General features: G+C 46.7%; 1 protein-coding gene across 7 annotated transcripts; it reads left to right on the forward strand.

Moving 5' to 3' along the window:
* The first annotated feature begins 409 nt into the window (after nt 1-409).
* Wipf1 (WAS/WASL interacting protein family member 1) lies at nt 410-106,240 on the forward strand. Of its 7 annotated transcripts, none has more exons than XM_060390442.1 (9): nt 410-587; nt 1,147-1,203; nt 86,404-86,492; nt 89,910-90,039; nt 94,098-94,277; nt 96,388-97,131; nt 98,392-98,604; nt 99,718-99,831; nt 103,239-106,240. In XM_060390442.1, the coding sequence occupies exons 3-9, from the start codon at nt 86,442-86,444 to the stop codon at nt 103,292-103,294; spliced, it is 1,488 nt and encodes a 495-aa protein (XP_060246425.1). In that variant the 5' UTR covers nt 410-587; nt 1,147-1,203; nt 86,404-86,441; the 3' UTR covers nt 103,295-106,240. The 7 variants fall into 7 exon arrangements, with proteins under 7 accessions (XP_060246425.1, XP_060246426.1, XP_021505622.1 ...); XM_060390443.1 differs by lacking the exon at nt 1,147-1,203 and adding an exon at nt 42,196-42,276; XM_021649947.2 differs by lacking the exon at nt 1,147-1,203.
* Nucleotides 106,241-115,285: the final 9,045 nt, after the last annotated feature.

A 115,285-nucleotide genomic window follows, 5' to 3' on the forward strand; every position in this document is an offset into this window, starting at 1 on the left:
CGGGCGGGCGCGGGGCGCGCGTGGCCCCTGGGCCTCGGGGGGTCCCCTCCGCTTCAAACACACGACCCGGCTTTTAAAGCGCCTTTGGAACTTCGACGTTTCTCAGAGCGGGGCCCCGGGGTTGGGGAGCGGAGAGGAGAGGACGGGAGAAGGCTCTCTCCGGGATGGGGGAGAGGACCCCACCCGCAGGCCCGGGCGGTCTCCGGGGACAGCGCCCCGGCTTGGGTACCCCGAGCCCGGCTCCCGGGCGCGCGCGGATCCGGACCCCCGGGCCTCCGCCCCGGGGCGAGCCCAGCCCGGGATACTGGTCCCCGCCGGGCCGGGCGGGCAGGGCGCGGCGAGGGCGAAGGGCGAAGGGCCAGCGGCGGCCGCGTGTGGCGGGGGCCTCAGGGGGAGGACGCGAGCCGAGGGGGAGGGCTCAGCGCTCGGCCAAGTTCCCGGATGGTCGCAGCCTCCCGGCGCCCAGCGCTTTTCCTGCCCGCCCCGGCCGGGCGCTGCGGACCCGGAGACGAGTTTCCCAGGGGGGGAGAAAAAAAAAGATGCCCCTCGCGCCGCGGGGCCGCCGAGCCGCCCGGAGCCGCCGAGCGGTAAGGGAGCCGCGCCCCGCCGGGCAGGGCGCGCCGGGGGGCCGCGGGGTGGGGGCGCGGGCGGGCGGGAGGCCGGGACCCCGGGGCCGTCCGCGCTCTCCCCGCCGTGCCCGGGCGCCGCAGCTGCGGCCCCGGCCCCCGCCGATGGCCGGCGGCTCGCAGAAGCCAGCCCTGGGGCTCCCGGGCGGCCCGATCCCGGCTCTGGGAGCCCCCGGATGCTCCTGGAGGCGCGGGCGGGCGGCCAGCTCTGGGCAGGGCTGTGCGCCCCAGGGCCTCTCCCCTCAGCCTTCCGACCCCTGCCTGAGCACGCTGTCCCCTTAGAAGAAGGAACTGTTAAAGTTGTTGGTGCAGAGGAAATCCGAGAGGGATGACCCAGATCCTCGGCTTGCGGCTAGACTTTGAACTCAGGGTAACAAAAGGCGTGTCTCTGTGCAACCTGGTTGGACCAGGTCTTCCTTAGTCTCCAAGGAATAGTCACCCCAGGGCTGTGGGTGTCCGGAGTGAGTGGGCCTGGTCTCTTTCTCTGAAAATTCTCCCTGCCCTTCACCTCCTTCTCCAGTTCCTGAGTGGAGCTGCGGATAGCGGCTCAGGGACGGCGGACACGTGTGCAGCTTGGGTAGGTTTGTTTATTTATTTATTTAGAGTTTCCATGCGATTTGAATGCTGTAGTTTCATGGGAAGTCACTGATGGACAGATTTTGCCACCCCGAGAACGCTCATTTCAACAGCGGATACATCACTTAAAGATGTCTTCCGTTTAGGCTGGCAGATCACCTTTTGACTTCTTAAAGAGAAAAAAAATCGTGCGTAAACTCCCAGCACTCTGCATCTTAGGGTACCCAGCTCCCTGCCTGAGTGTCCTAATCACCTGGCCATCGTTATTCACTCACGAGGTTGAGTCACTCAGAGACTTGGGGCCGGTGCTCCGTGTGGACCCCATGCACATCCGTGAGCGCCCATTGGCGCTGAGGAGAAGCTGCAGACTGGTTTTTGCAAATAATCTCACATCAGCTCAGCAACGTCGCCGTCTTCCCTGGGAAGCCATAGCTTCCCCCCCCCCCCCACCCCATGAGCGCTTTTAGATTGTGGGATGGAGAGCAAAGAAACGTGAAAGCAAGGTCAGACCAAATCCTGGGGCACTAGGAGGGATGGACTTATCTCCAGCTGGAGGCGTCTGCATCTTCTCTGAGTTGTTCGTCTCACACATTTGCTCCTGTGCATTTAGCTGCTTCCCAATGCCCTGAGACCTATGGTCGTGTCCCTCGGTTGGCAGCTGTCCACGACAGGGCATGAGGATACAGTGGGCTGACAGGGTATGAAGCAGCAAGCAAGTCAACACAAGGGTAACTCAGTCAGCGAGCATCCTCTAACACCAAGGCCAGGAGCAAAAGCGAACGGCGGGAAAGTTGGTCGTGAAGAGAAGGATGCCTGGTGCCTTTTAAGTTTATTTTGTCAAGGTGCTCTGGCCAGCCGCCAGCCAGCTTTCCTGAATGTGTAACTGTTTGAGTCACTGTCTCTGATCTCTGATGTGTGCCTTCCATGGGAAAACCAAGTATTTTATTCTTTTTATACTTTTATTCTCAAGTATATGAAATGAGCATTTTTTTTTTAATCTGTTGTTGTAACCGGCTTGTTCTCTAAGAACCTGGGGATCTGTCTCCCAGAGCTGGGGCCTTCCTGGAGCCTGTCCTCAAACGGAGAAGTAGATGTCTAATGGCTTCCATGCAGAGGCCCTCTCTGCAGCTGGTTCCCAGCAACCCACAGAGTTAGGCCAAGGGCCCCCCACATGCCAATGAGGTGGCAGTGGGACTCAAGCGTGCTGCCCTTTGAGCACTGAGGATCTCTACGAGAAGATTCAGTTCTGTTCTCTGCTGGGGAGAGGGGAGGCTTAGCTCGGAAGGTTTGCCCCCGGCCGCTTCTCATCACTACCAACAACCTCGTCTGAAATAGCAGGGCTGCGAGGCAGATGTGGTAAGGTGGAAAGGAACAAATACAAGGGATTTCAGGGAGTGAAATCACTTCCAGCTGGTGGGAATCCGTCCACCGCTGGTTGGCTCCCTCAGCAATTATTTAGCATTTTGTATGTGCTCGCCATGGAAAGATTCGAAGGCGAAGGCGCACTCAGGCTCTGCCCCGCCGCCGTCCCTGCTCCAGTAGAGAAACACCGGTGGTTTCACTTCCCTGGGACAAAGGACTTCCTCACGGAGCCTCATGGTGCTGCCTAGCCCTAACGCGTGTAGTTTCCCCTCACCCCGTGGGTATTAGGTCAGGCTGAGATCACCAACTGACTCATAAATAAAATAAAATAAACTCCACTTAGTTAACCGTGGTATCTTAACTGTGTGTGAGCAGAAGCTTACAAAGGCTTAACTCTGTGAGTGTGGAGTGAGGGCTGTCAGGTTCTGTTTTGGTTTGTTTAGGACAGGGGTGTCGGTGGGTAACCTTGGCTGGCCTGGAACCTGCAACATAGACCAGGCTGGCCTTCCTCCTGCCCCTCAGGTCCTGGGATTATGTGCACGAGCCTCTTGAGAGCCCACAGGTGATGCCAGTGTGTGCTGAGCACAGCTCCCACGTGGTTACTGCGTGGACCGTGAGGTCTACCTGATCTTGTGTGTGGTACAAGTACTCGGTCTTACAAGGTCTTTCTCTCTTTCCCCCTGAAGTGAGAGCAACAGTCTCCACACAGAGGGTTGCAATGAGGGTCATGAACTTAGCAGGCTATGTACAATGGTCCTGTTGGTGTTTGTGGGCCATTATCGTTAACACTATTATAATCAGTGTTAGTATGGGCACAACCAAATCACCTACGTGGAGGAGCTGCTTTTAGTATAAATTAACATGGAAACGGTCTCGTGGATGTCCATGGTGTATCGCGTGTTCCATATCTATCATGCAGCCCTAAGGGAGAGAAGAATCTTGATGTCTGGGTTGGCAGTAGGTTGGCAGTATCTGTCCACCCAGGAGCGTCTACTCTCTCCGGGTTTTTAGTGCAGATTAAGGACAGGGAATGCCGAGACAGCGTGCATCACTTTCTTAGCCCTTTGGCGCCGGGAAACACTTTCTGTCTTGTTGTGGGAGTCACATGGTAGAGTTCCTCTATAAGAGGGGAGAGTAACCAAGGTATTAGATGGTTTACCTCAGGCCAAGCAGCTTCGATCTCAGGTGTGGAGCCTCAGGAGCCCAAGCTAGTGGCCGAGAATATCATGGTTGCTAGTGGCCGAGAATATCATGGTTGCTAGTGGCCGAGAATATCATGGTTGCTAGTGGCCGGACATCTTAGGGAAACGCAGTATTACAGAGTCTGCCCGTTGGTCACAAAGACTTACTGAGATGTCAAAAGCAACAGGCTTTGCCACTCATTGAAAGAATGCAAGTAAGAATGAAGGAGATGTAATTACCTACGATTTTCGTATTGTAGTTTTGATTGCTATGATTCCTGTAAGACTGTCTCTGTGTAACTTAAAAAAAAAAAAAGATTTGTTTGTTTTTATGTGCATTGATGTTTTGCCGGCATGTGTATCTATGAGAGAGTGCCAGATCCTTTGTAACTGGACTCACAGACAGTTGTGAGCTGCCATGTGGGTGCTGGGAATTGAACCTGGGTCCTTTAGAAGAGCAGCCAGTGCTCTTAACTGTTGAGCTATCTCTCTAGTCCCTCCATGTAACATTTTGTTTTGTTTTGTTTGTTTGTGTGTGTGATTTTTAGAGGCAGGGTCTCTCTGTGTGGCCTTGGCTGTCCTGGACTAACTTTGTAGATGAGGCTAGCCTCAAACTCACAGGGATTTGCCTGCCTCTGCTTCCCTGCTGGGATTACAGGCGTGTGCCACCTCACCTGATGTAACATTTTAATGCTGTTTATTATAAATGTGTTTTGTTTCTCTTTAAAGAATCTGGTTTTTTTAGTATAATTCTTGAGGTTTTTTTTCTTTTGATTCCCTTTTATTTCTCAATTATACTAGTGCACATTTTTCTTTTTCTTTTTTTTTTTTCATGCTGAGATTTGAACCCAGGGCTTTGACATGCTAGGCAAGACTCTACACTACCATTATATTAAATTCTTTAAATTTTTATTTATGTACGTATTATTGGTTTTTTGAGACAAGGTTTTTCTGTGTAGTCTTGGCTGTCTTGGAAGTCACTCTATAGATGAGGTTGGCTTCGAACTCAGAGATGCGGCTGCCTCTGCCTTTCAAGTGCTAGCACTAGAGGTGTATCGCCACAGCCTGGCAATTATGTTAATTTAAGTGAATGAAATTCTTTAAATCTTTCAATGACTTTGGTGGCACCCTGTGCACCACAGAAATGCAAGTGTCTTTGGCGACCAGGATCTCGTGGAGCTGGAGTTAAAGATGGTTGCGAGCCACCATGTGGGTACTGAGCCCTCTCTCCTCCCTCCCTTCTTCTCTCCTTCCTATCTTCCTTCCTTCCTTCCTCCTGTGTCTCTTCTTTCTTCCCTGCCCCTTCCTTTCACATTACCACTCACAGGGTCCTTTAGTTGACTCATTTAATATTCATGCAATGCCGTGAGGTTCCTGTTTAGTGGGAAGCCTGAGGCTGAGCTGCGTGGCTAGTGACAGGGTTAGTATTCGGAACTGGGCAGTCTTACTCCAGACCCTGAACCCTGAGCTCTTCACTCTTCACTTGTACACTACTCTCCTCTTCCTGGCTTCAGCGAAACTGTGCTCCCCATTCCCATCTGAATACCTTTACGTCAGTCAGGTATTCAGTCAGTCCCCTGCCTTCTCCTCATTTCTATGGTGGGTTTACAGATGCCACTCCTAAAAGGCAGCTGCAGTGACATGGCTTGTTTACTGGTGGGAACGAAGGCTACTTAAACCTTAGGGGAATAGGTAGGGATTTCGGGGTGAGCATACATCATTGGCCAGGGCCAGGGTGCTGGCGATGCCTCATTTGCATAAGTAAACATTCCAGGTGCTCCTGGACTCCACCTTATAAGGAAAGTTTAACCTGGCTACCAGGCTACATGGCCTCTTCTGGTGGGCAAAGGTGGGAGCACAGGGCTTGGTGTGCTGGGGCACTATGCCCCAGGCCAGGCAGGCAGGGGTGGGAGCAGCCATCCTCCTCCTGCTAATCTCAGGATGAGACTTCTGGGGTTTGGACACGCTTCGACCCACTCTTGCTCTTGGTGGGCTCCCCTGGTCCCACACACAGACTTTTCAGATTGGTTACAGATCTCCAAGACAGAAACAATAGGCTTTCCACAAAGGAGCATAGCTAGAGGCACCTGGCAAGCATGGCTCGCAGAGCGAGAACTCACTCCTGCACCCTGATATGCCCTGCTTTCATGACTCGTTCCCCTCTGTCCGCTCCTGTCACTGTTAGCTTGGCCCTCACCTGTGCAGGATTTCTGCTCTGTCCTGTATTGCAGTCTTTCTGTCCTCCAACCCCACTGCATGTTAGCCTGCAGGCTCTTTAAAGCAATCACTTTTTAAAAACCTCCATTTTTATACTTCCTCCCTGGAAACGGTGGTTCGCTTATTAATGGCTTGCTAAGCGGTGGCAGATCTTTCACTGTGTCAGAGTTGGGGTGAGTGACTGCTCTGTGAAGTCAAAACAGGTCCTTGTTTTGCAGGGAACTCTGATCGTTTAAAGATGCTAGGAAACGCATTTCAACCTGAAACTGTACTTTCACCATCAGTGATCTCTAGAAAGTGACACTCATACACTGACTAACATTAACTGTCCTGTATCTTTATTGCCAGGATAGGAAATAGTCCTGATAACCCAGGATTTGTGTTCTTGTTGAAGGTGAAAATCATTATCGGAGAACCTAAGAGGTGATATTCTCTGTTTGACAGTGCTGGAGCAGCTGGGGGGAAAAGGGAGGTCCCTAAAATGAGGTGAATAGGGACAAAGAGCCCCTGACTAATCGCAGGAGTATGTCCCTGAGGTGACACAGGCCGACAGCCAGAACCATCCTAAAGGAGCACTCAGAAGTGAAGACCCAGGCCTGGGACCCCGCTACAAGCTCAGGTTAAGAAAAGTCCAGGGATGCAAGGTATTTTAGGAAACAACCCTCTCCCTCGAACTCATAGTGACTCATGAAAGGGGGGAAAGGTGGGGGACAGACGAGCCAATCAAGGGCGCCGTCCAGCCTGGTGTCCTCTCCTTCAGATCAATCAAAGCTGTTTCCCCCCAACTCCCACGTATAAAAACGGCAACCGGTCCTCTTGGCGCTCCATTTTCAGGTCCCCCCTCATTCGCTGAGAGCTTCTTCTTTCACTTGTGGAAAGTCTCCACTCATTGCCTCGTTCTTATTCTTGAGAGGCCATGGCTGATCCCGGACCTCTGCAGCAATGGCTGTGTCCGCTTCTTCACCTGAGTGTGAAGGCTCCACCTGTGGCTGAGACGTTTAAACAAAGCTGAAGGGCACCAGCCTCCCAGGCCACTGACTTCTTTTGAACTTGGGCCACAGCCATTTCTGTCAGGAAAATGATACCCGAAGCTGTAAAGGAGAGGCACGTGAAACAGGGAGTTCAAATCCAGTTTTCTGGGCTAGTGGAGTCAATTATAACTTTAAGTCAAAGTTGATTTTTACATGCTTTTAATTTTTCTCACGCCGGTAATACATACTCCTTTAAAATATGTCTATATAGGTTAAAATAGTCTCCCATAAGCGAAGCTTGTCACTTTAAATATATACATTCCATCTATCTTCTCTCTCTGTGTCACCTTGGCTGTCCAGACTGTTCTCCAACTCACAGAGATCCACCTGCCTCCGCCTCCCCAGGAATGCTGGGATTACAGGCGTGTGTGCCAACCATGCGCAGCTATGACTAATATTCTTGTAGTGAAAATAAAAAAATTATCACTGAGCAGTGAAGCATTTAGTATTTTGGGGCATGCCACTAACTCCTCCTCTTCCTCCAGCGCCATCAGCATTACATTGTGCTGGGAATCAAACCCAGGACCTTGAGCATGCTAAGCTCATGAGGTGGTGTGCCATTCCAGCCCTCCGTCCATGCTGTCGCTTAGAGCCTTGTAGCATTCTGAAGTTGGGATGTTTTTAATTAGTCCTCTATTGGCTATCACAGTCACTCATCAGGGCATTCATGCTAATCAGTGACTCTCAGCTCACCTGTTAGCTTTTGCTAATGATGCCCGCCCAACCAACCAGCCATTTGCTCTATGGCAAATGCATGCCACCCTTTACTGTTGAACCTGCATAGACCAATGGGCAGCTGGCTGAATTTCTTGGGTTTTGGCTGCTTGTGTTTCCAATGACCTCAACCCACTTCTTAAACATCCCAAACATTTTCTTGTTGATATATGCAAGAGATTGTGTATGTTAAACAAGGAAGTTAGATCTGCAAAGGTCAAAAAGAGCAGACTGACTCCGAGTGATACAATGTTGAAGTGTTACATTAGCCATCGAGTAATGCTGAGGAAACCTTGCGTCTCCCCTCCCCCAGCAGAAGAGATTTGCATGCCGCGGAACCTTGAGAAAACATGTACCCTGGCTATTTACTCTCTGAGAATGTAAACAGTGAGAGCAGTGTCTTGACCACAGTGGTCATGTGTTTGGGGATGGGTAGTTCAATAATGGAGGCAGTCAGATCAGCCCGGGGAAGTGGAGAGAGGCAACAGCGGGCTCTTAAACAGGCCACATCCCATCAACTCCCTCACCCACCATTAGGCAGGCAGTGGGTGTGACTTCCAGGAAGGACGATAGTAATGGATTGACCACGGAAGTGTTGAGTGTCGAGAAGGAAGAAAAGAATAAACCAGTTCTCGTCCCTGGATCTCAGACAGCAGGCTGAGGAACATTAAGACAAGCATCCACAATTCTTGATTATATTTTTGAGAACCTAAAAGTAGGCAAAATAGTTGAAGGCCTTTTAAAGACTTTAAAAATCAGTTAGGTGGTTTATTTTAGTCAGGGCCTGAGAGTGTCCATTACAGCTGGAATCTGATTATCATGCATACATTGCTAAAGAGACAACCCAGAACAGAAGTTTTAAATAATACTGGGTCTTTATAATAAACTCTCACATTGTCCTTTTTGCTAGTGTTAGCTTTACTTATTTTCAAAATTCACATTTTGTCCGAGACAAATAAAAAAATTAGGTTGAGGCTTTATGGAGCTTCTGTTATTGTAGATTTGAGAGCTAGAAATTTATTTTTTTAGACAGTATAATCCTCTTTTCCCTTAATCTATTTTTGAAGAGGAACTAGAATCAAAGGAAATAATCACTCATGATTGAAGAACTGTGAGTATAATATTATGGTCTTATTTTAACAGTAAAATTCCTTTGTATGTGGAAATCTTTTTTTCTTTTTTAAAGATTTACTGATTTATTTTAATGTATATGAGTGCTCTGTTTTCACGAACACCTGAAGGGGGAATCAGATCTCATTACAGATGGTTGTGAGCCACTGTGTTGTCTCTGGGAACTGAACTCAGGGCCTGTGGAAGAACAGCCAGTGCTCCTAACCACTGAGCCATCTCTCCAGCCCATATGTAGAACTGTTCAGTTGATCCTCTCCATTTGCTATGGTGAAACAAGGTATTTTCCCCCTTGGAGCTTGGGAGAAGTTTTGTTTACCGATAGGCAGGCTTTCGGCATTTGTGTTGTGGTCTCAGCCAAACATGAGGTTCTGGCACTTTTCGAAATTTAGAGTTTTAATTTGTTCAGATCACAAATGATTATGTGCCTGCTAGCTGAAGAGATGGCTCAATGGAGCACATTTGAATCTCCAGCGCCCACGTAAAAGCCTGGTATAGCCCTGCATGCCGGTGACCCTAGCATTGCTTGGTGAAGACAGGCAGATGCCGGAAGCTCACGCCAGCCAGCCTGGCAGCTTTAGGTTCAGTGAGAAACCCTGTTCCAGATAAGGTAGAGGGCAGCACCTGCTGTCTTCCTCCGGCCTCCTCATGTACACACACACACACACACACACACACACACACACACACACACACCTGTACATCTCACACAGACATAATTTTTGAAAAGACAGAGAAATATGTCTAAAAGTTGATTTTCTCCTCTCTCTGAAGTTCTCACTCTTACAGTCAATCAGTCTGAGTAGTGCTGGCTGATAACTATTGATAACCACATTCCCACAAACAGACTTTTGTACTCAAAGCAAATTCTACATACTAGTCTGTTTTCTTTTCTTTCACAGCACTAGGGATTAAACCCAGGATCTCAAACATGGCTAGGCAAGCGGTCTGCCAGTGAGCCCTACCCTCAACTCCAGGCTACAATTTTTTGAAACATAATAAAGATACATTGTAGACATTCTCTATGATTAAAAAAAAATCTCAGTTATAGCACAAATGTTTCAAACTCTGTAACTTATCTCCACATTCTCCACATTCATACTGTTTCAAGTTTTCTTCTGCAACAGTAGTTCTGAGAACATGCTCTACATGTGTGTGTTTGAACATGCTAACACAGAGAAGCTTTTGTTTCTGTGTGTTGGTCCCTGCAGTGGTTATTACTTTCCAAGTAACAATTCACAGTCTGTAACAATTCACAGTCTCGCTGACACTATTTGAAACTTTGTTTTCCTACCCTCTTGCCACACAATTCATTTTAGAAACACAAACTTGCTAATCTCCCTTTTCTGATTTGTTTCGAAGGATTCTGTTATGGAACCGTTGTCAATTTCTCTGCCTGGAGGAAAAAAAAAAAAAAAGACGATCATTTGAATTGTTCATGCCTCATCTTTTTCTTAATTTTTTACATGTGTATATGTTTGTCTTCTAGAACAAGAAAAGAAAAACTTGTGCCCAATCTCACAAAGCTTGATTGTTCTGTGCTAAACTAAAATAAAACACTTAATTTCTATTTATAATAAAGCAAATAGAGACCTTTCAATCCCGATTTTCTCCTTCTAAATGTTTATTATTTAAGACCTTGTCTCAGGAAATAAAAATGTTTTAATGGGAAGAACAGAAACTGACCAAGTACAAAGTTAGAAATACTTAAGGAGTCTTAAGCCTCCAGAGCTAGTCCGGGCTCCCGCTTGAATCCAAAACTCTGGAGACAAAGGTTCTTTGAAACCTTCGATGTAGGCTCTGCAGAAATTCCACACAGAGGAACAAGTGAATCAGAGCAGGTAGAGACTGAAACCTGGACTGCTGTTGAAAGCCCCCGCCCTCCTTGCCCCTGCTTATTTTCCTGGGAGGTGAGACTAGATCCCACTTCCCCTGTCCTTGTCCTCGCTGAGTTCATTAAACAATTATTTGTATAGAACTCCAGCAGTACACTGGCTAATCAGAAACAGCTGTACAACTGCAGTCGTTTATAGGAACAGAATAACTAAATCAATCAGCAAGATTTTTTTTGTGTCTGAGTAGGTCAGGCCAGCCTTGTGTTGTCCAGAATAACAGCGTTTTGTAACTAACCTTATACAGATGTGGGGGGAAAAGAATCACTGGACAGCAGAAGTTGGAATTAAACATGAGAAAACACTGTGGGTCCTTGATGCTACCAGACTAAAGTGCTACTGTATCTTTAATGTTAATCACTGCTTAGAAGGCTAGGAAGATTCATAAAGGGACATTCTGTTTAAAACAAAGACTCTTCTCTAAGGGCTGGGTCCCCAGGGTAAGGCTGAATTGTCCTTGTCAATGTCTCCAAAAAGAGGTCCGTCCATTCTGCCAGACTTCCAGGACTGACACAAGTCCAGGGCCTCATGCTAAGACAACTTTGTAGGCCAGGCAAGCTGACATGTCTGCTAGACCACGTCAGACATGGGGACGTCTGTCTCCTAGGAACGCTGAGCCAGGGTCCTATTGTGGTGAAGAGCGTTCCTCTGACCCATGTGTCCTTGCACAGCAGCTGGGTGCGTGCACAGAATGTGGCCTTATTCCTGGGGCTTCAAGTGGTCAATATGAACGGAGACTCCAGGTCTCTAAGGTGGAAGGCTTGATGATGGGAAATGTCCGTGCTCAGGAGCTTCACCTGTGCTTCAGTTATGAAGAATCCTGGCCCCCTGCAAGGTCACATACCGATCTGCCCCCACTAAGCAGAGTTGTAAGCTTGGACTGGAGAGAGGGTGCGCTGTGTTGGGTTTTTTTTAGCCATCGAGTTGTGGAGAAAAAGACCTTTCCACCCACATCCTCTTGCTATAGAACACAATCAAACACTGAAATGTGCAGACCTTGCCTTCTCTGGGGGCCTCTATGCTGGTACCTAACGGCAGCTGTTCTCTTTGCCCCTCTGCTTCCGGTCCTCCACTCCCACCAATAACCAGAGATAGTGGAGACGCTGGAAATTGGTGCTCTTCTCAGATTTAAGACTCAATTATCAACCGGCTCGGCGACACAGTCCCATTCATACCCTCTGTCAAAGGTGGCAATGGAAGGAGCAGGGCAGTAGAGGAGGAACACAAACGCTCTCACCTTTTTTGCATGAGAGTCAGACCAACTTGACAGTGATGCATCACTATGCAGGAGAGTCCAAGGATCTGTAGGTCTCTCTGGTGGGACAGACTCCTCAGGAACAGTCCTGAGCGGGCACTGTTAACTGTCAGTCAGATCTGAGGAGCGTGGAATTTGGCTGTGCCTTTTTTGTTGTTGTTGTTAAGTAATAAATAAGGGAAAGAAGCAATTTCTCACTGAGCGAAGATAATATATGTGTAACATGTAACGACCAAGTTAGATTTTAGCAACTTAGACATCTTCATTTATGCTCTGTTCTGAAGAAGAGACACAAACTGGAACCATGCTCTTCCTGCAACAGGAGGCTTTTAAGTAATATTACTTTTCTAATACTTAATAGCTGTGTTATATTGTTGTACACCATATGCTATAATAATATTACTTTCTTTTGAGATGGGGTCTCTGTCACCCTGTCTGACCTGGAACTTGCTATGTAGATCAGACTTGGCCTTGAACTCACAGAGATTCTCCTGCCTCTGCCTCCCCAAACGCTGGGATTAAAGGTATGTGCCACTATGCCTGGCCCATAATAATACTTTTTAGAGTATTACTGGTAGAGATGAGGCTTGACCTAAAGGCACGGAAGATTTTGTATCACATACAGTAAGAATCAGAACCCCACTCACTAGGCCTACACACATCCTTCATTACCTACCTTTGCGTGCACACGAACATTCAACCCGAACCCGTCTTCCACACCATGTGTGTGCACCCTCACGCACGCACGAATCGCTCTAGGAAGCACTTCAGCTCTGACCAGGAAGCGCCGACGCCATACTTCCTTGGACAAGCCCGTGTATTGCTGCGGGTCTCTCTCTGTATGTAAAGGCATCATTTCCTGATGAGCAGCGCTCTGAAGTGAGTGTCCCAGGGCGAACCTCACAGGCAGGGCCTGCGTGCGCGGGATGTTTGCCATGGGGCAGCACCGTTGAGAGTCTGGCCTGCGGTTGGTGGCCCGTGGCCTTTGCTTGCCATTTTTACTCACGTTGCCGGTTTGGCTCAGCTCAGACAGCCGGCCAGTGAGAACTGAGCGCTGTGCTTGAAATCGCGAGACTGGTGCTGGCGGCACAGGGCTTCCGCTTGCGCGGGGGAAGGTTCCAGCTCAGCACACTGATGTGTGGTTCCCCTGGAATCTCAGATGCCCGAGAGAGAGGAGTAGAGTCCCAGCAGCCTCGGCTCATCCACTAATACAGAGATGGCGAGGGAAACCCGGGAGGTTCCTGGTAACGGAGAAGGTGCGGCCCAGCAGTGAAAAGACGACAGGAGCCAGGTTCTTCTGAGCTTCTAGGAGAGGCCCAGCAGGAGGGCAAGGAGGGAAGAGAGGGAAGAGCGGCGACCTAATCTTCTTCAGCAGGGACAGGAAGCCCCTTGTAACTGAGCTAGCGGGTGGGGGTAGAGCCTAGAGCCGTCCCCACCCACGGGTTTGGACCTACTGATCTGAAGGAAGCACACCTTTGGGGGTACCCATCTCATGCTTACTCCGGTTCATCCCTTCAGGAGGCTCCCTCTGCCTCTGCGCCTTGCAAGCTCTCTGCCATCTTTGTGTTTTAGCTTACGTGTTCTTTTTCCAATCATTCCCGTTGCCTTTCGGCATGGCATAATCCTTGATCTCTCACATAGTCTGTCGAGTGCCTGTCTCCCCATGGGATGGGGAGATGCTTGAAGGTGTAGAATCACAACTCTTCACCTTTCTTTCCCCCCAGCGCCAGAGTGCTTAGCCCGATCGGAGGGCTCAAAGCCACCAGCTGGATGAAACAGTGTGTTCTAAAGCTGTCACTTTGGTTTGACCTTCTTTTAAACAGCTTATTAACAAGAACTTGGGCCATGGAAGTCTTAAGCAACTACTGATGCCAATTAAACAAATCAAGATCAAGGAACGTAGCACCTCTCTTTTCTCCTGGCTACCAGTGCAATTCTAAGCTCAATATACCAAAATTTTACTTATTTCATTGATAACAAAGAGTTGGCCATCTCCTAATTTCTTCTTGATCTGGGTACTTCTCAGTAGTAGTTTGGCAAGGTCTCAGAAATTGGGGTGAACCAATTCTATTTAGATTTCCAATAGTCATTTTTAGAGAAATTATGCCACTCTAGTAACAACGCTGTTTCTTTTGCATTTATTTGTTTTTCACTTTGTATGTATCTGTGTGGGTATATGCCCTGGTTTGGTGTGCAGGCGAAGGTCAGAGCACAGCTTTGGGAATCTCTCCCCCTCTGCCATTTGAGTCCTGGGAATGGAACTCAGATTGTGAATACCTTTCTCCAGCAGCCGCTGTAGCAGCCCAACAACAGTGTTCTGAATCTCCTGAAACTTTGTTGGTGCCACGCAGCTGCTCTGGAAGAGTCTCCAGTTTTGGATGGGGAATTTGAGGTTAATTAATTTTGCCCAGCGTGTCACTTAACAAACGTGGCAGGGCTGAGAGCCAGTCTAGGTCAGGTGCCTCTAGTCCAGTCTGAGCTCGGAAGCTCCCCTTCCTGTCTCCTCAGGAAACTGTGGAAAGCTTAGGTGGCCCAGGTTTCTTCGGACAGCCAGCTGCCCACTGGCATGATGTCCTGGGGCTGTGACCTGGGCTTTTTGTCCTGTTCACCTGCAGACTTCTAGGGCAGGGCCACCAACACACTGAGCCTAGGGTAGCTGGGGGTTTCGGAGAGCAAGCACTGACTGCTCTGCTCTGTGTTGGTGGTTTGGATCCGGCACTGACTTTGTTCCAATCAGCTGTGTTAACACCTGCCGCCGCCTATCGCTGACACATCCTGAACACCGCTAAGGCCGAAGCAGTCCCCAGCCGGATGATCCTAAGATCTGTCTGAGACTGCTCACATGGTATTCAAGTAAAAACTGCAGAGCGCTCTGATTTCACTAAAATCTGTAACCCGTGCGGAGATTGTTTTGCCATTTGGCAGGTGGAGAAGTCAGGTGTCCCAGACCAGTTGGTTACAGAGTAGAGACAAGACCATGGGCCTGCTGAATTCTAGCCCAATCTCTCCCCACTGCCTGAGTTTGCTTAGTATGTAATAAATGAGTTTCTTATTAAATTACAGGAGAAAGAAATTAGTCTGTTTTTTTTCTCTACTGGGAAGGATAAAGGCTATCATGTTTCTAAAGATAGATACTCGAAACCTATTACATCTAGTGGCAGCTGGACGGTGGAGTCCACAGAACATGGATCTTTCTTCTGGACAGTCCTTCAGGAGAGTACAGCCCAGTCCCTGGCTCCCTCTGTCTTAATCATTTGTTTAGGAGGTGATGGAGTTAAATTGGCTCGATTCATAGCAGAGTTCAGTGATGGGGCAGGGACAAGAGGGAAATGGCCACTTCCTTCCTGCAAGGAGAACTGTATCTCAAACCCAGCTGCTGAGGGCTTAGCCTCAGGGGAGCTGTGCCCTACTGGCCTTGGGGCCGGAGAGGCCAGGAAGCTGTGGGTTCTTGCCAGGCTCCAGGATGGAGCTTGAAACCTCTCCTAGAGGAGGCTCAGGCAGCCTTTGGGAGCCTCCCTACCAGCTGTTATACCCCACCCAGCGCTCTGTCAGGATGACTCCTATTTGCCCAGACTAACAAGATGACCACAGAGCACCCTTGCCTCTGTAGAAGGATGGCTTGGGGATCCTTCGGGGTATGGAGGGGACTTCGGTGCTTTCTCAGATAAGAGAGGGTGCACTTCTGAACCGGAGGGCCTCAACATGGTCCCGGGCAGTGGGGTGGAGTCGATTTGAGGGAGCTGTAAAGTATCATTGCCCCGGGGCTTATATCAGCCCTCATGCTGCACAGTTCTCCCCACAGGAAGAGCCCTCGGGGGAACTGAAAGGGCAAGGCCGGGGAGAGGAGATGTGAGAGTAACTGTCGGCTGTACTGCAAGAGTGCCGCCCTTTGCGGACCGCACGAGAAGGGGTCCACTCCCTCCTACCCTCCTTCCATCAGGCCCTGAGCCTTGTCAGTTCCCACAGTGATTCCATCCCAGAAGAAGACAAAACAAACAGACTGCTCCCAAGAGCAGGTCAAAGGTAGTCATGCCCACTCTTCGCCCGGGGTTAATGTGGGGTCCAGCTTCAAATCCATGGGTCATTTATTGTTCTTGATCAGAGGGCAATAGAATTGAGTGGCTGGTCCGTCAGCCTACCTTCCTCCCTCTTTCCCTTTCTCCCTTCTCTCCCTCTGTCCCTCCCTTCTTTGCTTCCTTCCTTTCTTTGTATGTGTGTGGAAGGTTGCACATGTTTGCGGAGGTCAGAGGTCAGCTTTGGCAGCTGTTCCTCGGGACAGGCACCTGACCACCTGGCTTTTTGAGGCAGAGCCTCTCACTAGGACCTTGTGCTTGGCCATTAAACTAGCCTGGCCAGGTGTGAGCCTCCTGCCTCCATCTCCAGCTTTGGGATTACAAGGCTGGTCCATGCGTGGCCATGTATGTGGGTTCTCGGGGTGTAACTTGGGTCCTCTGCTTGTGTAGCAAGCACTGTGTAGACTGAGCTGTCTCAGTCCTTTTTTTTTGGTGTGACTCAGACCATTCTAAAATTAAGGGATTAGAGATGGAGCTAGGATTCTGATTTAGAAGTTTCTGATGTCCTTGTCATTGTGACACTTTGCTCTTGAGTGTGTCACTGTGCTGTGTCAGCCAGTCTCCTGTGAAGTTAGGCCTCTAGGCACATGCAGACTGCTGCCTTAGAACTGGAAGTTGCAGACAATGGCTTCAGCCATTCTTCTAGACAGTGGGGAGAAGCCTGCTGGAAGGGGCCTTGTCCAAAGTGTCCCCCAGCTCCTGTCCCAGCCCCAGCACAAACCAGTGAGCTCCCTTGGAGCCAGAAGCGGCTTTCTTGCTTAGAGGAACTAAGAGTGTGCTGTAGATGATCTTCTTGCATAAGATGGCTCAGGGACTTCCTCCTTTATTTTTCCAAGAGGTAAATCAGAAGGGCCCAGAGGAGAACAACTTTAGGGATAAATTCAGTTCTAATTTGAGCCCTTTGAGCAAAGGTTTGCACTGTGTAGATGAAGGGGTTGGAGAAATAAATGTGAGGGTTACTTCAAATCTTCCCAGAGTCAAGAGAGATAGATTTTTTTTTTTTTAGAACATTCTTATGTAAGAATCTATGAGGGGAGCCAGGAGTGGTGCCTTTTTCCCCAGCACTCTGGAGGCCAAGGCAGGCTGTTCTCAGTTTCAGGCCAGTTGCTCTGTAGAGCAAATTCCAGGATAGTCAGGGCTACAGAGTAAGACCCTGCCTCAAAAAACCAAACCAAACCAAACCAAACCAAACCAAACCAAACCAAAACCACCCTAGACCAACCAAGCAACAACAACAACAAAAGGGAATCTAAGCTTAAACAAGAAAGAGGAGAGTATGAAGCATGCTCCCAGTAGGGCCCTTACCTACACTAGAATAATGATGGACATGAAGAGGGTGGCGGGCTGGGTCTGAATAAAGGGTTCCTGTAAGCACAGTCGAGTGTGTAAAGAAACAGGGTCTGAACTGGTGCTTTGAAACCTGCTTTGGCTGTAGTCCAGAGTAAAAGATACATTTTCCATTGAAGTTGGGTAGATGATGAGATAGGTGGATGGATGGATGGATGGATGGATGGATGGACAGGAAAATTTTTATGAAAAAAATTCCCATGTTTGCCAAATATTTTCTATTCTAGCCTGTTTTTATTTCTTCATTTATTATTTTACTGACTTGACTGAGGTCATGAGTCGTGGAAGCCGGTAGGTGCCTTTAACGTCTGGCCTATTTTTAAAAATGAAAGAAAAGCTGGGGCCAGCCAGATGACTTTGGGGTAAAGGTTCCTGGCATTCAAGTCTGGTGACCTGAGTTCAACCCTTGGTACACATGTAAAGGTGGAAGGAGAGAACTAACTCTACAGAGTTGGCCTCTGACCCACAAATAGAAAAGACAAGAAAAAGCTGGTTAGAATCCACCAGGGAATGGGCAGGAACTCGCTGAGTGAGAAATGACAGTTTGAACAAGCCTTTGTCAGGCAAGTATAAACCAGTTTTGTGAGGTTTTGGCAGACTTCTGCGGGACCTGGTGACATTAGGTGGTACTAGATGAGATCTGCATCTCCCTGGCAGTCACTAAAGGCTGTTGAGGGGGTGACAGAGCACCAAGAGATGGAGTGGAAGCGATGGCTTGATGGAGTGAGCACACGCCAGCCCGTCCTTCCGTTTGGACAGGAAACACTTGCTTGTCAGAGCTTTGTTTTCCTGGTGCAAAAAGGACACGGGGCCTGTTCAAAGTTCATGATTGCCCATGGTCTACTGGGTGAGTCATGACTGGTCATAGTATTACATCTGAAAATGGTATAATTTTATAGTGAAATGGGAACATAAATGAAGCTTTATCCAGAGTCCCCGAGGAGGAAGCATGCTAGAGGAGGAGGGCTGGGCTGTGTCTCTAAACCATGTCTCTTATATAGGTACTGGGTGTTTGTCAAGTGGCTCTGTGTGCTGGGGTGTGTCTCAGTGGTAAAGTGCAGGTCTGAGGCCCTGGGTTGAACACCCAGCACCGCATACACCCCACACCCGGAAAAGAAAAAGAAAGCATGTTCTTTAATACTTTCAACTGTAGGAGCAATCTAAGTATAGACAGCAGTGTTTCCAGTCAAGCGTTGTTTGAAGGGCACCTAGACAACTTGTGATCACTGTAGCAGAGAAGGGGGACAGAAAAGCTCGGGTTATGTAACAGAACTACCCAAACTCACTTGGGCTGCTGGCTGCATGACAAGCCTTAAGAACACGGAGGCTTGTCTGGAGTGCCTTGTAAGCTGGGTTTGAGGCAGCAAGCTCTGACTCTTCCCTTGGTGATGAGAACTGGGGGGGGGGGAGCAGAGTCAACTTTGGTGTGCTAGCCGTTGGGGAATTAGTATGAACTAGGTAACATGGTCTTTTTCGTCTCCGTCTGTGTGTGGGTATGCGCGTGTACCTGGAGCTCATCACGTCCTGGCTGTCCAGAGCTGCTCTTTTGGGCCTGGGCCGAGCCTCCAAGGTCAGCATTTCGGGTGCTCTGGCTCAGGCTTCAGTCAGCCTGGGTTGTATGTAGTAGGTTTCTGTGGACAAGAGGGTGCAGATTCTCCGGAAGTCTTTGTTCTGCATCTAGGACCTCCCTAGCACTAATGGGGGCATCCAGGCTTGGGAGTCAAGGGAGGTCAGTGGAGATCACAGCACCTCTCCATGAGAGAGTTCTGCTCAGCTACTGACAGAAGAGTGCTGGGCTTAGGCCGGGTGCTTCAGCGCCCCAGACCCAGTTAGCCACACTCTGTTGCAACAGAGTTGGGGAGAGAGAGAGAGAGATTTTCAGGCTCTTCCTCCAGCAATACCGCTGTCTTATGACCCTGCCTCAGTTTCCTCATGCATAAACTGGGGAGGTTGGAGATGTGTGTGTGATCCCAGCTCCAACGCCTGTGGCGCTCTTTCTGGCCCGAGAAGTGTTTTCTGGCAGGAAGGAGCAGCTGCCCAGAGTTTCCTTTGCAGGCAGCCAGGGAGGACATTCTTTCCTGCGCCCGCACATGGAAGCAATTTCTAGATCAGCCAAGGCCCTGTGCTGCTGCGCTCACCGAAGAAGAGGAGCTCGGTGGTGGTGAATGGAAAAAGAGAACCCTGGTATGAATTCTCCTGTTTTCTACCACGGCGGCTCTGCTGTATGGAATGACTCCTATGATCTGCTTTTCCAAGCTCAAGCAGGGCAGGGCTGGCATATTTCACAGGAAAGCCTTAGGAAACAAAATGAATGCGGAGTTTGCAGCTTGTCCCTGGAAGGCCAAGATGGGGGGCTAAGGGGACCATGAATTCCTGAGTTGTGTTTCCACCACTTATTATAATCTTTCTCTCCCATCTATTAAAAGTGAGGGCTGTTAAGGAATGCCTGTGCTGTTCTCTGAAGAGAAGTGGGAGACATCAATGCAAGCTTGGGGTGGGGAGGGTTGTTTTATTATTCTATCTATCCTCTGTCAAGGAAACCCTTTTTATTCTTGCGTGTCCCTCTGAACTCTTCGGGGCTGGCAGTGACTGCGTCCTGAACACAGGCCAGGAGAGGGATTTTTTTTTTTTTTTCTAGAGCACTGCTTTACTCACCAAACCTTATTTGTTGCACTGGTCCCATGAATGGTCCTGAAGACTCTGCTTATTTCTCCCACCTCTCTACTTCTGACCCTAATTCCAGAGATTACTGAAGAGGACGTGTGACCCAGAAATGGCTCTCGCTCCCCTTCAGCCTGTCCGTAACGCCTCTACTGTCCACTCCCCCACTGATGGGAAGTTAAGGTTAATATGTTGAGCAGAGATATTTTTTCCTAGAGATGAGGTCTGAGTAGGAGATGATATGCACATGTTCACCATCACCCGTGAAGGGTCCTGAACCAATGTTCTCATCAAAAAGACTATTCCTTCCAAATCCTGTCTGGAAAAATCTCCCAAATCAGGACAGCCACAATTCCTTTGGCTGACAGATGCCAAAGGCTTCTTAGCAGGGAACATAGTCTTTATTTGTTTTGTTTCCGGGTCTGAGGTGCAGAACCCTCTGGGTCAAGCACCCAACTATTCCCAAAGGGGGTGGAGAGGGGGGGGAGCATGTTTACAGTGAGCTCACTGAGTCTGAGTTACCCTGGAGATAAATCACATCGGGCATCAGAACCTTATATGGCTGACCCTTGCCTCAAGATACTCAGAATTAGCGGAGGTTTGATGTGGGCAGATTCCCTCGCTCTGTAGATGGATTTCCTTGCCCTGTGGATGAGAAGAACATGAGAGGTCACATCTGTAGAGCTGTTAGGATCTCTGCAGTGTGGAGTGAGCAGAGGCAGCCCAGTTCTGGCTTCCCGTCTTCATGAGGCTTCCAGCCGAGCCATCCAGGAGACAGAACTGAAGGCAGCTCGTTTCTGCCACTGGTGTGGAAGATTACCTGGGGTGAGAAGGTCCGGTTTCCCTGGTGTCTCAGGAAGGAAGACTCGCTTCAATCCTTTCACTTCAGGACACACTTCTGAGGATGAGACATCCACAGCCAGCCAGGCAGCACACACAACCACGAACCCATAGCGTTGGGCTCAGCACTCCAGGCAGCCACCTTGCGCTCCCTCCCCTGTCTGCAGCCTCCATCTGTTTCCTGCATTTGTTCACTGGGCATTTGTTGAGCACTTACTGTGGAGGCTTCAGGGAAGGTCACTGTCTCCATCGAGTTTATGTTTCACGAGGGAGAAAGAAGAATGAGGCGGAAAACACAGAGCTAAGGTGAATTAAGATACTGATAAGCTGACCAGGTAATTGGTTAGAGCAGTGTTCCTCAACCTTGGGTCCTGACCTCTTTAGGGGTCAAACAACCCTTTCACAACAGTTGCTTAAGACCATCAAACAAACAAACAAACAAAAAAACATAGATACTTACATTAAGATTCATCCCAGGAGCAAAATCACAGTTATGAAGCAGCAATGAAAATAATTTTATAGTTGGAGGGGGTCACCACAACATGAGGAACTGCATTAAAGGACCCCAGCATTAGGAAGGTTGAGAACCACTGGGCTAGAGAATGACGGAGATACTGTTTGAAATACAGCAATCCAGGAAACTCCACCTAAAGACATGACCGAAGACTTGAGATGGGAGTGACCAGGGACCAGACACGTGACACCTGGGGAACATACGTGTCAGGCAGAGGGAATGTCAAATGCGAGGGTGAGAACAAGCTGGGCACATCCCAGAAAAGGAAGGGGAGAGCGTGGGCTCATGGGAGAGGCGTGGGCATGGACAGATCTGAGTCCACTATCAGCAGGGTCATAGGATCTGCTTCAGGCCCAGCACTGTCTAGTCCCGCACTCTAACACATACCTGCGGTGTCAGATTGGCCCCTCACGTCTGCCCGCCAGCCCCCATCATTCATCCACCCACGACGCTAAAAACCTACGAAATGAAATCACGCGAGAAGCCACAGCCTGGAGGTCGTCAGGGAAGGAGAACAAGTGCCAGTTCCTGCCGCACGCTAGGCCTGCTGCCCTATTGGGGTGGCCAACAGGACCCGCAACGTTTCTTCTATCGCAAAAACCCTGCTTCTCCTGTGCCAGGCTTTTCTCCTTCCTGCAAGGTGGAAACTGGTGAGTGGTGGTTCCTTTTCTCTGCCCCTCTGCTCTGCCCTCTACCTGGAGCCCCCACTTGAAGGTACTCTGAAGAAAGTTACAGAATACGTTTTCCATTCTCTGGTGTCCCTGAGTCGGCAACTGAGATGGCATCTCGTCAAAGAGCTTGATTATCCCGGAGAGGAAAAGGACATGCGTGCGTGGGTGCATGCGTGTGTATGGAGGTCAGAGATCAACATAGGCCAATACCTCTATCGCTCTCCACTGTTTTTTGAGATAGTGTGTGAAGCCAGCGCTCAGCTCCATGAGGCCAGCTGGCCAGGAAGCTCTGGGTATCTACCTATCTTAACAACCCACCCACACAGTCCTTTACATGTGTGTTAGGATCTGAGCTCAGGTCCTCGTGCTTGCATGGCACGTGATCTCCCAGGTCTCCGTACTTTTTGGGTTTTTTTTTTTTTTTTTGAGACATGGTTTCTTTATTTAGCCCAGGCTGTCCTTGGAACTTGCTCTGTAGAAGAGGCTAGCCTTGAACTCAGAAGTGCTGCCTGCCTCAGCCTCCCAAGTGCCGGGATTAAAGGTGTGCACCACCACAGCCTGCTGTATACTTGCAGTTTTTGATGTTAGTGTTCGCTTTGGCCATGTGTAATAGGCGCATGCCCAGTCTTAGCAGTGGACGGGCATGGATGTTTATGCTTGAGGTCTCTTCCTTCTCCATCGGGGTCTGGGGCTTTACAAACACTGAGAAGGGATCTTTCTCTTTCTGTACATGCAGTATTGGAGTTGCAATGTCTTTCCTAAATCCACTTCATCACCCAAAGCCTCCAACATATAAATTATGTTAATGTGAGATCAAGTCAAAGGCAGCACTGTACATTCTAAAAAATACATGATGATTTTACCTTCAAGATTTATATATTTTACATTTATATATAATATTTATATATATATAAGATATAAATGTATATAGTCTTATATATAAATACATTTATATATAAATACATTTATATATGATTATATACATTCATATCCAAAAGATATATACATTTATATATAAAAAGATAACTCACGCCGTTAGTCCAGTACGAAGTATTAAAGCAGCCCTTGGCAATTTGGTTTTGATTGTTTTAAAAAGCAGAAGAGAGATCCTCTGCTCCAGGCCACGCTCTTACTCAACGTTGTTCCTCTTTCTGAAGGACACTGGGGATGGGGAGTAATAATGCAGAGTTGTAGCAGGGTAAATGTTCCACCAAGCCATCTCTCTCCCCGTGCTGCGGACAGCCATGCTAACGTAAGTGCCTCGGATCTGGGGTTTTGAAAGGGCTTCGCTGGCCCTGGGCTGTGCCATGATGTGTACTGACTGTCTCCTTGCAGCATCGGTATATGGTTTGCATGTGTGTAACTTGTCGGAAATCTTGGCTAAGAACATTGGGTAGCTGCTTGTTTTTACAGCCTACGGACACAAACCGCGGCTGCGTGTGTAGGAACTGGCCATTCTCTTCCCTCAGGGGATGGTAGATTTTTCACACAGAAGTGAACATAGCGTCCAGGCCAGCTAAGCACGGAGTTCCCATAGTGCCTTTGCCCCCCCTGAGCGCTCCATCGGAGATGGCTCAGCCCTGGGGCTTTAAGCTGCCTCGTTTGTTTGTTAGTGCTCTCTTACGTTCTTGGTGGGCCTCCTTGATGTTAATGTCAGGCCTGGAATGCCTTTGTAAAAAGGAGGGGAGAGGGAGGAAAATCTTTTCATTGGGAAATGTTTTAAAAGCAAAGAGAACAGCAGAGGGGAATTGGGATGTGTTGTGGAAGCTGCTGGTACCAGCTCCTCTATGTCCTTTCAATTCTGCTGCTCTTTTCTTTATTGAAAATACATTTCTTTAGAGAGAGAGAGATAGGGAGAGATTGCACAGGCAGGCTGTAGTGTGTGGAGGACAGACAACAAGGAGCCAGTGAATTGGTTCTGTCTTTTCACCACTCACTAGATGGGTTCCAGGGATGGAACTCAGGTTGACAGGCTTGGTGACAAGCTGTTTACCCGCCGAGCCATCTTGCCAACCTGCTATTTTTCTTTTCAGGCTGCCATTTCATATAAACATTACTGGAAAACATCATTGGCTTGCTGTCAGAAAATTTTGTCCTGTATGATAACTTATTTCCTTTTATTTGTGGAGTTAGTGCCTCATATTTATTTGTATAATGTATATGCATATTCATTTTGTTTTCCATTGTTGATAAAATAACATGACCAAGACCAGTTTAAGGAAGAAAGAACTTACCTGGCTTACAGTTCTAAGGGAGGCTCTGTGATGGTGGGAGGCGAGGGTGACAGGAAGCTGAGAGATCACATTTTTATTGAACACAGGAAGTAGAGAGAGAAGTAGGAAGCAGGGTGAGGCTATAAACCCTCAAGGCCTATCCTCAGGGACACTCTTCCTCCAGGCTCTATATCTTTTTCCAACAGCACCGTCAGCTGGCGATCCTGTCTCCAAATACATGGGTGGCATTTTTCACTCGGATAGTCACAATGTTTTTGCATATGGCTGTGTGACAAATCACCTTAGGGCACAGTGTTTAAAACTTTAGTCATTTTGCTTTTTCCCAATTCTGCAGTCTGGGCTGACTTCACAGCTGGGCAGCTCTCCTGCTCTGCTCTTGTCTAGGGTTCATCTGGTGGTCTTCATCTCCTACCCTACGTGGGGCACAGGCTCAGGTGCTCTCCTTTTCCATGGACATACAGAATCACAAAAGCAGAATCAGCAGGCTCTCACGCTTATAGTGTTTTAAGAGTTAGAGCTAATCATAGCTATAGTGCAAACCCACGGGAGAGGATTATTCACAGTGTGAGTTCCAGAAGGCATGGTTCACTGGAAGCCACCAAAGGATTCAGTCACCACACACTCGTTTTTTTAATCAACGGATACTACTGAGTACACATGATGGCGGGCACTGAGCATCCCGTGGGAAGCAAGTGAAGCCTAGGCCTGCCCTCATGAGCTCCTGGTCCATGGTGAGCACAACTTAGTCATCATGAGGTCAGCACAGTGTGCTGGGTGCAAGAGGATCACTCAGTCAAAACCAGTCTTGGCTGCATAGTAAGAAAGACCCTGTGTCAGAAACCAAAATCATAAGCATGATGTAGCATGTCAGTAAGGAACGAACGGCAGCTGGGGTTACTGGCACTGTGCCTACAGGCATCGGGCTAGCCAGAGTCAGCTATGGATCAGGGAAGGAGGAATGCCCCACTACTTACTGTGGACTATTAACAACAAACAGAGCCCAGGAGAGAGTAAGGCGTAATACCCACCAGGTTGCAGTAGATTATTTCAGTCACACAGACAATCTGTATCAAACTTAGTAGGGCACACACAAACACACACACACACGCACGCACACACACACACACAATCATGAGTATAGAAAAGAGAAGAAGAGGAGGAAATGGCAGGGATGAGAGAGAGTAATCAGAAGGCGTTATAAACGTGTTTAATGTGGAAGAACACAAGCTACTGAAAACCAAAGCAGAACCAAACCAAAATAACCACCAAACCAAACAAAATCTCAGTCACACGGGAAAAAGGGTAGATTTGCCTTTTGGAGAGATCACACTGATGGTGGCAGCCTGAGGATGGAGGGATGTGGGCCTGGAGACACCTGGAATCTGTTGCAGAAGGCCAGGCAAAGGGTGGGGGTGTGGCCACAGCCTGAAGTTCAGGGGCTACGCTCCAAAGGTGGTAGGACTAGGACTCAACAAGTGTTGATTGTGACTGTTGTGGAGGTGAGTGTGGAGAGGCAAGGCGACCTTCATGCTTTTGGCTTGAATGGTCAATGACGGTGGGAGTGTGAGACAGATTGGACCCATGGGAATGAGAAGGTTGCACTCAGGGTGCCAAGGGGACCCTTTGATACACGTGAAATTGGATGCCATGAAGACCATGCCCGAGCCCCGCCAGTGCTTCCAAACCCCCTGCTCAGCTCTGGCGTGACACCCTTTCTGCTTCTCTCCTGCCTTCCCTTAGAGGAGCGTGGGATGGTGGGGTCTGAGGCACGGTGTGCAGGATGGGGCACTGAGGCCTTCGCAAGGAGGGTGGCAGAGACATGCTCAGGTCATGGGGCTGAGAAGTTCAAAGATGAGATGACTTAAGGAGAGATTGAAAATAGAGGAAAAGAAGAAGGGAGAGTCCAAAGTTAACCCCGTGACTGAAGGAAAGAAAAATGAGTTGTGAGGAAAAAAAAAAAGTAGACTGAGAAAGTGAAGAGAAATAGGTGGTCACGGAAGCTATGGCTCTGCCTTGGAAGACTCAAGAATCTTGTTCTTACATGCATTGGATTTTAAACATTTAGAAAAGTAAAATTAAGCTTTTTTTTTTCTTTTCCCTGAAGCCCTCGGTGGGCAGGGAATGGGCCTTTAGATAAGGTCCCTGCTGTATAAAAGGAGGGGAGGAGCAGTTATCACCTGAGATAATCCCTCACTCGCTCGCCGACCTTTTGTGACAAAGAGGACCTGGAGACGAAAGGGCATGCAGACAGTTAACGTAAATTAAGAAGAAATTGAGTGGAATGCTTTGTTGTCTGCTCCCAAGAGGTCTGACAGAGAAATATCAGTGGCCTCAGAGAATGGAGAGGGAGCACGTCCCCGTGATCAATTTTTAATAAACATAAATGGCATAATAAATTATGCATGGGGAAATGGTATAAAGCATTAAACAATGAAGAATAAATTATTTAAACGATTAAAAATTGACTGTCATACATGTGATGTATGAGAACTCTTGAGTTTTCTCTTCAAGGAAATAGAGCAAGGTTTTAACGGGGGCCTTTTCAAAGAATGTTCATTAACAAGGGAGTCATGTGGGGTTCTGCCAGGAAAGGTTCCTGAGCTTGGAGCCCCGTGTCCTTGGGCTCTCTCTGTTAGTGTGTGAGAAGCATCTTGCTGGTGAGTGGTCCTTCATCACAGTTGTGCAAGCACTGCCTGGCTTCCAGAAGGCTCACAATCTCTCTCCAGGTATGGGGGGGGGTGTCAGTAGCACAGTTCCTTACACAGTCTTAGCCCTCCAGGATTCCCAGCTAAGAGGCCCTGCCTCAGGCACACTATTGTTTCTGTCCCAGAGAAATCCCAGCAAGCCATGCCCCTTCCGTCCCCTCCTCACCTGAGAGGAGTCACATTTCTCAGAAGCACCGTGCTATACAACATGTGTTACCGTTGAGTCAAACATATCTACATGTAAACTCCATCTCTGCCTTGCGTTAGTTTTGGCACCTTTACCAGTTAATTGTGTTTGCTGAAAGCTCAGTTTCCTTATTTGTAAAAGAAGCTGAGCATGAGATCAGGTGCAACTGCCAACTTCAGACCCCGGAGATCCTCAGTGTTTATTATTAGCTACGGAATCAGACAATAAATGTTAGAGTCGTGTAAAGTAGGGCCAGGCTACCGCACTAGCTGCTGCAAAGCTGAGTTCAATCCCCAGAATCAGGATGGGGGAGGGGAGCAGCAGCTAGAGAGGGTCACAGATAGACCAGAACAACCTGGGCAAACCCTAGTGAATCTAGGAAAGACCCGGCACCTGACCCAAACCAAAGCTTATAAACTGAGGGCCAAAGACTGGTTTTAGAAATGCAGCTTTTAAACGAAATTGAAACTGAATGCCTCATGGAGAGGCACACCCTGTCCCTCCTTTCTGCTGCCTCGCCCCAGCCTGCCTGCGCCCATCTGTCTGCTTAGCTCTGGGTGCTTGAGTTTGCTACTTGAGGCAGTCGTTAATCTACAAGCTAGACAACTTCCGGTTTCCTAGATTCTTGAATGTTTTAATGTAACCTTTGAGCATCTGATTGATGCCTATCTTTAACGGAAATAAAGAAATGATGTTTTGCCCAACTGATAAATGTTAGCAAAAGTTGAAGGTTCAAATATGACAACATTTTTATCAGCTGTCTCTTTTGTTGTTACTCTAAATTAATATTTACGCACCACCAGTGTAGAGCTTCCGTTGCTCTGGGACTGTTATTCCTTCCAACGCAGAAACTGGGTAATTAGAGGTAGAACTGTAGATGGTCGTGCCTGGCTTCTATAAATAATCATGTCCATCAATAAAGCTTAAGTCTAAAATGTGCCAGTAAATGTATCCCGTTTGCCAGTGAGCCTGTGTCTGTGTCCCTTCCATCCTTGAATCTGGTGTCGGGGAGGCTTGTAACTTTTTTTACGGGAGTTCCATGGCAGCGATGACCCCATGTGACTTCTAAGGCGATGTCATAAAAGGCAGGAACAATGGCACTTAGGGACAGCCTTGAACAAACAGGTTAAAAGTCCACCTGGGTACAGAGGTGTTCACCCATAATCCTATCCCAAAGGAAGTTGAGGCAAGAGGGTTGCCACAAATTCTAGCCTGGGCTACAAAGTCAGGGGTTGTTTTTTTTTTTTTTTTTACCCTGTCTTAAAAAAGAAAAGAAGCCCAGCTAAGGAAGAGGGTATATGCTGTAGAGTCTTTTCTTAGTGCGTGCAAGACCCTGGGTTTGATAGGAGCATTGAACAAACAAAACAAAAAAAAACAAAGAGAAATAAATGAAAGAAATATGGGTGAAACCCAAAAGGCTCCATGTATGCACTGTCCTTGACAATCTTGGTAGAGCTCATCTTAGCCTTCCTAGGCTTATACCAGACCTGTGTATGTAGATGAAGAGGCCATCTTGGAAATGGATTCTCCCCCGCAGTGATCCAGTGAAGCCAGAGGAGACCACAGACCTTACAAACAGTATAGCTGCCTACTCTCCACTGTTCCTAGATCCTGGGTGACCTGTGATCCTCCAGGATGGAGATATGGTTGTGGTTTCATACAGCTAGTCTTAGGGTCATTTATTCCATGGTAGCAGACATCTGGAGAGGTCTTGCCTGACTTTATATATAGCTTGGTAATTATCACAGCACATTGTATTTGCAAGGTCATGACTGCAAATGGCTGGTCCCATCATACTGTGACGTACAACGGCTAGCTTGTTCCTCCCCCCACCCCCATGAAAGACAAGCAGGGAGGCAGTAAGTTTTCACGCATTCGTGTGTTTCGGTTCTTAAATGTCTGCAAAGGTCCCCGTGTTAAAGGCTCGGTCCCCAGTGGTGTGCTGCAGAGACATGAATGGAGCCTTTGGGCTGTGAGGCCTGGTGGGAGGCATGTAGGACAGTGGGGATTGTAGGATCCAGCTCTTCCTTGCTGTCTTTTGTTTCCTGGCCTGTAGGACTCACTGATGCCCCTGCCATAATGTGGCATCGCCACTGGCTCAAAGCAGTGGGGCGGTGGGCCGAAACCTCCGGAACTGTGGGCCCAAACAACCCTTTAAAAAGATGTCTGCCGGGGGCTGGAGAGATGGCTCAGCAGTTAAGAGCACTGTCTGCTCTTCCAAAGGTCATGAGTTCAATTCCCAGCAACCACATGGTGGCTCACAACCATCTGTAATGTGAACTGATTCCCTCTTCTGGCAGATGTAAATGCAGACTGAACACTCATATACATGAAATAAATAAATCTTTAAAAAAAATGTCTGCCATCTTAGACAGCCACAAAGCTAACTGACACATCTGGCTAATGAGGTAACAGACAGTGTCACGTGAGGCTGGGACCCACATGAAAGCCGACAAATTCAGGTTCTGCAGTCGGATGGCTTGGAACAGTGTGCTACCAATGTTTTTGTTTATTGCTAACTCGGGGTGCTCGCTTCTAAAGTAGGGTACAGTTCCCCCAGTAACGATAAATTGGACAACTGCACGAGAAGGTACTTTGGGGTTTTTTTTAAACGATAATATTGTTGATGTCTGTAAGCAGTTAATGTAATGCTTATTTGGGGTTAATGGACAATGCTGATGGTTTGAGCTATTCTGAGCATTGTCAAGTAACCTGAGCCCATAGAGCAGACTAGGCTCTTGGGCCCTGAAGTAGCTGATGCTTAGAGGCCTCCAAGCTGAAGGCATGTCAGTCCTTCCTTTTGGAACTACATGAGTTATAGCACATTGTTTACCATTGCTTATGAGCGAGTAATTGAACCGGAAGCTTGAAAGATGGAGTGCGGCCAATCACAGGGTACGTGATTGGATTTCACACTTCCCAATGACCTAAAACCTCTTTATTGCTTCTGTTCTCTGTCCTTCTAGCCTGACAAGCAGTTGTGGGCCTCTGTCTTGCATAGCAACTCCGTGACACATATGTTAGTCAGGGGGCAGTCTCTGTAGACTTCAGTTGGTTCTGTCCAGGCTATGGGACAATCACCCAGGTTCTCCTGGCATGACCATCTTGCTGCTCCTCACTGCCCATCCCTCTGCCCACATGTACTCAAGCACAGTCCTGAGTGTGTGAGTGCAGAGAAGGTGATGTTTTGGGATACCCCTCTTTGTGTTAAAAACATGGTCAGGAAATACTCTGCTTAGTAGTAGTGAGAAAACTGAACGGCCAGGGTGACTTGGTCATTTTTGGGAAGAGCAGTTGGGATATCTGTGAGGAAGCCGGCCTAGAAAACGCTTTCTAGGCTGAAGCAGTAGGAAGATGAAGCTGCTCTAAATGGTTAGGAAGGCTGACTTAGACTCCGAATCGGCACTGCTTATTTCGAAGGATGTTGTGTTCGCAGAGTAGGCCACTGACAGACCGAGATAGTCCGTGGATCTTGAGAATGAGGGGTACCTCTGTTCTCCACTAACGGCTAGAAGACAGTAATCTTTTGTTTAGAAGATGTCAGCCACTTTTTCTCCCAGGAGGAAGTACTGGGCGGGGGGTGGGAGGAGGATGGGTTGTAGCCTCTACTGGTGCCCTAATGGAGTACAGGACCATCCACGACCCTACTTCGGAGGGTGGAGAAGGAAGAAACTGGCCCCTGAGCCAAAGCCAAGGTCAGCCCTGCAGGAGGCTGCACACCTCTCCTCCTGTAGGCAGCAGCCAGGACGGCTGGCAATCTTCTCATTCACCTAACTGGAGGGAACGGAACTTGGAGGGGCTGTCCAAAGGCAGGGCACTCCTCCCTGAGCTGCAAAAGTCACTGCCGAGGGGCATTTTCTGAGCTGTTGTCAGAACAGGAAGAACCTCGCGGATACAGGCATCTGGTTCCGCGCAGCTCAGCGAGGTTAAGGTTCACGGTCCCTGCTGAGGTGGAGACACATCTGTTCAGTTACTTGAGCGCTGTTTCCCTGACTGGTGTTCAGGCGGTTTAACATTCCTTACATAATGGGAAGTCAGCTGTGGCCCCCAGCGGAGGCAACAAAATCGACTGTGCTCGGAGATCCTAGAAAAAAGGAGGCGTGTCGTGCCACAGAGCTCTGCCTGTGAACGGAAGCAGCCTGGCTGGGAGGCAGATCTGTTCTCCCAGAGAAAGCTGTTTAGGCCAGATCCTTTATCAGAGTTTCTGCAGCAGAGGCAAGTCAGGGCAGGGTAGGACAGTTTAGGCTGGCTAGTCTGAATTAGTCTGGAGGGCTGCAGGCTGGGGGGTGGGGATGGGGGTTGCTATTTGCCTGGTCCATGGCCCTGGGATGATAGAGCAAGTCTGGCTCTGCATCGATGAGTATGTTTATCAGCGGGCTTTTTGGGCTGAACTCTTGCCAGCATACGGATCGGATAACACGGAGACACTCGCCTGGAATCCCAGCACTCGGGGAGGCTGAGGCAGGTGATCTCTGTGAGTTCCAGGCCAGCCCGACCTACAGAGTGAGCCCAGGACAGCCAAGGCTACACAGAGAAACCCTGTCTCAGAAAACCAAACACAAACAAACAAAGTATAACCAAGCTTTGATAAATATTATAGTTTATAGTAGTAATTTTTCAATAATGAGGGAAGTAGAATTTATTTAAAACTTGGGCCAGAGAGGGAGATGGCTTAGCTGATAAATGCACTTGCCATGGGAGCCTAAGTTCTACGCCTGGAACCCGAATAAAGATGGGAGAAGAGAACCGACTCCACAAAGCTGTCCCCTGACCACCATACACATGTATTGTGGCACACATGCTTCCCCCCATTTTTTATGCATAACACACAATAATAAGTATTTTTGAAAAAAATCAATTAAAACAGAACTTGCAATCAGCTCAGCGTAACACAGCCCAAACTCCTCTTTAGCTTTTTTTTTTTAATCATTGTGATTGATTATCCATGGTACCACAATGTGAAAATGCAGCCTGTACAAAATGTTCCAGAGACATAGTTCAGTAAATACACTTCATGTTATTAAATAAAGATGGCTGATTATTTCTGTATATAAATTTCCCCTTGGAAGTTAATAGGGGGTATTATGTTGCATTTAGTGCCTAAGTATGTCATTGAGGTATACAACAGTAATTTAGTAAATTTTAGGCATCACTCAGAGTACCAACTTTATTTCCAGAAGCTGATTGAAGGAAAAAATAATAATAGATGCTGATATACAAAATATAGTGTTTCTCATTCATTATGACTGTTACTAATTAATAAATCTTGACAGATGTTTGTGTTTTGTAAATTTATTTCCTTTGCAGAACATGTAATTTAGGCTGTCTGTAGCCACTTCAAAATCAAAATCAGAGTCCAGGAAAAAAAAATATGATAAACACACCAGGTTGGGTTTGATGTTGCTCAGCTGGATATGACCTACGCTCTAATTATAACCTGAATAAATCTGAGGCTTCCCACGACCAGCTTCTGCCTGGAGTCTCAGCCAGAGAACACCCACTTTAATACCAGAAGCCTTAAAGAACATATCTCTTTAATCCAGGGTTTTCCAAAAGGCACTGAGTGTTTATAACACATAAACACTTCCTCAAAGCTCACTGAGGGTACCCAGAGCCCATGGCTGATTCTAAGCCTGGTTTTATTTCTCCCAACCACATGGCTCCTCACTAGCAGTGAGTGGTGCTTTTCTTGTTTGTTTATCGTGGAGGCGTTGTAATTCGTGTAGCATTTTCTTCCTTGGTTCTAGTCAGCTTCAAATACTTCCAAATCTAGAAGCAAAAATGCTGCAATACCTAACCTGCACGCTTACAAAAAGCCTTGTGGTTGTGACTTTCTAGAATGATCTGAACTTCTTTCATCCTCTTTGCCAAGTACCCTTTACTGGCTGCATGCAGAACACCCCAAAAATGAAGTCCTGTCTTTGCTTGGCTAGTTGCCTCACTAATCTATAACTTCCGGAGAATAAAATTCCCAACCTATCAAGAAGGACAGTAGCCACCATTTTTGCATTGCACTCACTGGTTAAGGTCTTTGAGGGTCACATCAGATTTAATACTTGTAAAAATGTCCCTATACTAAGATGAAAACTGGGGCTGGAAAGAATGAATTAATTCACTGCAACAAGTAAATAATGGGTCTGGGTTTGAATCAGGCATGCTGATTTCAAGATCCTTCGATTCTGAGGTGAGAGGAACCTGCTTACCAATTCTACCTTATTCTGTGTTCTCTTTGTTGTGAAAGAGAGGCACAGATGAGCCCAAGAAGGATGATCTTTTCAAACAATTAGATGTCTTCTCAGTTCCATGTTCAGTGTGGGAAACACAAATTCTGAAAACTACCAATCCGCATGGCAAGGGATACCTTATCATCCTGGACTTCATCCAGTATCTTTGGTCCACTCGTTCGGTCTACAAGAAAGGATCAGGGGCAAAGTGGAATATGTTCTTGCCACGGAAGTGTGACAATCTGAGTTTGACCCCCAGAGCCCACGTAAAAAGCCTGAAGTGGTGCCCTTGTAATCCAAGCCCTGAGTGACAGATGTAATCCAAGTGGAGATAGGCAGGGGCTTTTCTGAGGCTTGCTGGCCAACCAGTCTAGCAGAATCTGTGAGCTCTGCTTAGTGAGAGACCCTGCCTCAAGGGAGAGGGAGAAGGAAGGGGAAGTGGAGGGGAAGGCAGAGGAGAAGAGGGAGAGAGAGAATTGAAGAAGATAACGGATGTTAATTTCCAGCCTAGATATACATACGCACTGAGCAACAAATAAATATATGCATCTTGGTTCTTAGAACTGTCTTGGTTAGCTCTAGAATTCTGTGTTTATGGAGGTTTTTAACCTCATCTTGGATGATAGCAGAGTTTTTCTTTTTATGACTAACAATGATCTTTATTCCTGAAATATTTTGCATTGTATAATTATCATCTTGAAAACACTCACATTTTCCTAATTCACCTTCATAATAGGAACTTTCTGAACATTATTTTATTTCATCTTTTAGGTATTTGTTCCTTGTGTTGAACGTAGTTTTGTCTTTTCTTGTATGTATGATTGTCCTTCCCTCTACTCCTCCCAGCTCCTCCCCTACCTCCTTCTATCCAGATCCACCCGTTTTCTAAGGGATAGAAAAGGCTTCTAAGGGATAGCAATAAAATATAAAATAAAATAAAATAAAATAAAATAAAATAAAGGAAAATAAAATAGGAATGAAAACCAACACATCGGAATAGAACAAAACATACAGAAAGAAATGAGCCCAAGAGAAGGCACCAGAGAAAGAAACCAACTCATTCTCACTCTCGGGAATCCATAGAGACTGTAAACTGGAAGCCACAATAGATATGCAAATGACTTGTACGGTAAAAAGAAAGAAGGGTACATGTGTGTGTTTATATGTGTGTGTGTGTATAATTAAAAGAAAAGAAGAAGAAAAAAAAGCCCTGACACAACATTTCGATACAACAAACCACCAAAGATGCCTGTTGGTGTTCTGTCCATGGGCATGCCACCTACCCTCAAGAGAAGTTTGTGTCCCCAGCAAGACTCCCTCGGAGGAAACAGTTTTCTGTTTACAAGTCATTATTGATTGGAGTTAGCTTCTGGGTTAGGGGACACATGTGTCCCCTTGTCACTTCAGCCCTAGGATCTCATCTGGAACAGACCCATGCAGGCAGTAGGGCTTTTCTATGTCCCTAGCCTGTCTTTTTGAGAACAAAGGAAATCTGGCATTTCCTTTCTGTCTTGATTAGCAGTAAAGATGAATGAACAGCTTGGTTGCTTGTAATGCAATTCCGTCGTGCTGAAGGAAGCCAGCGTGGTTTATGGCGTCAGGCCCTGTGACATGCCAGCACCAGGTAGCACCTCTTGATAATTCTGGCTTCCATTGCATTGTAGTCACACAATGTCCCACTGTTTGGCACAACATCGAGAGAACTTTGTTGACCTTTCAGCTTCCCTCTAGCTCTTCCAAGGGCTCAGAGATCTGGTGTGTGCAGTCTTTTCAAATGAGTGCCTTGCCTGATGTAATGCCTCAAAAATCCCCTCACGGTTTCTGAGGGAAGCAGTTGCTCTCTGGCGTGTCTGGACAAGCTGACTTACTCTGTGACGCTCTGACCAGCAAGTGTCTCACGGTGCTCATCTTCTCCCTGCGCAGCCCACAGCAGAGTGCATGGGCTCTGTGGCTCATTTCTCTCGGAGACGGAGCAGTAAGGGGACAGTTCACACATGAGTGGAGATGGCACTGGATGGAGCCAGAAACTTTCGGTGTCCAATCCCAGTTCTATCACTTATTTATTGTTTGGGGAAAAAAATCCCTTTTATTCTTAGAAGGTGGCTCTCTCCATTTGGGGTGCTAAACATGAGGGTGATTAAAAAAGACTTAACTGTGCTAAAACAAAAACGCCCTTATCAGGCTTTCTAGCACCTCTTCTCCGTGGTCCTAGCTAGCCAGTTTCTGAGCAGTAAATCGTGTTACTGGACGGTAGTTGTTTCTAGACCTCTCTCCCTCTCCCTTCACTGTCACTCCAGCCTGGAAAATTAAGTATGGAATTTAAATGTTAGCCCTCATTCAAATGCACACACTGTAGGTGGAAAATGTGGGGGAAAAAGGTGTACAACCAACACACATGCATTTTGTGGCCAGAACTTCATCCACCCAGCCCTAGTCATACCAATGCTTAAATAAACGACAGCTACCCCATTTCCAGAAAGGAGAAGTTTGCTCCTCTTGTTACTCCGCCTTCTTAGCTACCATTCAGACTTCTAGCCTCTCACTGGTCTAATATCATCTTCTCAGTTGACTTCCTTAGCTCTTTAGAGGATGTGCTGGCATTCCTGTGCTCCTGCCTCATTCTAGTGTAGATGTCTTTCCGGGTGACTTAGGAACCAGGAGCGAGGGATTGAGAAACCCCTTGGGCAGCCTCTCTCCTCAGACACGTCTACAAGTTTTCCTAGTGTCTGTGGGTCTCAGAGCCTAGAGTTCGCAGGCATCTTCCCCAGGAGGGTCGTGCTGTGTCCCAGCCTTGGGTTCCTGGCTGCCTTTCTACTCCGCACTATTGGTGAGAACTGTAGCCCACCCTCCATCCAGGAAGGGAGAGAGTGAATGGAGACGTTGCAGTCTGCTCTTTTAGATCAATGTCTAGAGCCTGGTGTAACAGTGATTGCATATTTGAGCCCAGTCTGAGCTTCACAGCAAGACTCTGTCCCATCCCTCATTTACCCACAAAGAGAACAGTTTCTGGTGCCGTATGACGTCACCCTTTCGCTCTGCCATTATTGTTACTAACAGGAAGTTGTCATTTCATTTCCTGTAAACAGTGACTTCACTGCTACCAGGCCATGCTGGCATTGCTCTGGCACTCACCCAGAAAGGCCACATGTGTTTGATAGCTAGAGAAAAGTGTAGGTGGGATTTCTAAACCATTAACATTGAAAGCACATTTTCATAATTAAGGTTAGAGGATATATAATAAAACATATAGCCAGTCAGCAAAAACTAAGGGGGGGGAACTAAAAAGGAAATATAATAATACATATACTACAATAGTAGGAATAAGAGAAACAAATGTGAGTACATTGTGTTCTTCTAATAAAACCGTTGGGGCTCACATACATTAAAAAGATAATGTAGAGACAAAGTTCAAAGGTAACGCGCTTGTCTATCATAGTTGAGCCCTGTGTTCAACCCCCAGCACTAGAAAAACAAAAGCCTCTCTGGCTGTATGCTATCTTTAGGAGTGTATGTCAATTGGCATTACACAGAAATTCAGCAATACCTGCTAAATGCTAACTGACAAAGTTGGAAATGGAAATATTAATATTAAAATATTAACATTGAATATAAAAAGTGTAAGCAGTCATAAAGAAACAAGAGTATAAACCCCAGTACAAGTGTAATGTGAATGTCTGTCTTATCATTTAATTAGATTAAGCAAAATCCGTTAGTGCATTTAAAATAATAGAAACACACGAAATAAAACTAAAGTGTAAAAACACAAATAAGCTTTCTCTTAATTATTTTAGGAAAATTTAACAAAATCCTTTCAGAATTGGTTCAGTGAAAAAAAGATATATAATAGAGTCTTTGAGTGACATCAGACTTACTATTAACCAAATAGAAACAAGGTTATTTGTAGATTAACTTGGATTAAGTGCTGTTTTAAAAGCCTTTGTTTACCCAAGATCCTCCTCCTTGCTTCGCTTCTTTGAGTGTACAGATTTTAGTATGATTATCCTATGTTATATGTCTAATATCCACTTATAAGTGAGTATATACCATGTGTGTGTTTCTGCTTCTGTTTTGTTTGTTTTGTTTTGTTTTTTTCAGTGCTGGGCCTTGAACTTGAAGCCTTGAGCATCCTAAGCAAGTACCCTGCTACTGAGCCACATCTCCTGCCCCTCTCTTTCTGCTTCTGGAATACCTCACTCAGGGTGATCTTTTCTAGTTCCCATCATTTGCCTGCAAATTTCATGATTTTCTTATTTTTAATTGCTGAGTAGTATTCCATTGTGTAAAAGTACCACAATTTCTGTATCCATTCCTCAATTGAGGAACATCTTTGTTGTTTCCAGACTGACTATTACGAATAAAACTGCTACCAACATGGTTGAGCAAATGTCCTTGTTGTGTACTTGAACATATTTTGGATATATGCCTAGGAGTGGAATAGCTAGATCTTGAGGTAGCACAATTCCTAATTGTCCGAGAAAGCAGCAAATTTATTTCCAAAGTGGCTCAATCCTCATTCAGAAAGACAAACGGGATAGACCTTGGAAGATGGAAAAAACAGGGAACAAGACAGGAGCATACCACAGAGGGCCTCTGAAAGACTCTACCCAGCAGGGTATTAAAGCAGATGTTGAGATTCATAGCCAAACTTTTTGCAGAGTGCAGGGAATTTATGAAAGAAGGGGGAGATAGAAAGACCTGGAGGGGACTGGAGCTCCACAAGGAGAGCAACAGAACCAAAAATCTGGGCCCAGGGGTCTTTTCTGAGACTGATAACTCCAAACAAGGACCATGCATGGAGATAACCTAGAATTCCTGCACAGAATGGCAGCTCAGTCTCCAAGTGTGTTCCTAGTAAGGGGAACAGGAGCTGTCTCTGACATGAACTCAGTGGCTGGCTATTTGATTATCTCCCCCTGAGTGTGTGTGTGTGTGTGTGTGGTGGGGGGGGGCAGCCACAGAGGAAGACAGTGCAGCCAGTCCTGATGAGACCTGATAGGCTAGGGTCAGATGGAAGGGAAGGAGGACCTCCCCTATCAGTGGACTGGGGAAGGGGCATGGGGGGAGAAAAGGAAGGGCAGGATCTGGAGAAGATGAGGGAAGGGGCCACAGCTGGGATAGAAAGTGAATAAAATGTAATTGATATAAAAAAATTTAATTTGTTTAGCTGACCACAAAAAGGAAGAAAATGAGACATGAGTTGACCACAGGTAGCAACAGAGAAGTACTGAAACTTTTGGGTACTTTTGTGTGTGAGAGAATTTAAAACTTATTTTTACTTATGACACATGAAATTGGACATATTTATGACTACATTCAATGGCTTAACACATGTATATAATGTTGAAAGGATAGGGCCAAGGCAGTCGGTGTATCATCTGCCACATTTCTCCTTTCTTTGTGTTTTGAACAAGAAAAATTCTTTCAATTGCTCTCTGCTTTGAAAATACACAATTATTTGCTGTTAGCCACAGTTACCTGGCTGTGCCAGAGGACATTTGAACTCACTCCTCCCATCCAGAGGCACCCCGTATCTGTTGGCCATCTTCTTTCTCCCCCTTCTATTGCCCTTCCCAGCCTCCGAAAGCGCCATTTCGTTTTCTTCATCTCTCAGCCAACTCTTTTACACCTGAGAAAGTTTGCCTTCCGTCCTCCAGTGCCTGCATTACTTCAGCTCACCTGAGGTTCTCCGGTTCCAGGCACCCTGCAGCAGGTGTCAAGACTTCCTTCTTTACTGTGGCTGAGCAGTGGTGTGTCCACATTGCCTTCTGTGGGTGGACGGCCTCGATGACTGCTGTGAGGCGAGCTGTGACAAGCGTGGGCAGGAGTTCTGTCCTCAACAACACACCTTTCCTTTCCACAGCAATGGGAATGCTGGATCTTATCGGGAGTTTCATTTTTAGCTTTTTTGAGGAAACTCCATTGCGCTTTGCATTATGGTTGCACTAATTTTCATGCCCACTAATGTCGTATGAAAGTTGTCCTTCTTGGCATCCTCAGCCAGCATTTGTTATTTTCGTTTGCTTGTTTGTGAGACAATAGACATTCTAACTGGAGTGAGATGATATTGCACTGTGGTTTTGATTTGCATTTCCCTCATGGTCAGATAGCGCTGAGCTTACAAGTTGGTGTCAAACTCCTTGGGAGAAGCTGGGCAGTTTGGTGAGTCTAAGTTTGCTTTCTTATATGTAGAGTGGAGATGATCCCAGCTAACTCAGAGCATTTCGACGAGAATTAACATCTATATGTAAAGCACTTAGCTGGGTGTCTCCAAGGTCAATGACTGATGGAGACAGCCAGCGTAGCCGCCTCTTCTGTGTACCTGTGAGATGATTAGGGCACCATCAATACGTTAGCACTTTTTACTTGGGGATGAGACAAACAGTGATGTTATACTATCCAGGTTCTGCCTACCTAGAGGACAAGGTTGAGCATTTTGTCTGTATCCATTGGGGAAATATGGCAATGGCGAATGGTTAATTTAGTCTCTGCTCTATAAGGAAAAGCCTGATGCTCCCAAATAAAAAGCGGTTCTGGCCACGGAGAAAGGAACCGTAGGCTCTGCCAATCTGCACGTGCCTGCCACCCTCAGTGGAGAAGCAGATGCAAGAACCCCCACCCCCACCGCTGTCCCCACGGCTGGCGGCCTGCTGAGGGGCACATGCTCCTGGTCCACCGTGCTGGACTTCTCCAAGCCTGTGGCAGTGCCCACTAGCTCCTCAGGCATGGAGTGAAGAAGCAATCACTAAAGGAGTCAGAAAGCAAATTCTAAAAAGAATTTAACGTCCACCTCCCCCCCCCTTCTAATCATCTGTGTTCAGAACTGGGTGTGAATTTTGTGATTTGAGGGAAATAGATGGATTTTAAATGCAGGAATTTTAACTACTACTAGATACCATCTATTTCCCTCAAATCACGAATTTACACCCAGTTCTGAACCCAGATTAGGAGGGGGAGGGGTAGAGTGAGGTATCCCAGAAACAGAAAGACACACATGGTATATACTCATATATTATATTAGACATATGACATAGGATAATCATACTGAAATGTGTACACCTCAGGAAGCTAATAAAAAAGGAGGACTCTGGTAAGATGCTCAATCTTCATTCAGAAAGGCAAATGAGATGGACATCATTAGAGAGAAAAAACAGGGAACAGGACAGGAACCTATCACAGAGGGCCTCTGAGAGACTCTACCCTGCAGGGTATCAAAACATATGCTGAGATTCATAGCCAAACTTTTTGCAGAATGCAGGGAGTCTTATGAAAGAAGGGGGAAATAGAAAGACCTGGAGGGAATAGGAGCTCCAATGCAGGGAATCTTATGAAAGAAGGGGGAAATAGAAAGACCTGGAGAGAATAGGAGCTCCATAAGGAGAGGAACAGAACCAAAAAATCTGGGCACAAGGGTCTTTTCTGAGACTGATACGCCAAAAAGACCAGGTATGGAGATAACCTAGAACTCCTGCACAGATGTAGCCCATGGCAGCTCATTGGCTGGCTCTTTGATCACCTCCACCTGAGCAGGGTAGCGGCCTTACCAGTCCACAGAGGAAGACAAAGAAGCCAGTCCTGATGAAACCTGATAGGCTAGGGTCAGATGGAAGGGGAGGAACACTGCCCCTATCATTGGACTTGGGGAGGGGCATGGGAGGAGAAGAGGGAGGGAAGATGGGATTAGGAGGGGAGGGAGGAGGGGGCTATAGCTGGGATACAAAGTGAATAAACTGTAATTAATAAAAATAAAATAAAAAACGAACAAACAAAATCTATAGACACTATATGCCTAACTACTTAAATAAAATCCTTGTTCAGTTGGGAGGAAATAAGGGAAGATAGTTAATTGATGTTCATTGGTCCCAACAAGAGTTAATGAACCCCTGTTTCCCTTGCCCCAAGACACCATCAAATGTAAGATACTTTCTTAGTTTTTAGTGTACTTTTCTTTGTCCCAGAAAATATCAGCTATGGACTAAGTGTTTCATATTGAATTACTGATATTACTTACATATCCTATTGACATGTAAATGTTAGTGATAGAAGTAAGTAGGTGTAGAATATTTGGGCTCTCTGTGCTATCTCAAATTTTCTATAGCTTTCGACTGCTCCAAAACATACTATTCTGCCAGGCGGTGGTGGTGCACACCTTCAGCCCCAGCACTGGGGAGGCAGAGGCCCTGGGATCTGTGCGTTCAAGACCAGCCTGTTCTACAGACTGAGCTCTAGGACAGCCAGGGCTACACAGAGAAACCCTGTCTCGAAAGAACAAACAAAACAAAATAAACAAATAAAATCCTAAAGATTGCCAGGTCAGGGAGAGAGCTCACCAGTTAAAACCCTTAGCACACAAGTGTGAGGGCAGAGATTTGTATGTCCCAGAAGCCGTGTAAGCGCTTGCTGTGCATGGCAGTGACTTGTAGTTCCAGCCACGGAAGGGCTCCTCAGAGCCATCCGGTCAGCGACATCAGTCATGTTGGCGAGCTCTGGGCTCGATTGAGAGACCCTTCCTCAATGAGCGAGGTGGAGGAGCAGTTGAGGATCCTCCCCAGTATCAACCCTGCACCTCCACATGCATTGGACACACATCCATGTGCACCCTGCACACGTGTGCCCATACACATGAAAACATACACACACAAACACACACAAACACACATACACGCATGCGCGCACACACACTGCACACACACGGAAATGGAAAAAATTACATCTTAAAAATTTTTAATTAAATCTTTTTTTTTTTTTTTTTAATTTAAGATTTAAAGACAGAAGAAGCATCCGCTAGAGAAGCCAAGTTAGGTGTTTGAAGACCTTTACTGATCCCCCACACCACAGCACGTAAGAACATATAGACCCTTCCCCCTGAGGGTGGGCAGCCTTACCAGGCCACAGAGGAGGACAATGCAGCCAGTCCTGATGAGACCTGATAGGCTAGGGTCAGATGGAAGGGGAGAAGGAGGACCTCCCCTATCAGTGGGCTAGGGGAGGGGCATGGGAAAGATGAGGGAGGGAGGGAGAGTGGGATTGGGAAGGGATGAAGGAGGGGGCTACAGCTGGGATAAAAAGTGAATAAATTGTAATAAGTAAAAAAAAAATTAAAAATCTGAAAACAAACAAATAACAACAACAAAACAAAAAGAACGTACAGACCCACTTAGTGGGAAACAGACACTGAAGTCAGTATGTGATTATCTAAACTCTGTCACGTGTTCACAGAGAGCCCTTACCTGTTCTTCACCCACAAAGTTCTTGGCAGTGTCTGATTCCAAGATGGTGAAGGTTTACCATTATTTGTATTCTAGAGCTAATGCCATGTCTGTGGACAGCCATCTTGGCTCAGCTGGCTAATCCAGATGTTCAATGATTCAATCCCCAAACCAGCTGTCAGCTGTCAAGCCGGGAGAGCAGTGACTTGTGTCTCCAAAGCCAGGGCTGTAATCATGCGGTGAGAGTCTAGAGTCTGAGTGTTGCCCACATCACCCATTCAGGGCTTATTCCTTCCTGTACAGCTCACGTGGAAACCACACTGAGGAAAGACATGGGAAAAAGTTCCGACACTTGACACTTGTCTGGTCACCTTGGTGAAATCCAGAAACAAAAATCCCTTTTAAAGCATTTTTGAAAAAAAAAATAATAATTATGCTGGGGTGGACAAAAAGAAGCCATCTAGTTTTGAAGAGCCAACTTGAACAAATTGGAGAATATTCCAGCTGGTCTTAGGACATAGTTTTCCTCCCATTTACCACTTCCTACAGCCACAAGTTTCTGTGTGTTTGGACCCTCCTGAGAGCTGGGGTGATTATCAGAGGAAAGAGGATGGTCGGACAGGAAAGCCAGAAATGGCTCTGCCAGCCTTGTTCCCTGGCCAGGGCCAGGAGGGACACAGTCAGTCACCCTCTCTTCCTTTGCTGCCAGGCTAGCATCAAAGTCACTTAGTCCAGGGAGGCAGACAGCACGGTGGCTTTGTTTCCTAACCCAAGAATTAGGGCACAGCGTCTGACAGCTCATTGCTAAACAGGCCGTATGAGCTTGAGCCTCTCTGAGGAAGTTCAGAGTGAGTGGCCACGGTTGTAGCAGGACCCAGAAATGGGAGCCACGACCTGGTTCTGTTCTGCTGGCAGTGCTGCATCCCCTAGAGGAAAGTGTGGCGATGTCTTAGGAACGGCACCATGAAGTGCCCTTTCTTAGAAGTCTCCAGGGTGGGCATCAATATTAAAGACCCAACCTCGGGAGGATGTCCAAACCCCAGGCTGTCATATCAGGTTGTGGAACCCCAACTCTGGGCTGGAGAGCCTGGAGCAGCGGACCCCCTCTTCACCTGTTAACCTCTGTCCCATAAAGCCGCATCTACCTCCAGCCTCATCTCCTCTCTACCTGTGTGCTCTGTGAATACCCGGGAACCCCTGCAAGGAGAAGGCCTTTTCTGTAGGCGCATCCCCCTCCCCCCATGTGAAGAAGCAGCTGGCCGACTGTATCACATGCCTCTGAGCAGTCACAGAGGCAGGCAGAGGTGCACTGAGGAAGCACAGTGTCACATGCGGCCTCACAGGAAGCTGGCCAGGAGATAGAGAGGACTGCCGAGCTCAGTCGATCCCCCACCCCCCTCCCGGCGGACTAAAGCAGCACAGGTTAGTGTCTTTTTCCTTCTAACACTCCCTCCATGGGGACTCCAAAATACCCACCCGGGTGACCCCCACTTCCCTTGAACTGACTTTGAGTGTGTCTGTGATGAAAAGAAACTGCCCCGGCTTTGAGTGTAAGAGCCTGTGCAGAGCTGGTGACCGCACGTTGTTAGAGGAACAAACCCCGAGCCTCTGCGGTGAGAAATGAAATTCTCAGAATCGCTGGCTTCCTTGTTTGGAACATCTCTGCCTTTAAAAAGAATAAACTTCAGATGTTCGTTAAGTAAGTTATTTTGTGCATTGCAGCTAAGCCGCTTCTCCTTTTTTTTTTTTTTTAACTTATTAGCACAAATCTGAAACAGGGCTTGATCAACTTGTGTTTGCAGACATGTGTGGGGCGTCTGTGAGGTGTTAGAGAAAGAAATACTGTGGCTAAAAAAACATGCTTCAAGGCTATGTGCAAGAGCTTCCTGTTTTATGGACTTTTCAACTCATAAACCTATGAGGTTTTTGGCTTGCATTTCATGATAGAATAACTTTTCGGGCCCATACGTTTCTTTCTGCCCACCCCTCTTCCTTCCTTCCCCTCCTTACTGAGCTGTTGGGGAGAGAAGAGGGGGCAGGGCAGCCTGGGTGTAGTTGGGGAAGTCCTCAGTTTGAGAGGCTGCACAACCTGGACTAAAGCTGAGCTGGTTTGGACGAGCCTCGAGGCTCGGTGGTGACTAGAGCCTTCCGTCCCCTCTCTTGTGCTTCTGACGGTAGAGAAGATTTGGTGAGTCTAATACCATGCCGGAAAGGTGGGCAAAGGGTTGTGGGAGGAGTTCTCCGGAGCACCTAAGCAGCCCGGAACTGATCGTCTGGTGGCCATTGAGGGAATGCTTCCACCAACAGCAAAGTCAACAGAAATTCTGACACAGCGACCTGGCTGCTTCCAGACCTGGAAAGGAAAATGTCTCAAGTCCGAGTCAAGAGGAGGAAGGAGGTCAAGGCATTAGAACAGCTTGAGTTAGCCAGGGAGGTTGTCTTGCTTTTTTTTTGGGGGGGTGAGGGGCTGGGGCTCAGTAGGTAGAGCACTTGTCTTGGGTACCTGAAGCTGGGTTTGATTTTAACGGCAGCACCACATAAACTGGGTGTGGTCATGCTCTGCCTGTAATCTCGGCATCTGAGAGGTGGAGGCTCAGAGGATCGGGACCTGAGGGTCTTCAGTTACACAATGAGTTCAAAGCCAGCCTAAGCTTACAAGAGACCTTGTCTAAAAGCAAACAAATGCATAAACAAATAAATGGCCACAACGAGAGAGGACTAGAATCAGTTTCCTGTTTCCTCTCTCTCTTGGGTCCAGCTTGGGTATCCTAATGTGTCTGTCCTGAAAAACAACAAGGGGTGAAAGGCGAGTGGATTCACGTGTTGTTTACATTCCATTAGTGCAGAATAACCAGGACAGCAATGAAAGTAAAAACTCACTGTTGGTTCTGTACTCGGATTGCAGCATACTTTTCATTTTTTACTATCTCGTTGTGCAAGGAAGTGGAGAGAGAGGAAGCTGGTGCCGAGGGAGGGCTCTCTCCACTGAGATCTGAGCCTCACTGCGTCCCTGACACCATTCCCCGGTGCTGACAGGGGCAGAGCATGATTTCAGGGGTGCGGTGTTGGGGGTGGGACAGGGCAGACTGGGTGTCCCCGACACTGGAGCCTCTGGCACGAATGCCTGACGGAGACAGTGACATGAGAACTGCTACAGGCTGCCCTCCTGTCCCACCCTACCCTAGAGCGTGAGGGGAGGGCTGGCAGCTTAGTAATGGACGGGCGTCCCTTGCAGGAGCACCTCTTCTGGTTCTGCTTTGCTTTGCAAAGTTCATCAGAGAGCTTCCCTGTTCAGGGAGGTTTGTGTTATGCTAATCTGTTGTTCATAGTAGAAAGGGCCGTTTTATTCTGCTACAATGCTTTCCAGGTGGGCCTGATGTCTTCTCTCTCTCTCTTTCTCTGTATATGTGTGTGTATGTTTGCATCATCCCAAAAGCTGTTTCTATTTCTTCTTCTCTCCTTAGGCATTTCTTGGCCTCTTTTCCAGCTTTCTGTTTCCACTGTGTTTGAGATGCCGGAAAAAGTCTATGAAGGGTTCTCCTTACACATCATCCTGACCTCCGGGCTGAACCGGGTCTGAAAGAAAGGTAGATCCAGGAGAGCAGTGTCAGGTCATGCTGGGCGGAGAAGCACTAGTGATTTTCAGTTAGGCAGTACTGCCAAGTTAAACAGAGTTCAGCTTGAAGGTGAAAAGGGAATGAAGTGTCACCTTAAAGCCGGAGAGAAAAACGTTGAACTTTATGAGAGACAGTACAGACACATAGCAGATTCTCTAAAGAAGAAAACCTTCCTTTCCCCCAAGACCTTGACACATGCAGCATCTTTTTCCCAGAATTCCATGTGATATGAGAGTAGCACCGTGAATTAATATCCACAGCCATTTGAGTGGGCCCTGCTATATACGTACTAATTTTGTGATTTCTTGGTGCTAATGAAAAGTTACTGCGTTGAGACCAACTAACTTGATACTTATCAGAGCGTCTGTTTTGATATCATCTGCAGCGACTTTGGTTCCTCTGTACTTGTGCTCATCCCTGCGTTTCATATGTATTTTACATCAACACGCATTAGTTTGTGGTTTAGTAAGACTTTGTGACACTGTGACAAAACTTCTGGCATGAGCTGTGTAATGGGGGAATAATTTATTTCGGTTCACAGTTGTGAAGATCTCAACCTTCGAGTTGGCTGGCTGCTGTACTTGTGACAGGACCACTGTGGAGTTAGAGAGTGGCCAAAGGAAAGACGTTCACGTCTTGGTAGCCAGGAAGCAAAGAAAGAGACAGGAAGAGGCTGGGAATAAAGCATGTCTTTCTAGGTCCCAATCTTAGTGGCCTGATACCTATAAGTAGGTCCCACACCTACTGTCTACCGCATCCAATAATGCCACCTTTTACGAGTCCGTCATGGGATTAGTCCATTGATGAAGTCAGAGCTGCCATAATCCAGTCACATCTCAACGGTTTCAGCTCTGGCCTGCCACCCTGGGGGCTAGGCTTCTGATGCATGAGCTGAAGGAGGAACACCTCAGGTCAAAGCCACAACGTGGCTTAAAAGGGAGTTGTAGAGTTATAGTAAGGTGTGTGTGTGTGTGTGTGTGTGTGTGCGCACACACACACACTCGTGGTTGTATGTGCATGCAAGAGTGAGTAAGTGTATAACAAATCCCTTAGGGATTTTATTTGCTCAGCTAAAAATCATTAGAAGAGCTGGCCATCGCGGCACATGTCTTTAATCCCAGCACTCGGGAGGCAGAGGCAGGTGGATTTCTGAATTTGAGGCCAGCTGCCCAGGCTACATGGTGAGACTCTGTCTCAAAAGAACTGAAGCATTATTAGATGGTACATTGGAGTCTACAATTGCCTGAACCTCGCTTAGTCTAAGATGCTATACACGCGTATGTAAGGACTCATTTGGCGAGGTTGCCAGCAGACGCTGCTCTCCTCTGTGGGTACTTTTACGGGTCTTCTTTGATCTCCAGTCCAGCAGTGGGAAGATGTGGTCTTCCTTAAAGGCAGTAGAAGTCTGTAGGGAGGTTCTGACTTCAGAGGTACAGGTCCAGGTCCAGCAGAGGCACTGCCCAGGACTTCACCAGCTCACTATGCAGAAGGCTGTGCGGAGGGAGCTGTCATGGCAAGAGAACCGATGCCCCCACTTCTCCCCACAGCGGGACTTCTGGGAAAATAATACAAATTCCACAGCTCACTGAAACGAACATACTTGGTGAACTGCCACCAGGATTTCTCCCAAAACCTCTCTCACAGAGCTCTGTGTCTTCCTGCCTTCTCCTCACCCCTTCCTCCCCATTTCTTTTTCCTCCCAAATGCCTCCCTTGCTACTGCATGCCTTTTGCCTTCTGAAGGCTCAAGACAGGACCTTTATGTGTAGATGGTGTGTTTCCCTTTGTAGCTGTTCAACTCAGAACATTTAACAAACTGCCTTGTAAAAAGGGAAGCAAAGCAATGGCCGATGAGCAGAGCTACCAAAATTAAAATGTTGGAGAGGCTGTGCCCAAGGGAAATAATTTGGAAAAAGTAATTAGTATAAGATAGATCTGGATGAATCAGCTAGGATGAATAGGTTACTCAATTTTTTTTCTTTTAAAGATTTATAAGGAAACAGTGGTAAGAGAGGACTTGAAAAAGCCAGAGGTAATTTGCCCTAAAAGACACAAATGTCAGGTTATTGAAAAACTATTTTTCCCTTCCTCAATGCCAGGAACATCTGGCTGTGGGGAAAGTTTAGGAAAGAGGCTTGCAGATGGTCTTGTTATTATTTAAAACTTAAGGAAGCGAATAGAAAATAGAATTTTTTTAAGAGAGAGAGAGAGAAAAAAAAACAGACTTTAGGAGGTGGCCCACCTTGCCATTTTTAAATTTGGCAACAAGTGACTTGTCAGAAGTTAGAACAGCTCTTTAATGATGTTCAGGCCTAGGACAAGGCTCCTCATCCCAGCACTGATCACTACACAAAGGACTGATGCGGAGGTGCCCAGGAACTTGGAGTCTGGGTACAGGTGCCTCTGTGGTATCTAAAAACCTGACTCATGCCTAGTGGGGAGTAGTAGATCAAGAGGTTAGGGGTTTGGCCAAGTAACCTCTGCTTGCTACTGCTTCCTTCTACATGCTCCTGGCAGACAGCGATGCAATGGTAATCTTGTGGGCCAAAACCAAATCCATCTTACCCAGACAGAGCCTCTGCGCAACAACCTGGAGAAGAGGAATAGCTGACAATGGGCCCAGGGCAGGAAAATAGACCGAGTCTCGTGGACACAGGTGTGGATCGAAAAGGCCAAAGCTGTTGTAAAGTGTAGGTGAGTCTCAGGGTTTCCTGGCCTGGATGAAGCTGTCCTCAGGAGAGCCAGTCATCCTCAGCATCGATTCCACCCGCTGCTGGTTCCACCTTCAGGAGCCTGAAGCAAATTCCATTATCTCAGGAGATGGTAATCTGGACGGTAGGCATGGCTGGTGGAAAGAACTGTACGTGTGCATATGCCCAGCAGCACCTGGTGAATTTTCACGAGGGTTAGCCGTCCCGAGTCTAGGGCTTCAGGACCCATTCCGTGAGGGGTGAATTTGAAGACGTTGCTGATCTGCCTCTAAACCAGCTCCCATTTGGACTCAAGTGTCTCTTTCCTCACACTCACAACGCAGATCTTGTCTCTAACCCTAGAAAGCATGAACCTGTCTGTCCAGCTTTCTTGGCCTTTGTAAGCAACATTCCTTCCTCGAGGCTGTGGGGTAGGGGACTCCTCTGGAATGAGGAGGGTCTTCTGACAGCTGTAAGGCAGAGGCAAGTCGTAGAATTCCTGTGTGGCCTCTTCCAAGACAAAAAGTCTGGGGAAGATAAGATGCTTCATGACCTGCCTGGGGGAAATCCTAGCTTCTGGGGCCTGTCTTGGTCAGGAACTGCAGAGGAAAGGTGTACATTCCAAAAGCACAGCCTGCTGGGCGCGGTGGCACATGCCTTTACTTCCAGCAGGAGCAGGTGGATCTCTGTGAGTTCAAGGCCAGCCTGGTCTACAAATTGAGTCCAGGACAGCCAGGGCTACACAGAGAAACCTTGTCTCAGAAAGAAAAGAAAAGACAAAAGCACAGCCACTCTTCGGGGTCCTTCCTGAGCAAGCAGCAGCCTCTTCTTGGTGCTATTCTTCCTTCTCTGTTGCTCTTCTCTAAAACATCACAAGCCAGCTGGAGAGATGTCCCGGGGCGTGAGAGCACCAGCTGCTCTTCTAGAGGACCCACATCGATACCAACACCCACCCAGTTCACAACTGTCTGGAAAGTCCAGTCCCAGGGGATCCAACGCCCTCTCTTAACCTCTATCAGCAACAGGTACACAAATGGAGTACATACATACATGCAGGCAAAAAAGATACCTATACACGTAAAATAAATAAAGCAAAATGCTACGAGCAGTGTTTGTGTGTGTGTTGGGGCGGGGAGGAAGGGGAGATGCTCGGGGTCAGGGCTGGAGGTGTCCTGGTTGCTCTCCAGCACAGACTGAGGTAGACTGGCTGGCCAGGAAGCTGCAAGGGTCCTCTGTCTTCAGCCTCTGCAGCCGGCACTGAGATTACAGGCGAGAACCTGTAATTTTAAAAGTGGGTCCTCAGGCTTGGGGAGCCAGCGCTCCCCATCTTCCCTGCTAGCAAAGAAAACAGGACGCTTGCAGGCTCTGCCGGTAAAACTCTTTAGATCCTGGGTTTTACTGCATAGTTATGTTTGGTTTCTGCTTTTTTTTTTTTTTTTTTCATTTTTCCTTCCTTCTCTTCACCCACTCTCTCCTTCCTTTCTTGACATTTCCTCTTATGATTGCCTTCCATCTAGACCTTCTCTTCTAGTTGAAGGCTGTGGACCATGCTCTAGTGCTAAGAAACACTAAGAAGTAACGAAGAAATGCTACATGATTTTTTTTTTCATTGTTTTTTGAAACAAAGTCTCTGTGTAGCCCAGGCTGGTCTCAAATTCACCGTTTCCTGCCCCAGCTTTCTTCTACGGGGATTACAGGCATGCATCACCATACCCAGCTGTCTTAATGTACACTCTTGGAACGCTGAGAGTCGTAACTGCTAAGAAGTAAACAGGAAAAGAAAGGAAAGCGGCACAGCGGTAGGCCTGTGGATTTAAGTTGGTTGATGGGGTAATGGTCCTGAGAAGACGGAACAGACTTGGGAGGAGTAGGAGAGGTTGCTGTGCAGGTAAACGGCATGGGAGAAAGCATAGGCCAGAGAGGCAGGATCCTCTCTGCAAGCTCAGGGAATCACCAGGGGTGACTCAGGCAGAGTAAAGGAGGAAGTCCTTGTTGGAAGCAGAGTATGGAAGGTCTGCCAGGCCAAGGGACTCTGCCTTCATTCAAAGTGAGAAGTAACTTTAGAGAACTCTGGGTGGTGGAAGGAAGCCTTCTGGCCTTACGTACCGCCCAGTAGACAGTGGGAGTGCAAGAGTAAGAAAGAGGAGGTTAAGGATTCTGCGTGCAACGCCAGGGAGAGAGGAAGGTGCCGCAGGCCAGGGTGGCAGCAGCAGGGGCGAGGAGGTGTAGAGGCTGGACATTTTGAAGGTCGAAACAATAAGAGCAGCTGACGAAAGAGCTCAGTTGGGAGCACCTGAGTTTTGCTCCTGGCACATGGGGAGTCATGTGGCTCACAGCTGCCTGTAACTCCAACTATGTGGGACCCAAAGCCCCCGTCTGGCCTTCTCGGGCATTGCGCTCACGTGCATATGCTCACACTACACACATAATTAAAATTAAAATCTTAAAAAAAAAATCAGTATGATGAACTGTTGAGTTCAATAAAACTTGGAGGAGAGAGGAGCCAAGAAAAATTCCTAAAATTTGGCCAAAGCACATGAAAAATGGAAATGGCATCAAAAGGCAATGAAGGCAGGAGGCGGGATGGATTTAGGATTGGGGAGACATCAAGGTTCAGAGATTATTGGGTTTGACACACCTGTTTGAGGTCCAGGTGGAGGCTGGGATATGTATGCTCATACTTTAGGTTCTTTCAGGACCTAAAAGGGCTCTAAAAGAACCTGATCTTTCTCAGTGGTCTCAGTGGATGGTGTCGGTCCTGAATTAACCTGTAACCAAGGAAGCACTTGGAGAGGTGGGGGAGGGGGACTGGCGAAGTGTCTTGTGATTTGCTTGATTTCTGAGAGTGAGTTCAGAGAGAATTCTTTGGGGGTAAGTGGGGAGAAGGCATGCTTCTTGTCTCAAGCACTGTCATTTACCCTTTAATCGGCAACTGACTGCATCATTCTTGATTTAAGAAACAAAAGTCCGAGTTTTAACAAGACTGGCAAAAGCAATGACTACTAAGTTCAGCTGTCCTTTGCTGTTGTGAGAAAGAACAGAATAGAACAGAATAGAACAGAATAGAAAGAATAGAAAGAAATGTCAGAAGGTTGAGACTTTAACATCTATGTAAATGCTTATATTAAAGATAATTAGAGTTGCATTTATCACAGACATTGTGCAGTTCAAAGATTTAAGGAAATAATCTTAAGTTATTTTCCTACGGAAAGGGAGGTGTGTTATGTCATCCGGGAAGCTCTGAGTTCTGAGTCCATGCAAAAACTGTTAACTTGCATTTTGAAAGTCACTTTTTTGTCTTTGCTTTTTAACTAGCTTGTGTGAAGCCCAGTATATGTGTGTATACACCAATGATTCTAGCACTTGGGAGGCGATGCCAGAAGGATTGTGAGTTTGAAGCCAGCTTATCTACACAGCCAGACCTTGTCTCAACAACAAACAACTAAACAAATGAAAACCAGTTTATGGACAAAACCCAACTATTTTAAATTAATACTTACTTAGCACAGTACAACAACTTCTGTTGGCATTTCTTCATTGGAACAGATCAAGTTAGAAATTCATACTGTCAAGTTTGTCTGTACATGATCTCATTAGACCGTTAGCCTGCGCAGAAGGCAGGTGCTATGTGAGTCTTGTTTACTGACGTGAAAATTGCCTCAGTGAGGAAATGACTTGACTGAATTCCACAGGTCTCTGTGTGCTCAGAGCTCTCCCCATCCACTTCCCAGAAGCACAAAGTGAAGCAAATTGGAGCATTTTAGTAGTTTGAAAAGCATTTTGTAGTTTTACGTGTGCACCCAAATGGCATTGCAGAATGACCTTCGTGATAAGCCTAAAATGATGTGGAATTCACACACTTTGGGTAGTTGCTCCTAGGTGGGAGGGCCCATGAGTAGCATGTTTTCCTTGTCCTCTGGCCCCTACAGCGATGGGCACCTTGGGTGTGATGCGGGCTAGAGCATGCTGGTCAGTCAGATCCACAGAGCACCTGAGAGCATGCTGGTCAGTCAGATCCACAGAGCACCTGGCCTGTCTCCCACAAAGGCCTTTAGTTCCTGTTATCCAGCGGCAGTGTCCCAGTTTGAGTACTCAAATATATCTGGCAATGGGGGTGCTGTCAGGAAAATGCCCCAGGGAGATCTGAGTGAGGCTCTGCAGGCCTTGGAAAGAGTCCAGGACGCAGAGGCTCTGGCCTCAGCACAGGGCGTGGGGAGGAGAGCTGGATTCCATCCCCTACGCAGGCCGGAGTTCTGCAGGGAACCAGGTCAGCATCAGAGCCTCAGTGGCAGCGTCCTCCCGGGGGACAGGACGTCAGGAGGGGCAGTGCTGTCTGCAGCTGGTGTTTGTTCTTGTTCGCCCTGATGCAGAGATGCTTCAAAGCCAGTCAGCGTACCGTCTGCGTCTTCTGTTGCCTGAGCAAACTGTACGGTCCCCAAGACGTCTGTAATTCCACAGCCGAGAGACCGGTGCCAGGCAATGCTCTGGGACCAAGTTCCAGCATGAGACACAGACTAGTTAGGAAACTTGTGTGTGGCCTCTGTCCTACCCTGAGAAGATGAAAACAAAGCACTTTTGTGAGCAAGGGACAAGAAATTTCCACCGAGGTCCAGGATGGCAAAGCTGAAATCTGCAATCGTATCTCTAGTTGGCTGTTTCTGTGGCACCGCCTCTTCCACAGCAGCCCAGGCTATTCCACACTTGCTGGGAGATGGCTGTATGACTGTCATGACTATGAAGATGACAGAGGTGAAGCCCCTCCCCTAGGCATAATTTAGATTCCTGTGTTTCCTGGCCTCAGTTTTTAAAAGATTTGAATTCAGCAGAAAATGTTTCTCTGCCCCTGTGTGCGCTTTCTGCTGTTCAGTCGTACTTGCTGTGGCCAAATGTTTGCCTTTTGCAGCTACAAGGGAAGTTTCCAAAGTTGGATATATTTCTGAATGGGCAACAAACCCACTTTTTTCTTTTTCTTTTTTTCTAACGTTCTCTCACAAACTTAGTAAACCTAAATGGTGAATCCCAGGGCTGTGTGAAGAATCTTTGTGCCTGTCCCAAAGCACCCAACTAGCTTTCAGATGGTGATGGATACATTGTTTGCTTCTTATGGGGACTTTGAACTGAAATCTATAAACTAAACAGAGAAACAGTGTTCTGGGGCTGGAGAGATGCGTTGGTGGCTAAGAGCACTTGCTACTCTTACAGAGGACCTGAGCTTGGTTCCCAGCACCCACATGGTGGCTCACGACTGTCTGTAACTCCCGTTTCAGAAGATCCAATGCCTTCTTCTCCCACAAACACAGGCACACATGTGGTACACAGATATCCATGCAGGTACAAGACGTAAAATAAAAAATGTAAATAACTAAAAAGAAAATACTGCTTCTCTGTCTTTACTAGCCCCTAGAAGGAATTTTGCATTTCCTTTGATTGTGAACATAGCCAGCAAACTATGGTAAAACTAGGAGCCCTTGTGACATCACTTTCTACAGAAAATTGAAAATGTTTTATGTGACAGGTTAGCAGGCAGCTGATAGGACAGTGGTGATCTAAACCCTTGAAATTCAAGCTCTTAAATAAAACTCCTCATTCAGACTCACTGTGATAGAACAAGTGTTTGTTGGTGCAGCTGCCCTCCCTGTCTGTGGTATGGACTTAATGATTCATTTTGGTGAGGGAAGCACAAAAGAGAGGATGGAATGCTCTTCTGAGATCAAGTTCTAAAGAGACTTCCAAAGCTGGGCTCTGTAATCCCAGCACTCAGGGAGGCAGAGGCAGGCGGATCTCTGTGAGTTCGAGGCCAGCCTGGTCTACAAAGCAAATCCAGGACAGCCAAGGCTACACAGAGAAACCCCGTCTCTGAAAAACCAAAAGAGAAAGAGAGAGAGAGAGAGACTTCTACTTCCATTTTGGGGGCTTTTACTCACTGTCTAGATGACTCTGAAGAAAACAACCACTATGTCATGAATGACTGTCCTATAGAGAAAACTAAACACCGCTGAGCCAAGGGAGGCAGCTTGCCAACAGCTGGGGGAGAGACAGGGATTGGGCTGGGCTGGGCAGAGAGGGAATCCTGACATGTGTAAGCTTGGAAGCATTCTCTCCATTGGTCAAAGCTTCAAATGAGATTCTGAATCTGGGTGACACCTTGGCTGCAGTCTTGTGACGGAAGTATGCAGCTCGGCTGTGTAGAGAGATCCCTGCCCATGGGCTCTGTGCTGTAACGCAGTGGACCTGGCTTACATGCTCAGTTCCGGACCAAGTTACTGCACACCAGTAGATTAATTGGTGCGTATTATAATCGCAGACATCCCTATGTATTGTTTATATATTGTTTCCGCTTTGAACTGTAGAATGTAATAGGCAGTCCACTAGATCTTCCGCAAGGAAACACATATACTAGTGTATAACTAATTGTTCTTTTAAACATTTTGATGCCATGAAGCTCCGTCATTGAAATTTCTCAGTTCTTAAAGTCTTCAGGGTTTCTGGATAACTCAAATTAAAAATCAATCCTCTAACAAGAAGAAATATTAGGAGGGCATTGGTGTGTGTTACAGCTGTTTCTGTCATAGGAGATTTATAGATAGAAGCTGAATTTCCTAGCGTAATCAGCTCTGAGAAACACTGAAAGATTAATATGAAGACGGCCGTTTTCTTGCAGGTGAGGCTGACATCTGAGATGTCTAACAGCTGGTGGGAGGGAGTGCTGGTCAGCCAGACAATGCCAGCGAGTGCTGGTCAGCCAGACAAGTGCCGAATAACAAGCAGTGGGTAGCAGTGTGGTGACTCAGTGTGGGAGGGCAGATACCTGTGAGTCTGCATGCGCGCCCCTCCAAACTCTCCTGCTGGAAAGAGGGCACCTGTCCGAGCTGCCTCCCTTTCTGCCTCAGGCCTGCGGGTTGTGGTCTCCCTGTTGGTGGTTTAGAAGATGATTTTGAGAACTATGGATAAGCAGTTCTGTGTGTAAATAATTATTACTTAAAATATGCCTCACAGGGGGGAAAATAATGCCGTATGACAGTCAAGGCTGGGTGGCCCATCCATGAGTGTACGCTCCTGTAGCCCAGGCGGTGGAGACAGCAGGACCAAGCATTCCTCCTCAGCTACCTAAGACCCTGTTTCAAGAAACCCAAAATAAAAGTAACATAAAATAAAAATCATGGATATAGTTATTAAATTTTACTAGGATGGCACACAAATGTATACTTATGTTTCTCTAGATTAGATAAAGAATAAAAACATTAAGCAAATTATAGCTACATATCACTTCCTAAAGAGGATGACACAGTCTTAGAAATGCATTGTGGGTGATTTCATCCTTACGCTGACATCACAGAGCGCACTTACACAAAATGCGACCTCACCAAGCAACACTGACTAATACCTGACAGGACCACCACCATCTCCCTGTGCTCTCGTCACTGACTGCAATTGTCATGCATGACATCTCAGTATTGTGAAATTGTCACAAAATTATGACGTTCCCTGTTAATGCCTGAAGTTGGGAAATCACTGCCTTAAGAAAGCACCAAGAGGCTATATATGTATAAACAGCAAGAGATAATCAGTTGAGGGGCTGGAGGGATGGTTCAATGGTTAAGAGCAACTACTGCTCTTCCAGAGGACCTGGGTTCAAGTCCAAGCACCCACATCCAGCAGCTTACAACCACCCCATAAGTCTGGGTCCAGATGGATCCAGCACCTGTCTTCTCCTTGGGCACGTATCTACAGACAGATGCACACACATGCACATAATTTAAAATGAAAAAAATAAATGTATATATTTTTAAAGAGAGCTAATCAGTTGAAGGCTGTGGCTTGAAGTTTAATGAGGTTACATAGGGGTGTTTTGCAACCGAGGAGGCCCAGGTTGGAGGGAAGGATTCCCTGTGCTTTCTGCCTCCCAAACTTCCAGTAAGGGGCACACACTGCCCGCTTTGTCTCCCCTTCTGGAGCAGAGGGAAGGGGGTGGGCAGTGACTCGGGGACCCAACAGGCTTCCTCTTTGTTCTCTCACCCGCAAAATGCAATTCCATTTAATCCAATTCCACACATTCCAAGGCCGAATGTCTTGTTGGTGCTGAAGTCGTCCGAAGGGTAGTACCTCATTCTACAAAATCCGGCGTCGTGGCCACACCAGACCTGGCCAGGTCATGTTGACACAGGCTGTGCTAGAAGCAGAAAAGATAGCTGGCGTGTGAAGGCTCGGTACGAAGAGCGCGTTGGAGGGCTCTCTCGAGCGGGAGGCCATGCAGAATGGATGAGAACAAAGTATGACAGCCTGCCGGCGTCAACCCCATGAGGAGATGAAGCCTAACCTAAAACAGTGTTTTAACGTTAGTGTTAAAACGACGTTTTAGATCTCTTAGGTTCTATAAAATATATACCTGAAGTTGAACTTGTCTCGTGTTGCCTTTTGAAACGTAGCTGTGTTGTACACTGCCTGGCGTATGCTTCTCATGGACAGGGCTGCAGACAGCCGAGAGCCCCCTGTGTGGGAGCGTCGTGGCTGTAAACCGATGGTGCTTATCTGTGGCTCTTTGCCCCTTCCTTGACGTCTAGGTTTGCAGGTTCGTTGGTTTTCTGCACACCTTGTAACTCACTGGACCTCAAGCTCTGTGTGCACAAATCCCTCCCGTGAAAGCTGGCCCTGCTCCTTTTAAAAAAAAAAATTTTTTTTTTCAGTTCTGATTGATAGCTCCGACATGCAATAGTCTGTTTTGTTCTTTCTTCTTTTTAATATATATATATTCTTTTTAATATATATATATATTAACATATATATATATATGTTATGTGCAATGGTGTTTTGCCTGCATGTATGTCTGTGTGAGGGAGTAAGATCCCCTGGAGCTGGAGTTGTAGGCGGTTGTGAGCTGCCATGTGGGTGCTTGGAATTGAACTCAGGTCCTCTGGAAGAACAGCCAGTGCTCTTAACCACCGAGCCACCTCTCTCCTGCCCCTGTTCTGTTAGGTCTTACTGTTAAGTATTGCTCAGGTATATTTATATTTTATGCGTCCCACCCCAGTTGAGACAAGCGCGGCCTGTCTGGACCAATACAGATAAATCTCCTGTTTTCAAAGTGTCTAGTCCTTTCCCACACTTTCACCGGAGTGAGCTTGAAAACCGCCTTGGTACCGTTGCTCCAACAGCTCCCACGGATTCTCCAGCAATTCTAGTCAAGGTTCCAAATTCCCGAACACTGCCTGGCCAGGACACCCCTCCAGCCTCACCTTGCTTCAGCGGAGGCTTCTCTCCCGCTGTTGTGGTTAGCGTGTCTGACAGCAGCCGTTCTCTTCCGATGCCCTCTTCTTTCTGCCACGAAGCCACCCACTGCAGAAGCAGTTCCTCCACGAAGCCATCCCTCTATTGCTCTGCAGCATCTATGGTGCTTTCTGCATGCCCGTCACTGCCCAGTCGAACACACTGTGGCGTGCCCACGGGCCTTCTGGCACCCCTCTCTCCAGAGTGAGTGCCTCATTTCTTGCTTTGGTAATCTTCTCTCCTTCTACCTCAGTACTTCACACAGGTCCCGGCCATCATATAAAGTTAGTAAATGCAGGCTAGATGAGAGGGCGGTGGATAAATGCTGACTATTTTAATGGTGCAAAGGAAAAAAAAAAAACTTTCATAAATTCAAGGGGGATCTTGCGAATAGAGTGTATTATAGGATGTTAACATTTGCTTTTGCCTATAAAAGAGTTCTTTTACATGTTCTGGTACAGGAAGACAAAATAGAATTTAGAGCAATACTAACTTCTTTTGCAAAAACATCTGCAGTGTCTTTTCTCATCTGGGTAACAATGAGCTGTTGCTTCTGTTGGGTTGAAGTGCCAACCTGAACTCAAGAAATGACTCATGAAGCCCGCTCCAATTTTGGCATACTGCCCAGCCGCTGACCCTCTGAGTTTGCTTCCTCTGTTCATACACTAAGATGGTTGATTGGCTCAATGCTAATGCATTTTCCATTCTGAGATGCTAGAGCATTTTAGGGCTTCTGGAGTCCTCAAGTTGGGAACTTCCAGCCACAGTGGGTTTCTTCTTAATAATATGTAAATTCTCCTTCTGGCCTATTATATATGAACATGGAGTTAAAATGTATGGGTCACTATTCTGACCCACTGAAGAAATCAAATTAGGGAAAAGACTTTCTGAAATGTAATCTTTTGTTTTAACACAGGTATGGTGAATGAAACATTCATTTTTTGTGGCGGGGGGGGGAGGGAGTGTAAGTGTTCCCAGTGGGTCATTTGCACTAAGCAAGTTTAAATTATTCAACTCTGAACTGGTACCCCTGTGTCTATCATTTATTCTATACCAAAATACTAGCTGTGCACAAGTTTGTATATTGGCATTTCTTTTTCACACCTGAGACTTGCTATGTAGACCATCAGCCTCATAGTGATCCTCCCACCTCTGACTCCTGAGTTGCTGGGATTAAAAGTGAGTGGCTTTAATCACACCCAGACTCTATAAGCATGTTAGTGCCGGCGTAATTATAAAGGCAAGGAGAAAAGAACCAAGTGAATGAAAACAGGAGAATGTTAAACAAAACTATGCTGTCATTTAAAAATCCCATTTTTAAAGAACATGTAGGTGGTAAGAAAGAGTAACAGAGGTGGGGCTGGAGACGGCTCCATGGTTTGGGGCACTGTCTGCTCTTGCCGAGGACCCAGCTTTGGTTCCCAGCACTTACCTGAGGGCTCATGACTGCCTGTAACTCCACTTGTGGGTTTCCAACTTCCTTGTCTGGCCTCTGTGGGCACTGCATACATGTGACACATGTACATGCAGGCAAAACAGCCATATACATACAATTATTTAAAAAAATAAAAAAAAGCTAGGAAGCTTTTGTGGCAAGAGATACTTCAGGACCACATACATGATAATCCTAACTTTAAAATATTTGAGACATATATAAAACTAGAGGGAAACACTCTCAAGAGTTAGCAGTGTGTGTGGTGGCTAATGCCTGTAATCATTGCATTTAGGAGATCAGGAGTTCAAGGCCTGCCTGGGCTAGATAGCAAGTTCAAGATTGGACCGGGGTTCTTGAGATCTGTTTTTTTTAAAAAAAAATTATTGCTTCTTCCCATCACTGCTATAAAATCTTATAAAAATGTATCACATTCACCATTTTCCAGAGTAGACCCATGTTACTCTCATATTTCAGGAAAGAACAAGTATATGAATGCTTGTCAAAGTTTTCTTCTGAGTGCCGCAGAGGTGAGGGATGGAGGATGTGCTACCAGGAGTCTGCTAACACCGGCTTGCGAGAGCTGCAGACTCCTGGCCGTAACTGTTTGGGGTGGTGGGAACCCAGGATCGAACACCACCATAGGCTGGTGGAAGTAAGAAGTGGCTGTGTGCCAAAGAGTGGTCGGGTGACACCTTGCCAGGGCTCCTAAATGCCTGTGGGACCGTCTCCTGGTGTGTCCTCTCTCAGAACAAATCCATCCAGCTTTAGTGGGACATTGGGCTACCCTTAACCTGACACTAACCCCACATCCTAGAAAGAAAGGCCTTCAACAAAGCCTTTTGCACCATGTCTGTTACCATTGGCAAGCCTTCTGGTTTTTTGGTTTTGTTTTATTTTTTGTATTGCAGTGCCAGGGCTTGAACCTAGGGCCTCACATGTACGAGGTGAGTGCTCTACCACTGAACTAAATCCTGAGCCTTTTATATGAACCCTCAAAAGTCCCTTTTAGAAAGGATTGGCTCAGTGAGCTCAAGCTATAATAACGTTATTATGCAGAGCCAACATTTGCGAAGCTGCAGTATGCATCAGTCATCCATCTGTGGGAGCGGTACATGAGAATGCCAAAACTGGGTGTATGCGTCCTAGCGCAAGTATGTCAAGCGAAGCATTTCCCAACTGGGCACAAAGCTTCCTGCCAATCAGAGCAGGGCTGAGAACATCTTTGTCAAAGCTCCTCACAGCTCCTGGCACAAAGGAATCACAAAGCAGCTCCTGAATTATTAAATATGTATATGTTAATAAAATGCATAGTGAGTAGAACCTAGAAAAATAGAAAAGCAAAAAACAAAAACAGACTCTAGGTCAGATCTTTTTATTGAGGGGTTTTCTTGTATAGACAGGTAAAAGGAGACAGGAAAGCCAGGACCAGCACTAAGGGAGGTGTTTACTGTGTTGAAACATGGCCTCCTGAGCTGTCATCATGTAAGTTCAGATTCTTGCTATCTTCTTTGCCTTTTCTGTCCTTCAACTCCATCATTGTCATTACTACTACCACCACCGCCATCACTTTCATCACCGTCATTATCATCATCATCACCACCATCACCTCCACCACCAGCATCATTATCAATCATCACCATTACCTCCTCTTCCACCACCACCATCATCGTCATCACCACCATCATGTTGTGAGATATGAGTTGAAGGCACTTCAAAATCACCTTACTGCGTAGCAAGAGCGCAGTAAATGTTCGTTCTTGTTATTCATATCATAAGGACTGTTGAAGACCCAGGTGCATTTGGGTACCTAAGAGTCCTCCAGGTGCCTACACCCCTACAGCACAGTCCTCTCCTGTGTCTATAGACTCACTGCTGTTTTCTCTTCTTTCCTCCCCTCTGCCCTGACGCCATGTTTTCCAATTCATTCTTCTGAGACAAGGAGGGACTGGAGATGTCTAGGGTTCCTTCTTTCTTTACTCCAGGTCAGGCCAGCTGTCAGCGTGAGCTGCAGCCTGAGTGTGGCCATGCTGGTGCAGGGGCCAGCTCTTGTCCACTTGGCTAGCGCTGGAGTGGACCCCGCTGCAATTGCTCTCACGGGGGAATGAAAGCATCAAGGAAGCTCTCACGAACGTGGAACTTCAATTCTGGAAAACATCTTTTAAAGGACATAAAACCATGGATAAGGAACAAGATGAACTTTAGCATTTTCCTCGTGAATACTGGTTCATTTTCTAAGACTCCCTGGCTATTGTTAAAATCCACAGAGGAAGCTATGTGACTCAGAACTGTGGAAATGAAAGAAAACCTCAAAGACGTTTGCTGAATTCGGCCTTTGCGGGCCATGCCCTTTCGACCTCTGCATCAGTTCACCTTGCAGCCCGCCTCTTCCTTCTGCCTGTTAGCAGTGCACCAAGGAGTCACAGTGTGCATGCCACACGGAGAGATGCCAACGGGCCTGCTCAGGCTTTTCTAGAACTGCTTGTCTCTGTTTTCTGACATTGCTGAAGAACCCGGATTCCCACTACTCTGTGTCTTCAAGTCGATCTGTGAGGTCAGACCACGCTGGTGTGGAAGCCAAGTCTGACCCAGGTTACCGTGGCTCTGGTGCCAGTGGCTCGTGTCTTCGGACAGCTCAGGACAGGCAGGTGGACATGTGGGCATACTGGCCTTCAGACTTGGAGAGATCATTGTTCCTCTGGGCCATCTGTCTGGAAAAGATGTGTCTGGTTTGGTATTTCTCTTGGCCAGAGAATAGCATGGAAACACTGAGCACCGTTCGCTCTAGCCGTTAATGCTCAGTGTTCTTTCCAGAACACTCTAGAAGGTCATGCTGGGTTTTACCAGCTACAGAGGATGGCTGAGAGGTGTGCCACCTAGAAAGACAAGTGGCAGAAAGTGCAAGGCTTGGAACAGCCCACACAGAGTCCAGGAGGAGCAGGCATTTCAGGGTTCAGCTTCAGTGTTGCAGGCAACCCCTGAAGAAGCAAGCTGCTGTTTAAACCGTTGTAATTGACTCTGCATGTGATCTGGATCCTGAGTGGCTTTTTAACTAAAAACCTCACGACCCTGTTGAAAGTCAATGACACAAAAGATTAAACTTCATCACTCTTTTCTGTTTTCTCCTCCCATCCCCAAGGGACAAAGGAGAATGAGCAGTCCATCAGCTGTGAGGTGAGGTCAGTTTTCTCGAATCACCAAAACTGAAGAATTACCAGGGTATCCTTAACCCTATTTGCTTAAATACTTTAAAAGAAAATTTAACATAAATCCCAGATTAAGCGCAGGATTTAAAATATGGCTGACAAGGCTCATCTCAAGTAAGTTTTTTTGAAATAAACAACAAATGCTTTTTGAAGTTTTGGTGGGTATCACCTCTTTGCTTAGGAAAAAAACTGTTTTTAAAGAAAACACTGCTTCCCCAAACCAGATGTTGACTTATGTTACTGATGTGTTTACCTCAAGATTTTTAAATTTAATAATAATAACTTATTATCATCATCGTTATGATTATTGACACATTATTATTATTATTATTATTAACATTATTATTATTATTGCACTACATAGACCTGGCTGGCCTGAAACTGGCTCTATAAAGCAGGCTGCCCTCAAACTCAAGAGCTGCCTGCTTTGCCTCCCAAGTGCTGGAATGAAAGGCATGTGCCACAGACTGTTTCTAAATGAACAAAAAAATGTAAATTCAGTACTGACTTTTCAAGATGGCAGTCTGATCGTGTATTTTTAGGTTTCCTTCTTCTCTCTTAGTTCTACAGGGAGAGCACCCTGGCAAGAAGACCGTATGGAGAAGTCTCAGCAATGGGAGTCTGTGGTGTTGCCTTCCCCCCTATCTCCTGGAAGGCAAGGTGGTGGGGAGCCCACCAGCCTCTTAACGTGGGGAACCCTCTCAGACACGTGTGTTTCTGTTTCTGCAGCCACACTGGGTAGATGTTTGTTGCACCCTTGCCTTGGGGTGGACAGCCTTGCCTGTTCATTCCTTTTAGCACAAAACAAAATGACTGCATAAGCCAGACCTCTGGCTTTTTGCATGTATGTAGCCATGGCCAAAGTAAACTTGTTTCTTGGGTTTATTTTGAGTTGAAACTAGCTGAGCTGTTTGTTTCCTTTAAGCCATCCACAGATGCTTTTGAGCTATCTTTGTATTTGAGGCCTTTTTAATTTTTTTTTCATGGTATCAGCATACCACTTCCTCCTAAGTCATTCCTGCTTGCTCTGCAGAGTGGAAACCGAGGGAGATCAGGGCTGCTCTACCGTGCGCATCATGTCTGATGGTGAGTTCATGAAAATGACTTGTTCACTGAGCTTTTGGGAGTAAGATGGCTGAAGTCACCAGGAAAAGTTTTACATTGCCACTGAGGCATTGGCCTCTGTTAGAATGATACATGAAGATAGGGTTGTGTTCTCGAAAGTTGTTGGCCTGATCTCCTGAGAAATCCATGCAGCACTTAGAACTCGGGCTCCACTAACTCGTTCGTGTTCGTAGTAGCTCGCACTGTGATCCACCCCAGCACATGAGAGGCAGAAGGATGGCTGTGAGTTCAAGAACAGCCAAACAAAACAAACAAACAAACAAAAACAAAAAAAGAAATCATAAATCTAAGGAAAGCCATTCTTAGCTTTCCTCTTATTATGCTCTAAAATATTTTTAATAGTGAAAGACCTTAATACTTTTAAACGTTCTTATGCCAACATAAGCAATGCTTTACTAACATGTTATATAGTAACAATGTTTCCCATAAGTTTATAAACTGCTTTTGCCGTGAAGAAAGTAATGTTTTTATAGTATCTTAAGAGTAAGTTCTAAACGTCTAATTCTATTATACTTTCACTGAGAAAAACAGAGCTAGCTTAAACTGTATCAGTGCAATGTTTGTAGTGATGGTTATAGGATCAGATTTGTGTGCTAAAATTGGTTCCTGTCAAATAGCTTATTTTATGTAAGAGGCAGAGGAGTTGCCTTTACTAGAAAGTTCTGAGTTGGTCAGTCTAGTCATGACTTTACTTTTTTTTTTTAAAGAATGTCCTTTGGTAGCAAAGTGATACCAGATATCATTTCCTTCTCAAGAAATAAACTGTGCACCCCCCCTTTTTTTATTGTCTTGGAACATGTTTTAATGAAGAGTTATGATGTTAATACTCCTAAGGCTGTTTTTATACAGGGTGTGACCATGAGTAGATCTAGGGCCGAGCTTGTCACTAGTCTCCACTGCCTTCAGCTCTTGCTCATGCTGCAGCCAGTCTGAGATACTCTGGTCTTTGTTTATCTGCTTGTGTTTCTGAGAACTAGTCCTCTACATTTTCGGAAGAGTAGGATAGAGGAAGCAACGGGAGGAAGCTTTGCCTCAACCTTCCTGCCATTAGCTGTTGAGAGGAAGTGCCGTGGACAGCAGAGGGGAGTTTCAGAACGGCAAGGGTGTGCCCCAGGGCAGAGGGCTTCCCTAGCTGCAGACCTAGGTTTGGATAATGGAAATGGTTAGCAGGCTGTGGAGGCATACCCATGTGATCCCAACACGTGTGAAGCGGAGGCCAAAGCATTGCCAGGAGTTCAAGGGCTGCTAGCCATCTTTTTGGCACGGATTAATAGCAAGACTTTCTATCCAGAGAGGAGGGTGGGAGATCAACACTGGCTAAAAGAGAGACCCCGTATCAAGGATGGAGAAAAGAGGGGAGCCTCCTCAAGGCGTTTGGCTTCTGGGAATTGTAAATGGGGATGAATACGAAGTTCTGGGTTCAGAATAGGATTTCACACTGATCTTCACACCTCTTTCCATGAATGCCTCCCTGTCAGTGAGAGTTGGCTGCATGATCCATTTCCCTTGAGGTGTCACATTTTACTGCAGCTTTATTCAGCTCTCGGCACTGGTGTCTTCCCAGTCAGGACGCCACCACCTAGCAGTGGCTGGACGGGGCATATCAGCAGTCTGGTGGCTTTGTTTCTCTCTTGCTCAGAGAGACTGGGCCTTTGCTTCAGCCTGTTTTCCTTCCAGAAGTTATTCGCTTCCTCTGGAATCATCCAGGGGTGATTACTGTTTCTTTGTTTACCTTTCTGCCTCTAGAGCAGTGGTTCTCAACCTTCCTAACGCTGTGACCCTTTAATACAGTTCCTCCTCTTGTAGTCATCCCCAACCGTAAAGTTCCTTTTGTTGCTACTTCATAACTGTAACTTTGCTACTGTTATGAATCGGAATGTAAGCATCTGATATGCAGGATGGCCTTAGGCAAACCCTGTGAAAGGGTCATTCAACCCCCAAAGTGGTCGCAACCTGTGGGTTGAGAACTGCTGCTCTAGACTGAAACATCTTGGAAAGTAAGCATAGTCTATTCTGAGGTGGGACATGATGACCCAGAAAGGCCTCTAGTCATCTTCTTAATGGGTCCAAGAAACACCATGTTCATTATAATGGAGGATTCTGGGGCAAGTGGCTTCCCTTTCTTCTCCTGCACTATAACTTTCCTATTGTTTGGCAACAGAGTTCTTCAGGTGACATACACACAGCAGTGAGCATGAAACCAGTTTGCCCGTGCCTAGTTCGGGCTCAACCTGTAGAAATCCGTACATCTAGGAGGCTTGCTGGGCACTCTTCTGTGCTATTGGATGGGAATGGGGCTGGCACAGATGGAGCCCATCGATGTCAGATATCTGAAGTAGGGATAAGGATATTTGAGAACTAGGTGTGAATAGACTGAGATTACCAGTACTTAACACTTTTCAAGCATCATAAAGATCAAATTCTCCACTGCGTGGCATCCCTCTGTTACCCTTTTACCCTCCTTATCTCTCAGTTTCACTCTCTCCCCAGCGTTACTCATGTTTCCTCCTCTACCAAGAAGCACTGCACGAGACGCCCAGGCCACTTAGTGAAAACCGCTGATGGTTGGTGCTGATGTTCAAAGTGTGCCGAGCACATTGCCCTGAAGCATCTGCTTATCTAACTTAGACATGTGGAACATCTTCTCAGTCCAATAGGGAGGAGTGTGAAAAGCAAAGAACACCCACGCTCATCTCAGGTCGCAACTTAGACAGAGGAGGCTGTAAGAGCTCACCGCCACAGATCGTTAAGAGTTCCTAGGACTAACCCATGCTCAAATAGAGGTTTTGATTGTCAACATTAAAAAAAAAAATCAATTTTCCTTTTTTTTTTTCCTAAATAGTTTCATAATGGCCAATGAAGCCAGCGAAGATAAATGAAACTTAGATGGATTATGTCAGCCTAAATTATTCCTTAGTTTCTGGGAACTTTGGTCTTGTGAAAGACAGAATGAGATAACTCGGGGTAAAAATACAAGCTTCTTGGCTAAGTTTGTGTAGCATAAACCCAGATATTTATTTGTCTTCATTGAGACAGGAAGCACTGCAGGGCCATGTGCCTAGGATTCCTGCAACCTCCTTCCTGCCTGGTACAGAGACCATTCCCATAGATGTCACAGTAAACTTTAGTCACAGCTGCAAAATCAAGGTGGTCTAGTTTATAAGCCTCCCAAAATGGTCACTGTCCACCACCAGACCCACTGGCTAAGTATTTCATTTTGTTTTTGAAAAATCGTGAAGCTCAGTGTGAGAGTTTTGTCGAGAATGTATGAGGCCCTGGAGTTGACCCAACCGCTGAGGGAAAAAGTATAAAGTATGATGCTGTGGGTAATATTTTGCTTCAAATAGAAGGAAATAAAGAAAAGGTTAACCCTGTGATTTTTAAAAAAATTAGATAACATTTAATAGAAAAAGATGTAATGATGAGAGAGAAGATGACAAAGGGCGATATATTGTTAATCTCAGTAATAAGAAGTAAAATTAATGTAGCCCAAGCAAAAACTGTTAGTATCTTTGGTTATAGTCATTATACGGCATAAATGCACCCTATGGAAGTAATCTGAAATTGGTGCTAGACTAGAAACATTTAGATAGAAGCATGCTGATCGTGGTAGGATTTTGACTGTATGTATGGTTCATGTGTATGTGTGTGTGAACTTGGACATTCTTGTGCTACAGCTCACACGTGGAGGTCAGAGGACAACCCTGGGGGTCGGTGTTGACCTACCTTCTTTGAGACGGGGTCTCTCTTGTCACTTCACACACCAGCCTGGCTGGCCTGTGAAATTCCAGGCTCTTCTGCTCACCCTCGTCTCTAGGATCCGTGGGATTCTGGATGCACACACCGTACCCAGCTTCTCGTGGGTTCTGGGATTTCAGATTCAGGTCCTTGTGCACACACGGCTAGCTCATCACTCATCTGTCCAGCCCTGCTGCAGAATGTTTACTAAAGAATTTGGGTGCAATTTAAATGTCTAACACTGAGAAAGAAAAAAAAAAAAAAACAAAAAAACATCTAGCTAATAGAGCAACCATAAATTGAAGCATTCAACTATTAAAATTGTGAATTATTACAAAATTGTGACCTATTAAAATACTGTGAAATGAGAAAAGGAAATATACACACTTCAGTCTGTCCACATTTTAATTGCTCGGAGCTAGGAGTGTATGGTGGAGCACTTGCCTAGCATGTGGGAGCCCTGAGCTTGGTCCCCATTGCCTGGTTGTTGCAAAATACATACATACATACATACATACATACATACATACATACATACATACAATGAGATGGAAGGAAAGGGTTGTTTTTTCAAAACAAAATTATTTCTATGTATAACAGAGCTCTGGCTGTCCTGGACCCACTTTGTAGACCAGCCTGGCCTCGAACTCACAGAGATCTGCCTGCTGGGATTAAAGACCCACAAGGTGGGATCTTAACTGACTGAGCTATCTCCCTCGAGCAGTGGTCCTCAACCTTCCTAATGCTGCAGCTCTTTAATACAGTTCCTCATGTTGTGGTGACCCCAAACATAAAATTATTTTTGTTGCTGCTTCATAGCTGTAATTTTGCTACTTTTGCAAATATCTGATATGCGAAAGCATTGTTCAACCTCCCCAAAGGGGTTGCGACCCACAGGTTGAGAAACACTCCTCCAGATGCTCGTTTCTCCTTACATTTTTTAAAATTTATCTGTCTGTTTGCTTGTTTATTGTGTGTGTAGAGGTCAGGGGACCTGTGGTCCCAGGGATCAAACTCAGGTCATCAGTTTGATGGTGAGTGCTTTTACTTGATCATCTATCTAGGACCTCCCTCTCCCCCCCAGTAAAAAGCAGTGGGATTGGGGGACGGCTAGGCGGTTGGGAGCACATGCTCCCGCAGACGACCTGAGTTTGGTTTGCAGCACCCATTTCGTGAGGCTCATATCTGCCTGCAACTCTGGGTCCAGGACCTCCAGTGCCTTTTTCTGCTTCCACACTGTGCTCACGTGCACACTCACACACACACACAAAATAATAGTAATAAAATATTTAAGATGAAGGACTCATAAACAAATCTTTTGAAAGAGTGAATTATGCTCTTTAAAAATAATAAGAAATAAAGCGCAACCACTTTATTTCTTTCTGATGCCTCAGTGAGATTCTCTTATTGAAGGAAGGACAGGGGTCTCTTAGGATCCTGAATATATATATATAAATTATTTTATATGAATATTCAACCTTCAAGTGTGATTTGGGTAAGAATACTTTGCATAAGCCAAGATCAGCTTGGCCAAACTGTGGCATGTGGAACCTCGAATTCATTTCCCATGATCCCACCCCACCGTCAGCTCCAGTGTGAGTGCTTGCCCCTTGCAGGTGGAGAATTCAGTTGTCTAACCATGCTAATATCTTTGCTTCTAAAGCAACAGGAGTGCATGGTAGGTGCTGTGTTTGTTGAATGGAGGCTGTGTGTGAGATCCCCTCATGGAGGCGCTCACCGATTTACCAGGTAGTTAGAGACACGCGGAAGGGCCAGACAAAAACATCCCGTCACAGGACGCTTAGTGCTCAGAGAGCACAGGAACTGCACGCAGGGTCAGGTCCAGGGGAAAAGGCAAGGATTGCCAGGGCCTCGAGGTTAGAGAGGTTTATCTAGAAGGAGGAAACAGCTGGGTGTGGTGGCCCATGCCTTTAGTCCTGGCACTAGAAGGAGGCAGAGACAGGTGGATCTCTGTGAGTTCAAGGCCAGCCTGGTCTACAAAGTTTGTTTTGGGACAGCCAAGGATACACAGAGAAACCCTGTTTCGAAAAACAAAACAAAAAGAGGAAGCTATGGTGACAGAGATCAGCCAGGGGGTTGGGTCATCTTGTGGGCAGAGGCGGAACTGATGCGATGTTGGGTTACTCTGTCATGCTGACTTCAGCCACGGCACCCAGAAAACTGTGCGAGCATCACCAGGACATGAGGGCCACTCAGAAGCCAAGAACAGGACCCAGGTCGAGTTTTACTTGTTGTTTCATTTTACTTCCGTTTGTCTGTTTGTTCTGTTGAGCAGTAGAGGGGATAAGACAGGGAGCGAGCATTTCAACAGTTTCCCCCGCCCCTTGGTAAGCTGTTATATCTTTCTAGAGGTAGCCTACAAAATATCAACCATGTGCTTTTTACACTGCTTGGGAGTTTGCTGTCCTCAAAGCTGTCAATGTTTAAATGTAACCATGGAACTCCTTTGTACACAAGCCACCAGCCGGTCATCGCGTTGGAATGGACCTGAAGCAGATTAAATGGTCCAAGACTTGGGTTGGGCAGCTTTTGTGTCTCCGGGGAAAGAGCCGTTTGGTCAAAAGTGGGGTGGGGGACCCTGCAAAAACGGTGAAGCTGATCCCCCTGGTTGCACCTCTTCTGACCTGTCCGTACATTTGGAAGCAGGAAGCACCATCTGGTGACTCTTAGGTAGACTGACCTCATCGCTGCAGGGATTTTCTTTTCAAGTTTCCCAGTCAGTCATTTGGAGAATTCAGAGCAGCCAGGAGGAGAAGGGAGGTTCTTGGAGGGAATCTGGGGTCATCTGGGTACAACAAACTGTGTCTGGCAGGCCACCGAGAAAGGCAAAATGTGCTGAGAGGCTGGAGGAGAGAGACACGGGGACCCTGTGACACCCGGGTGCAGAATGTGAAATCTCCCCGGGCGCCGAACAGCTGCGGTGGTTGCCAGCTGCTCTCCTTCCACAGCGGCGTGAGCGCCAAACCCGGCTCAGCACCGGAAGCAAAGCAACGGCTCTCCCGCCCGCTCGCCTCAAGCGCCCCTCACCATCTGCAGTGGATTTCTTAAATAGTCTGGCCTATACGTCATTTCCAGTTTTCAAAAATGTCAGCGGAATCTTAATTTAAAAAGGAAAGTAAATTTTCTTCTTTTTCTTTTTGTTTTGTTTTGTTTTGTTTTTTGAGACAGGGTTTCTCTGTGTAGCCCTGGCTTTGTAGACCAGGCTGGCTTTGAACTCACAGAGATCAGCCTGCCTCTGCCTCCCTGGGTGCTGGGATTGTAGGTGTTCACCACTGCACTCGTTTCATTTGTTTGGTTGGTTGGTTGGTTTTTTGTTGTTGTTGTTATTTTTGAGACAGGGTTTTACTGTCCGTTTTCCTGGCTGTCCTGGAACTCACTCTCTAGACCAGACTGGCGTTGAACTGCCTCTGCAGGCCTGCCATGCTGGGATTAAAGGCGTGCGCCACCACTGCCCCGATAACTTTAGTTTATAAGTGATCAAGTGCAGCCTCCACGGTGGGGTGGAGCTGACAAGATGGGGCACACGAAGCCACTGGCTGGCGTCTGCATCTCTGTGTGGAACCTCCATGGATTCCAAAGTAACCACTATTGATAAACTCTAGTTACAGGCTTAAAGACTGATTAGCAGTGTCCTCGGGCACACTGTCTTCTACAAATGGCAAGCTTTTGATGGAAATCTCACGAAACTTTTCTCTTTAACTAGGACAGGTTCTCAAAACAAACAAACAAACAAACAAAGAAACAAAAGCCCCTGATATTTGGGAATAACAGAATCCTGCAGGAGGGTTGCAAGTGTGATCGTATGTCATGGGTGTGCTCAGAGGAGCTGAGGTAATGGGGAGCCTTTAAAGGCCACGGTGAGGATTAGCATCAGAGATTTTGAAACAATATTCTGGCCACAGTGACTGATAATGAACGTGGCTTCAGCCAAGGCTGACGATGCTGCAGATGTGGTCGGAGAAGTACTCTTTCTACAAGTTGCTGTGGTTCTGGCCAACATGTATGTGATGGTTGCTGTCAGGTGACATGTTTAAGGACCTTCCTTTATAGCGTCCTGGCTTTATTTGCTTTTCTTTTTCTTATTGCTAGGGTTGACAGGGTGAGCCCTCTTTTATGCTGACGACTTTCCCATTTCTTTCGCAAGCAAGCGTTGCAAAGTGGAATCTTTACAGCGTTGTTGTAAAGTGGAATCTTTACATTTCTAGAAAAATCGAACAATGAGTGCAGCCAGGGTTTCTGGAATTCAGGCAGCTCAGCTTCCGGGTTTCCAGCTTTGGGCGCTGCAGAAGCGTCATGCATCGGTGCGGACTGTGATGTGACTGCCGGTCTCCCGGGTCTGATGCTGGGCAGGGGCAGCGGTCTCTGACAGCCTCTGACTGGTGAGGGGAAACAAGCCCTGAGCAGCAGAGACTGAGTTTCCACGCCAGGGTGTCTGGCTGACACGGCAGCTACTAACTGTAAATGCTCTTCCAGCTCCTTTAACTGTTGCATAAAACATTCTAACGGATACATATTAATGGAATGAGGTCTTGATGTCTGTAATATTTAAGTCACTTAAGCATGTCTCTCCTCAAACATTAGCATCGGTTTATGATGAAAAATCCCAAGTCCTCCCTCTAACTTTTTGGGATGAACAGCATGTGTCTGCCTGATACCTGCGGTCACCCCATTGTCGCCTCTACCCACATGTAGTACCAGCCTATACTGTTTTCCAGGAAAACCACTCATTATTGAATCCACAGATGCTCCATTCCCGTCTTCACAGAGCAGCTGGGTCAGCCTCTCTCAGGCCATATCACCAGCCAGGCCTGGCTCCCGGGCCGCAAGGGCATCTCGGGTCAGTGAGCCTCTTGGGCAGGGTTTAGAGAGGTGATGTCAGCCCCGAGTGCAGACTGTATCCACCCCTGTTCCCTGGGATTCCGGGGAGGCTTTCTGGGTCCTTGAGGCTCTGTCCTCCAGGAGAAGGCAAGGAGTAACCCCGGGCTACAGAGGAGGCTGGAGAAGAACCCAGATGGCCAGCATCTTTTTTGGTTGTCCAACTGTCCACAGGCAGCTGAAAGTAAAAATGTTAGCCACACGTCAGCAGCAGCTCTCGGTGTGTGCAGAAAGTATACATGGCAGGATATGGAAGGGCTTCCCAGTGGTTCCCCCGTGGGCTGTAAAAAAACATTCTCGGGGTCTTGTATGGGCTTTCCCCTGGACACATTTTGGAACTTGGTGACCAACTGGAAAAATTTTCACAGTTTAATGAAATTACTGAAAACAAGAGGGCACACACATGGTCTTTCCATATACAAAAAGTATTTTTCCTACAAAGAAATAAGGTTAGTGATGTTCTAACCGGGAGCTCCTCCAGTCCCCTTTCCTGTGTTTACAAGTTCTGTGATGTGTCAGCTGCTGTTCCAAGCAGCTGGGGAGACAGCTCTAGACAAAGTCCCCGCCCTCAGTGGCAGTGGCCGCTGTGGAGGGAAAAAGCAGATCATGTCAAACAATGCCTGCAGGTGTCTAGAGCACTCATATACATAAGCTAACCCCCCTCCCCCAGAGCCTTGCCAGACAGGGAAGGAATGTAGAGGTCTCTTACCAAAAGGGCACTGAAGTTTTGGGTCCATGGGTCTGTTTTGAACTTGTGTGCTCAAACTGTATACCGTAGCCTCTCTCAGCAGAGGACTGAGCTCCAGGACTGGGCTCACTAGTGTTAAGACTCCACAGAAGGCTCAAAAATGCCTAGTCAATGCCCTGGTTTGGGAAATGGCTCCAAACATGATAAAGTCTTCTTGGGAATGTATAGCTATAGTCCACAGTTGGGTCTAAGTGAGCTAGGACTGTCCCAGAGGGACACGGTCGCGCTTGTGTTCAGGATCATCCTGGCAGCAAAAAGGACACAAGAAGGTGGCCCAAATCATCAGGCCTGCGCCTTCCATTACCTCCTCACCTGTTCTTGTTGCTTCTTGGAGTATTTTTTTTTTCCCTAGGCTTACTGATTGGGGTTCTATTTATTTTTTTAAAAAAAATTATTGCCACTCTCACTGAAGTCTCCAATTTGGGAACTTGAATCCCTTCCTAGGAAGAACTACCTATATTCTTAACACTTATGGAAAAGACCTAAGTGTCCCATTTTATCCAACAGATCATTTTGGGATGGACAGATTAATTTTTCCTTAACTCTGCACCCAAGCCAGTCGCTAATCAATCCAGGAAACCACTCCTACAGCCTCTACGGGATGGAGAAGGGAATGGGCCATAGGTCTTTTTTCCTTCTTGTTTGCTTGTTCTTTTTAGCTTTGCTTTATGGAAACATTTCAAATATTGGAAAAGTAGACAGTAGCGGTGCACAGACCTAGTCTGAATCCCTCACTCAGCTTTGAAAACCATCTTCTCAGGACCGCTTTGGTCTTAACTTGCATCTCAACTTGCTTGCCTTCATTTTCCTATTACGTAGACACTAATCCCAACAAACACAGCTGCTCTGTGTTTTTTAGTTTTGGGGGTTGTCTGGTTTTGTTTTTTGAATTGGGAGCCTAAGCATTGCATTTTATTTCTGTGCTCTGCAAGCTTCAGGCTCCCTTCTAGATCTTTCTGAATTAGCTTCCGTTGCACCCTGCTCCCATGTTTATAATATACTTTATTATATAAATAATTTATATTATATTATTTATATAATATAAATATTATATTTATATAATATAATATATTATTATATATTATAATGGCAGCCTCCGCCCCATGGGTCTTAGAATACCACTTACTGAATCTCCTTGATTTGGAAGGAGTCGTGCGTTTATCTCTGAAGCTGTCACTGCAGCCAGGGAACCCCAAAGCTGCAAAGAACCGAGCTGGTTACTTGCTGTCCCGATGCTGAAGGGGCAGTGAACTCTTCCCAAACGTGAACTCCTTATCTAGTAAGGGGCAGGGGGTGCTGAACAGCCCAAGAATAACAAGTGGACTGTTTACCAGAGATGCACTGTCTCCAAAAGGTCCCCAAAGGGACAGCCAAACTCCCCGATGAGGTTCCTGTGCAGCAGGACCTGCCTCCCCTGCCCTTCCCACCTGTCTTCTTCCTCTTCTGAGCCACAGTCTAAGAACTTTCCTCCCCTCTTGCTGGTGAGGTGGATCCCAGGGCGGAGCTATGAATGCAGCTGCCCTTTCCCTCGGAGAAGTAGCAGAGCGGCTTTGCAGAGACAGCTAGGCATCAGCTTCTACGGCATTCCAGACTCCCTTCCAGATACACTTCCTGACTTCTGTCTCTGCTTTATCTGCAGTGAGCATAGCAGGGAGCCCTGGGGCTTCCTACGTTGCGGGACGCCATGTTGGATTCCCACCCGTTCTGTTGCAGGTCACAAGGGAAAACAAAAACAAAAACCTATAGTCTCCTCTAGTTACCCAGACAGAGTCACTCTTTTCAGTCTCTGCCTAATATTCTGTCTATTTTCTGTTAGAGGTGTAGCATCAGCAAGCTCCTTGTCTCTGTCAGAGATTAATAGGTGATATCATAACTAGCATACATTCCAAGGATTCCCACCCTCTAGCCCCGGAGAGTCCATATCCGCCTTTCCCCAACCTTAACCCAGCCAACTGCATGTGAGGGTCACATTCAAAGCTCAGGTCTGGTACCAGCCACTGTATCACTCACGATGTCTGCCCTGGCTCACGAAGAGTAAAATGTAAACAAACATTTATAAATAGGCCTGTGTGCTGGCACAGCTCAGACCTCAGCCGAGCTTTTTTTCCATCCCAATTCCCGGTTGTGATTAGTTTCATACCCAGGCTGGCCAAACGGTGGATGCAGCAGGTCCAGCCCCTGCATCCTCACAGGTCATGGCCAGTCTCCTCTGAGGTCATTCCCTGGGTTCAGATTACATAGTGGGCCATCAGCAAGAAGTCTGTAGGGCGGAATGTATGCCTGTGCCGTTGATGCTGTTGCTGTCTGTATGTGAGGTGGAGTGAGACGGATCTGGACCTGAGAGGGAGCGAGGAGGACTGTCCACAAAGCAAACCAAAAGATCAAGGCTCTCGGTGGACCTGTAACACCCAGATTGCTGAGGCTGCAGTTTCAGTGCTAGTCTGGTTGTGTGGGGGTTCCAGGCCGGCCAAGGCCATGTAGCAAGCCCTTGTTTCGAAAATAAGACGAAAAGGTTCGGCCAAGCTTCCAAAACACAGTGAAATATGTTGCAAATCTTTCCTCAGGTAGGATTAGGCCAGTTCATATCTGCAGTGCATGGAATACTGCAGAATATGGATTTAGATTCTCTTTCTCAGGCCAGTTCCAAGTGACCAGCCCTGCGTACAGCTCTGCTGATAATTATGGGGCAAAGGATTACCCCTTATTTCTGTTCTTTTAAATCAGGCAATATTCATATTTTAACATGGGGGGGTGTCAGTATTAGGTTTTGAACCCAGGACCATGTGTAAGCCAGACCAGTCCCCTCATACAAGGATACTTTCCTAAGTGGATTCTTCTTACAGTATAGATGTGTTCGTTTAGCCTGGGAGTGTTTCCCCCTCTAAAAAACTGTGAGAGGTCATTGTATTATGGGGGAAGGCTAGGGGTTGGGGGCATGCAGGATCAGAAACATCTGTGTGCTACCCGGGTGTATACGCTGCAACAGGAGAGGGTCGTGGAAACACAGCACGATGGGCCTGAACTATAAAACTCAACGCTTTGTGTATGTTACTGCGGCTCTGAGTTTTGTAGGTGTTGATTTGGAGTGACGGGAGTAATACAGGGTTGCTGGTTAGAATTCTTCACTGTTTTTCTATTTGGTTAGACACTGTTGTTTCTTAGGCTTTTTTTTTTTTTCTTGTCTTGGCTTTTTTATTGAGAGTAGGTTAACATGGATGATTCTCTGTACAACAGCCCTTTCAGTTTTCCCCACCAAAAGCTTAGATCTCATCTTTGGCGTTGGTTATTGCTGGATATTTATTCTTTCAGGAGGAACCATCGATCTTAAGTTTGGTTCTAGTTTGCTTTCTGTTGTTCTGATTTAAACAAACACACACACACACACACACACACACGCACACACTGACAAAAAATAACTTGGGGAGGAAAGGATTTATTTCAGCTTACAGGTTATAGTGAACTGGTCATTAACGGAAGCCAGAGCAGGAGCTCAAACGGGAACCCGAGGCAGGAACTGAAGCAGACCATGGAGGAACCCTGCTCCCTGGCTTGCTCAGTTAGCCATCTTGTATAGCACAGGCCCAACTGCTGAGAGCTGATACCGCCCGTAGCTGAGTGCGCTCTACTACCTCGCTTAGCAGTTATGACAATATGGAATGGAGGTGGCCGCAGGCTACCCCCATCCGGGCAGAGCTTCAGCTGAGCTCCCCTCTTCCCAGGTGACTCTGGGTTTATGTCAAATATGTCAAGTTGACAACTGAAGCTGACTCTGACAGGCTTGGAAAGCAATGCTGTGGTGTGGCGGAATTTGCAGGAAATTCAAATCCACTGTTTGTCAAGCACCTACCAGGCTCTGGAAACTGAACTGGATGCTGAGGAGACAGCAGAAAACAAGACAAGCAGGGCCTCAGCTCTCCTGGAGCTTGAATTGTGGGGAGGAGACATACAAACAGGTGCAATACCAAGTGATGACATCCACTCTGCAAAGAGAAGGCGCACAGATAGGGCAGGGGGCATCTTTACTAACATCTGAACAACAGGAGGGACCCAGGAGAGGAAGGCCGAGGTGAGAGGACTTAGCATAAGGCCCCAAGATGCAAATGAGCTTGATACAGTTAAGGAACAGAAAGGGCCTTGGGGTTAATCAGCAAGAGGATTTGAGCCAGGCTGTGGTGGTGAGCACCTAAAATCCCAGCACCCTGTGGGTTGAGGACAGAGGCAAGATCACAGCAAATTCAAAGCCAGCCTGGCCGACAAAGGGCACAAAGGGCTCAGAAGACAGGTCTTAGGGGCCTCTGTGGTGTGGGCGAGGTGTTTGGAATTTGTAAAAGAAAGAGAAGCTGTTGTTGGAGGTGCTTAAACAGAGGACCATCTTCTGATTCATCTGTTTTACATAGTGCACACCTCAAGTATTGCCAGCGTAGACGGCACTTACAGATTCCCTTGAAGATGGAGAGACCTGGATTCTATATGCCTACTCCCTGGAGTTCTTGGGAGCTCCTGCCTTCTGCGTGACATGTTGCCTTCTTACTGAGCTGTCACTGATGGATGGAACAGCCATGGAAATTGTGCATACTGAATAGTCTCTGTGTGTGTGTGTGTGTGTGTGTGTGTGTGTGTGTGTCTGTGTCTCTGTCTCTCTCTGTATGTGTGTGTTTGTGATGCTTAACATAGTGAGCTTCAAAATAACTGTAAATACATAGACAAATCACCTCGTTGCCCACGTCCTCATTTTAGAGGCAGCTATAGTTAGACTTCCTCAGACTCACTCAAGCATCTAAGTTTTGAGTTGATAGCCTTTTCTGTTGCCCCAAGGGTTTTCAGAAGAAGTGGCTGCTGGGGCTGCAAGCCTCTGCCTCGGTCTGGCCTCACGCCTAACAATTCCCGTTTGCACCGCTTGCCCTAGGTGCTGCTTTAGGTCCTGCATTCCTTCAGGCACCTTAGTCATTTACCCTTGGATGACCACTTCTAGGAATTGTGCCTGTGGCCCAATTAGAGCGAGGCTAGTTCTAATCTCAGAGAATCTCCAGCACGCCTCAGCATCAGTATTTCTGGTATTGGGGTGGAGCTAGCGTAAGCACCAGAGGAGGTGGACTATTCCTGGTCACAGTGCACCCCACAGGCCTCTCCTCCACCCAGTCTCCACTGAAGCTGTCCCTGTGCTTTTCTATGAGGCCCTGCACAGGGAGGGGCATGCCAGCTAACCTGCGGTCTTCGTACCCCTGGGTCGGGACTCCACACGCACAGGTCACAACATAGTGACCTTTCTGAAATACAGCTCCGCTTCTCCTTTCACCTGGAAGCCGTGTTCTCAGTTGTGTGTTATGTGTTGAAAAAAAATGAATATGAGTTCCTGAGATGCGTGGAGAGGAATATATGGATATTTTATGCTACTTGGTACGTGACCCAAGCCTGTGGAATACTGGGCTATATTCCTGTGCCCCCTCACAAATAAGAAGTCTGACTCCCGCCTCTGCCCTCCCTTTCTGTGTGCTTCTGTCAAATATCTTCTCGGAGATATTTGTAAGTATGTGGGGGTGGGGGATGGGGGTGGAGGAGGGAGGGGACAGAAGAGTCAGGTCTCGAAAGCTGTGGGCCTGCAGCTCTGTGGATTGTTTATCCTGACTTCCAGCCTCGTTTGCCGTGATGTACCCACCCTGCGCACCTCACCTGCACCCTAACTTTCTCCCCGCACTCTTGAATGTTCTGCAAATGAGGAAGGCTCACTTAAACTAATTCTCAGCGCACTTAAGGGCTTTTATTTCTTGAGTGACTCTTCTCAATATTGCTAAATGAAATAGAATTGAGAGCGGTGCTTTAAAATTGAATTCTTTTGAAGAAATCTCAAGTTCCAGGAGTAATTATTTTTGTAGTGGTGTTGAGGTGGGGGGGGCTGTTAACAGGAGAGGCATAGAGATCTACTTACCTCAGCATCAAGTGGATGCATGCTATCCTGAAGGAAGGAGAAACTTTGGGTGGGTTTTTTTTTTTTCTTGCTTCTTAAGTAAAACCAATCTAGTTTCTTTTTCTGTAGCAAAGGAGGAAGGACCAAACCAGAAATTAATCAGGCAGGAAGTGAATGCCACAGAAGGATGCCTGCCTCTGACTCAGGGTGTCACACTGAACAGGAGGCCAGAGCTGGTCCAAAATGGCTGCCCAGAAACAACCCCTCGCTTGTGTGAGAAGATGATGCTTTTTGAGGAACAGTTTTCTTTTCTGCCTTCTGTCTTGTTTGCCGTCTGTCTGTCCAAGCCTGTGAGCATGCCTTCCTTTTTAATGGTAAGAAAAGCTGTATTCAAACTAAATTTATTTCCTTTCTCAGCAAAAAGGAAGAACCAAATGGTGTTTAATGGGCCATAGTGTGTTGAGATAAAGACGTTTAATTGTTCTGCAGAACACCACGTGGTTTATTCCTGCTGCCTACGATGGGGATTGCTTTGGAGAGTGCTTCAGAACTTGCTCTGAGCCAAGATTTCAGGGAGAATTTCGGTAGAATTTTTCCTGACCATTGGACAAATTTAGATCCACATTCATTTCTCTCCCATGTTTTCATAAGATGGGGAGCTCGTGTCAGTTAACATGCCTCTGCTGTGTAAAGCCAAGCCAGACCCACAGAGGTGCCTCTGAGTCTTCGGTTTGATCTGCCATAGGACTTTTGAAGTGGAAGTGATCACTGTCAATTTCAAAGCAGGCCGGCTCCCCCAACCTGCTCACCTGAGGCTCCTGGCTCAGGCAGTCTGTGAGGAAGCCGTCTTTCAGAATAACTCGACCCACATCGGATCAGATGTACAGAGCCAACTGCTGGTGTTAATCAGTCAGTGCCATTTGTCATAATTAACTTTAATATGATTAATACTAAATTATGCCGACCATAAAATGTAACTTTAAATTTTAAAGCTGCAAGCGCGCAGAGATCCGTGGAGCAGAATTAAAGAAATGTTTTATGTAAACAAGAAATTCTCTAGGCTGTGCTTGGAAAAGCAACTCATGTTTCTTTTTCCCCTTGCAGAAATCTGGAGTGACACTTTTAAAACTAAGGAGGGCGTGTACAACTCCAGTCGGTGGGGACAAGTGTTTTTCACTAACTTAATGGCCTAACTGTTGTGTAGAGTAGAAACACAAACATAAATGAAGGCTGCAGACGAATTCCTGTTCAGGAAGTAGGCTGATTAGTAGACCCGGGTTTGGGTAGGTTAGCGTAAGAGGAGGAAGGGGAGGAGCTAGGGAAGGTTTAGGGCCTTGGATCCACCTGGATGGTTCCTCTTGGAGTGTTGGCCCTCTCCATGTTACAGGCTAGCCTCACAGCACTCTGGTGATTGCGAGCCAGTCAGAACTCTTCTATAGGTCTAAAGAGATCAGGTGATTCGCGTAAAACCACATGGGGCCTCTCAGATGCTTCCTGCAGTGCTGTTTATCTGTGGTCACTTATGCACAAGCCTTCAAGGCCTGCATTTAAACCGTAGAGGGAGCACCGGGCCTGGAAGAACTGGGCTGTCAGTGTTCCCTCTGCCAGCAGCACTTTCACTCTACTGAGAGCAGACTCCAGCCCGTGAGCTGGGACTCCCCCAGACCCACGCTCAGCATGATAGAGGGCGTGAGCTCCTGCGTTCCAGACCCTGGAGGTCTCGCAACATTTTAGAAGTTTCTTTAAACTTCTGTCGGAAGTGTAAAGTTTTTATTTAAATACTGGTATATCTGTGCCTTAGGGTCTGGCTCCCCCGCCCCTTATCAATTTGTTATGGGTGTGCTACATACTGGAAAGAACATTTACTTTGGACTGCCATAAATACTCACCTGTATTTTGTGACCTTAAGTTCTAAAAAGTAAAACTGAAACAAACAAACAAACACTAGAATAAGAAATGCCTTAATAAGGATCCTTTACTGGGAAATGTAAGATGTGCTTTATTTTTTTATTTGGTTGTTGTGTGTTTGTGTGTGTGTGTGTGTGTGTGTTTGTGTGTGTGTGTGTGTGTGTGTGTGTGCGTGTGTGCGTGCGTGCGTGCGTGCGTGCGTATTCACGCGCCTGCCCGCCTGCCTTTATGAGTTTATATGCATCATGTACAAGCAGGTGCCTGCTGAGGCAAGAGCGAGTAGGATCCCCTGTAATTGGAGCTACCAGAAGTTGAGACCCGGCTGCGGGGAACCAGACTCGGGTCCTATGGAAGAGCAGCAGGAGGTCTTAACCAAGAGCCATCCCAAGATTCCCTAATTTACGCGTCTGTCCCTCCCTCTCCTCTGTGACTCAGTGGCAGCTTCCTGTGTGCATCTAAGGGGCTGGGTTTCACTTTTGCACTCTCATCACCTAGTGTGTGATTTGTCCTTTACTTTGCTTTTTTTTTCCTATGCTTTTAACTAATGGCTAATACTTATTAAGCCTTGCTTCATTTAACTCTTAACCCCATTAGGGAGATACCATTATCTCCACAGTGGAAACTGAATGTAAGCAAGCTAAGGCCAAGGCCAAGGCCCAAGGCCACCTGACTACTGAGTGTGGAGGATATGTCCTTGATTCCAAGAACTTTTCCACCTGCACAGCCAGGAGCTCATTTGATAAACTGTACAATTGGTTTATGGGTCCTTTTCTAGTCCTGAGAATCAGAGCTTACAATGTGTTTCATTTTAATTATCAAAGCAACATTAAATATGCTTAAAATGATTAATCACAAGTAAAATATTTTCCTTTCTAAGCATTTTGACCTTTTTAAAAATAAATTTGGTGACATTTCTGCACATATTCAAAGGCTATACTTGAGATGATAAAATAAATATATTCGGTGTATTGACCTGAATGCTCTGTGTGTGTGTGTGTGTGTGTGTGTGTGTGTGTGTACTGCAGGTTAGAGGCAGAGAGTAATTCTCTTGGGAATACTAAATGTGGTACTGAGGATTTAGGGAAACTTCAGCTTTGAGATTTGAGCTCCTTAAAGAAGGTAAAGTATGGAAGAGAGCGGGGAGAAACTCCACCACAGGAGCCTGAGTCCGCCAGCTAAACCTCCTGTTCTCGCTTTTAGAAAGGTCTGCGATGTCTATAGTTTGTGTTCGTTTTTAAACTAAACATGTAAGAGAGCAGGTTAAAATACGCTCTTCACGGTGACCTCTGTTTCTCCTGTGGTCACTCCCGGAGATGAAGTGTGAGTCTGCGTCCCAGGTCCTCGATAGTCTCCATGTTGCTCTGGAGAGCGCTTTTAGGGCCACAGGCTGGCAAGGGCCATGCCCCCCAGCCATATCTCAGCCCCAAACCTCCTCCTCATCTAGAGCTCTGAGTGAAGCGCGTCTGAATTAGCAGCGTTAAGCCCTCTGAAAGTGGCAGGGAAAACCTGCTATACCATGAGAGAGAAAACTACCCAGGGAGTCACTGAAGCTGCTGTTTCAGATGAGCAACTGAGCAACGGACATGTCTGCTTCCGGGAAGTGGAGGATTCCAGGTGCAGCCTGGGCGGGTTGCACTGGACACGAGTGGGGACAGGCCAGCACTAGCTGGGACTCTGTAGGGTGTCTTTGCATCCTACTTGCCTCCCTGCTTCAGCTCAGGAGAGCAGCCGTAACTAGCAGTAAGAGCAACGAGCCTTTCTGCAAGGATATTAAAAGTCTCTGAAATGGCCATCGAGGTTGCCTATGGGGGGGGGCAGACGTTGCCGAGCAACTGGTGTCATAAAACAGAAACTCCAGGCGACTGCACCTGTGAAAAGATTGTGTTAAAGAAACAGGATGACTGTGGTTTACCCTGAGCATCAATCTTCCCACTGAGCCCTTTTACAGGAAGTTGAAGAACAAAGCCAAATTCACCTTAATTAGTTTTAATGGTTTTTTCCAGGTCTTAAAGACATCCAACCAACTCCGTTTGCATTGTGGAGTCCCTGAGGAATAAAATCAAGAAGAATTTTTTTTCCCCCAGTAGGAGTCTCAAATCTCTGAGCTTTTAAAAAAGTCATGACTTCAGCAGCAATTTCATTAATTTCATTTGACTAAATAATTTCATGTGCCTCTGAGTAGACCCATAGCTCCTGGCAGGAATGCCCCTACGCTTGTCTATTTTTATGGTTGCAATAACAATGTGAATTTCAGACCTGTGACTCATTTAAACACTACTGAGTTATTGTATTCTAAAATTTCTTATTTCTTGGCCAAATATGTGTGTCAGAGAGAGAGACAGAGACAGAGAGAGAGAGAGAGAGAGAGAGAGAGAGAGAGAGAGAGAGATGGGCAGGGAAAGATAACACATTTCCCCAGCCTGAGAGAGGGGTAGATACAGGCATGCATATGTATTCATAAGTGAGGAGAATTTACATCAAAATAAGAACTATTTCTGGCTGTTATTTACCTCAGCTCCCTTTTACTCTAAAAGTTAATGATCAGCGAATTCCCCTTTTCTGAGGACAAACAGAACTGTTGCTGTATTTTTATGTTACCTGCTCTTCTCCACAATGTTTCCCCCTTGGAATCACGGGAGAAAATGACAAAACTAAGTTGGGAAGGAGCCAGGAGAACACAAGAAGTCATGGAAATAAATTAAGTGTGTTATACATAAACCGTTATTGGACTAAAATAGAAATTATAGAGAAAATGTAGAAATAACAAGGGCAAGGGAGCAGTTGGGGCTTCGGGTCTGTTGAATTGTTTCCATGCTGCCCTCCCCCACCCTTCCACACACAGGGCACACAAAGTACCCAGCGAGTGAGTCAGCCTTTCGTGGGGAAAGAGTTACTGTTCCTCTATTCCGTTTTATGTAGCGCAGTGTTTAAGGACAACTCTGACAATATGTATGGAACTAGATGCTCGTAGTTTTCAAACAGCCCATGGCAGTAATGACCTGGAACTGGACAAAGCCACTTCTGGTCTCTCCAAAACCCCTGCACCCCAGGGTTAGAAAGCCCGCTTCTGAGGACTGTCAGGTGTTCCCAGGGGGTTCACTGAAAATCCACCCTTCAGATTAACTTGTAGTGTGGGCCTTGTAGAGTGAATTCTAAGTTAGCTTTAGACTGGTGAGCATCTTAGTTAAAGGATTAGCAAGTTCTCTCGGTCCCAGAATCACTCGTTTTATGTTCAGGGATAATTCTGCCTTCCTTGCATACTGAAGAACTGGAGAGCTTCCTAGAACAAGTCCATGGCTGAGTCCCTGGGAAAAAGGAGTGAGCTAGTGTCTCTTTCACTCATGGTGTTCCTTGGTATCCTTCAGCCCCAGCACCACATAGTTAGCAAATGGGCCCCAGCTACAAGGCAGCAGGCGCTGTAGGATCAGGGTGTGAGGTTCAATGCAGTATTGAAGCATGGCACTGTATTGTAAAATATGCGCTCTGTTTTGATTCCCTCAAGTTCGCAAGCTCCTCTTTCCATCTGTGGACCTGTGGGTGTGAGGATCCAGGCTAGAATGCCTGGAGTGTTGGGGTCTGTGCCTGGGGCCAGGATCCCTCAGGAAGGCCTCATTCTGACTGAGGTGGGCTGTTAACTCTGTAGGAGACTGGAAAGTGCTACTTTTCAAGGCTTTGGGGTTTTATTTCACTCAGGAAGTCCCAGCCGTTAGTACCAGTGAGCTCCTCAGAGATGCGGCACATTCTTTGCCCAAGCCTCGTAGTACTTGGTGTACTGTGAGCAGTTCCAGTGACAGCACTGTTCTGCTCCTGTGACCCCTGGCTCCTCCCCCACATGCACTTAGTGAGAACCTTACCTCCTGTCACTGGGGAGGCCTGGGAGGGTTCGCAGTCAGGTAAGGAGACAGCCAAGATGTGGGCCTGGCAGTGAGGCCAGCGTGGGGAGACCCAAAATTGGTCTTCTTTGCTCCATGTAGTGAGCGATGTGCCAAGACTGGAGTCTGGGATTTCTGGGACTTTTAAAAAGCTTCTGGTAAAGCTCAGCCTGGAAGGCTCCATCCAAACTGTGCTTAGAAGCTGTTCGGCTAAACAAGTACATGAGCGCAAGTACATGGCTGCCTTTTAGAGCTGAGGTGGGATTGGGATAGTTCATCAGGGGCAGCCCTGATCTAGGACAGTTTCTTGTTTTGGAGGATTCCAGCCTAGTTAACAGGCAGGCATCACACACACACACACACACACACACACACACACACACACACACACACACACACGCTTAAGATGGCAGGGAGCGAGCAGGGCAGTGTTGCCCCGTGGGAAAGCAGGGAGCGAAAGGACATGATTCCAATGAACAGCCTTGGAGATTTTTAGTGAGAGCCTCAGTTTTTCTAGGTCTTAGGATTTTTGGCTACACGGTGAATGCAGCTGAGTTAGCTTGCGGTATTGTTGAAGGTATTAGTAACAGAGTGAAGAGCCTGGTAAATATGCTCTCCGCCCAGCGTCTCTCCGTAGCTCTGGCTAAACTGGGGCTTGCTGTGTAGACCAGATTCACTGTGTAGGCCTCAGGCTTGCCATGTTCTCCTGCCTCTGCCCCTACGTGCTTGGAACGCAGCGCTGCCCTGCTGTGCTGGGCTAAGTCCCGTTTCATAGTCAGCTGGCTCTGAAGGGAACGGGTCCCAGATGGCCAGCAGCAGGCGTGAGGTGTCTAGCGGTGCTGCTCACAGGACAAGCTGCCCTGCAGAATTTCAATGGATGGTTTGTCTCAAGGCGTGAGTTTTCCGCGTCAACATTTTAGTGGTCGTGCAAATTAATATTTAAGCGCTAAGAGGTTTGTTTTCTGCAGTTCGGAATAAAGGAAAATAATTCCTGCTTGGGCACATGTCACTCAGAGCTCACGAGGCCAGTACCCAGAAACTCTCTCTTCCCGCTTCTGCAGGAACGGGTTTCCCTCTACAAAAACGTGCCTCAGTTGCACTGCCCCACTGTGGCCTGCAGTGCAGGGACAGAACTGAACAGCATTAGGTCTGGGTATGACTGTCAGCCACCTTGCATCTCCACTCAAACGTCCCCTCCCGCCAGGGTCCCTCCTAAACCATCCTACCTGAGCTATGAGGGAAGGGTAGTCACCCCATCCCCTCTGAAAGGCGGCCTGCGTCACGGTGCTAGACAAGCAGAGAGGTTCACATAGACTATTACCAAGAGAACTGACACGCCGATATGTTTTGTTTTTACAGATTTACCCACAAGACTGTTAAAAACTTAGCTGTCCAAGATGCCGGTCCCTCCCCCGCCAGCACCCCCACCGCCACCAACATTTGCAGTCGTGAGTATCTTTTCTCTATTCACTTTTTCTTTTTAAAAAAAAACAAAAATAGTTTCAGAGATGATCTTGCTGCATAGTCCAAGCTGGTCTTCGTCCTTACCTCCCAAGGGCTGGGATGCTTGATGGAGCAGGCCAACACAATGGCTTTCTGCCTTCGCTCTGTGACTGAAGAAGACCAAACAAAGTCAGACCCTGGCACGGAGCTGCGTTGTAAGCGCGTTGGCATTCTGGCATGGGTCTGCTGTAGAAGGCTTTGCAGGACAGCTCTGGAAGCAGGATGTACTGTTTTCCCATTAAAATGAACTCCTGGCGGGCTGGTCCAGAAAGCAAGGGCTCTTTGCAATATACCCACCATCTTCCAGCCTCACCCCTTTCTTCTTCTCTGTCTTCTCCCATTTCTTCACACTCTGTTATTCCCTCCACCTCTCCCACACACTCTCACACCCACTTAAACCCATCTTTGTGTCTAGATGATTACTTCCCAAAGGAATTTCATCACGGAACTCCTCCTGGTCCCTTGATGGGCCTATCAGGGAATTTCAATGCATCCACATACATGAAGACCCCAACATACATTTATTTTCAGATTTATTTATTTATTTATTTTATTATGTATACAGTGTTCTATCTGCATGTACACTTGCACCCCAGAGGAGGGCACCAGATCTCATTATAGATGGTTGTGAGCCACCATGTGGTTGCTGGGAATTGAACTCAGGACCTCTGGAAGAGCAGCCAGTGCTCTCAACCTCTGAGCCATCTCTCCAGCCTTCCAAGCTACATTTTATTCAGAATCCCTGCCCACCATGTGAACCTTTGCTGCTCTGGAGCCAAATGCTGATGATTGGATCCCTTCATTTCTTGAACAGGGAAACTGAGGCTTGGGGGAAAAAGTCTCTTGCTCCAGATTCCCACAGAACACATTTATATAACTCTTTTGAGACTCCAACCTACTAAGAATTGGTCCCCCAGCTTCCTGTGAGAGTCCCTATGGGCATAAGGACAGAAATTGTGTTTAGCCTGTTAAAATATTTATAGCAATTTGATGGGAGTTAGGCTTGTTCTTTTCAACCAACTCATTTTTATATTTATTTCTTTATTTGGGGTTTTTGAGACAGGGTTTCTCTGTGTAGCCATGGCTGGTCTGCTCTTTAGACCAGGCTGGCCTTGAACTCACAGAGATACACCTGCCTCTGCCTCCCTGAGTGCTGGGATTACAGATATGCTCCATCACTAACAGCTATTTTTCTTTTTATAAGAGTGGCAGTCCAAGAAATTTTAAGCAGCCCTTGTGTGGATTAATTAGAAAACACTCTTAGCTGGCTAATGTGGCAAGATTAGTTTATCTGTATTTCTCCCAAAATGTGAGTTGCCTGTCATTACTAATTGGCACACCAGATACGTTTTAGAATTTTAATGCTGATATATTTATTTTACTATGTGTTCTAAAAATTTATGATTGGCATATCAAAACCAGAGGCTGATTTAAAAGCCAGTGGTTTAATCTGAAAGAGAGTATTCATTAAAAAAAAAAAAGTACGGAAAATAATATGGTGAATAAATTTAATGAAAATATTAAATAACAACGCAGTCAGCATGAGAAGATTTTAAAAATCGTGACTGTTGAGCCTAAAGCATTAAAGTCTGGAGCCAGGTGAGGCGGCTCACCTGCAGTTCAAACTCTGGAGGTTGAGGCAGGAGACTTGAGGCCAGCCAGCGATACAAATACAAAACTCAAAGCAAGACCCAGGAGGAAAGGAAGGCTGCAGTGGTGACCACTGGGGCATGCCAACCTAGTTCAGCAATGTAGTTAAGGGTCCTGGTCTGCCGCAAGAGAGAGGTCGGCATCAGAGGAGGTCAGGTGACAAATGTCAAGCCGAGTGGGAAGCCACCGCTGTTGACTCAAAATTGAAAATGTCCATCATGGACATATCAGTTAATCTCTAGGCCTTGGTTGATTTTCTGTTCTTTAAATGAAGGGACCAGGTGGTTCTTAAAGGCTTCTCCGTGATCTTTTAGGTGTAATAGAGACTAAAATCACTAGCAAAACCAAGTTACCCACATAAGGAATATGTCTAAAAGGAGAGCCGAGAACTAGCAAGCTGCTTCCAAGGGGTATTGTGGGCTTATGGGGAAGAAACATTTGGGTACCCACATGTACCCTTCTTGCAGATTCCAGGGAAGGTCCTGGAGTCTGACTGCCGGTGTTCAGATCTCAGCGGCTCCTCTCAGCCTCTGCAACTGGGCAGAGTGTGTGTGCATCTTACATAAAATGGAACTAACACATGGGGTTGATAAAGATGAAATTAAAACGAAATACAATGCACAGAAAGTGCTTGGCTGTCACCCTCACAACCGAGGGATGCCTCAGTGTTTCAGTATGTGGACAGTCATTCTGCAGAGCTGAGCTGCCCTTCAGCCTCTCATGCTGACAATAAAAGACTGGGTGAGACAGCAGACCATGTGCTGCTCAGCTTTACTCCTCATGCGTAACTGGCTTATCTGGGATCTCACCCCTTTCGGGAGGGTGGGGCCAGCCCTGGGGATTCTCTTGCCTGCTGGAAGGACCTTTGACTTGGAGGCAGCCACACGCCCTGGAATGAGCAAGGCCGAACCTGGGTCCATTATGGGAGAGGCTCTTACTTTCAAAGTCCGTGTGTTAGACATGAGTGTCCACGTACCTAAAATGACCTTAAAGGATCAGGACCTCAGTTTCACCATCAGGAACTTAGAAGGAATGCCCAAGCATTTTTAAGCAGCTGTGTACTTTCCCTGGGCTAAGCTTTTGACGGGGTCAAACACCAGAAGCATCGTATAGCCAAAGGAACGTGAGGGAATTATTGGGTAAGGAAAAATATTACATTCTGTATCTTGACTATACATTTGCCAAAACTAATAGTACTGTGAAGTGACAGGAGAGAGTCATTTATATAGAAATTATGCCAAAATAAAGCTGACAAGTTAGAAGAGAAAAGCACCTTTGTCAATGTCCTGAGAGGAAATTGTCTTCTAAAAGTTTAGTTAAAAACACACCCTTGTTTGGCAAAATCCACCATTTTCTTGCAGCAGGTGAGTGCTAAGTGATGGGAAGGCCCTCTGTTCTTCAGGATGCTGTCTCAGAAGAGGGCCAATGGCAGGCCGTAGACTCCCCCCAGAGACTTAGTGTCTTCCCTCACGTGAGGAGGCCAGCACACCCTGGCTGTTGATGGACAGTTTACGGTCTGAAGATTCAGATATTAGCACAGTCTTACTCTTCCTGTGTTTTGTTGCTGTATCTGATCCCAGGAACCTGGGTCTTAAAGAGAATGAAATCCAAAACTCACATAGAGTTTAGAGCCTCTTCCTGCGCGACTGAGTGATACAGGGCATGATTTTTCCTCCCAGAGCAGCAGATGAATCCGTATGGTTACCTTTCAGGCCAACACCGAGAAACCCACCTTGAATAAGACAGAACAGGCCGGGAGGAATGCTCTTCTCTCTGACATCAGCAAAGGGAAGAAACTGAAGAAGACAGTCACCAATGACAGAAGTGCCCCAATATTGGACAGTAAGTGAAAACTCTTTTCCACGGTACTAAATGGTTTATAGCTTAATAGCCAACCTATGCCTCCACCCAGCTCTTCTTCATCCCCCGCCCTCCCCTCTCTCAACAGCTGCAAAGCTAGCAAAAGACAGGACTGAGTTAGTCATTGTAGCCACAGATTTGGCTTGAGCCTCCTCTAATGCTGCAGGAAGCCAGCATAATAATTCTTTGTCCAAGAAACACACAGCAGCGATTCTCTGAATTATTCACAGCACTTTCTGGAGATTAACCCATTGCTCCTGGCATCAGAGCTGACGAGGCAGCATGAAACATGGAAAGTGTCCTCCCCTCGGAATTAGGATTCAGAGTCCCACTCAGCCATCAGGCCACAACTTCAAGCCTAATGTCTTTGTTTATAAAGTGGAGACACCTCTTTATTGGCATCAAGTGAGCCTGTGGTGGAATTCTAGAGAAAGACATGATTCCCAGGAGCTTGCAGACAGGAAATGAGCTCACAAGTTTGCTTCTCTGTACATCTAAGTCTGAGAAGACTTCCGCAGTAAAGCAGGATCTATATAGACAAGCAAGGGTGCACAATGTAAGCCTCCTCATTGGCATTTGTGATGAAGTGAGAACCATCCCTGTCTGGATCCAGGTCCTTTCCATATCACGGGGATTTATTCTAGCCTCAGATCTCATTTAGACTCTCATGTAGGAAACTGACCGGGCTGTCACCAAATGCAGCTTTGCAGACGGGTAAATAAAGATACAGAAGATACAGGGTGGGAGGTAGGTAGGGAATCACTGGGGAAAGGGACTGGCAGGTAGAGACGGAAGAAGTGGGGGGAGGGGGAGTCAGAGAGGGAGATAAAGAAAATGGGGAAATGAAGGCTTTGACCAGGGCTCTGCTGTCAGGTGCATATGAGAATGCACGGTGCTCAGAAAGGAACTGTGGGTGTTCAGTGTGTGACTAACAGTCTGGGCTCTTGATCAAAATGCCCCACAGGGTTTCTGTCTGAGAGCCCAGCACAGTTCTATCTGGGAAGCTTTGGTCCAACAGCCATCTGAAGTGTCGTCTTTGGCTACCAACTTCCAGACAGAAGATGCTCACTCTCTCTACTACCAGACTCTGGGGCCCTGGAGGAGGAGGTGTGGGTTTTATTTGGCCAAATGTGAACGAAACTGGACAGTTTGGGCCTATTCCTGGATCCTAATGTCAACTTTGATTTCAAGGTCTATGCCTTCGATTATATGGAAATATAATTACATATTATATGGAAATAATGTTAGCCTTTTCCTCTCCAAAAAGCTCAGTAGTGCTAAGGAGTGAGCATCTTACAAAGGCAAGTTATAATCCCAAGTATGCATTCATTTGTCCCTGCACCTAATTAGACACCTCTACTGCTGTTCAGGCAAGTAATAAAGTTAATCCATAGGTTTTTTGTTTGTTTGTTTGTTTGTTTGTTTTTTTATCTGTTTGCATGCAAAACCTCCCTGGCAAAGTGCTCATGATACATAATAGCTTTTGTTGCTGTTTTCATTTTTTAAAACATAGAGAAGGTTCTTCTATGTAGCCTTGGTTGTTCTGGAACTCACTGTGTAGACCGGGCTTGCCTCAAACTCACAGAAATCAGCCTGCCTCTGCCTCCCTGAGTGCTGGGATTAAGGGTATTAGCCACCACGCCGAGCTTGCACAATATCCTTTTAATTCAGTGGTGTCCTGCTCTTTATCCTAAATGAGCCAGTTAGCTATCTCCAATTTCAGTTCTTTTTTTAATTAGTCTGCTTTGTGTTACTGTAACAAAATACCTGATACCAAGGACTTTATGAAGAAAAGAAGTTGATTTAACTTACAGTTTGGAGGTTCAGGAGCATGCCATCGGTGCTGGCCTGGCTCTGGAGAGGACCTCCTGGGGATGGCAACACAACAGTGGCAAAAGGCACAATGCAGACCATAGAGCAAGACAGAAAACCAGAGAAGGGAGCATCCGGTCTTGCTGTTTTATCGTAACCCCTTTCAGAACTGACTAGAGTCCTTGTCTTAGTTCCTTCTGAGGGCAGTAGCCCACCCCCTGCAGTGGCCTAATTATTTCCTGCCAGCCCCTATTTCCTAAAGGTTACTCTCCCCCTCTCATGGACACACTGAGGACCAGGTTTCCCCCATACACATGAACCATATAGCACTTCCCCTGTATCAACGATGGGCAGAACTCCAGGTAGATGAAGCTGGTGGATCTGTCGGACAGTTCAACACACTTTCAATCTACAGCACCACGTAAATGTGTTGTGTGTGTGTGTGTGTGTGTGTGTTTCAAATTTCAAGAAACAGCTAACTCAGATGAGTCATTCTCAAGCTGGGAGCCATGAAACTGCCACCATCCTAACGCCAGAGCGTAGCAAAGGCAAGCAGTCTGCAGGCTGGTGCCTTCCCTCCAGGGTAACCTGCTTCCCAGAGGACCTATGGCAGTGTCTCTAGACAGTCCTGTGAGCGTTGCTTCTTGCTTTGTTTTGTTTTCATTTTGTCTTGGGGACAGCCAAGAGCATGTGAGGCAAGCGTCCTACCATCAAGTTACCTGTTAAGCCTGGAAGACATTCTTAGCCATCTCCACCTGGGTAGAGATGGGGAGAGGTCAGAGACCCTGTAAACATTCTGCCAAGGGCAGGACAGCCACCCAAACAAACTGTCAGCACCGTAGTTCCAGAAATAAGAAACTGGCATACACCGCTTATCATAAATAAGACAACAGTAAGCAAAACAAACAAAGCAGTAAGAATAGTTCACCAAGACCACAGGTAATCCCATTTTTCAGTACTGGATTTAAAATCTATTCTTCATATCAAATAATAAAAACTATATAATCGACGAAGTAAATGCTAAGTAGTTATTTTGGTAAGATTCCACATAAGTCTTTAAGCCTGAAATAGAAAGATCCTTTTGACAGTAAATATTAAAAAAAAAAAAAAAAAAAAAAACTATGGTAACCTAATAGTTAATATTTAGCTTCAGAAGAGAAGCAGTCTCATTAAAATCAGAGCATGGTTACTATAGCAACATTGATAATCCACATTGTTAAGGAGGTTCAGCCATCAAAGTAATTATTTATATAAACCAGAAAGAAGGGGCACAGCGCTTAAAAAGGGGGAAACATTTATTATTTGAAAACTGCAAGCCTATTAGAAAATGAAAGATCATAAAGTTTTTGGTAATTTTTAACTTGAAATATACAGCAAAGTAGCTAAAGCAAATGAAATTTCTTGGTGTCAATAAAAAGTACAAGATATAAGAGGAAAATGTCCCTTTCACAATTTTAAAGCACACACACACAAAAATCTTTGGAGGACCCTAACAAGAAGTGTGTCCCAGCATGAAGGCGCATACTTTTGATTCCACCCCTCAGGAGGCAGAGACAGGTGGATTTCTGTGAAGTCAAAGCCAGCCTAACTTACACCGTGAGTTCTAAGTCTACACACTTAGACTCTGTCCCAATACACACACACACACACACACACCCTTACACACCTACAAACCTTTCCCCCAAAATCTAGAAGACCTGAATAAATAGCAAACTTTGCTTTGTTTAAAAAAAAAAAAATGTAAATATTGCCTAAGTGTTGCCTATGACCAGTTAATGTGTAGGCTTTATCCATGTGATACTCTCCAGGACTTGGTATGGTTGGGGGAAATAGGACTTTTAGAAGTTAACCTTATAAACACACCCATACATATATAAGTTACTAAAAAGATGACGTTTTAAAGAAAATATGCCTCTCAGAGATATGAAATGAATATGTCGAAAATGTTTTATTTAACTCATTACTCAATAAGAGAACCAGTATGGGAGGGCTGGAGAGATGGCTCAGTGGCTAAGAGCCCTGGCTGCTCTTTCAGAAGACCTGGGTTCAATTCCCAGCACCCACGTGGCAGCTCACAACTGTCTGTGACTCCTGTTGCAGGGGTCTGACACCCTCACACAGACAGACACGCAACACCTGCTCTGTTTCATCATGGTGTTACAGCTTCCTGGGGCTAGGATGGGTAAATACCCCTGCGTTTTCTCATGTGTATTTTCTTCCTTCTCCAGAACCTAAAGGAGCCGGTGCCAGTGGCGGTGGTGGCTATGGTGGAGGCGGCGGTGGTGGCTACGGTGGAGGAGGAGGAGGCAGCGGCGGTGGAAATTTTGGAGGGGGTGGACCTCCCGGATTGGGAGGACTATTCCAGGCCGGAATGCCGAAGCTGAGGTCCACCGCCAACAGGGATAATGGTATCTCGGTTTCTTTCTCCACTCTTCTGAGCAAGAGGCAGTTTGGCAGTCTGGAGGACTGGCAGACATACCTAAGGCTCTGCCCTTTCAAACATGTGCGCTGCTCAAGATATCACTCTGTTATTTGAGGAACCCGGGCCAGGCTTCTCCCCTTTATCAGTCAGGACCAGGCAGTCCCGTAGAGCTATGAAATATTTGGACAATGTCATCAGGGGGACCCGGCCTCTGGTACGCTTCTAAGGGGTGAGCTGTTGAGGAAAGAATGGAGAATGGAAAAGGGAAAGGGAGACTGGGACCTGCCTCCCCCAGACTGTACCCAGTAACCTAGGAGTGCAGCAGCTTTCTCTGTCAGACAACCTGTATGTAATGGCACACATAAGTCATTTTCAGCTACATACCCTGTGGAGCACCTCCTAGGAAATGCAGCTCCAGAGCTCACTAAATGGCAACAGGTGTTTTGCATGATGGCAAGGGGCTGACAGATGCTTGTATTCGGTACTTAAACAAAGGTGAAAAAAAAAAAACCTAAACAAAAGGAAAATGAAGAAGGCTCTGAAGCCAGTGCCTGGGGGCCTGATGATGTTTTAAGACAGATGCTAATGAGAGCTTTCATGTGAATTTTGGAGGATATAGCATAAGCTGGTGGGGCAAGATTACACGGCCTGGTGAAGAAACACGTGATGTTTTCACAGTGCTCAAGTCAGATTTAAAAATTATCTGGGGCCCACGGCACTCGCTGAACATGAGCTTCTTGTATAGTGGATGGGATATAACTCCTCTGGCCTCCAAGGCCACATGGGCTCTGTTTCCTGTGGATTCACTTCTCCTGTATAGCACCCAGGCTTCTGGCTTGGAGCTTGAAGATTCCGTCCATGGCAGGGCCTCTGTGCCCCCAGCATCCATCAGGCCTGGCCTCTCTGGGCACTCTTGACTCGTAGGCTTCTTTCTTTTTTTTTGTGATAATAATTATTAGAAAATACCTCTTTATTAGCTTATCATCCATCTCCCCATAAGAACATAAAATACAGGAGAGAGAACACTTCTATTTTGCTTATCCAGCTGTTTCTAACATCTAGAAAAATGAGTCTGTACATTACTTAATTCACGACTGAAATGGAAGATGTTTCAATGGTAACTTTTTTTTTTCCTTCAAGAATAATCTTGGGGGGCTGAGAGATGGCTAGGGGCTTAGGAGCACTGGCTGCTGTTTCAAAGGACCCGGGTTTGAGTCCCAGCACCCAGATGACAGTCCTCTGTAACTCCAACTCCAGAGGATCCAATACCTTCTCCTGGCCTTCAAGGGCGCTGTTAACACACAGATATAACATATGGGCAAAACACCCCTAATCATAGAATAAAAATAAGTGAACCTTTAATTAAAAAAAAAAAAAAGAATTACCTTGAGTTTCAGATTTGGGGAAAGACTTTAGATTCCTCCCCCCACCCCCTTAGTCGCTGTAAATCGTAATTTAGTTTGACCAAATTCCTCTACACTCGTTGATCAAAATGTCACAGAACTGTTACATCTGGCCCCTACTAAAGGCTAGTCACCTAGTCGTGGGGGAGGGGTGCCGACTTTGCAAATGAAGTTCTTACTAACATCAATTTCTCCTTCCTAGTTCTTTTTTTTTTTTTAATGCAGCCATAATTCTTCACTAACTCCCCCCCACACACACACATGCACACACACACATGTGCATCTTTTCCTCAGAGGGACTCGGTAAGTAATCCCTCGGGCACAGACTTACTCTGGAGTGTCTACATTCACTCAAGTCGGCTGAATTATTTTTCAAATCTGAGCTGTACAGGGACCAGGGGGATAAAGACGGCAGCGGAGGGCCACGACAGTCATTGGCAGAAGTCTGTCCAGGCTCTCCATGCCTTCCAGTTCTATGGTCTCGTCATGCAGACCTCTCTAGAACTCTTGCCTGCGATGTTTTAATGAAGCCTTCGGGAAGCCCGGCTGTGACGCCTGAGCCCGGTAGATACGCAGAGCTGTGTGTCTCCGCTTCCCGGAGACCCCCACAAACATAACAAATAATTTACTCGTTAGGTTATCGATAATCGGTAGCTCTGTGGGAAAAGGCACCTCTGCTTTCTTGCCCTGCAGATTCTGGAGGGAGCCGACCACCGATTTTGCCACCGGGAGGAAGAGCCACATCTGCCAAGCCCTTTTCACCCCCGAGTGGCCCGGGGCGCTTCCCCGCACCCTCGCCTGGCCATCGGAGTGGTCCCCCGGAGCCGCCCAGGAGCAGAATGCCTCCCCCGAGGCCTGACGTGGGCTCGAAACCCGAGAGCCTTCCGCCGCCAGTACCAAACACGCCAAGACCCGTTCCGTCGAGCGTGCACAACCGAGGCTCCCCAGCAGCGCTGGGGGCCCCTAGGCCCCCCTTCCCCGGAAACCGAGGTGCTGCCTTTGGAGCAGGCTCTGCACGCCAGAACCCCTCGAGCGCCCCCTCTCCGTTCTCCAGGCCCCCTCTGCCCCCCACCCCAAGTCGGGCCTTGGATGACAAGCCCCCTCCACCACCTCCTCCCGTGGGCAACAGGCCGCCCATCCACAGAGAAGCGGTGCCCCCTCCTCCTCCTCCATCACAGAACAGCAAACCTCCAGTGCCTTCCACCCCGCGGCCCGGGTCCGGGTGCCAGGCACCACCTCCTCCGCCACCGCCCAGCCGGCCCGGGCCTCCTCCGCTGCCCCCGGCTTCCAGCGATGAGATCCCGAGGCTGCCACAGCGGAACCTGTCCCTCTCGTCCTCTGCGCCTCCCTTGCCTTCACCCGGACGCTCGGGGCCTCTCCCTCCTCCGCCCAACGAGAGGCCCCCTCCGCCAGTGAGGGATCCGCCAGGCAGATCAGGTACGGCAACACCGGGGGGGGGGGGGGTGCCAGGTCTCCAGAACCCTGCCCTCCCAAGGGTCTCCAGCAAGAACAGCCTCAGATGCTGCACCGTACCGAGAGGGCAAGCTGGGCTGTCTTGGTTGGGAGTAAGTTCCCATCCCATTCATGGCGCCCGCCATGCCAGAGACGAGGCAGCTACATCACGAGCAGAATATTCTACTTCTCTCTCCCTAAGCCAGGCTTTGAGTCCGCTTCTCTGCCCATTAGAGACAAATGTTTAAAAGCACAGTTCAGGCGAGCCAGAGAAGCACCATGTTCAGAGAGTAAGAGCACTTCCACCTATGGTAACAGATGCCTCAGCAAAACCCCGGATCCCCAGCTCAGAGACACGGCCAGAGGCCCGAGGATGTCTGGGGCTTCATGGCTCCCAGCCCAGCCAAGAAAACGGGACATTAAAAAACGTTTTCAATGTGTTGGTGATATGTATTACCTCTTTATGTTATATATAAATGTTTTTGAGACAGGTTCTCACTATGTAGCCCTCGCTGGCCTGGCACTCATTTTGTAGACCAGGCTAGCCTTAAATTCAAGAGATCACCTCTCTCTGCCTCCAGAGTGCTGGGTTGTGCTTTTAATTCGCTTTTTCACCAAACACTTGGTACCGGGGTCAGCAAGATAATGGGCTCAGCCAGTAAGAGTGCTTGTGGCTCAAGTCTGATGACCTGAGTTTGACCCCTGAGATCCAGGTGAAGGTGGAAGGCAAGAACAGACTCTAAAGTTGCCCTCTGACCTACATATGTGTGCCGTGGTGCGCGCACACACTGATACTCATACACACAGATAATTTTTAATTTTTTTTTAATTTAAAAAAGTTGGTTTTGCTAAAGACCTAAACTAACTATATCTGTCTCCTTTCAAAGAAATCTTTTATGATGTCATAATAATTAGTTCAATAACTCTTTAAAAGGATAGAGTGCTTTTTAAATGACATGGTTGTCAATATAACTAGATTATTATCTGTTTCCAATTGCACTGTCTGGTCTCCAACCTCAGTGCTAACTTGAAGCCAGACAGCTGGTTAGCTGCCACTGTGTGCATTTACCACACCGGTGTATGCCCGCTTCGTGTTTATATCCATGTCCAGAAGGGCTCCACCAGATCTCACTTTCCCTAGCTGAAGGACGTGTATTCAGCAGGCATTTTCCGGTGCGTGGTGGTGCTGACCACAGTGGCAACGTGGATCTAAAGCCTCATCAAAGGGCTTGTCTTTCGCTCCAGGCCCCCTCCCTCCACCGCCTCCCATAAGCAGAAATGGAAACACACCTCGGGCCCTGCCTGCCACCCCTCAGTTGCCATCCAGGAGTGGAATGGACAGTCCCAGAAGTGGGCCTAGGCCTCCTCTTCCTCCTGACAGGCCTGGTGCTGGGGCGCCGCCCCCACCCCCACCATCCACAGCAGTTCGAAACGGCTTCCAAGATTCATCTTGTGAAGGTGAGTGGTGTTTACTTATTTGAAGTGAGGTTTCCTCCTTCCTTCCTTTTTTTTTTTTTGGGGGGGGGGGGTGTTTCTTGCCTTTTGATTTTTTTTTTTTTTTGAGACAGGGTTTCTCTGTGTAGCCCTGGCTTTCCTGGACTTGCTTTGAAGACCAGGCTGGCCTCGAACTCAGAGAACTGCCTGCCTCTGCCTCCCGAGTGCTGGGATTGCAGGGTGTGCCACCACACTGGCCTTGAAGTGGTGTTTCTTGTTCTATCACTGTTACCCGCACTGCACTCAACTACTCACCCATTTTAGGGCTGTGACTTCCTCCTGACATCGCCTCTTCCTCCCACTTTCCAAATAGGCAGCTCATTGTTTTTGTTTTGTTTTGATTTTTCTAGTTTGTTCCTTATTTGAGTTTCGGTGTGGTTTACTTACCAGAGACTCCAGCACGTAACTCACCAGAGATTTTGCAACCGTTATTTTGTGTTTGCAAATTACCATCTTATGGTCTACATTTCTGAACAGCTGGCCGAGTGGCCCACTGTTAGTAAGTTGCTTCCCTCTGCCCCATTATCAGAAAGGTCCCAGTTAGGCTCAGCTCTTCTTCCAGAGGACCTGGCTTTGATTTCCAGAACCCACAGGATGAATCACAACCGTGTTAACTCCAGTTTGAGATGACCCAATGGCCCCTCTGGGCTCCACAGGCATTTATGTGCTACACAGACATACATGCAGCCAAAACATCTATCTATCTATCTATCTATCTATCTATCTATCTATCTATCTATATATATATATATAAAATAGGTGTTATATATATTAAACATGTAAATGGCCCAGTTATTCCTGGGCCCACGGGTAGGGAGAAAAGTGCCTTGTATCTTGGCCTCCAGCTCCTGAGGGAGACCTGAGCATCGTGATCACTCCAGGTCAAATCATTTTGCTTTGCTTTGCATGCCAGGATCAGAGTGGTAGCCGGGCACCTGGCCTCTCCTCTGCACACCTCCAGCCACAGAACTAGAGCTGGATTCCACATCTGTCTCCTTGCCTTTCCTCCCCAGTGTGTCTTCCTAGCAGATTCCTTGCGCTGAGGCCCTGGTTTTTGTTTTTTTGTTTCTCCCTCAGATGAGTGGGAGAGCAGGTTCTACTTCCATCCCATTTCTGATTTGCCACCTCCGGAGCCTTATGTACCAACAGCCAAGTCCTATCCTAGCAAACTTGCCAGGAGCGAAAGCCGGAGTGAGTATCTCTGCTGGGGAGCTGCGCGGGCTGGTACTGTGAAAGGCTGGGTTCTGCCGTGCCAGTTGAGGGAGTGGACTAGCAAGAACTGTCTGCGCTCTTGTAGCCTCTCAAGTACACCCAGATTGAGAAATGACTCTCTGAAGGTGACCTAACCATCTCAGAACCCCTCCGGTTGACGGGTGTTAAGTTCTGTTATTTCGCTTCTTTGAGGCATCTCCTCGGTTCTGACCTTCCTAGGAGAGCCACGGTCAGCCCGGCTTCTATTTCTACTGGTTTGGGACTGGCAGAATGTCACCTAAATTAAAACAAAACACTACCTTGATCTTTTAAATGTATTATGACAATAGTTTTGTGTGTGAAACTGTTGGTTATATATATTTATATGTATATGTAAAGATCTCCTCAGAACATTTTCATTCTCCCAAATTCTCTTCCTATTTTTTTTTCCATCTAATTTCGACTTTTACAGCAGATCATTTTTGGTGGCAGTTTCTTACACAGCATTGCTTAGTAAACATACCCCGATTTTATCACCATGGCTCTATTCCACAAGAGTCCATTAAGCTGGTACTGTACATCTGGATCATTTCCCATCGCTTGATAATGTCTATACCGCCTGCCTCACCTTTTCTTTATTGAAGAAGTAATGTGAACAAAAACGTAGGACAGACACCCTGGAATTTCACAGCGATGTATGCACTGAACTAAGAAAAATTAACATAAAATATGCAAAAAAAATAGCACTGGTGAGGTTCAGACTCCCAGAGGCCTCATGATTAATCCCTCAAGTCAGACAGTGGACACAGCCTGTAGCCACTGCTATGGGTTTACTCCGTAGCAGAGAACCTCAGAGAAGCTCGGGGCCTGCTGAGTCTCTCTCAGCACACAGCTCCTGAGTAACGGTTGGTCCATGAGTGCCCAGCCTTTGAGCCGCTTAATATCAACTGAAATCAAGGCTGCTTAGAAGCAAAGTCAGTGATTTCAGGAAGAACGTATAAAAATGGCAGTGCCGGGTCAAAGGAAGAGTTGGGGGCACAGAATTGTGCCTGGGTTACAGCGTGGGCCCAGGCCAGCCATTCCTATCGTGTATTTTCTGGGTCAAGTGGTACAAATTAGATTTTTGTTTAATGTTTGTGCTGAAGACTTTAAAGAGTTAGGAAATATTGTAAGGAATTTTCCAAGAACAAGTGCCAGAAGTAAAACACAATATTCTTACTTGAAAGGAAAACTCTGGTCCTAGAAATTTCATTTAGCTGGAATAATGTTTGTAGGCAGAACACGCCCAAAGTTATAACCGTAAGGAAATTATCATGTTGGTGGTTGAAATTTTGGATGAAAATAAGCTTTCACACAAAACAGATGCCTTTGACTGTTCTGTGAATGTGTGTGTGTGTGTGTGTGTGTGTGTGTGTGTTCATCAAAAGGGGCGTGTCTATCTATTAAGGGAACTAGAATGAAGTCACTTGAGGGAGCTGTTTGCTTAAACTCTAAACACTTTCCCTCATTTATCATTAACGCTCATAATAGAATTTAAATACCACTTACATTTTAAAACCGGTAACAGAACCACCTTCCCATGCCCTGTAGATTTTTAATGGATAGCTAAACATGTCCCTCTTCCTTATCCCCCTTTCTTTATGACCCCTGGGAGCAACTTGAGGGCCGGAGCAATGGCCTGCTCACTACTGCAGCTTCCTTGAGTGACACAGACACACATACCACACACACCCCCCCAGCGATCAGGCACTTAAAAACAGTTTTTTAAGTTGGTAACTTTTCACTGCCTGCTCCCTATCTTACGGATTTGCTTTCATTATTTCTGGAATGTACTTAAAATAAATCTAAAATAGATTTTAATAGCAAACCATCTAACTAAAGTTCTATCAGATAGCAGGTTTCAGTCTGCTCCTGTCAGTGCCTCAGCCTCTCAGACAGCCTTGAGCAGCGTGGGGTACACCTTGAACGGTCCTCTCATCTCGCTGGCCACTTGTGGCCTCTCAGGGACAGTCGGGCTACATGGCTGATGGCTGTCTTACCTCCAGATCAGTCCTTGTGCAAGAAGAGATTTTGTTGGAATGGTGAGAGGCAAAGGCAAGAACAGACTGCCCTGTTTTCCATGCTCTGTCTCAGAATTCACTGAGCCCGTGGCTGCCCCCCAGGATGGCTGCTGAGGAGCCGATCCGTGCCAGCACTCTAAGTCTTAGGACAATGTCCAAGCACAGTGCACAAACGCAGTGACATGTGCCTCTGGTCAACCTGCCCACGGCTTTTGAGCTTCATGCCTCAAACCTGTTAGATCCTCCAAGAAGCATGGCGGATTTTAAACCTGTTCCCGGTGCAGTGGGCTTCCATAGCTATAAAAAGGACACATTAATAGAGTGAAAAGGAAGTGCACAGAAAATATTTGGTAATCGTATCTGATAAGAGATTAATATTCAGACTACATAAAGAAGTCCTATAATGTAAAAATTAGAACAAACTGGGGTGGGGAGATTGTCTGACTTCAATCCCTGGGGCCCACGCTGGCAAAAGAACACTGGCTCCAGTAAGCTGTCCTCTGAACAGGTTGTGGAACTCTTATGCCCTGGTATCCACAATAAGTAAGTGTAAGACAATTTTGGTTCATTTATGTTTTTGTTGTTGTTTTTCAAGACAGGGTTATTCTTTGTAGAACTCACTCTGTAAACCAGGCTGGCCTTGAACTCAGAGAGATCTGCCTGCATCTGCTAACCAGATTGCTGGGATCAAGGTTGTGAGCCACCACTGCCCAGCTTTTAAAGTATTTTTGAAAAGCAAACAAAAAATTAAGTTCCACGCCTTCATAGACATTTTAAAAGAAGATATGTACGTGGAGGATAAGCATATGAAATGTTGCTCAACATCATTAACCCTTTCTTATACAGTGTCCCCACATCCATTAACCTTACCCAAGAAAAAGAGATTAGCAGACCTATAGGACAGTCTATATAACACAATTCAGCGTGCCACCAGGAATTATATGCTTGTGGAATATTGGCTTTGGGTAGTATTCAGACTAACTTAGGATCCTGTTTCTGAGAAAAAAGGTAACTGTGTTTAAATAGAAAACGCAGAATGTTGGTCTGAAGGAGCAAGCATGGGTGATGGTTTTTGTTTGTTTTGGTTTTATCTGTATTTTCTAAATCTGTTAATTCACACACACTGTATGAGGAGAAGAAACACATTCATTTTTACACACCTGTGAACAGGTCTCGGTAGCCAGCGCCCATAATCTTCTACCCATTTCTTCACATCACTCCTTGCTTCCCTACTTCCAGCCCTCAGCTCTGGGTAAGGCAGTAGGCACCTTTGCAACCGTCTCCAGGCCCCCACAGTAATCATGAATGTCTAACCAAAATGATACTTCATCTGCTTTTTTCACCAAGGTGGATCCAACCGAAGAGAAAGGGGCGCCCCACCCCTTCCTCCCATCCCGAGGTGATCTCTGCGTGCTCGTCTCTACCCAAGCTCCAAAGCTGCTTCTGTCGTTGCTGTTTGAAAACTGCACGCCCCTCCTCTTGTTTGCCCCCCTCAGACCGAGGAGGAGGGAATAGAAGCTGAAGAGGTGATACCTGCATCTGGGGGTGGAGAGCAGGACAGCTGTGCCTCGCTGTTTATGTTGTATATATTTCTGAGCTATTGCTTGTGTCAGCTGCCAGGGTTGGCTGCTGGGATCCATAAGCTTTTGTTGCAAATAGGCAGAGACAAATTGTATCCCAGCTTTCAGCCCCATGAATTCAGACATTCACTGTTTTTTGTTTTGTTTTTGTTTTTGTTTTTTCTGCTGCAGGGTGTAGTTGTTAAATTCCCTGAGAGCTGGTTTTGTCCATGCCTTTCTTTCTTGCTCACATGGCCTCTGGTCTGCTTCCACAAACCACAGACCGCCCAAGCAAGTTGCTGAGCAGGCCTTAAATGAAGCCCTGTGGTTGCAGAATGTCCAACCCTCGGCAGTCTGAGGTAGGCGCCAAGGCACAGAACCATAATGTGAGCCCCATAACCAGTCTTAAAATGACCAGCAGCCAAGTTTTGTAAAGGCAAAGACAGACAGGTGAAAAGAATTCCATTTTGCTTAACTCTGTGCACCTGAAATATCACTTCGACCTGTAATCAATATAGAAACAATTAATGAGATATTTACATTTTTTGGTACTAAGCCTTTACACTCCAGTAATCATTTTGTACTTAGAACAAACACATCGCCAGGTTACAAGTGTCCACATGTGCCTAAGCACCACACTGTCAGACAGTCCGGACCTGCAAGACGGGAGCTAGAACATAAACCTCTTATCTAAAGAGGCAAATTGAGTTTTAGCAGCTTAAGAGATACCCCAGGACAAAGTCAGAGCTCAATACCATGTTTGGCAGACAGTGAGACCTTAGGTTTTTGTCCCTCCTTTTGCCTATTTCCTTCATTTGTTTGTACAGGTTTTTCTTCAAAGTATCTTAGTCAGAAATTGCTCTAATACAGTTTACAGTCACAGGAATAAAGCCGCTACAAAGTAGCTCTTTGTAGCACTTCCTAGCTCAGCACCAGCTGTCCCTCGCACTCCCTGGCCACTGGCCTTGCAGATCTTCAATGGCCTTCAGCCCTCTACTCCAGAGCAAACTCCTTTCTCAGGGCCAGCAGGAAAGGCTAGGAAGGCTAGCTAGGAGAAGAAAGTCAGAGAAGGTACCAAATCAGAATAGAGGGAGAAGGGCCCAGCTTTGAGATGATGGGCAGAGCTACAAAACCAACCGGGATCAAGTGGATTAAGGAGCTTACCAGTGGGAACCAGAAAGATTTGGTTTTGAATCTCTCAGGAGAACCGTTGTCTTGGGTCTGTGCAAGTAAGTTTAGCTACAGGACAGCAGAAAGGGCCAGACTTGCCTTTTATATAGAGATATATAAAATTTTGTTTACAAAATTTTACTGGGACTTTTAAATCTAGCTGTAGAGTTGAAAAAAAGATTTCCACTTTGGTGTTTTCTATAGTTGTGTTTGATATTACCATTGTCTGTTAAAGCACACGGCCCACGTGTGCGTATCTACCTGAACTTTGTATTTGGGGGCCATTACCCACGTGTTGCTGGGGGATGCTAACAACAAAAATAAAATCAACCCAAAGAAAAAGAATGGAAAGACATTCCTATTTATAGAGTAATTGATTCATTTATACGAAAGCAGGTCTTAGGAGTCCTGGTAGACAAAATGTCTAATAAGTTATAAAGTAACTGGTTTGAATATATTGTATTTTTATAACTTTCCTTGCCAAAGCCCTGGACTTAGTACTTGCAAGAGTAATTATCCTCCCTTCTCCTCTGCCATTTGTCTGTCTTCCATGAGAACAAAGAAATAAAACGTTTAACAAGCTTGACATTTTTTTTTTATTTCTAACATTTTAAAATTGCATTTTGAACTCTTTGATCTGATGTTCACTATAATAAACATCCTTTTGATAGACTCTTAAGTGACCCATTTTACTGAAAACAGAACTGGTCCCTCCTGTGCTACTTATGGCAGAGAAAGGTGTGACTTAAAAAGCATGGGCCTGAATTTTTTAAGGGATAACAAAAATTGGACGAGTCCTAGTATATCTCAGTTTGTTTGTTTGTTTGTTTTTTAGGTACGTTCCTAAATCAGAAATAGGGTCACAGCTCAAAGTTGCCATTCATAATAAAGAACTTTTGGGATGTATTTTTCAAAGAATATTTCATTAATACACCTACATCCTTTCTTTGGAAGTCAGTGACCCAGTTGCATTTAAAACTCTGGAGAAGTTCTGTGTTTAACTTTACCTGTGACACACACACACACACACACACACACACACACACAATGCCTCTATTCTTCCCTGAAATCAAAGCTTACATGTATGTTTTTTCCATAATATATCCCAGTTATGTGTATTCAAGATGCAATACAGTATTTTAACATTTGCAAGTCATTTTATATGGAAATATATTGCAGTATTAAAAATCAGTGTTCTGTGTCTACTTCACTATGCATTCTATTTACTGAAAGCCGAGAAAATGTTTAACCCAATGGTGCCTTACTCTGCGATTGGAGAGGAATTGACTTTTTTATGTCTTAAGTAGTGGATTATTTGCATATTTGTAAAAACTATTAGGTCTTTATAGTTTAACTTGTAATATCGATTTTGTTACTTTAGTAGCAGAAACAGAGTGGTTCTGAGGTCTCCTCAAAGGTTTGTTGTGGAATTTATTTTTCCTGCTTATAGGCAGGAGCTATAAAGGATTTTTTTTTTCCATGCCACTGCACTGTGTAAACAGGCACACGTAGGTATCTGTGTCATCAGGGTAGTTAAATGGTAGGGTAGAATCTACCATAGACACCTGCCTCTGTAAGCTAGCCAGACGATAAATAAAAAACAGAATGATACGGTGTCAACTTGTGGTTTTCTTGTCTGTGTAAATATAAACAAACAAACAAAAAAAAATGAGTGTCTGCCTCCGGTTTTATTCTGTGGTAAAGACAAATTCAAAAAAGGTCGTCTTAAGAATGTAAATATTCATTACTCATCACAGCCAGTGGTCTAAGATGCACACACACTGCATCTTAGTCAGTAGACTGGATACTGGAAGCAGTCGAAGAGGGAGACAGGAGAGGCTAATGTGGATGCAGACAGATCTGAGGAAGCCCCTGGGAGCCAGGGAACCCCGAGGACTTCCTAAATCATCTGCCACACACGTGTGCCTTGCTCGCACATGGCACAGCACAGTAGCTGAGCAATGGAAAGACCCAGGCCTCATCTCTTTGTTCCAAGTCATTTCTCTAGCTCTGTGCTGTAAGTACAAAGCTAGGAATCGTCCAAACGCGTCAACGCGTGCTAGACAAGGCGAAGCGCTCTGCACGGACTTAACTTGCCCTGAAACAAGCGGTTACCGCTAGCAGGGTGGCGCAGGAGGCAGGTGCTTATGCACTGGTCCCAAATTTATTGGAATACAATCAGCTAGAAAGGGGCTTACAGCTGTGCTTTTACAGGGCCCAGGCTCTAGCCGGGAAATAACCCCATCAGAACCGAAAGCTCTCGGTTGGAGGATTCGGTCCATCGTGGCAGGGGAAACATGACAACAGGCTGGTCACCTTGAGGCTGCAACCAGGAAGCTAAGAGAAGCAATACTGGTTCCCAGCTTGTTTTCTCCTTTCTGTTCCTCCTGGGTCCAGACCCTGGAATAGTGCTGCCCACAGCCAGGGCAGATCTTCACACCTTAATTAAAATAATCTAGACACTTGATGAGTCAGGCCCTGAGGTTTGTCTCAGGTCCTGTAGACGCTATTAACCACTCTCATTTTACCACTCAATTACGTTCGACCTGACGTCTTGGAAACTAAGAGCCAGAAAGGACCTTCTAGAAAGGACAGCCATAGAACTCACGTCCACAGTGGGACACTTCTGAGCAGAGAGTGATGATAAGTTTCCATGGCACCGCAGCTAGCCACTGAGGCTGCTGCAGCAAACGAGGCCACGTGGTCCCCCTCTCAGAAGTCATTCAGTCCAGCCCTGTCATCTCTCAGATGGGCAATTTACCGTCTATCAAACAGCACGGTGTGGACATGCAGATGCACGGTGGAGGGGTGACAATCCTCCCTGCCTTCACTCTTCCACGGGCCTCACATTTGTTTCAACGTAAAGCCAATGAAGGGGCCCCAGAGGCAATATGCTTACACATACACACACCCCTGGGTTTGGATCCTGGTGTAGGATGTCCCCTGTAGGGTCGTAGGTGGCTTATTTAAGCATTCTGCATCCCCTTCCTCCAGTGTATAATGCTTACAACAATACACACAGAAACATCGGGCAAAAATAGCATCATGTACTTGGTGCTCAGTTACAGCCAACTCTAGATCATTTCCTAGTCCTGCAGCAAATGCAGACTGCAGTGAAGGAAGGATTCGCCACACCCAGAACTCTGATGAGCTTGAGCTACAGGATGGCGAGAATTAAAATTTCATCTCAAGAGTGGCCTCAATTGCTCAAACTGAAATGGCTTGTTTGTTTGCTTGTCAGTTCAGTTAGACTCAAGTGGGCACTTGGTGTGCCCTCGCTTCATGGCAGCAAGAGCGCAGCCCACCCTGTGTGCTGTCTGCAGTGACCCCGGAGTGCCAGGGAGGAGGCCACCATGGATGGTGTGCCTGCCCTCAAGCCAGCGGGAGCTTTCTACAATAACGTGCACTTGGCTGTCCCCCCTGCCCATTAACTGATGCATTCGACTCCTTTGTGTCATCTCAACGGGGAAATTACATCAATTTTCTCTTTAATTTTTAACCTACCGGAAAATTGGGAGAAAAAAAAGAACAAACTATAAAGGTTTTTGATAGCCAATTGGTGGTAGTTGAGAGGGGGTGGGGGGAGGAGTGAGTCTTTGGAAAAGTAAATTCTAGGATCCGCAGCTCCTGCATAGTCCAGCTAAGCAGAGGCTTTCTGGATTTACAGTGTCACCAGGGGGCCTTTTTGTCCTGTCACCCTGGCAGCCAGGCTGTGCCCCACTTGAAACACCTGCTACTCTGTGTCAAGTTAGGGGCTTACATTTGATGTACGGCTGAGGTTCTCTTGCTGGCGAGTGTTAAGAAATGTCCCACCCATCAACATTATAAAACAATCCCGTTGTCCTAAAATGTTGCGTCTGTTAGTATGCAGGTGCCTTTTTCTCAAAGCTAATGAAACTCAAGCTTTAAGGACCCCCCCCCCCCACACACACACTGCAAGAGGAATCCACTAATTAAGGAGGTTTTTATTGTTTGGGTTTTCATCATTGGCTTTGAGAGGCCACGCTGGCCTCAGACTCCCAGAGATCTGTCTGCTCCTGCCTCCCAAGTGCTGGGATTAAAGGTGTGCTCCCCCAATCAGCAAGGTGTTCTTCTTCATACCTCAGAAACACTCTAAGGTAATTTTCTCACACTGCTTTGGGATCAAAAGCAGCCCAGCGTGACTCCTCTAGGGAAATACATTTGACTTTTGAGGCTGGCTGTTTTCAGCTTAAACTTCCAGCCTAAGAAGCCGGCTGAACACCTGGAATACACATCACAGATGTCAGGGAGCTTCAGCCAGGACCTCTCCCCACCCCCCACCCCCCATGCACTTCCTGTTTACAGTCCCTCTTAAGTAAGTTAAAAGTCAGGCATCAAGATGGCCTTCGCTGCTGATGGAACAAAACAGCAATGGGTCACACGGGAAGACCCAAGAGCTTCACCAAGCTCTCAAACGCTTACTCACCCATTCACACCACCCAAGCCTGGCAGAGTGAGGATTCATTTAGCCGAGAGAGAGAGAGAGAGAGAGAGAGAGAGAGAGAGAGAGAGAGAGAGAGAGAGAGAGAGAGAAAGAGAGAGAGAGAGAGAAAGGGTGTATTATACAGTTCTGTAAGTACTGGCCCAAGTTTCAACAGCGTGTGTTGAAACTGTATGTCCACGAAAGTTTCAGCAAATAAGCACAACCCCTCCTCAGCCACCATCAACACAGGGCTGTTTGCTTGACTGCGTACATGAAAGAGAAATTTCTCTTATTCCTGTTCCCTAGTGGTTTACTCTTGGGACAAAGGCCCGAGACATCCCCACATGGGGCCATGGGGCCAGGGAGCACAGGGCAAGGATACTGTGACATCACAATTCCGCCTAATTTACTTACCTAAGTAACAGTACTGTGTTGATTGTTTCATGTACTCGCCACTGTTTATCATCTATTGTGTACTATAAACTAGAACTAGGGTCACTAATATATAATTATATAATTAATATATAATATATAATAATCACATATTATATATTAAATATCATATAATATTATAATATATTATATTTATAATAATATTGATTATAAATATTATAATTGTTATAGTATGTATTACTGCTGATCTTTGTATCTTTACACATAGACGAATCAAAGCCTGGAGAGATGGCTCAGTGGTTAAGAGCGCTGCTGCACAAACATGAAGACCTGAGTTTGAATCCCCAGCACCCAAAAAACCCCAGTACTGTGTGTGCCGAACTAGTGAGCTCATGGTTCAACGACAGACCCTGTCTCAAAGCAGTAACATAGACAGCAATGAAGGTAGACACCAGATCTCCTCCTCTGACCTCTGAAATAGCACTAATGGTACTCAAAGGCCACCACAAACACAACACACACACACACACACACACACACACACACACACACAAATAAATTTAATTTAAAAAGAGAAATCAGGGAGCCACTGTGAAAAGGTGTTTGTCAGCAAGACTGATGACCTGAATTCAACGCCTGGAAACCACAGGGTGGAAAGAAGCTGTCCTCTAACCTTGTTCTAGTTTGCTTTCTGTTGCTGTGATAAGATCAGCGTGGGGGAGGGGGTTGCTTACACATCCCAGTCACAGTCCTTCCCTGAGGGAAGCCAACGCAGGAAGGAACTCAACACAGGAGCTGAAGCAGAAACTGAAAGCGAGTCCGTGGCCGTGGAGGAGTGCTGCTGACCGGCTTGCTCGCCACGGCTTGCACGGCTGCCTTTCTTACACAGCCCAGGAATAACTGTCTGGGGATAGCACTGCCCACAAGGCTGTGTCTCCCACATCCATCAGCAATCAAGAAAATTTCCCACAGCCGCCCCAGCAGACCACACTGATGGGGGCAACTCCTCAGCTGAGGTTCCTCCTTCCCAGGTGACTCTAGTTCGCATTACGTTGACAAAAGCTAAGGAGCACGCACGGCCCTTCACAGATGTCTGTGCGCCTCCCCTCCCGCACACACACACGAAATCAACCAAAAATGTAACTGATTTTAAAAGGAAAGAGAAATCGAGGCCCAAATTTGCCTCAAGACAATCGCTTCCAGTGGATCTAGGACTCAAACAAACAAACAAATTACTGCTGTTCTATTGAGACAGGAGGTACAGCTGTCTAGCATCACTTAACGGGAAGCTTCTCTCTGCCCTTATTTTGCTCACTGGGCCACGGATGGACTGACTCTAGCCCTCTACCTGTGCTTACCTCCTGGGACATATCGCCACCTCTTCCATCATCATCACTCTTCTCTCACACTCTCTCTCCTCCTTTTTCCTCCCCCTCCAGGTCCCAAGCTGACCTGGGTACGGGGCATACAGACAAAGCCTAACCTGCTTGCCTGCGTGCGGTTCTTTCTTCCATCCCTCACCTGCACAGGTGGCCACAATGCTTGCCTGAGACTCGACAAGGGACGCTCAGGCCTGTGCTTTTCAGCTTCCTTCTGTCAGAGACCCACGTCATTTTGAAGTGACCTCGGAGAGGCTGCTAAAATGCAGCTGTCATTTCATCGAACCGTTTCGGATTTCTGGAACTCTCCGTGCCCAACTGTAATGTGACGAGTTAATTTTCTCTCTTGTGTACCTCTGTTCACTGGGGCTATCGAGTCTTTGTAGGGGTCCTTGTAGGGTTCATATCGTAAATTTGTGGGTGCTGAATCTATTCTCCTTGGAGCTGGAAAACGATGCTGCTCGGTTAAATACCGAATAATAGGTATTTCTCTACAGGTTTAAAGCAGACTCTGCCTGTGCACATTCAGAGGGGAAACGAGGTTACAGGGGAACAGCAGGCTCGTGTCTGACAAGATTGAGAGAGTGTCATCAGCTTCAAAGGCTCTCCCCGTGCATTACCTCACTGAACCCACGGCAGGAGGAGGAAACACAGAACTAACGCTGCTGAGAAGTGACAAGTCAATCCGGGTCTCGTGGGTTTGGTTAGTTAGTAGTTTTGAGACAGGGACTAGCTAGGTAGCCCACACTGACCCAGAATTCATGATGCCCTATCAAGCGCTGGGTTTACAGTTGTGTGCTGGCACACTATCACAGCATTTGCGTTGGGAAACGAGGGACCCGGGTCAGGCATTGTGGTGAGCCCAGCTGTGTGGGAGGCTGAGGCAAGGCCTGCTTGGGAAACTTAGCAGGTCCCTGTCCCAAATCTCAAAACGTTCACTGAAGGGTTGGGATGCGTGGCTCAGCAGTAGAGGGCTTGCCTAGCCCACACCAAACCCTAACTCAGTCCCCAGGACTACAAAAGAGAGGGTATCGTGTCCCTCTGACCATTTCAGTCACAGTGTTCTGTAGTGTTTTTACGGTAACTGCCCTAACTTATTTAACAAACATTACTGAGCATTGTTTCAACACTAGGAGCACAAAGGCTGAGGAAATGAGGGTCTGTATTACATAACACCGGTGTTTCAGGGAGTTTATGGAGCAAGCCTGTACCTGCAGAACCTAGGCAGGGTATGCCACGGCCCTGAAGTACCGCATCCTGGAGGACTCAAAGGAAGACTGAGCCCCGCGAAGCTGCCTTGAGCCAGGCTGATTCACACACGCGTAGATGCCCCTCATCACCCTGGCTTCTTACAGCCTTTCACAGCCTAACAGGGGAACTCTGGCACCAGGACTGCCAGAGAGCCTGTCAAGTGTAGATTCTGGGGCTCACCAAGACAAAACCCCTCTGAGGTCAGCTGGGTGTGGTGGTGCAGGCCTTTGATCCCAGCGCTCGGGGAGACAGAGTTGGGTGGATCTCTGTGAGCTCCAGGCCAGCCTGGTCTACAAAGCAAGTTCAGGACAGCCAAGGCTACACAGAGAGACCTTGTTAAACCAGCCAGAGACTAAGTATTAAATCGATGAACCTATGGAGGACTTCTCATTCAAACCACCACAGAGGATAAAAAAGAAGGTGTCTGGCGAGCCTAAGAAACACAGTGACACTCAGAATAAGGGAGCCAACTCCTGGAAGCTGTTGTCTGACCTGTACACACATACACCTCGGCACGCACAAGTCCACACCCTCTCACATTCACCGTACACAGGCAAGAATGAAAAAATGTAAAAATCTATCCGCTCTGTTGTGATGATGCACTGTTGTAATCTTAGCCACTGAGGAGGCAGAGACAGGTGAACCATGCCTGAGTCATGAGACCTTGCAGGGGAAAAAAAAAGACGAAAAGGTGATTGCAAAGAAATGGTAGGTATCAAAAGGAGATGATCACCAGGGATTGGGGCGGTGGAAGTCTTTTAACATGAGGGTTATCATCAGCATACCCTCCCATCAATAATGGACCGGCCAGTAAGAAGGGCAATGGACAGAAGCCATGGCATGAAAAGCCCTGGGGCCTTAGGATGTTTAAACAGAAGAGCAAAGCTCTTGGGGAGAAATCCAGCCGCAAGACACAGTCCAAGCAGCCTGTTAGAAGGCCTCCATCCCTAGGGATGACGCTCCCGCAGTTAGCAGAAAATCCCTGCAGCATAGGTACCCTCCACCTCACCAGTGAGTGTTTCCAGTAGCTGCGAGAAATACTGATGGGATGCAGGTCACTGGTCCTCACGAGAGGGTCCCCTGAGCATGCGTTAGGGTGTGATCCTGGGCCCTCTGCTAGAAATTCTGTGTCAAGAGTTTCCGGGCAGAGCCTGAGGGTTTGTATTTTCAACAGGCTTTTGGATGCTGCCTGATGCCCCTGGTTCCGACTACCCTACCTTCAGGGGCCCTGTCTAGTAACTAAATGCTCACCATCTGTAATAATTATTTTAGAAAGCTCTATTTGCATCAAACCACTATTGTTCGCAATTTCCATCAACTAAGCTGATTAAAGGAGAAAGCCAGTCAGCGTGGCATTGTTGTGCTCAGAGCATAATTATGCTTCATAATTACCCCGCCCTCTCTCCCTCTGACCATTAGTCTTATTTACTCATCTTCCTTTGTTATTGTTTCCGATTTGCCCACATATCCTGGCGCTTGTAGTGGAATCCAAAATGTTAATAGATGTTAATTATGGATTTTTAAAAATCAAATCAAAACAGCAAAAAATCATGAGAAAAGCTGACAAGCCATCACCCTTAATCATCTCAGGGTTAAATAATGATCAGAATTCTTTTCGTTGAAGTACTTATGTTGCATCTTGATGCTGACTGTCATAAATGTAACTGTGCTATTAGGCTCTATTTTTCATTGCAGATGAAATTGATGCATCTTTGTGTGGTGTAGCCTGACATGGTAAAATTGTTACTCTCTAGGTAGGATATTCATAAAAATGTAATTATCGTAATCAGAACAGTCTTTAGGCTCATGAGCAGGGACTACCAGCCTCGTGATTGGCAGTTTTCAATCACTACCCGTATAATAGAGAAACTTCTTAAAGCAGCCTTGGGATCATTAATGTCCTATAAAGAGAAGCTAGGCCAACCAAACAACAAAGGGTGCCAGGAGATGCCAACAGGAGCTCATGGTAGCCTCCTCTGCAGCTTTAGGCTGGACCGACCGGACAGAGCTTTTTAACATATTTCACGTGCTCTACTCACCAACAGTAGTGCTGCCTGCTGGGGGAGAGATGAAAGGGATCTCCATGGCATAATTATGAAACCATTGCTAACCATATGTACATGGCATTAACACTGGCCCTCTTGAGTTCATAACTCACAGAAGAAAGCCATCCATTCAAACGAGGAAGCCCCACCCCCTCTTTTTATAGCCCTTAGCCGGAGAACAGTGCTCTCTCCTTACTCCTGAATGAGCCCCTCCAACATCCTATGACTTTTATCTTAAGTAAGAAAAAAACAAAGGAATTCTTACAGCCACTTTCTGAGTCCATGGTCTCAGTTGGAGCCCTCCCCCCACACACACACACTGTTTGCTCAGCCAAGGCCTCCTGCCGCTGGAAAGCCAGGCAGTGAAGCAGGCCCGCTCCCTTTTCCTCCACAGATGAATACTTTGGGGCTCAAGCAGGAAGATCTGAATTAACTGACCATCTTACGCAGTGGCTTCTCTCTTCCCAAGCTAGACTGTGACACGTTAAAACTGTCCCTTCCTTGGGTAGAATAATCTCATGGGCTTTTGATGGACACTGCTGCCACTCATCACCATGACTCCTATTTCTAGAGACTCACCTGACACCCTTTGATCAACTCCCTCAGCTCTGCAGCAAATGCTAGCTTCCCTGTGTTGGGGCCTGACAGGCCCTCTAGGTGGCCCTATTGGACAGAAGCTCACGGCTCCTTTGACCCATCCACCCAGCCCTGGTCCCAGCCAGTCCAGCAACCTGGCTTTTCTGCTCTTCATTGAGAATTTTCTGAGTGGGGAACTTTCAGACAGAAAGCATGGCTTCACCGATCCTTCTTCCACAGGGAGGCCAGTCTGCAGTGACACTGAGCCTGTCTCTTAGCCTACCTCTTCACATCCTTCCAAATCTCCACACTGCAGAGGTTTTGTGGTAGGAAGTGGTGCGAAGACTCCCGCACGCGAGCTACAGCACACTCAACCAACACCACATGTTCAAAGGCTAACATACTCACTGACACCACTGAGCAAACAGCCCACCACCACATACAGAGCTCAGCCCTTTGCTTCCTCCCCTTGGCCTGTCTCAGTTACTAGCCATAGTCATGACGCTCTATTCTTTAGAAGGCTGGCTGGTCTTAAGCTAAAGGATGGCCAACAGAACTCTTGGCTGGCATACCAAAC

Source organism: Meriones unguiculatus, chromosome 8 (genome assembly GCF_030254825.1).
Source record: "Meriones unguiculatus strain TT.TT164.6M chromosome 8, Bangor_MerUng_6.1, whole genome shotgun sequence".
In the NCBI taxonomy this organism is placed as follows: Eukaryota; Metazoa; Chordata; class Mammalia; order Rodentia; family Muridae; genus Meriones; species Meriones unguiculatus.

Coding starts and splice junctions, on each gene's coding strand:
- Wipf1 (XM_060390442.1), top strand. CDS start 86,442: ATGCCGGTCCCTCCCCCGCCAGCACCCCCACCGCCACCAACATTTGCA. Junction 97,132..98,391: donor GGATCCGCCAGGCAGATCAG/GTACGGCAACAC, acceptor CTTTCGCTCCAG/GCCCCCTCCCTCCACCGCCT. Junction 98,605..99,717: donor CCAAGATTCATCTTGTGAAG/GTGAGTGGTGTT, acceptor TTTCTCCCTCAG/ATGAGTGGGAGAGCAGGTTC.